At 41.3% G+C, this 119,288-nt stretch overlaps 3 protein-coding genes, 1 non-coding gene and 1 pseudogene across 5 annotated transcripts; 3 read left to right on the top strand and 2 right to left on the bottom strand.

Annotated features, from left to right (window-relative positions):
* Positions 1–5,411: 5,411 nt before the first annotated feature.
* Positions 5,412–67,688, bottom strand: Knl1 (kinetochore scaffold 1). 2 transcript variants are annotated; one of them, XM_008762095.3, is made up of 26 exons: positions 67,585–67,688; positions 60,186–60,236; positions 59,118–59,157; positions 57,866–57,925; positions 55,137–55,198; positions 50,730–50,782; positions 49,407–49,440; positions 47,032–47,069; positions 45,547–45,599; positions 39,166–43,647; positions 34,788–34,926; positions 34,183–34,250; positions 31,741–31,839; positions 28,117–28,232; positions 23,223–23,313; positions 22,274–22,390; positions 21,082–21,169; positions 16,707–16,784; positions 16,490–16,529; positions 15,635–15,736; positions 14,031–14,131; positions 11,602–11,670; positions 10,590–10,699; positions 9,175–9,293; positions 8,656–8,778; positions 5,412–7,260 (listed from the first exon to the last, which is right to left on the bottom strand). In XM_008762095.3, the coding sequence occupies exons 1-26, from the start codon at positions 67,620–67,622 to the stop codon at positions 7,161–7,163; spliced, it is 6,471 nt and encodes a 2,156-aa protein (XP_008760317.1). In that variant the 5' UTR covers positions 67,623–67,688; the 3' UTR covers positions 5,412–7,160. The 2 variants fall into 2 exon arrangements, with proteins under 2 accessions (XP_008760317.1, NP_001164065.1); NM_001170594.1 differs by lacking the exons at positions 47,032–47,069; positions 49,407–49,440; positions 67,585–67,688 and having other exon boundaries at positions 60,186–60,220.
* LOC120102037 (small nucleolar RNA SNORA48) lies at positions 62,900–63,032 on the top strand (annotated as a pseudogene).
* A 299-nt stretch (positions 67,689–67,987) lies between the features above and the next one.
* Trnas-gcu4 (transfer RNA serine (anticodon GCU) 4) lies at positions 67,988–68,069 on the top strand. Its single transcript has one exon. It is a non-coding gene; the product is annotated as a tRNA-Ser (tRNA).
* A 6,247-nt stretch (positions 68,070–74,316) lies between these two features.
* On the bottom strand, positions 74,317–79,566 carry Rpusd2 (RNA pseudouridine synthase domain containing 2). The gene is made up of 3 exons (NM_001135845.1): positions 78,886–79,566; positions 77,370–77,666; positions 74,317–76,507 (listed from the first exon to the last, which is right to left on the bottom strand). Exons 1-3 carry the CDS (start codon positions 79,528–79,530, stop codon positions 75,788–75,790), a joined length of 1,662 nt encoding a protein of 553 aa, NP_001129317.1. The 5' UTR covers positions 79,531–79,566; the 3' UTR covers positions 74,317–75,787.
* A 6,774-nt stretch (positions 79,567–86,340) lies between these two features.
* On the top strand, positions 86,341–98,893 carry Ccdc32 (coiled-coil domain containing 32). The gene is made up of 4 exons (NM_001024245.2): positions 86,341–86,409; positions 88,238–88,487; positions 93,953–94,109; positions 96,998–98,893. Exons 2-4 carry the CDS (start codon positions 88,244–88,246, stop codon positions 97,134–97,136), a joined length of 540 nt encoding a protein of 179 aa, NP_001019416.1. The 5' UTR covers positions 86,341–86,409; positions 88,238–88,243; the 3' UTR covers positions 97,137–98,893.
* The last annotated feature ends 20,395 nt before the right edge of the window (positions 98,894–119,288 follow it).

The raw sequence follows: 119,288 nt of genomic DNA, 5'->3' as shown, positions 1-119,288 counted from the left end.
ACTTTCTCCAAGGTTGCTAAACAGAAATGACTAGAGGTTGTGAATGTAATTCCTACCTAACAGTTCTCATTATTGTTCTTATTGTATGTAGTTAATTGTTATTATAGAAATTGGACTTTTATTGTACTATAAAGGGGAAATTTTGGGATAATCCCTGTGCACAAATGAGATTTTGTTAAAAAAACACCTGGCCTCTTAAGTTTTTTCACTAGCAATTCTGGGTCAACACAAGCCTTGCTACATTTGCTCTGTTAATTTTGTTGACAAGATCCATGTGTTCATATCACAGTTTGGGAGTAGGGAGTAGCTGGTGGTGTCTATGGCCGAAAGAACTTGACCAGTTGTCTGAATGACAATAAAAAGTATAACCACTGTAATTATAGGTTTGGGAATAGCTTTTTAAAGATAGTCTCATACAGCCCAAACTTGCTCTATTGCCAAGAATGACTTTTGTTTGATATTCTTGCCTCTACTTCATGAGGGGTGGGATTACAGGTATGCACCACAGTAAGTTTAGGCAAATGCTAGATGAACACTCTCCTGAATTAAATCCCCAGCCTGTTTTTGAAATAGGATCTTGTGTAGCCCAGGCTGGCCTTCGACTTGCTATGTAGTAGAATAGAGACCCTGGGCAAGCTGTCAAAGCAGTTGCTGGCTCCTTCCTACCTCAACCTACAGCTACCCATAAGACACCTCAACACGAGCTGTCAAAATGCCATCACCTGCCAAACAGCCATGTCTCAACCTGCTGCTATCATGGGGAGCTTTCCACAGTGGCAACACATCCTTTCCCAATTCTGCCTGCCACTATCTAGGGGTACAGCTAAAGGAGCTGTCCACGGTGGTGGCTCCTTTCCTACCTCAGCCTATGATATGAATTAGCACCACAGGAGCTGTCCACAGTGGCAACGTCTCTTCTCAGACTTCTCTTGAGTAGCTCCACAGAAATGGCACCTCGGCCAAAGCCACTGGCAGCTGAGAAGGACTTCCTATCCTAACCCACAAGCCTGATGCAGGAAAAAGAGGGTGAAAAAAAAAAAAGCCACCAATCCCTGAGCCAGAAAACCTACCAATCTCTGAGCTTCCCACAAAAACCCACCAAACCATGAACAGGTAAACCCACCAAACCATGAACAGGTAAACCCACCAGTTCTTGAGTTCCCCAAACCTAGAACTCGGACTCTTGCCAACTGTCAAATCTGGAAATCTCAGCTCTGAAAAGCTCTGCCCCCTAAGAAATCCTATATAAGCTGTCCCCACCTCCCCTTGTTCAATGCCCTTCTATCCTCTCCCAGGAGCAGAAGCAGCCACTCCTGGATTCATCCCTCCCGTTCCTGGACCCTCCAATAAATCTTTTATGGTATTGGCTGCCTGGAGTAACTCTCTCATGGGAAGAAGTCAAGAAGCACTTTAGGAGGTGAGAGGCAAAGCAGTGGAGCAGGGCTGAGGCTCCTGAGCTCCTGTGCTTGGCCGGGGCGGGGAGGGGGGTAGGCTAAGGCTCCTGAACCATCTAGCTGGGGATACCCTCCCATAGGAGCAGCAGTGCCTCTGCTGAGGCTCTCAGAGCTGTGTGCTTCCTGAGCTCCAGTGTCTCGGGATGCCATTCCATTGTGATACCATCTTCCCTCAGAGTTCTTGCAGTCCTTGTACTTCAGAATCCCAAGATACCCTTCCATCCAAGAAGGAATGTTTACAGGGGATATTGATCTTAAACGCCTGGTCACCTGTCGCCACATTTCAAGTGCTGGGATTACAGGTGGGAAGCATTTAGGAGGCATAGGCAGGTGGTTCTCTGAATTTGTAGACAGCATGCATGGTCAACATATGAAGTTTCTGTAGCTTCAATCTTTCTTTTCAGTATATCATCTGGGATCTGTGCCCATTCTCCTCCTGTCTCCTATCAGAATCTTCTCTGTCTCAGCTCAGTTTTTCCTGGCTCAATTACTTTCTCTCTCTCCAATCCAATGCCTGTCTCCTGGACCCTAATCCTCCATCTACTGGACCCCACCATCTTTCTGCAAGCATCTTCTGGCTTTTTATATCCTCTCCTGTTCCCAGAAGTCCAAGAGGCAGTCAAAGCTAAAGGTCATTTGCTCAGGCAGTTCTAACTGCTAAGCACTGCTAAAGAGTCAGCTGACTAGTTATTGGGGAATCTTTAAAGGGCCAGGTACATAAAATAAATCACATTGTAAGCTTCATGCCAACCAGGAATACACAGTAAAAACCTATCTCAAAACCAACCACCCAAACAAAATGATGTAAGCTAGGGAACTGACTCAGCAGGTGAAATTTATCCATCAAACCCTCTTAAATCTAGACAGATATTATCAACATGGCTACAGAGGTGGGAAGCACAGGCAAAGCTCCTTGATCCTCTCCGGCCAAGGAGCACTAACTCCAGAGCTAGCACTCCTAACATCTATATGTGTTGTCACAGCATGTGCACCATGGCATTTTGGTGAACACACACACCCTCCCCCTCACTGCACACATGAACAAATGAGTCAGAGAAACTAAGAGTCATGGAAAAAGCTGGGTATTGGGGTGCATACCTTTAATCTCAGCACTCCAAAAGAAACAGGAAGATCTCTGAATTCCAGGCCAGCCAGAGTGACACAGTAAAATCCTGTCTCAAAAAAACAAAAACAAAAAACCCCCAAAGCCCTTCGAAGTAGTGCATGGTGAGGAACACTTAAGAGGCTGAGGGAGTTTGAAGTTTGAAGCCAACCTTGAGCTTCAAAGTGATTTCACAATAAGTCTAAGTTACTTATCAAGAAACTGTCTCAGAAAACCCAAACAATAAAAAGAAAACCCAACAGCAATAAAAAGAAGTTATGATTTGCTGTTGATGATAAGGTAGCCTAGGCTCTATTCCCCAATTATATACCAAACAAACGGGCTAGAATGTAGCTTTAAAAAACTAAAAAACAGAGCCGGGGGAGCTCTGTGTCAGTTCCAAGACAGACACAGCTACAGAAAGTCTTTGTTTCCTCCCTGCCCTCCCCAAATATATACAAATATATAGTGTTTAACATGGAGGCATTAAGATAAGTTTATGATCATCCTTGGCTACATGAGTTACAGGCCAAGTCTGGAATAGATAGATGACTATCACAAAACAAAACTAACAAAACCCCTCAAACACAAAAGTAAGTATGTGTAGGGAGGGTGGTCTAAATAAGCCACTTGGGGGTTTATTATGCGAGGTCTCTACAGGCAGCTCTATTGCTATTCAGTTTGGAGGCAGGGGAGTGGGAAGACTGTCAGGGCCAACTGAAGTTCCTCTGACTTATAGTATTATCATTCTGCCGTGTGACAATACTTGTTTAATTTTTATTATATCTTTATTTTTATTGAATAAATTATTTGCATACATGTATGTTTGTGTGCCATATGTGTGCCTGGTCCCTCCGAAGGTTGGAAGAAGGTATCAGATTTTTTGGCACAGGAGTTACAGAAAGCTGTAAGCTACTGTAAGAGTGCTGATAATTAAACCCAGGTCTTCTACAAGAGAAGCTAGTACTCTGAACAGCTAACTATTTCTCAAACACAGGGCAGTTAACTTTTTTTAAAAAAGAATTACTTATTTATTTTATGTATATGAGTACACTGTAGCTATCTTCAGACACGGCAGAAGAGGGCATCAGATCCCATTACAGATGATTGTGAGCCACCATGTGGTTGCTGGGAATTGAAATCAGGACCTCAGGAAGAGCAGTCAGTGCTCTTATCTGCTGAGTCATCTCTCCAGCCCCCAGTTGTAACTCTTAACTGCAATCATCACTCTTCTGCGTTCTTTTTAAATTAAAAAAAATTATTTGTTTACTTAGTGTTAGTTCCTCCTTTGAACCATGTATATTTCAGAGACCAAACTTATGCCTTTACCTGCTGGGCCATTTCAATGTGTTCTTTTTCTCGACAGATCTCACCATGAGACCCTATTGCTTCTGCTTCCTGAGTGCTGGGAATCTAGAACGGGCAACCATTCTCAGCTGAGTTCTTTCTTTTTTTTTTTTAAATATTTTATTTATTTATTATATATATATGAGTACACTGTAGCTGTCTTCAGACACACCAGAGGGCATCAGATCCCTTTACAGATGGTTGTGAGCCACCATGTGGTTGCTGGGAATTGAACTCAGGACCTCAGGAAGAGCAGTCGGTGCTCTTAACCACTGAGCCATCTCTCCAGCCCCCTCAGCTGAGTTCTTCATTTCTTCCATTTCCTCCTTTTTTCTTGTTATTTGAGACAGGATCTAACATAATTTCATAATTAGTTCATAATTTCCAGGGTCAGTCCAGGCTGACCCTGAAAATTTTATGAACTAAGGCTAATGGCTTTTATTTTGTAGAGTTGGGAATTAAATTTAAGGTCACCTATACTGAGAAGCATTCTAACAAATAAGCTAGATCACTTATTTAATTAATTCTTATTTAGTTATTTAATTTCGAGACAGCACCTTTTGCATCTAGGTTGGCATGGCACTTGCCGTTTCAATAAAGATGACCTTTGAGGTTTCTAGAACAGACATCAGACTTGTGCTACCTCAAAAGGCTAAGTATTTCCCTTCTTCTTTTTGTAATATTGAAGGTTAAACATAGGTGTTGTGTGTGCATGCCTGCTAGGGTAATGCTCTACCACCATGCTATAGCCACAGTCCTTTTTTTACTTTTAAGAATCGTCTCACTAAGTTGCTCAGGCTGTCTGAAAATTACTTTTGTAGTTCAGATTAGCCTTAAACATATAATGTGTCCTCTTTTGTATCCAAACAATTAGAATCACAGATCTGTACCACCAGACACCTTCTACAAAATACATGTTTTTGTTTGCTTTTTTGGAGACAGGATTTCTCTGTATAGCCCTGGTTATCCTGGGACTAGGCTCTGTAGCCCAGGCTGGTCTCTTTAATTCAGAGGGGTCCACCTGCCTTTGCCTCCTGAATGCTAGAATTAAAGACCTGCACCACTATACCAGGCAAGATTACCCTTTTTTAAAAAGAAGACATATTTTTATTTCATGTGTATGAGTGTTTTACCGGTGTATGCACGTGTGCCGGGTGTGTGCTTAGTGCTCATGGAGGCTAGAAGAGGTAGGTATTGGATGTGCTAGAACTGAAGTTACAGACAGTTATGAGCTACCACGTGGGTACTGGGAACTAATGCTACAAGAGTAGCAAGTGTTGTTTTTTCACCCCCTCTCTGAGACAGGGTTGCTCTGTGTAGCCCTAGTTGTCCTGCTGCAACTCCTTCTATAAACCAGGCCAGCCTTGAACTCAGGGATTCACTGGCCTCTGCTTCCCAAGATTAGAATTGGATGAAAGCCGCTAGGCACAACAGGTACTCCTAAGTGCTGAGCCACCTCGCCAGTCCCACTACAGAATACTCTTAATAGAGATATAAATTATGAAGGCTTACACGTAATGAATGTACTTTAATAATGAAAAAAATCTTTAAATGAAAAGAAAAACTTAGAAATTATGAAAGTTGTCAAAACTATAAACATTGAAAAACACAAACACCTATATAAACATAATTACATTATCAAAAGCCAAAAAACCATTATAAGCCATTATAAGAAAAATTCTTGGAGCAGTTTTTTCAAGTTTAAGAGAAAAAATAAAAGAAAACCTCTAATTTTTAGATATATAGGTAAAAAAATTCGTCAGAAGGATGAATTAAATTTTATAGGAAGCAAATCATACTGATGACTTTACAAGTTTTTTTATGGCTACTTTGGCTTACTTTCTAAGTCAAAAGGGTTTTGAGTTGACTTTTGAAAGCCTTCAGAGTGTGTGACCTTTTGATGTATAGATCATAAGTACAACCTAGCAGAAAAATAAGATAAAAACATTTGTGGAACTAAATGGCTTTACCATGATATAAAAAGAAAAAATTTAAGATAAATTAATTTAAAAAATGTAAACACAGTTTAGAATTAAGCGTAAACAAAGTCAGCGTGATTACAATTGACAAGTATGTGGGGGAAGTCCTTCACACTTTCTGCTTCAGAGACAATACTGTTAATTTATTAAACAATCTATATATTGTTTTTGTATATGAGAAAAATGTGGTTTCAGAAAGCAAGTTTTTTATGATTGTGAGAAACTAGTGATGCAATGTGATATTGTTTAAATTCCACTAGAAAAAAAAGATTGAAAATCTTGCTGTAAAGCATTCTTTATAGAAAAGGAAATGACCTGCACTGAAGGCATACTATTTCATTATCACATACATCACAAATACAAAACCAGTCATATATTTACTAATATATCAGGCCAAAATTAGTGAACTTTTCCTGGAAAGAGTACACATTAGAAAGAGAAAACATTAATAAACACTGTAAAGAAAATACCAAGACTCTCAAGAAAATATGGCAACCATTCCAATAGCTGAGTGCTTCTACTTTCTTTAACAGCTTTCTGAAATGGAGAAGTATGAGTAGTTTGTGAATAGACATATTCTTTTGGTTTTGAGACAAATCCACTGACTACGTTGAGTGGTCCTAAAGCATGAGGTCATGTGGTCCCCCCGTTTCAGTCTTCTGAGTAGCTGTGCTATAGGTATCTACTAGGAGAAACTGATAGAAATGTTTCTACTGTAGATAGATCTGCTATGCAAAAACCATAAATACACAGCTCCAGGTAGGAGGAATTACTAATCTTTCCTCATAAATGTTACTCTTAGAGCTTGTATTAAGGCAAGAGCACAACTTTCGACTTTCTTAAAAAAAAATTTTTTTTTGTGGTATTAAATGTAGGGCTTCATACACACAAGATAAGTGTTCTATCAATAAGCTACTTTAGGGGAAAATTTTCACACGTCTGATCATTTAACCTATAGGTATAATAGCAAGTAGATAATATGTTATTTGAGACCTCATCATTTTTGACTAGGTATTTTAAAACTAATGATACAAATTAACTATGACATCATGGGGAGGAATTTTGCTAGTTTTATATGATATTAAGACAAAGGGTAAATATCAATATTGACTCTGATGTACCATTTAAGTACTCTGTTTTTCAACCAGTTCTCATAGGCTGGCCTTGATCATCTCTTACTGGAATCCTGAGATTTCAAGAGTTCACCTCTATGCCTGGGTAAATGGATATTTTTTTCTTGGTTGTTATAGCTGTGATCTGTGGTTTATGGCAAAAGTTTCAGTCCTTAAGTAGATCTTGGTAAATCTGCTTGACTACATTCTTCAGGTAGTTTTCCTCTAAGGGCACTTTAGAGATAACGGCAGCAATTTCATCATGGCTAGAAAAGACAAAAGGGTATTTTAATTACTTTTCCTGAGAAACTTATACTTCTCTCCAATTCAGGGCTACTCATGTCCTTGGACATTCTCTCTTAAGTTCCTAGGAAGCACAAATGTATATTTCTGTAAATAAGCAGAACATTACTTGAAACTGTATTCTAAAATAAGGCAGAATAACCAATTCTATATATAATTGTAAATATCCTGGTCTAGTTGCTTTTTTTGTTGTTGTTTGCCTATAACGCTAGAGATTAAACCTAGGCCTTTGTACAGGCTAGACGAGCATTCTACCACTTGGCTATATCTTCAACCCCACTAATGGCTTAAAAAAAAACAAAAACAAAAGATTCTGATTTAATTATGTGTGTATAGGAATGGGCACATGGGAGGGCAGGTGCTGGCGCCACCCTGAAGAGGGCAGTGAGTGCCCTGGAGTTAGTTACAGATGGTTGTAGGCTGCTGTACTCTTTGTTCTAATATGTCACCACTAGGTGAGTGCTAGGAGCTAAACCCAGGACTCCTGAAAGAACAGCAAGCATTCTCAACTACTGAGCCATCTCTCCAACCCCTTCCACAATCCCTACCCTGTTTTTGTGTTTGCATGCATGCACATGTGTGTTCCTGTGTGTGTGGGTGTAGACCAGAGGTAGACAAACTATGTTTTCCTCAGTTGCTCTCCAACTTATTTTTTGAGACAGGTCTTTTACTGATTGGCTAGATGGGCTGGCTAGTGATTCTCAGGTTGGGCTGTCTCTACCCTTCCCAGAACTGGGGTTAGGGGTGTGTACCAACCTCACCCTGATTTTACCTGTGTGCTAGGCATGGGATCATAGGTCTTCATGTTTTCTGTGCAGGCTCTTTACCAACTGAGCCATCTGGTCTCCAAGTTAATTTTGTCAGCTACAAATCCTAAACTATTGTTTGCTGATGACTTTAAGAAGGACAGCTTCTAATATATCACAGTATTATCAAAAATAATTCTAAAGTAGATCATGGTCTAATGGGGATGAGCTTGAACTTCTGATCCTGCTCCCTCTTCCTCTAAAGTGGCTGGAGTACAGGTGTGCAGCACCACCATGGTTGATTTACATGGTACTGAGAATGCAAGCCAAGACTTTCTGCATGCTACCAACTGAGCACATCTCCAGTTATAAAATCTTGCCTGTTTTACAGAGAAGCATTGAAAACCTGAAGCCATCATAAAAGACAGGACTCTGGCATCCACTCGAAACAGTAATAATACCACTGACTTTAAAAAGAACAAATACTGGAAAAGGAAGACAGAAACAAGTGACACATTTTGCAATGTATTTGCTGACACTCTCAAGGACTTTTGGAATGAATTAAGAAGAGTACAAAAGTAGTTGGACCTCTTGCTGAGAATGTTTACTTACCCAGTCTTCCCAAGGTGATTTTGAATGGTGAATGGTAGTGGGACCAAGGGATAATGGGCCGAGGGAAACAAAGTTATCTCAAACTTTGCAAATGCTGCAGAACTGGAGAATAGAAGCCGTAATCTATAAAAGACAGACACAAGTAAAAACAGATTTTTCTTTTATACTTGTGTAAGAAACTTATGTGGCTATAATTTCGTGTCCTTATCAAATAGGAAAAATAAAAAAGGGAAGCATCTGGAGCAAGACACCGTGATAGTTATTGCACAGGACAGGGAAAGATTGCACAAGTATGCATATTCATGGCGCGGCTGGAGGTGAGCATGTGATCCAGATCTCAGGCACCTTCAACCTTTTCGTTTGAAACATGGTCTTTCAATGGCTAGTGATGTCATCACCCCTACTAATACTGACCACAGACTTCTAGCCTCCAGAATATTAAGTCAATTATGTTTCTGCTATTTAAGCCACTCAACTTATACTTTATTATAACAGAGCCTAGGAACTGAACATACTCACTCAGTATTATTCACATTTATATGCATTAGGCTATAATTTGGTCCCCATCGCTTTAAAAATTCAATCTCTTCTCCAAGAAGCCTACAATGGTTAACTACCAATGAGAGTTCTTGAAGCATCTAGAAAAATAAACAAACAAATAGACTTTGTAAGTATGTGTGTGTATGAAAAGATCATACTGAAACACTTTATTTTGGGACTTAGGGATGAAGCTTAGTCAGGAGTCCAGCTCTAGTGGCTAGAGAGATGGCTCAGTAGTTAAGGGCACTAGCTGAATTTTTAAAGGATCTGGGTTTGAATCCTGTATCCACATGATGGTCAAAAATCATGTGTAACTCCAATTTAAGAGGACTCGGACGCCCTCTGCTGGCATCCTCAGGCACTGCACACATCTGGCTCAGATATATATGTAGGAAAAACACCTAAACACATAAAATAAAAAAATAAAACTTAAAAAAACAAAGTTGGGGCTAGAGAGATGGCTTGGTAGTTAAGAAAGAGCACTGGGTGCTTTTCCAGAAGTCCTGGGTTCAATTCCCAGCAACCACACAGTGGCTCACAACCATCCACAATGGGATCTGATGCCCTAATTGGTATGTCTGAAAGACAGTGACAGTATTATCATATACATAAAATAAATAGATAAATAAATGAATGAATAAAAAGTCTGGGCCTACTATGCATAAAGCCCAGAGTTTGATTCCCAGCACTGCGTAAATCATAGTGCATATCTGGAATCCCAGCACTTGGGCACTGAAGACAAGTAGATCAAAAGTTCATGGTTGAGCTGGAGAGATGGCTCAGTGGTTAAGAGCACTGACTGCTCTTTCAGAGATCTGGAGTTCAATTCCCAGCAACCACATGGTGGCTCACCACCATCTGTAATTAGATCTGATGCCCTCTTGTGTGTTTGTACATAGCAACAGTGTACTTATATACATAAAATGAATGAATAAATAATAAATAAAAAGTTCATGGTTAACCTTGGCTACACAAATCAGACTAGGCTACAGAGACATAGTCTCAAAACAAAACCAAAGGGGTTGGGGATTTAGCTCAGTGGTAGAGCGCTTGCCTAGCATGTGCAAGGCCCTGGGTTCGGTCCCCAGCTCTGGGAAAAAAAAAAACAAAAAACCAAAAAAAAAACCCCAAAGAACAAGAACAAAAACAACACTACATTATTTTGAATATGAACTAAAGAAGTAAAATAAAATGATCAATGGTGACATGTGCCTTTAATCCCATTGCTCAACACACGCAAAAAGAAAACCTTTTGAGGTTCAGAGGCTATTATAATCCCCCACATGTGGACAACTGAATATATTTATAATTTCAGGGTATTATTACATATGTAGAATTTCAGTTCTGCTGTTTGTGACTAAGAGGCAAGATCTGAAAGCTTCAGTAGACTTTACCTGGGGCACCTGATGCTGTGTTGTGCACTTCTTCTTCCAGAACTCCTGCTCTTCAATGTACTGGAAAATAAGCTTGTGGACCAAGAGGGAGGAAGGAGGCGCTTTATCTTCTGAATAAGGAAAAAATGAAAATGATATTATTTATTCATCACCTTACTGTATGAATATAATGTTATATAAGCTAGAAACATTTCAAACTAGATGCCTTCTTTATTTTTTTATTTTCAAACATGAGCATAACATATGGAGTTATAGAAGCCACTCTATAAAAGTTTAAGCCTAAGCATATATAACAAATTTTTGGTGAAAGCATAAATTTAAATGGATCATGAAATTTCTGAGTTCAAAGCTAGGCTTTCGGGCTGGAGAGATGGCTCAGCGGTTAAGAGCACCCGACTGCTCTTCCAGAGGTCATGAGTTCAATTCCCAGCAACCACATGGTGGCTCACAACCATCTGTAAAGAGATCTTGTGTATCTGAAGACAGCTACAGTGTACTTATATATAATAAATAAATAAATCTTAAAAAAAAAAAAAAAAAAAAAAAAAAAAGCTAGGCTTTCTTTACTATCTAAGTAATTATAAGCATAGCACTTAATTTTTTTTTTTTTTTTTTTTGGTTCTTTTTTTTCGGAGCTGGGGACCGAACCCAGGGCCTTGCGCTTCCTAGGTAAGCGCTCTACCACTGAGCTAAATCCCCAGCCCCATAGCACTTAATTTTTATGATCTGTAGTTTCCTAACTGGTAAAGCAGAAAATAATATCTACTTATAGCATTGATATAAATAATATAATATATGGTATAGACTGAGTACCCATAGTGCTAATTTCAAAAATAAAAATATTTATTAATCATTATTTAATATCTAGAAGTAATACAATAATTTCTCTTAAAGTCTAATCAGAATTTAGAATACTATACAAGCAGTTTTATGTCTCAAAACACATTTTAAGGACATTATTATACCTGTAGATTACCAATACAATTTAGAGGCTTAAATATTTAGAACTTACCGTCTAACAGAGACTGAAAACTGAGTTCATTAATCGTCCTGTAAGCCTTGTCCAAGAAAGGGAGACCAACTAAGGAGAAACAAAATAGGAGATTATTCTTTCTTATTTCCTCCACATCCTTACATAACCTATGCTGGCATCAAAATCGTGTGTAGCTGAGGACAGCTCTGGAGTTCAGATGCTCTTGTCCTAACTTCACCTCCTGAATCATAGGCATATACTATCATAGCTGGTTTATGCAGTGCAGAGGATGGAACCTAGACTTTCATGAATGCCAGGCATGCGCTCTATTAACTGAGCTGTCTCCTAAACGTTTTTCCAATACTTTAGAATTCCACTGAAGGTTATTTCTGAATCACATTTTTCTCTGTATATGGCAAAGATCCCCTGATATCATTCAATAATATTGGCTTAGTAGGCCCTTGAAAGAAATTAAAGTGTAAAACATAGATTTATTTGTTTGTTTGTTTATTTATTCATAACATTTTCCTTCTTCTTTTGATTTTTGTTTTTCTTTTTCAAGACATGCTTTCTCTGTGTAACAGAGCCGTTCTGTCCTGGAACTATCTCTGTAGACCAGGCTGGCCTAAAACTCACAGAGATCTGTCTGTCACTGCCTCCTATGTGACAGGATTAAAGAAGACCTCTACGTCCATGACCAGCTCAGTTTTTGTTTTTTGTTTTTTGTTTTTATTTTAAAAGAAACTTTAGGACTGTGGTGGGGTATCTTAGTTTTGCTGCTGCTGCTGCTTCTTTTCCTTTTTCCTTTTTTTGAGGTAGATTTTTTTTCTATGTACTTATGACTGTCTTGGAACTTGTATAGCAGCCTGGCCTTGAACTCAGAGATCATCTGCTACAGCTTCTGAGTGCTAGAATTAAAGGACTATGCTATTGTGCCTGTCTTCAGGCTTGGGTACATCAAACCAATTTATGATCCAGGCTTAGTAGTAAATGTCATTAATCCTAGCACTTGGGCAAATCTGAGTCTGAAGCTAGCCTGGTCTACAGAATGAGTTTTAGCACAGCCATGGCTAAATAGAGAGCTTATCTTGATAAACTAAAAGCACAACACCACACCCCACAAACAAAATAAAACAAACAAACAAAAAAAAAAAACCCAAACAAATTATGGGAAATAAAGTCAACACTAACAACAGGAAGGAAAAAAAAGCCAAGCCAACAAGTCTGGGTCCTGGGTTACCATCAGTACCCAGAGACTATATTTTACAACTGAAAATATTAAGAGCTCCTCCCTCGACTATGATTTCTGTGCAAACATTTTCCCCTCAAGAATCAAATAGGCACAAGGTGCACAGCAGCAGCATTCAGGAGGCAGAGGCAGGTAGATCTCTGAATTTGGGGCCAGTTAAGTATATATACATTCTGAGACCTTGTCTCAAACAAACAAAACATCAAGTAAAACCTTATGAGAACGGTGGGGCCAACATCTCCTAATCTACTAGCTGCTAATTCGTCAAAATTTTAAGTTACTTCTTGCTTCTCCTTGCTTCTCAGATTCCAACTCTTTATGTTGAATGGTTTATTATTACTTGCTATGTCCTAGGTACTACAGGTGCATGAGGAAAACAGATATGAGGTGTAGAGGTTTGGTTCCCAGCACACACATCAGGCTCACAATCTCTTGTGATTCCCAGCTTCAGGGCATCCAACAGGTTCTTCTCATCCCTATGGGTACCCACACACACATACATATACACACATGCTGAAAACATAGACATATTAAAATTAAAACGTAAAAAAAAAGACATGATCATGACATATTCTGTACAGTAACTATGTAGTGTCTACAGATTTCTAGCTACTCCGATGGCTTATTATATAGAGAACTTTTTAGGGGATTACAATTTTACCCTCCCCGCCAATGCTCCAGATGGAACCCAAGGAATCAGGTATAGCAGTCTAAGTGCTTTACCACTGAGCTGTATTCTCAGGCTAAAATCAATCAAGAATAACAGCCATTCAAGTAAATTTTCTAACACACACACACACACACACACACACACACACACACACGGGAAAAATATTATTTGGTTAGAGATAATTTTATTATCTAAAAGAACTCAAAACCAGTGTATTTTCATTGTTACTGTTCGTTGTCTTCTGAGACAGGGTCTCACCAGGGAGCAGGTGACCCTGTCCAGCCATGCCACCACACTCTGCTCTACTATAGTCTTAGTTCTATAACACAAAATGTGTTTGTACTGGGATAGCTTAAACTTAGCATGTAGGAGTTCCTGGGTTCAAACTCTAGCAAACTTCCCCAAACTATTATCATTAAAGTAACGTATTCTTCTGAGATTCTCAGCGGTATCGTCATATGTCAATAGTTACTATTACAATAGAATGTAGGCTTTTATCTTTAGGGCATTCATTTGTCTGTAGAGGATCATTTTAGCTTTACTGCTTACCCTGAGGCTCTCCAAAAGTGATGATAAGTTCTATTGAATCATAAACAAAGGTAAATACCGCTTGTTCATCACTCCACTCGATGATATCCCACTCAGAAAAACTAGAGAATAAACAAGAAAAACAAGTAAGTCTATTCTTCCTTCCTTCCTTCCTTCTTTCCTCCCTCCCTCCCTCCCTCCCTCCTTCCTTCCTTCCTTCCTTCCTTCCTTCCTTCCTTCGTCCCTTCCCAATGCTGGGGGTTCAATCCAAGAAATTACTAGCCCAAATAAAGAATTTATGATATCATTCAAATAGAACCAATAGTAGCTACTGTTCTTGTTCTCCACTGGATTGGAAAATAATATTTTTATTTAAATAATTTGAATGGTCAGGTTGGGAGAAGGACATACATTTTCAGTCCTAGCCCTTGGGACGCTGAAGTAGGCAGATCATCTTGAGATTTAGGTTGGCCTGTGTTACACAGTGAGATGGTATCTCAAAACACCAGACAAGCACGTTGGCAACACATATACTAAAATAAGAACAAATTAACCCTTGTGCAAGGATAATGCAAAACTTTATGATTCCATTCACACATACACATGGAAACCTATCACCAATGGAATCTTTGTGAGCAATAAGGACCTTTTGAGGAAAAACAACATAAAACAAAACCCTGGGAAAAATATATGATTACACAGTCTTGCTTTTTCTTGTTCCTTTGGTTTTTTTGTTTGTTTGTTTTTGTTTTCTGTTTTGAGTCAAGGTCTTACTGTATACTCTGGCTAGCTGAGAACTTGCTGTGTAGATGAGGCTGATAAAGAACTTACAACAACTCTCTTTCCTCTGCTCCTAAGTGCTGGGATTACTGCTATGTTCAACAACACTTGATTCAATCTTATGTATATGACTCGATCTCGAATCATATATTGGAGGGGAAGGGGATCTATTTGATAAAATGTTAAACATCAGATCCCCTAGAACTGGATTATAGGCAGTTGTGAGCTACCATGTGGGTACTGAGAAATGAACTAGATCTTCTGCAAGAACAGTATATTTAACCATTGAACCAGCTTTCCAGAAATACAAAAATATTTTAAAATATTTTAACCTAACTCATGGCCCTATATGTTTTTTTACCTTAGGTTTGAAGTATAATGACTTTTTTGAAAGGTTGGTTAACGGTTCTCAGTCTTTGAGGGTCAAACAACTCTTTCACAGTGGTTAAGTAAGACCATTGTAAAACACAGATATTTACATTATAATTCATTACAGTAACAAAATTACAGTTATGAAGTAGCAATAACATAATTTATGGCTGGGGGAGTCACACAATGTGAGGAACTTTACTGAAGGGCAGCTGCTGCATAAGGAAGGTAAGAACTGCAGCTCTAGGTGTTTAAAGGCCATAACAATTGCTGGGTATTGTGGTGTTAGAATGTGGATATTCTTCAGAAGCTGAGGCTGACAACTGCTTGGACCCAGAAATTCTAGGCCAGCCTGGGCAACACAGGTAAAATCTAACTTAAAACATTAATAATAAACCCCCAAATCCTCCAAAAATCTATAGCAACATATAAGGTACAGGATAGACCAGAAACTGGTGACATCTGCTTTTTCTTACCTCAATTGATCCAATAATTCTTCTGTTTCAGTTGTTTGTTCTTTTATAAATTCTATCTGAGCAAGGGTCTGCGTTTTCTGTGTCTCTACTTCTAAGAACTTTCTGCAAATAAAATCAGGTATTCACAGAAAAACAAGTATTTGTTAGTGAGTTCACAATAGTAACAAAATGTTTCAGGGATGAGGAGATGACTCAGTTGATAAAAAGTTCCCCTGTGAAAGCTTAGGGAGTTGAGTTTGGATCCCTGGCACCCAGGAAAGACAAGCAAGGTGTTGTAATAGTGCTGGGACAGGTGCTTCAGAGACAGATGAACCCTGGTCTTGCTGGTCAGTCAGTCTAACCAATTGGTAGGCTCCGGGTTCAATCAGAACTTCTGTCTTAAAGGCTAAGGCAGAGGTTGGCTACAGTGGTGCTACAGTGGTGCACACCTTTGACCCCAGCACTGATGGCAGAGGTAAGCAGATCTCTATGAATTCAAAGTCTACATACTAACCTTGAATTACAGCAATCTTTATGTCTCAGCCTTCTGACTGCTAAGATTATAAGCATGTACCAACATACCCAGAGTTCTGTCAACTTAATTTCAGTCGAACATTACTATCTGTCAAGTTAATGTTTGTCAATTCAAATTTTATGTGCATTGCTGTTTGTGTGTGTGTGTGTGTGTGTGTGTGTGTGTGTGTGTGTGAGAGAGAGAGAGAGAGAGAGAGAGAGAGAGAGAGAGAGAGAGAGAGAGAGAGAGAGAGAATGAATATGTAGCTTTGGCTAGGCCTAAAACGCACTGGGATCAAATCGTATGAGCCACCATATCTGGCAACATCATATTTTTTTTTTAACATTCAACGGTTAGCTGACCTTTGAAGCTCCTCTTCCTCAGTTTTCAGCCTTTCCAGTTCTATGAAAACAAAAACAAAACAAGCATAAAGAGGACACCAGGAGAAACCTGAAACACATCACTTACTTTACTGAAAATTCTGACCTAACCTAATCTCATCTAACACGTAAATGAGCTCAACAGTGCATTTCTCTCTGGCTTTAACACCTTAGTTAACCTTAGTTAACCTTTAGTTACCTTTCTCTGCATCTCGTATTTCAGAATCCCAATCTTCCATGGCATCATCTTTCTCTTCAGCCTCCAAATTCTTAGTTTCTAAGGTAAACATCAAGCATTAGAGGTCAAATGAAGCATTGGGAATATTTCACAAATACACATCTGCCATTAAAGACCTGGGCTATTATTTCAAAGACTTTTGGTATCAGATAAGTGAACTCAGAGCAAATGACAGTGATCTCATCTTATACTTAAAACATTTATTATTATTATCCTCTCTCTCTCTCTCTCTCTCTCTCTCTCTCTCTCTCTGTGGGGGGGAGTGGTGAGCACTAGAGGTCAGCAGACCCTTTCGAGTCAGGTCTCCTCTAATGGGTCATCGTCAGCTCATGCAGCAAGCACTGCCGATGCTTCCCTAGTACCCGAGAGTCTGGCTGAGGCCAGCCATAGCCCTGCAATCTTCCTGCCAAAGTCTCCCAAGTAGCTAAAATTACAGGGGCACCAGCTGCCCAGTTTGTCTCAAGTTAGCATTGACAATTTTTTCCTTTTTGCAACAGGGTCTCATGTAGCCCAAGCTGGCCCCACCGAGTAAGCTGATGATAACTCTTGATCCTCCTGTCTTTGCCTTCTAAGGACTGGGATTAAAGTACCTACTCCAAGCTTGAATTTTACCTCAAAAATACTTCCCACCTTCTTTTGAGGTTAGGTTTCACTATGTAGCTCAGGTTGGTTTGGAATTCATTATGCAGACTCTAATTCAACCTTCATAGTGCTTGAGATTACAGATGTGCACCAGGACAAACAGCTTGCATTTACTTATCTATCCAAACCCAAGCTCTTTACCACCATTAGTGCTTAATAAACACATGGCTAATTCACTTCTTATAAAACTATTTAGAGCTCCTTGGGAGGCTGTTCTATGCCTAGTCTTTAACAAATCTACCTTTTAGAAGACATTCCCTTTTGTTCTCTGTTACTTTATCTCTATCTTCAAACACATGTAATTGCTATGAGTTTTCTATGTGTATTAATTTTTAATAGTCTGTTGTTCTTTGTGTATGCGCTTGAACACACATTTATCTGTGTACGTGTTTTAAAGAAACTGTTTTACTCTGTAGTTCAGGCTGGCCTCAGACACACTGCAATCCTCCTGCCTCAGCTTTTCAAGTTATGAGATTAGTGATGTGAACCATGCCTGGCTTCTCTTTTTGTCTTTTTACTCCTATTAATCTTTCATATTTTAGCTGAAAAGTCTCTTCTGTATAGGTAAGGCTGCTTTGACCTCTTAACTAGATCAGATTTCTATTGAAGTATCTCAGTAACTTATAAGATCTTCTACAAAACTTACTATAAAATTACTTTTGAGGGAAGGGTGTTTCGGTGTTTTTGTTTTTTTGAACAAAGGTCTTATGTAACATAGGCTAGCCTCAGACTCCTGATCCTCCTGTCTCCATCTCCTACAGGTTGAGATGCCAAGCGTATAATACCACACCCAGCTTATTTGTTTAGTGTCAATAGTTACTTCATATTAAAAGTTCCATATATACGTAATCTTAATATTGTGGAGGTACAGGAAGAAGCATCAGGTGTTTAAGGATACTCTGGAGCACTTTAGAGGTCAGTATATTCTACATGTTACCCTGTCTGAGGAAAAAAAGTTCCACAAGGGCACAAATCATGTTTGGTTTTGGTTACTAGTATGTTCTTATTTCTGAGTACTATCATACAAAAGGAACAAACTCAGCAAATTTGTAAAGTAAGTAATGAGAAAAGAAGCATAGCTGTTGGGTTTTTCTTCTGTTGTGGATTTTTTTTTTTTTTCTTCAGTCCTGAGAAGATCAAATCCATGGACCTGAGAATACTCTGCCACTGAACTCCACCCCCAGCCTTGTTATTTCTATTTGCTCTTTATATGGGGTGTAGAGAGACTTCTAAACAAATTTATTACTATTTGTAAATGGGTGATTTGTCTGCATGTATGTCTGTGTACCACATGCATATCTGATGCCCTCTGAGGTCAGAAGAGGGCATTAGGTCCCCTGGGAATTTAGTTATAGCCACTATGTGGGTATTGGAAATAGAATTTGAGGTCCTGTGGAAGAGTAACCAGTGTTCACAAACTGTTTAGTCATCTCTCTAGCCCTTCTCTCTCCCTTTCTGAAGGACCTCATACTATTCAGGTTAGCCTAGAACACAACAATGCAACACATGCCAGTCCTGAAATCAAGGCAGTCTTCTCGCCTTGACCTCCCAAATGCTGGGACTGCAATTGTTGAGCCACCAATACACAACTATTTTTTGTTTTTCTCCTTTTGAAAACCTCAAGTACTTCAGGATGATCTTGAACTTCTGTTCTGCCTGCCTTAACCTTCAGACTGCTGGGGTCACAGGCATGTGCATTCATATCTGACTTCAGGAGATGCTGTTGGAGATGGAACTCAGGGTTCTGTGCATGCTAAGCAAACCACAAACTAAGCCATACCCCTAGGCACACGCTAAAGATGACAGTGAGGTAAATAAATTCAATGGGAATGAAAATGATAAAGGGAAGGAATCAGTAATTTAAGATTACTGTGAAGACATAATAGAAATCATTAATTTATGTGTTTTTGAAAAGAGACAGTAAGTTAATTTAAAACTATGATATTCATATATTTGTTTTCAATTAAATGCAGAATGCATGTATTAGACAATTTTTCTATGCAATTCACAATGCTAGAGATGTTAAAAAAAATGGAAGAAAACATGCTAATTTTACCTCCATGAAGCTTATAGTTTTTTTTTTTTAGTATATGTGCTGCCGAAGCGAGCACAGCTTACAATTTTTTAACAATTTATTTTTATTTTATGTCTATCTGTGTGTGTGTGTGTGTACAGTAACAGGTGTGCACAAATGTGCATGTGCCTGTGTGTATATGTGTATGCCTGAGGATGCCAGAAAAGGATGTTGAACCCCCTGGAACTAGAGTTATGGGCAGTCATACCTGGCCTAGGTGTTGATGGGTTAGTTTGGGTAAGAGAGGCCCATACGGGAGCTAAAAGGACAGCCCAGAAGTAAAGAATAGAATTAGAGTCAGGTGTTGTAATGCCTCAGAGGGTAAGTTAAATAAATGTTTTAGGAAGAAAAGAACAATCAGCAGTGTCAAAAAAAGGAAACAGACTAAAGACTAGGAACATGAGTATGTGAGTATGAGTATGTGGAATTTTGTGATCTTTGAGAGGACAAAGGAAAGCAAAACTAAAAGTTGGGAGTTGAAGTGGCCAAAGAAGATGGTTAAGTAATTTCCACATAGAGATAATTTATCTATTAAAAACATGGGCCAATGAGACAGTTCAGCAGTAACGTAAGCCCAAGTTAGAGCTCAGAAACCCAGAATGGAGACATATGAGAACTGACACCCAAAAGCTATCATCTGACCTCCATATGTCCCCCGTGGCACACACACCCTGGGAACACACACAAGAGAAAAGTGTGGGTGGGGCCGGAGAACTGCCCCAGTAGTTGAGAGCACTGACTGCTCTTCCAGAGTACCAGGTTCAATTCCCAGCACACTCACTTCAGCTCACAATCATCTGTCACTCCAGTTCTGGGGATCTGACACCCTCTTCTAGCCTCCATGGTGCAAACTCATGTAGGCAAACACTCATACACTTAAAGTAAAATTTAAAAAATCTCATAAATACATAACCTTAAAAGTACGTATACTAAGAAACGAACACAAACAAGTGTGATTGAAAAACAAAAAAAATCAAAACCCCAGAATACTGAGCATTGAGGCACACATTGTAACGCCAGCACTTAGGAGGCAAGGCAGGAGGACCACAAGTTCAAGAGTAGCTCAGGCAAATTCCAGGCCACCCTGGGCTACACAGACTCTGTCCCCCAAATAAACAAAACCATACAAGATTATGGCATAGGTTATGAAGAGCTTTGCAAAAGAACTTATTTCTTTGGACATCTCTTCTTTACTATCATGGATGATGATAGGAAACCAGCTTCTAGTATTTTTTATTGCGCTGATTTATTCTGGGGTGTGGGGTGTGCACCACAGCATGCCTATGGAGAACAGAGGGAACACATGAGAACCAGTTCTCTTCTTCCATCATGTGGGCCCAGGAATCAAACCCAGCTCATCAGGCTTGATGGCAAGTACCTTTATGCACTGAACTAACTCATTAGCCCAAAAAAAGGGTATTACTTTGTTCCAATTTAAGAACTCAGGCTGCTAAAATAGCATAGTTAAGACCAAATTTTCTAACTTATAGTACCATTTATAGAAAATTATCCTTTAAGTTTGTGTACTTTCAGAAGTTGAGCCTAAGGCCTTTTGCATACCAGGTAAGTAGTCTGTCACTGAGCTCTGTCCTCAGCCCCTGAAGGAAAGCATTACTTTACCTATTTCCACTGCAGTGAGACAGTTATTGATCTTCTTAAGTATGGTGTCCATCTCGTTGATTTTTATCTGAAGTTTCCTCTTCTCAGTCTAAACACAAAAACGTTATAGATTGTAAAGCTGAAGCTCCGAAGAATCCTTTAATAGTTCAATTACTGTCACGACTGTGAATGGGCAAATCTTGTTTCCCTTTTTAATTTGGCAATAACAGTGACTGAACATGCTGGTCACATGATCTACTGCTGCCCTTTATCCCTATCCATTTATTTCCAACTAAAGCCAGGCTTACAATTAAAATTGCCTAGGCTGACGCTGAACTTGTGATATTCCTGCCTTGGACTTCCTGCGCCACCACACTGGCATGAAGGCAAATCTTGAGGTTACGACTTTTAGTCTGGACTTAAAATTTTTAATTTTAAAAGACAAATGAATTTTGTCTTTCTCTTTATTATAGCATTTCTTTTCTATGCGTGTTTCATGAACTGCCTTGAGTTCACTGTGTGAGAAGGGCTGGTTTTCTCTAACGGATGGCTCTGTCTGTGCTGCTGCTATTGAGACAGGTTCTTGCTATGTGATCCAGAACTTATGGCAATCCTCCTGCTCAGCTTCCTGTAGGTCTATGCACCAGGCACAGCTATTTTTGCATTTTTATTTCTATACAGATGACACTGTATACCATACTTCCTGTACGTATTTGCTGGTACTTACTAAGCAGAGCTAGGCTATTGTGCTTGGTCTTATGTACACGTGTACATGCTCCCGCTCACCGGCATGAGCGCCCTACTTCTGTCTCTCAAATGGGAGACTGAACAAATGCTAAGCAAATGATCTACACTGAGCTATACTCTCAGCTCCATGTGTAAAGCCTTTGTAAAAGAAAAAGGATAAACACATGCACAAACATATGCAACTGAATATGGATATAAAGAAGATGATACTGCCTTCTGTATGCATAGGGACACAGAATCACAAGTATTTTATTTCAATATGTAAAATGGACAATATATGAGACATAGCCCATAATAGTAACTATATTTCATTTTACTTCTAATGTCCAAGGTTGAAGTTTTTGGTTACTAGAACCTCACTTTTTAGAAACAAACTTTTATCCAAGCCTCACTTATATATCTCCTAAGAAGCATTTCATATTTTATATCTACTATACATTACTATATGTCAACCATCCCAAATTACCTCAGCTGAGTGCACCAATTTGCTATACAGATCCACTTTTCCTTGGTGAGTGAAGACTTTCGTCATCTTGGTATAACGTGATTTTATTTTGTTAAGGTAAATTCCATAGGTCTTCAGCTGTATGAGAAAGTTAAAGAATACATTTTACTAAAAAAAAAAAAAAGTCAGATAAGGTAAGTAAGCTCTGTTCAATTGCCTGTGCTATGCTTTGCCTAATCTAGATTCTGATCCTAAGGCAAGAACTTTTCATTTGCAAATTGGTAGATCTGAAGTCATATGGACCAGGTTGGTCTTATACGCATGTTCTTCCAGCTCCTGCCGTTAAAGAGCTGCGATCACAGGTGCTTGCCACCACACTTAGGATCTGCGTATCGATTTAAAAATATAAAAACTTCAGTTTTGATTCTTTCACTTATTCATTTTATAAACTAGAAAATGACTGGCTCTTAATTAACAAAACATGATTATATATGAGGACATAAGTAAAATGAACTAATAAGTAGCTAACCAATTAAAGAAAATCTTCATTTAAATCTAAGGAAAATGCAAATAAAAGGCTGGGAACATCCTATATATTTCTTACATGTTAAATTAAACATCAAGCATTAGAAAGGTTATATTTAACAATTACTTGGTAATAATTAGATAAGACCACAGCAACACATTAGATCTAAGACTAAAGAACTCCATACTATCAAGTAACAGTTCTTTTTTGTTTATATGTTTGTTTGTTTGTTTGTTTGTTTTGGAGACAGGGTTTCCTTGTGTAGTCCTGGCTATACTGGAACTAGCTCTATAGTTCAGGCTGGCCTTGAACTCAGAGATCCACTTTCCTCTGCCTTCCAAATGCTAGAATTAAAGGTTGAGTGTGCCACCACAGTAGGCTAGGCAACAGTTCCAAATGTATCAAAACGTGTCAATTCTTATTCAGAAAATAGAACAAAAATACCTCTTCGTCAGAGTAGTCTTTCATTTTTTCCCACAAGTTCCTATTTACATCCACCAATAGTTTATCTTGGTTCAACGCAGATACCTTCAATCTAAAATAAACAATGTTAGTACAAGATTTAGAATTCTGCTTGAATAAGCCAGCTTAAACATACAGCCAAACAATTATTTCTAGGGTTTTTTTTTTCTACACAGGAGGACTAATTCACTCAGAAAACATAGCTAGACGATTATTCAACATTTGAAGAACAAAAGTTAAGAATGTCATAATGAGCCTAATGTAGTTAGGCACACCTTTAGTACCAGCACTTGGAAAGCAGAGACAGTCTGATCTCTGTAAATTCGAGGACAACCTTGCCTACAGAATGAGTTCCAGGATAGCCAGGGCTACAAAAACAAACCCTATCTTGAAAAACAGACAGACAGACAGACAGACAGACAGACAGACAGACAGACAATGTCCCGATGATGCTGGGAAGAGGGATAGATCTCAGGGTCAGAGAGGCCAGAGTCCACTGGAGAACCCAGGGGGCCTTGGTACCTTTGGGGGATGGCAGGACTTGGAGGGGTTGGAGAAGGCAGTAGGAGAGGGTAGCACCCAATTACTAAGGTTCTAGTTTCCAGGGTCTTCAGCAAGAAAAAAAAGGGGGCAAAGACTTGATTTTGAGTCTTAGGACAGCTCTAGGCTGAGCCCCCGAAACTTTCAGCCTTTTGGGCCTGGTAAATCAGGCCAGGGGTCCCAAACTCTCGTCCTCCCACCCTTGAATTCCCAAAATTCCCTCAATGGCTTACTCCCACAGCCCATGAAGGTTTCCTTCTGCTTGCTCTGTCTCCCCAATACATTTTGGGATCCACCACTTCCTTGCAGCTTAGGTTCTAAACTCAAGAGGTCAGCATCCCAGCAAGTGCAGCAGCCTCTGGAGGCAGTTCAGGCTCACTTCACCAGACCACCAATCTTCACTCAGCCAGCAGCTAACCAAGATCCTCTAGAGACCTTGACAGATAATATCAGCCCTCACTCACTAGGGTCTCCTCTCCATAACTCTGGCCAATCACTCTGAAAATTCAAGCTTCCCACCCTTGCAGGCTCCCCACCCACACCTGGACACCCACTGTACTACTCTGCACATCCATCTGCTCTTAGAGTTTTTTGGTTTTCTTTTGTTTTTCCTTCCCCCTCAGTACAGGGATTTGGCTTTTCCAGAAATGACTGCCCCTGGTTCTCCATACTACATATGTCAAGGCTAATACTTACAAAATCCCAACCCCCTCCAGGAAGGCACCTTCCTACTACTACCTGTCCATTGCCTGTATTATTTATTGTTTTATGCAAAGCAGATACTGCACATATTGAATTATATAAGACGGCTGCATTTGCAATTGAGGAATGGTATACACTTGTACTCTTAATACTTCAGAGACCAGGGCAGGAAGATTGCCCAGAATAGTCAGCCTAGACTTTAGTCTCTTGAGGCACTGTCTCAAAAGAACAAGATAGAAAAGTACTTATAAATAAGTACTAATTTTAGTGGTTAAGAGCTTGCTATTCAGAGGACCTGAGTTCAGTTCCCAGCACCCATGCTGGACGGCTCACAATGTTATTAACTCCAGTTCTAGAGACACCAACATCTGGCTTCTTTGGGCATCTGTACTCGCTCCCCCTCCCCCTTCTCTCATACACACACACAATTTAAAACAATAAAAATTTTAAAGTAAAAAAAAAAAAAAGAAGTGTTACAAATCAAAAGCTTTCTAACAAGGAGTCCTACATCACACTATTTGCTTTCTGTAAGTGGAAACACATTGCTTTCAAGTTTAAGATGTCATTGTATAACTGCTGTGAAGTTGTAGTTGGTGTTTTAAGTAAAAGTTCTCAATTTACCCCAAAGTTTATCAAACTTTAACAAAATAGAATTTATAAAACACAGCAAAGTTAAGCTGTGATTCTTAGATAGTATGAGCTATGAAACATGAGTTCCTGACTAGCCTGGCACAATGAGACACTGTTCAATAAGAAAGCTGCTATAATTTCAATATTCACTAATAAATAGAGGAAGTAAATCTCTAATAAAGATATTTGTGATACCGAGAATTAGGTATACCCTTATGCATATTTATGAAAATGTTCCACTGAACTATAACCTCGACACATAGGTACAAAAAAATCAAACAGAGCAAATCTAAACCAACTCTTTTTTTTTTTTAAATTGGATCTTTTTTTTAAATTTACATTTCAAATGTTATTCCCTTTCCTGGTTTCCCTGACATAAGCCCCCTATCTCATCCTCCTCCCCTTCTTCTATAAGGGTGTTGCCTTCCCCATCCACCCCCCTCCTGTCCCCTCCTCCACATTCCACTACACTGGGGGTCCAAGCTTGGCAGGACCAAAGCTTCTCTTTCCATTGGTGCCCAGCAAGGCCATCCTCTGCTACATATGCAGCTGGAGCCATGGGTCAGTCCATGTATAGCCTTTGGGGTAGTGGTTTAGTCCATGGGAGCTCTGGTTGGTGAGCTGCTTCTTTTTAAGGTTAGATTAATTTTCTTTTTTTTTTAAAGCTTTATGTATTATCTATATTTGTGTGTACTTGAAGGAGCTTATGTACACTAGGTGCATGAAAGAAACTAAACAATTATTAGGGCATCGATGCCCTGAACTGGAGTTGCAGGCGGCCGTGAGCCGCTTATGCTCTTCCTCACTGAGCCACCTGTTGAGGTTCCGCCAGTTCACACTTTACAACATTAAGAATCTTATCTGTCTTATTCAGTGATGAACCCTAGAACTAATATAGATTGTGGCAGTGCTGAATAGATAGATATGCTGAATGACCAAGTAGAATCAGACAAAATTGGTGTACCATAATTTTTGTTTGTTCCTTCTTTTCCCCTTGATTGTGTGAGTATACAGTGTGTATATGTGCACATTAGTGTGTCTATGGGCATGTGTGGAGGTCAGAGGACACCCTCAGATACCAGCTGTTTAAGGCCCAAGTCCCTTCTTTGCTTTCTGATGCTGTATATAGCGGGTTACATGACCCTTGAACAGCTAGAGTCTCTTGTCTCTGCCTCCCATCTTCCGGTAGGAGGTTCTGAATTAAAGATGCTTGTGCTATTATTCTCACGGCTTTCACACTGGTGTTAGAGGTCTGACCTCAGGTCCTTTAACCACACCAGAGGACCTCGCTGCATTTGTTTGTTCTTCAGGAGATAGGGTCTGATTACATGGCCCCGGCTGACCTGGAATATAGTTATCACTGGACGGCTATGAACTCACCATCTTTTTTCGTTAGTATGAAGATTATAGGTATATGCCTTATATCCAGATGAAATACTGACTTAACAGTTTTATTTTAAATTTCTTTTAAAACTACATAAGTAAGGCTGGAGAGACGGTCCAATGGTTAAGAGCACTGACTGTTCTTCCAGAGGACCAGTTCCAAATCCACCCGCATGGCAGCTCACCATGCAATTTCAATTTCAGGGAATTTGAAGCCCTTTCTGGCCTCCATGGGTACTAGGCACACATGCATACATGCAGACAAAATACCCACGCACATAAAATAATAACTTCAAAACTACATGATTTTTACATGATTTTTACAGCTCAGCAGTAGGGAAATTAAATGCCTAGCACTCTCTAAGTCCTTAAGTCAAGCAATGCCCAGTATCACACACAAATTGAACAAAACAAAAAACCATGACACTTAAAAGTTATTTTTTAGATTGTGTCAAAAGTAATTGGAAAGTACTAAAATAGCATGAAATAAACATTATTTTGAATTTTAGTTTATCTTAAGAAAAGTAGATTTATAATTATAAATCTTACTACTTACAAAGATCCAAGATTGAGCTATCTTCTAAGTAAAATTATATTCTTTTATGTATGTAAATTGAGGGAACATGTAGCAAAAATTAGAAACACCAAAATAACTTTGATTTTGAATACTATACAGTTGTTATTACTATATTTTTGAGACAAGATCTCGCTTTGCAACCCTGGGTGGCCTTGAATTCAGAGATCTGCCCTGCCTCTGCTTCCTAAGTATTAAAACGAAAAGGCCTATGCCAGCATATCAAGTTATATATACAATTATTTTTTGCAGAAAAGATATGTAGACCAAAATGGCCTGGCTTTTCTGTTTCTTAAGATTTATTTATCTATTTGCATGAATAGATGTGTGTATCTTTGGGCTTGAAGGCCAAATGGGCGTGATGTCTGACTTACTATGTGGATATTGGAATCAGAGCTCTTACCCTCATGACCGCACAGCAAGTGCTCTTAACCATTAAAGTCATCTCTACAACCTCATGGCCTTAAACTCAGGATCCTCCTCTCTCCACCTCCCTTCCTAAATGCTGGTATTATAGTCATGAACCATAACACCCAGTTTACAAACCCAAAATTAAAGTGTGGCAGTTTACAACTTGAATCTGGCACTCACAAAGCAAGGGTAAGGGGATATCCTGTTTTGAGTCCAGCCTGGTCTACATAGAGAGTTCCAGGACAGCCAGGGATTCACAGAGAAACCCTGTCTTTCATGGGAGGTGAACAGCAGCATATTATATTCTTTTGAAGATGTTCTGTTTTAACTAATTTTTATCATAACATAATAATTTCAGTTTATCTTTTTATTCATCATGATATAAAACATTTTGTGTAAATAATGGCTATTGCTCATGGTATCCATTAAATAGATATCACTACTACTTTATGAAGAGGAAAAGAAAAGTAAATAACTATTCAAGGCTATACAATATTGTAGGTTGAACTGGGTTTCTATTCCTGTCATACTGGTTGTTAATTCCATTCATTTTTTTCACAGTGCTGTTATTCTAATTAAAATACCACACAGACCCTCAAAACACAATTACAGGGAAATAAATGTAAACTTCCTTACTCTTCAATCTTCTGTCGAAGAAGCTCACAATCTTCTCTGTAAATTTGTATCTTGGGTCCGTAAACATATTGTCTCAACATCAGATCTTCTGTGGTAGGTAATGTGTTTATAGTAAACTTTAAAAAAAGTAATCAATGAATCAATGAATCAGAATTGATACCTTTTTATTTTAAAATCTAAGATAGAACCTTACTATGTAGTTTAGGCTGGCCTGGAACGTGTGATCTTGGCCTCTTGCTTATAACACCATGTCTGGCAAAACCAGATGTTGATTTTTGTTCTTGTACAATTTTGTTTTTTTTTGTTTTTTGTTTTTAAATAGAGGGTCTATACGGAACTCTCACTGATCTCCTGATCCTCCCAAGTACTGGAATTATAGAAGTACCTGACTTATACCTAGCTCAAAATTGGCATTTTAAGGACAAAAACAGATACAAGAACAAATTCAAGTTTTAGAGTGTCTATTTCTTTTTTTTTTTTTTTTTTTTTTTTTTTTTTTTTTTTTTTTTGGTTCTTTTTTTTCGGAGCTGGGGACCGAACCCAGGGCCTTGCGCTTCCTAGGTAAGCGCTCTACCACTGAGCTAAATCCCCAGCCCGAGTGTCTATTTCTTAAAGTCAAACAAACAGTTCAGTATAGGGAACATGAGGTTCTTGGTTCAAAATCCACTCTTCCACAGATGTTCAGTTAAGCTAAGAATATTGACTTATAGGACTGAAAGTGGTTTAAAAATAATCATGAATTATTTTAAGAAAAATCAAGGGTTAGCAAGGTGGCTCCCATAAATTGTCCTCTGACCTCAAAGCATGTACATGCATGTACACATATACATATACATGCAATAGATAAATGTAATTTAAAAATCAATACCTCAAAATTAAGCTAACCAGGAACTACTTTACTTAGAAAGGAGGAAAAAACAAAAAACAAAACAAAACAAAAAGGCAGTAGTAGTGGCTCATGCCTGCCATCCAGTATTTAGGAGACTGACGCAAAAGGACCTTGTCTTTGTGAGTTCAAAGCCATCTTCTGCTACATAGTAAATTCCAGGGTACCTTAAACTAGAGACCTTATCTCAACCAACCAATCCATCCACCCATTAAAGAACAGTTTGTTATGTTTTACAACTCTAGTTTAAAGACAAATAAACATAATCTTGTTTTGGAAAAAATTAACCTAAATAAGCCTTTTAATTTCATTACTATAAAAAAATCAAATACCACTTCATTCATTACTTACAAGCAGTACAGCACATAATATGTTATTTCAACACTCTAAACCTTGGACTTATCTATTAAAAAGCTGGGAGATAAGTAAGCATGAGGACTGTGTTCAGTCCCCATGACCTAGGTGTGTATATTTCGTTTGCATGTATGTATGTATGTCCATCATTAATGCCTGGTGCCCTAAATAGCCAGAAGAGGCTGTCAAATCCCCTGGGAATGGAGCTATACAGTTGTGAACAGCCATATTGGAGCTGGGACTCAAACCTAGATCATCGGCAACAGGAGAGACTGCTTTTAACCACTATTCCATCTCCTTGGGCCCCTCCAGCTATTTCTTTTCAGACAAGGTCTCACAGAGAGTTGGTGGCCCTTGAAATATACATGTAGTCAAGGATGACCTTGAACTTGTAATCCTCCTGGTTGTATCTATCAGGAACAGGGATTATAGATGTGGGCCACCACATCCAGCATAGTGTCAAAATTATTTTTTATTTTAAATTATATTTATTTATTATATGTGTGGCTTGCAAGCCACAGCACGGATGTATAAGTCACTTTTCTTCTACCATGTAGGTTCTGCAGAATCAAACTTAGGCAGTCAGCTTAGTGTCAGACACCTTTACCCAATATGTCATCTCACTGGCTCAATTATCAGGTTCTTATTTGTTTGTTTGTTTGTTTGTTTGAGAAATGGTTTCACTGTGAAGCCCTGGCTGGCCTTAAACTCACAGAGATGGGCAATGTCTTTGCCTGTAAGTGTTGAAGTTAAAAATTGGCTACAATCTTCTTCTTTTTTTTTTTTTTTTTTTTTTTTTTGGTTCTTTTTTTCGGAGCTGGGGACCGAACCCAGGGCCTTGCGCTTCCTAGGTAAGCGCTCTACCACTGAGCTAAATCCCCAGCCCCGGCTACAATCTTCTTTAAGAACTTCTTAGAGTTCTTAAAAACTTGGGGATTTAGCTCAGTGGTAGAGCGCTTGCCTAGCAAGCGTAAGGCCCTGGGTTTGGTCCCCAGCTCAAAAAAAAAAAAAAAAAAAAAAATTTTTAATGCATAAAAATCAAAACTATGTGTACTGACTCAAAACAAAATGGCGATAGTAAAATGTTGATTGTGTTTTCTAAACACTGGTACTAAATGAAATCAAGGTTCTCTGTAAAAGAACAAGAAAAGAAAGTTATAAAAATATTACATGACATCTCCATTCAATATAAGGCCAATCTCTTTTTCTTTCTTTTTTTGCTTGCTAGTTAAGAGCCCTTGTTGCTCTTATAGGGGACACAGATTTGGTTCCGAGTACCATATGGCAGCTTACAACTATCTGTTAACTGCTGCCCCAGGGTACCTAATGACCTCTTCTCTCCTCCTCAGGCATTGCATAAATGTGATCCACAGAACATGCATGAAAAAAAAATCAATAAACATAAAAGAAAAATAAGTTTTAAAAAGGTAAAGCCTACAATCATGCTAGTAAATGGCAGAGGTGCCAGTGAATAAAAGGTTCATGCACTGTGGAACAGATTGGATAGTTTTTATTGTTGTACTTAGTGGGCGGAGTAATTTGTTGCATCTTGAATTAGAGATTCTGGGTACAAGCCATTTTTACTCATTTTGAATAAGTGTACAACTTCTATATAAACAACACTTGGTATTTCTGGCCAAGGAGTTCTTCAGCCTAATTATACTTTGTGGGTTACAGAACTTTAGCTTGAACCTCTCCATAAACAGCAAGTATTGGGGATGACTATAAAAGCACCCTCTGCCAGTGCAGGCAGCTGAGTTCCTACAACACACAGAAATATGAGGTAGCTACAAACATTGTCTACGAAGGTTAGAAACATCTCCACTCCCACCAAACACGTTTCCCACTTCTACTCTTCAGAGACTCACAGTCATCCAAATTTTGGGACAGATGCCCACAGCTATGAACCTCATTCCCCAGGATCTACATATAACCCATTTCTTGTGATATCTAAGATTTTTCAAGTCTCTTTTCTTCTTGAGCATGACTTGGCTCTACTGACATTCGTCAAGACTTGAAGATGTTAGTTAAACCACTGATGGAGGAAAAAAACTCATGGATGTCAAACTGGGAGAGCTGCAAGCTGGATACTGATCTGAGATCTTGCCTCCAAAAGCATCACTGGAATGCTGGAGACTACAGCTGGTATTACAAGTGCATCAGTGTGAGGGGATACAAACTCAGGTTGTTAGACTTGGCAGCTTTAAGGCTTCAAGCGTGGTAGACAAGCCTCTACCAACTGAGCTACATCCCCAGTTCATGATTTTATCTTTTAATAAATGCTTGCTGTGGTGCAACCTAACTTAATCAACACCAACAATGACAACAACAAAGTATGATATATTTTAGCTAGGATGAATATTTTGCCAAGAAATTGCACTTACTTTGGCTGGGAGAGTGCTCTGCCTAGGTTTCTGTATTAAGATATGAACTTGAAGAAGTATGAAGAACTCTTTGATTGTAATTTGTCCATCCTTCAGTTTCTAAAAAAAAAAGAAAGAAAAGGACTTTATATGAACGCTCACTCAAAGTACATTCACTCCGACTTTAACACCATTCATTTCTTTTTTTTTTTTTTTTTTTTTCTTTTTTGGTTCTTTTTTTTTTTTTCGGAGCTGGGGACCGAACCCAGGGCCTTGCGCTTCCTAGGTAAGCGCTCTACCACTGAGCTAAATCCCCAGCCCCTCATTTCTTTTTTTTTTTTTTTTGGAGCTGAGGACCGGACCCAGGGCCTTGTGCAGGCTAGGCAAGCGCTCTACCGCTGAGCTAAATCCCCAACCCCAACACCATTCATTTCTAAACAGCTTTATCTACCAAGTTATGGTAATAACCAAACTTCTTTCAGAAGTCCTGAGTTCAATTCCCAGCAATCAAATGGTGGTTCTTAACCATCTCTAATAGGATCTGAAGCCCGCTTCTGGCATGCAGGTGTATATGCAGATAAGGCACTCATATATATGAAATAAATAAATCCTTAAAATAAACCCGAAAGATATCCCTCTGTAGTTCAAATTTGCTATGCAGCTCAGTATGGCCTGGAATTCACAATCTTGGTCTCTCTATAGAGTGATGGAATGAAAGGTGCCAACCACCAAACCCAGTCTAACAAATTTTTAAGGTTATTCAATATAGTTTTCAAAGTACAAAACATTTGTTCTTAATTTCTACTTATTAAAGTCAAGGTGCTTGATCTCTCCAAAACTCACACTAATTCCCAAGGTCATATGTCAATAGTATGTGGCAGAAGATAACTGGATGAAGTCATAATATTATGGCGCCCAGGACTGCATTAATGGCTTTGTAAGAAGAAAATGAGCTATAAGCTATAGCCAGTGAGATACTTGGTAAGCTATAGCCATGAGATGCTATGGGTCACCCAGAGATTCTGCACAGTACCTCCAGTCTGGCAGCCTCATCACATGCTGAACTTGTGGCAGTACTATATATACCTGACAAGGCTTAATGAACCACAAGCTGGCTGTCTAAACTCCCCAGTTTGTGGTATTCAGTTATTACAAGAGAGAACAGACTAAGATAATATTTGATATAACTACTATGTTGAATCCTTAACAAAGAAAATGAGCCTTCTATACATTTGAAATACTTTATAATTTTAAAAATTCTAAGGCTGGAGATACAACCCGGTTGGTAAAGTTCTTGCCTAGCATTCATGAAGCTCTAGGCTGGATTCCTAGTACTACATAAAATTTGGCATGTGGCCCTTGTATGTAATCCTAACACTCAGGAGGTAGAGGCAGGAAGATCAAAAGTTTGAGGTCACTTTCAGATATACATATTAAGTTTGAGGTCAGCTGTCACATATGGAGGCAACCTTAAGAACAAAACAAAACAAAAACTAAGCCAGGTATGGTAGCACACTTCTGTAATTCTAATACTTGGCCTTAACTAATGCCTGAGATCTTGTCTCAAAAAAAAAAAAAAACAAAAAACAAAACAAAACAACAACAACAACAACAACAACAACAAAAAAACAATAGGGCTAGAGAGATGCCTCAGCAGTTAAGAAAGAGCACTGGCTGCTCTTCCAGAGGTCCTAAGTTCAATTCCCAGCAATTACATGGTAGCTCAGCTCACAGCCATCTATAATGGGATCTGATGCCCTCTTCGGGTGTGTCTTAAGAGAGTGACAATATACTTACATACATAAAAAATAAATAAATAGGAAAAAGAACTAACAAAAGACACTTAAAAATAGTGTATTAAAGGTGAGAAATAAAGGTGAGGGGTGGTGGTATATGACTTTGATATCAGTGCTCTGAGAGGCAGAGGTAGGTAAATCTCTGAGTTCCAGGCTAGCCTGGTATAGAGAGAGAGTTCCAGGTCAGTAAGGGATACACAGAGAAATCCTGTCTCAGAAAAAACAAAAAACACGGCAAAACATAAGCCAATGTGGCGGTGTACATGCCTTTAATTCCAGGACTTCAGAGGCAGATGCAGACAGATCTCAGGGAGTTTGAGGTCAGTCTAATCTACATAGTGAGTTCAAAGCTAGCCAGGGCCACAAAGAAAGATGATGTTTCCATACAAAGAAAGAAACAAAATAAAAATCTTAGTGAGAAATAGTAGCCCATGGGATGGCTCAGCTAACAAGGGCATTCAACACCAAGCCTGACAGACTGAGTTCAACCCCTGAGACCCACATGATGGAAACAGAGATCAATTTCTGCAAGTTGTCCTCAGACTGTCACATCTGTAGTTTGGCATACATGCACTCAAATACTACATGCACTCAAATACCCACACACACACACACACACAAATAAATAAATGTAAAAATAACTAAAATAAGAAATATATAGCCATACCTCCCTCAAACTCTCTTCACAGATAGTGTCACCAAGAAACTGTGATTCCATTTGGCTATTACGCTGTGCTAGAAACAAAGCAAAACGTATGTAAATGGTAAGCAAGTCAAAGCTAAACTGTAGGGCTTGAAATAGTGGTGCACACCTTTAGTCCCAACACTGGATAGGCAGAGGCAGGCAGACCTCTGACTTTAAGGCTAGCCTGGTCCACATCACAATTCTAGGCTGCCAAAACTACAGGTATGAGATCCTGTACCAAAAACAAATGAACGAACACTAAAATGTAGAGTAAATTTTAATTATCTTTCAGATTTATGTGTTCATAAACCTGATGCATCCCATGTACTAGGATGTTTCTGGGAAGTTTTTCATAAGGTTCCATTCAGTGTTTCCCCACTGATAAGCTTTTGGAGGAAATCAACTATTCCTCTATAATATAACACTTGTCATTTCTTTAAATTTTTTTTAAAAAATCAAAAGTGAAATATTATCAACTTGACAACACTGAAAGGACTTATACAACATCCATATACTTCCTAAATTGAAATACACTTATTAATCAAGGATCAAATAATGTTATTATTTAGCCTTTATAAAAGTCTTACTGCTGGCATCCAGAGAGATTCCATCAGCCTTGATTGAATCCAGAGAGCTGCTAGAACTAGACGGTGTCCTGCTCAGGCTTTTTAGAAATACATTGTTAATACTTTTATTGATGTCCTCTTCAGTATAATGATCAAAAATCTGGAATTATCAAACAAACATCACCATAAGAACCAGTTAAAAGTAAAGACACTTACTATGCAAGTTTAGGGCCTGAGTTCCATCCCCAGAACCCATTTAAAGGGAAAAGAAGGGGCTGGGGATTTAGCTCAGTGGTAGAGCGCTTACCTAGGAAGCGCAAGGCCCTGGGTTCGGTCCCCAGCTCCGAAAAAAAGAACCAAAAAAAAAAAAAAAAAAGGGAAAAGAAGATAACTGGCCACACAAAGTTGAAACATCAATTTTGTTCTCATGACATCCACATGCGTGCTGTGGCATGTTCCTCCTTCCACACCATACGTATGCACAAATGTGTCCTCATGTACATAATTAAAAAACATCAGCATAAAGTTATGAGCTTGGTACTTACTGTGACTAAATTTTGAACACTAGCAAAACCTTTTTGTTTTCTGAGATAGGGTTTCTCTATTCGGCCTTCTCTGTCCTAGAACCTGCTGTGTAGAACAGGCTAGCCTTGAAGTCAGAAATCCACCTGCCTCTGGCTCCTGAGTGCTGGGATTAAAGGCCCACTACATCACCATCCAGCCAAAAATACTATTTCTAACAAAATTTATCTACATAACTACTGTACAATAACTTATTAAAGAAGTAGAATATCTCTGGGCAGTGGTGGCACATGCCCTTGGGAGCACTTGGGAGGAAAAGGCAGGTGGATCTCTGTGAATTTGAGGCTAGCCTGGTCTATAGACCGAACAAGTTCCATGACAGTCAGGGTTACACAGAAAAATTGGGTCTCAAAATAAAAAAAGTAAAAAAAAAGAAAAATTTAAAAAAAGAAGTAGAATATCAGGCAGTTTAAGTCTTAATGGTAGTTAATGTGTTGTACACAGTATAAACAAATTGTTTCTTAGTTGTATCTCAGTTATAGAAAGATACCATAAATCAACTTATCCAATTATTTAGCTGCTAGTCACCAATAGTGGAGCTACTTTAGAAGAGGAAGAAACTACAGTCTAAGGAGAGAGTTCAATGAAGATGTGAGTTTAGATCCCTAGTGTCCACAGGGGCATGCACCTATCATCCCAGGAGTGAAGGGCAGAAAAGGGAGGGAGAGAGGTGGAGATTAGCTCAATGGCCAGCCAGCATAGTTGAACTGGTGATGAGCTCTAGAGTTAGTGAGAGACCTGGTTTCAGAATAAGGTGGAGAATGATAAAGGGAGACAACTGACATTGACTTATTGCCTATACACACATGCATACACACTAACATGCAAATATACCCATACAAAAATGTATTTCTCACCGTATACTAAAGAAATGCAGAGTAGAATTTTATTTATTTTGGTTTTTCAAGACAGGGTTTCTATGTGTAGCCTTGGTTGTTTTAGAACTAGCTGTAGACGGTCAGCCTCAAACTCAAGAAAGATCCACCTGCCTCTGCCTTCCAAAAGTGCTGGGATTAAACCTGTTAGCCATCACAGCAAGTATCAGTGTTTCAATCCCAGCACTCAGAAGACAGGCAGTTATGACTCTGAGTTCAAGGCTAGCTTGGTCTATATAGCAAATTCCAGGCTAGCCAGGGCTACTTAATGAGAACCCCACCTCAAAACAAAAGCGTTTAATTTTGTTAGGATATGGTATATGAATTTATATCTCTGTATATTCAATTCTTAATTTTGCACCTATACAGAGCCAAATATTAGCCAGATCTTAGTATTGTTATTTCTATGGCCTATCACCAGTCTCATACTTTGTAAATATTTGTTCCTTCCTCACCTGCCTAAGGTAATCAAGAATTAGATCTAATTAGCTTTAATAAAGATATGATAGCCAATAGCTGGGCAGGACGTGAAAGGTGGATCCTCTGGGCAGAGAGGGGAACTCTGGGAGAAGAATCAGAGCTGGGAGATTCAGCCAGGGGACACAGAGGTGAAGGCATGGACCAGAGCTGAGCAGAGAGGTACACGTGGCCACATGGCAGGACATGAAACCAGGATTAGTAGGTTTAGAGTAGCTGGGAGACTGCTCTGCTAAGGCCTAAGATTTAAAAGATTAATAACCTTTAAAAAGGTGTTTTTAAAAAAGTCTTAAGGGGTTGGGGATTTAGCTCAGTGGTAGAGCGCTTGCCTAGGAAGCGCAAGGCCCTGGGTTCGGTCCCCAGCTCTGAAAAAAAGAACCAAAAAAAAAAAAAAAAAAAAAAAAGTCTTAAAAACTGAGCTACATCCCTTTGGGAGTTTAGAATGGACACTTTCACAGAGGTTGCCTGACACCATCAGAAAATACAGGGATTCATAGCAGTAGCATAATTACAGTTTTGAAGTAGCAATGCAGATAATTCTATGGTTGGGGACACAACATGAAGAACTACTCTATTAAAGGGTCAAAGCTGGGAGCTGGAGACATGGTTCAGTGGTTAAGAGGACTGGTTGTTCATTCAGAGGTCCTGAGCTCAATTCCCAACCATCTATAACTGTTGTCTCATAGAATCTGATGTCCTCTTTTGGTGTATAAATGTACATACAGACGAAACACTCATATACACAAAATAAATATAGTCACAACATTAAGGATGGTTAAGAACCACTGATCTAGTGTATAGTAGATATACCATATTTTAACAGAATACTAATTTTTATAAAATCTAGTCAGATTTAAGTGGTATATTACTATTATTGGCTTCTCAAAGCTTAGGCTATTTTCTCATCACCACACCTCAGAGCAAATTCCAGCAACAAAGGGCCACTGAGTCATCTTCTGTACTTATTTATATCAATTTTGTGTATACACACACACACACATGCATGTGTGCACACAAGCCTTACTTCAACTTACAACTCAGGCTGACATGGAGGTATACATGCAACAGAGCACTCATATAATTAAACAAATAAGTAAATAAATAAAAAGCCTTTCAATAGATAAAACAAATTACCATCAGTGGTAGTGCATGCCTTTAATCACAGCACTTGGAAGGCAGAAGCAGACAGATGGCTATGCTTTCAAGGCCAGCCTGGTCTACAGAGAGAGTTCTAGGACACCCAGGGCTACATTGAGAAAGCCAAAAACAAAGAAAGAGATAAATAGATAAATAAATCTTGGTTCATTTTCAACCTAGGCTTAACCTAGGTAGTCTTCCAGTCACTAGAGAAATCAGCTCTTTGACATGTCTTGATATACCAAACAAACCTTGTCAAGCTTTGCTTTTCACATTTTGAATAGTAGAAAATTTTTATACCTCAAATATTTATAACATAGAAGACTCTTTTCAAGGTAGACATGATAGCACATGCCTATAATCCTAGCATGTAAGAGGATGAAATCAGTGTTGATTACATAGTTAGACATTACCTTAAGAAACAAATGTGTTAGGGGTTGGGGATTTAGCTCAGTGGTAAAGCGCTTGCCTAGGAAGCGCAAGGCCCTGGGTTCGATCCCCAGCTCCGGAAAAAAAAAAAAAGAAACAAATGTGTTAGGGAGATGACTCAGTAAGTAAAACACATACTGTGCAAGTCTAATGACTTCAACTTGATCCCTAGAATCCATATCAAAGTAGGAGAGAACCAACTTCACATAGTTGTCCTCTGACCTGCATACAAGTGCTGTGCCCTTTCCCTCATACACCACCCCCCACATCTCAAACTACATATAACCCTCCCAAGAGATTTTTTTTTCTTTTTTTTCCAGAGCTGAGGACCAAACCCAGGGCCTTGCACTTGCTAGGCAAGCGCTCTACCACTGAGCTAAATCCCCAACCCCAAGAGATTCTTATACACAAAGCGATAGTGACAAATCACCAGCAAGAGTGACTAGATATGTAGAATCATACAAGTTTGATCTGGCATTATAGAGTACATCTGTAGTTTCAGCAGTTGGGAGGTAGAGGCAAGAGGTCTGTCTACAAGCTTGAGCCTATTCAGGACAATAAAGTAAGATACTGTCGCAAAAGTCAAGACACAATTATAATATTTGGCATTTATACAATTTTAATTCTATTTTTGTGGGTATTTGCCACATTGTTGTTTTTAGATAAGGTCTTGTCATGTAACCTCAGCTAGCCTCAAAGTCACAGTAGTCCTCTTGCCTTGACCTTCAGAGTGCTGGGATTACAGGTATAGGCCACCACGCCATAATGTTAAATTCTTTACCAGGTGCCCTCTAATAATTCTACACAGGAATGTTTCACTTATCTACAGTAAGTAAAAATAGTTTCTATTGCTTAGAAACTTAAAATTCAAGAACATTTTTTGGTTCAAGATAGCTTACCTCTTGATCTTGTGCACCATCATGTGTTCTGATTTTTTTCTCATTTTTAACCTCATTTTCTTGAACCCAGGCTCTTTTTTGGGCCCTGCAGGTTTCTGTTTTGTTTTCAGATGGTAAAATCTCTTTATGATATGTGTCGATCGGAGCACTTTCCTCAATGTCCAGGATGACAGAATCTGATGAAAGTATCTCACCGGGATATACAGGGAGATTCTCCTCATTTATATACTGAGATGGACTCAAGTTCAGTTTGGCTGCAACAGAGCCAATGCCCGGATCTTGACTACAGACTGGCTGAGTTTCTAGGTGAGTTAAGTCAGTTGCATCTGCTAGAATCTGTTCCACATCATCAACACCAGTGATACTACAACTTTTCTTGTTTGGTAATTTGGGTAAAAATATTCCCAATGAACATCTTCTTGCTTTGTCTTTAACAACTGCTTTTAGTGGTACAGATGTAGCTTCGGCCTCATTATGCAGAGTTTTACTTTCTTTATCTCTGTCATTGCTGGAACCTAGGCTATGTATTTCTGTACCTTGTACTATACTCATACTATGTGCCTGATTTCCTGCTTCAAGTAACTGTTCTGCAGGAGGTAATATATGAACAGTATTAAAGTCTAAAACCTTCCCAGTTTTTCTATTCAAATTACTCAGACTTGGTTTGGCACTACTAAAACAGGAACCATTAGATGGAACTATAGAGTCTGATGCTGCTTCGGCACTGGCATGTGTTTGAATGACTTGTGTTGTCAGGACTGAGTTACTATGGTTGTGTACATTTGTATTACATTTATCTGTTTGAATACTTTTTTCCAGTTCTTTGTTATAGGTTACAGCAAAGTGTTCCTCATTAGTAGGCATTTTGGACGCATTTTCACATGTGGGTGCAGAGACATTTCCTATAAGAAAAGGTAAAGTCTTCTTCCCAGCTTTAGATAGCATTCCTTCATCTCTATTGGCGGCATCCTGCCCTTTTTGAGTTGATGGAGGTTGTTGGGCTGAGAGATGAGGCTGAGAAGCAACACTAACATCAACAAAGGCCTCCATTTGATCCTTTGCACACTTAAGAGATGCACACTTTGAGAGTCCCAGAGGCTCTTGATCTTGATCTTGAAGTAGTGCTATGGCACTTTCAGTTTGAGTAACTTCTTTTGAAGGACATGATACAAAGACAGATGGTATTTCAGAATCCAGGTGATATCTACTTGGTAAATTATCTGCAAAAGTAAACTCATTTGGCACTTGGCAATTATAAGCTTTCTCCCTACTTTTATCACACAAGGACTTAGTATTACTATCTAAATTATCAGAAGAAGAAATAACATTTGGTAAAGAGGAATACTTGTCTCTGGATGTACAAACATCAGCTATATGACTACTTGTAAAATCCACATTTTTTCCATCAGTTCTATTTAACAGACACCTTTCAAGTTTAGTTTGTTTCAATGTATCGGCCTCCACTTCCTTTCCTATGCCCTCTTCATCTATATCAGCTTTATGCATCTTGATTTTCATTGTACTTTGATCACTAAATAATGTATTAGAAGGAATAACAGTTGTCATATGGTGTTTGTATTCAGCTACTGGTTTTTTGGTGATTTCTTGAATACAGGAATTATCTTCAGAACCACTCAAGTTTTGTGGTTTTGGTATTCCCAAGTTGGTATATTCATGAAGTACTTTCTCTTTGGCTTGACAATCGATGAAAAACGTATGGGATCTGGTGACACCCAGATCACTGAGATTATCTACAAACATTACAGTTTTATCCATAGGTATAGTAGTCATTTCATCTGGTGGGATAGTTTTATACTCCGAAGCAGAGGTTTGACTTATAGAGATCTCCATGTCCTCTGGCCGATATGCAGATAAAACTGGCTTGGAAGTTCCTGCCAATGGCACAAAACTGAAGCCCTTTCTATCTTCCAGGTTAGTTTCATTATTTATTTCTACCACAGAACTCTGAGTGATATCTCTATTACTTTTATCATTTCCTGAAAATGTAATAGTCTTATTTTTGAGCTTAAGGCTTTCTCTTCTTTGAGTTTTGCCTGACAGAGGTTCATTCAGAAATCCAGGCTTTTGTGCATCATTAGTTTCTTCCCCAGGCCCACTATTAGATCCTTCCTCTAATATTGTTACCTGGCTGCCTTTGGCTGGTAGATAGTTGCTTTCACTATTTTTTGAAATGGAAACAATCTCTTCAGCATGAGTAGATGTCATTTTTGGCTTCTGTAGGCTTTTCTTTTTGGATAATTGAAAGTCAAGTCTGTCTGGAAGTACACCTTTTGCCTCTGCTTGGTAGTCAATGAAAACAGTATGGGACTTAGTCATTTCTAGTTCCTCATGATCATCTATAGACATCACAGTCTTACTCAGATCACCAGAAGTTATATCACTGGGTGAGATAATTTTACACTCTAAAGGAGTCGTGTGATTTCTATTAATTTCCATTTCATCCTGTCCACGTGCATGCAAAATGGTTTTAGAAGTTCCTGCCAAAGATACTAAATGAGAATCATGTTTATCTAATAAAGACCGATGGTTTATTTTGACTGTGCAACTCTTAGTGATATCCATATCATCCTCATTACCCTCTGAAAATAATATAGTTTTATCAATCTTCAGTCCACCCATACTTTTTCTTCCATAAATTTTGACGTTTTGCTTTTCCTCCAGCAATTCTGGCTTATGTATACTTCTGTCCTTTAACATGTCCATATCATTAGTTGTTACTACTCTAAAGTTTATTCCAGGAATGTTCACAGCTGTTTGTCTGTTTTCTGCTGTAAGTTGGCTGCTTTTGTGTTCTAAATTAATCTTACTGTGTTCTTGTACCTCAGAAGAACCAAACCCAATCACAATAGTGTGGCTCTTGGTTAGATCCATAGTTTGTACCTCCTCTGAATACATTATCTTATGATGAGAACAGTCAGGATCATCTAAATCTTTCCTCTGTGGTGAAGGAAGTTTAGAATGCTGGCCTAGCACAATTTGTTTTTCCAGGCCTTCCCACTCATCTGAAGGGCTTTTGCTGTGAGAGGAAGATTTGGTGACATTCTTTGATGCTAAGTCAAAAGTTGTAGGAATAACTTGACTTAACTTAGTTGTGTGACTTTTAGTCAAATCCATATCTTCACCTGCTAAGAATTCCATTGTTTTATCAGCCAATGAAATAGATAAGGCATTTGTCAGACTCTGTTGTAAACTTTCTTTAGATACTTGAGGAACTGTAATAGAATTCACATTCATTTTCTCATCTTTGGACATAGTTTTAAGATTTTGGAGCATCATTTCTTTTTCAAATATTGGTAGAGCTGTTATTTCTTTTTTAATGTTTTCTTGATCATGTTTAAATATCTTATTATCTATTGCAACTGTGTGACTTTTGGTAATGTCCATGCTATCCTCTTCTGAATAAATAGTTTTCTCTCTGAGTGGGCTAGCATCTGAATTGGTACATATTTTAGAATACTTATCATCAGTCTTCAGCAATTTTTTTTCCTCTTGCATAATTGATAGACACTTAGTCAGTTCCATTGCATCATTGCTACTAGAGTAAAAAATTGTTTTATACCCTTGAATAGCTGGGCTAGAACATACAGATTCTGAGGTCATAGCCAATGTGTTGGCATTTTGATTAGAAATCTGTGTGACTGTATGAGTTTCTGACTCTATAGGATGACATTTGGTAATATGAAGTTTATTTTCAGGGTTTGGGAAAGAGCTGTGAAAAGCAGCATTTAGTTTATCCTTAAGGGCTGTTTTTTTCTCTGGAGCTGTAGCTCCATCGACTGTTGTAACATCAATCACATCATTTTGAGCTTGATTTTCTCTTTCAGGTAAGTTATTTTCTGATGACAACACCTGTATCGTGTAGTTAGTTGTCAACTCCATACACTCATTGCCATAAATTGTATTATCACCTTTAACCTCTCCCAAGGTGGCCTCCCTGGATGGAGGAATCCAAGTCTGAATACAGGCTGTATGACACTGGGTCAAATTCATCCCATCATCTTGTTCTGTAAAGAGTCTAGTCTTATTACTACTATGTTCATCGACACTAAGCGATGCATGTATTTGACACGTGGAAGAGGCACTGTTTGAGTCTTTGGAATGAACAGGTATTTCAGCATTTTCCTTATCAAGTTCTGTAGAAGAAGTATTATATTTCCCCATTTTCAATCTTTTTATGAAGTTGTCAGAATTTTTCTTTTCTGAAAAAATGTTTTGATTTATAGAAATTATTGGACATGCTAAATCGTTTTTAACTCTTGAATTCGCAGCACGATGCTTTAAATTCTCCAGAAAGGATGTGGTATCTATTTTTGTGGAATTTTCATGTTTGGTACAGTCTACAAGACCTTTGGCAATCATCACCGTGTGACTTGCTGTCAGATCCATCTGATTTTCATCTGAAAAGATGACTGTTTGATCATTTGCATGTTTCCTTTCAGGGTTGCAGTCTGTAATTGAAAACTATAATAAAAAATATAAAAATTAGACCAAATGTAATTTTTTTTGTATCTTATTATTTTATTATTTTATGTATAAGGGTCTTCTACCTGCATGTGTACCTATGAACCACTTGCTTGCTTGATGCCTGTGGAAACCACAAGGTTCCCTAGAACTGCAGTTATACCTGGTTGCGAGCTGCCATGTAAGTGCCTAGGAATTAAACCCAGGTCCTCTGGAAGAGCAGCCAAAACACTTACCAACTAAACCAATTCTCTAGCCCCAAAATATAAATTTTGAAAAAAGTATGTTATAACATGTACTATATGCATTTTTTAAAGATTTGTTCATTTTATGAATGAGTGTTTTATCTGCATGTACACCTGCATGCCAGAAGAAGGCATCAGATCTCATTATAGATGACTGAGCCACCAAGTGGTTGGTTGCTGGAGATTGAACTCTGGAAGAGTGGACAGTGCTTGTAATTGCTGGGCCACCTCTCCAGCCCCTAACATGTACTATATAAGCACAATTAGTAATGGTTTCAAGCTATATTGCTTTACTTGGTGTAGTCTATTATATGTAATTTGTTATTATATTTTTTTCCCTAGGGATAGGGATATAGTTCATTTGGTAGAGTACTTGCTTACCATGCTATTATAAAACCCTATGATCAATCCCCAGCACAATATAGACCAGATATGTTAATTCACACCTATAATGGAGGCAGGAGGATCAGCAAGCAGTTCAAGGGCGCTGGGCATAGTGGTGCATGCCTTTCATCTCAGCACTCTGGGAGGCTGAGGTAGGGGATCTCAGTGACTTTTGAGGTCAACCAAGTTTAAATAGTATCTCCAAGATAGCCAAGGCTACATAACACAGTGAGGTCTTGTCTCAAACAACAAAAAAATTTCAAATTCATCCTTAGTTACATAATAAGTTTCAGGCCAGACTGAGCTGGAGACCTGTCTCAAACATTTTTTTAAAAGCTGAAGTCTGTAAATAAATTATATGTCTTCTACACTAAAAAAATAAAAAGCACTGAATGTATGAAATGCAACCATAATGAAAATTCTGTATTGAATAGTCACTCCAACCCTAAATAAAAAAATCTTAAAAGGCATCTGTGTTGAATAGTCACTCCAACCCAAAGTAAAATGTTAGAGAAGCATAGGCCGATGGCTAATTCATATTACACTCTATACTTCAGAGGTCTTGTTTTCGAAGATAGTCTCTAATTCCTTGTTATTTAAAGTACAGTCTGTATACCTGCATGTCAGTGCTTTTCAAGAGATGGTTATAAGTACAGATTCTTGGGGCTAGAAAAATGCCTCAGCAGTTAAGAGCATTCTCTACTCTTCCAGAGGACCTGGGTTCAGTACCAGCAACTGTTTCTAACTCCAGTTCCGGGGAATCTGGTATCTTCTTCTGGAGTCTTTGGGCACCCAGCATGTACACCGTGCATACATACATGAAGTGAAACACTCATACATCTTGTAACAAAATAAATATTTAAAAAATATATATCATCTCTGAAGAGTTTACCCTTTTCAACTGGACACAGATTTGTCTGTCTACCTACACAATACATATACATATTTTCCATGTGTGTGTGATGCTGGGTATTGAATATAGATCCTTGCATATGCTAGATAAACTACCACTGAGCTATATCTTCAGTCAAAAAAAAACCCTCTATAATTAATAAAATTCTGTGATATTTCATGAGCTCATTAAAGTTTGAAAGGTCTTGGTATTATTTAAATTGGCAATGACTTAACTGTCCTCAACTGAAAATATAGGAAGTTTTAATAGGTTATGATGATTCACTTTGGTAAGTTATTTCAAAATTATACCATTACGATAAAATTTTATTTTAACTGTGAGAGATTAAATTATGAAGATACTTGCACAATCTCATACCTCCTTTTGTTGCATCTGAGTCTGAATTGGAGCACAAAGCAAAGTGTTCATTCCTATAGAACAATAAGAAAAAGATTATTGTAAGAAAAACAGCATGCCAGGACAGCACGCCAGGAGTCTTTTCCCTTTTTAAGACCGTAATCAGTTAGAAGTATTTACCAGTATCCTGATTGTTTGGTTGTCAACTTGACATAAGCTTGAGTTCTCGGGAAAGGGGAACCTCAGTTGAGAATATGCAAGTTTGCAGGGCCTTTCCTAGATTAATGAGTAATGTGAAAAGGCCCAGCTTACTGCGGGTCGTGGCATTCCTGACCAGGTGGACCTGCACTGCATAAGAAAGCAAGTTGCGCAAGCCATGTTGAGCAAACCAGTAAGCAGTGTTCCTCCTTGGTCTCTGCTTCAGTTCCTGCCTCCATGTTGTTCCTGTCTTGAGTTCCTATCCTGACTTCCCATCATAATGAACTACAACTACAAACAAAAATAAACCCTTTCCTTGCCAAGTTGTTTTTGGTCATGGTGTTTAACTGAACAATAAAAACCTAAGATAAGGGGTTGGGGATTTAGCTCAGTGGTAGAGCACTTGCCTAGCAAGCACAAGGCCCTGGGTTCAGTCCTCAGCTCTGAAAACAAAACAAAACAAAACAAAAACCTAAGATAATAGTTATTAAGTTCTTCATACAGACTAATAATTAAATATCTTTAAGATTGGCAGTAGTGGCACATGCCTTTAATCCCAGCACTCAGGTGGCATATAGGTGGATTTCTGAGTTCAAGGGCAGCCTAGTCTACAGATTGAGTTCCAGGACAGCTAGGGATACAAAGGGAAACCCTGTCTCAGAAAACTAAAAAATTAAATAAAAAAGATTTTGAACTGATATTTTCCTCCTCCAATGCTGGAGATCAAACCCAAAACATGGCAAGCAAGCATTCTATTACTGAGTTATACTGTAGTCCCTAAGAACCTTTTCTAACAATAGAAAACAGTGATTATTATATCTGTTTTGGAAAAAAATATTTTGTCTGTATTAGCAATTTTATTTTATCTGCTTGTTTTTTGAGACAATGTTTATGTATCCTTGGTTGGCCTGGATGGAACTCACTATATAGCTCAGACTGACCTCGAACTCATAGAGATCCAACTACCTCTGCCTTTCAAGTGCTAGAATTAAAGGTGTGTGCCACCACACCTGGCACTATTGTTTATATTTTAACTCGTGTATCCCAGGTTGGACTTACACTTGCTATGTAACCAAGGATGACCTTAGAGTTCTGACCCTCTCACATTCACCTCCAGAATGACAGGATTACAGGGGTATACCACGTTTGTGTATGTGCTAATTTTTTAAATTTATTATTTATTTAATAATATATGTTATTTAATAAATAAATGTTATTTATTTTTATGTATGAGTGTTTTGCCTGCATCAAACAGTCTAGATGAAGCAAAAGGTATATGAAGAAGAGACATATCTTGGTCATACTCACCAGTAATTGCACAATAGTTATCATCTAAATTCTTGTTCCTAAAAGAAAATGTCATATATTATATTCCAAATAATTATGAAGAACCACAACAGTTGAAAGACTTAGGAAGACAGACAGGCATTGTAAATGCAGCCTTTAATCCTAGCATTTGGGAGGAAGAGGCAGGTGGATCTCTACAAATTCTAGACCAGCCTGGTCTACATAGTGAGCTCCAGGACAGACCTATACATGGTAAAATTCTTTCTCAAGCAAGCAAGCAAACAAACAAAAAACAAAAAACTGAGGAAGTTGAAATTTTTTCATAGGGTAACTAGTAGAAAATTTCAGTCCCTTACTTAAATGGTCTTAATAGTGTGCTAAACTAAAAACATAAAAATATGCTCTCCCCCCCCCTTCTCTCTCTCCCTCTTCCTCTCTTCCTCCCTCCCTCCCTCCCTTCCTGAGACAGGGTCTTTGTAGCCTTGGCTGTCCTGGAACTTGCTATGTAGACCATGCTGGCCTGGAACTCAGGTATATGCCTGCTCTACCTTCTGGGTGATGGGATTAAAGGCATGCTTTCTCACTTAAAAAACAAAACAGAAACAAAAGACTGTAAGTCAATTCATTTTCCAAAACCTTAACATTAAAAAAGCAAGCAGGACAAGAGATGGCTCAGTGGTTAAGAACACTGACTGCTCTTCCAGAGGACCAATGATCAGTTCCTAGGACCCACATGGCAGCTCAGAACTGTTTGAAATTCCAGTTCTAGGGAATCTGATGCCTTCTGGCTTCTGCAAACACTGCATACACATAGTACACATTCACACATCCTGGCAAAACTCTCATATACATAAAATAAAACAAACAAGAACACAAACACAAAAGAAAATCAAAATTCTGCTCCAACATACAACAAAGACATATACTTCACTATGTTCATAGCAGCCTTATTTATAATAGCCAGAAGCTGGAAAGAACCCAGATGCCCTCCAACAGAGGAATAGATACAGAAAATGTGGTGCATCTACACAATGGAGTACTTCTCAGCTATCAAAAACAATGACTTTATGAAATTCACAGGCAAATGGATGGAACTGGAAAATATCATCCTGAGTGAAGTAACCCAATCACAGAAAAATACAGATGGTATACACTCACGGATAAGTGGATATTAGCCCAAAACTCGAATTAACCAAGATATAATCCACAGACCACAGGAAGAAGGATGGCCAAAATGTGGATGCTTCACTCCTTCTTAAAAGGGGGAACAAAAATATTCATGGCAGGGGATATGGAGGCAAAGTTTGGAGCAGAGACTGAAGGAACGGCCATTCAGAGCCTGCCCTACATGTGGCCCATATATATACAGCCACCAAACTAGATAAGATTGATGAAGCTAAGAAGTGCATGCTGACAGGAACTGGATATAGATGTCTCCTGAGAGACACAGCCAGAGCATGTCAAATACAGAGGTGAATGCTAGCAGCAAACCACTGAGCTGAGAACAGAACCCCCGTTGGAAGAGTTAGAGGAAGGATTGAGAGCTCAAGAGGCTTGCAACCCATAGGAACAACAATGCCAAAAAATCAGAGCTTCCAGGGACTAAACTACTACCCAAAGACTATAAATGGACTGACCCATGCCTCCAGCTGCATATGTAGCAGAGGATGGCCTTGTTGGGGACCAAGGGAAGGAGAAGTCCTTGGTCCTGCCAAGGTTGGACCCCAAGTGTAAGGAAATGTCATAGGGGGCAGGAATGGGGAGTGGACGGGGAGGGGAATGCCTTTATAGAAAAAGGGGAGGGGGAGAGTATAGGGGGCTTATGGACAGGAAACCAGGAAAGGGGATAACATTTGAAATGTAAATAAAAAAATCCAATAAAATTAAATGCAAAAAAAAAAAATCAAAATTCTCTTCAGAGATGTTTCATGCATGTATTAAAGTTAAAGACATGTACTTATAAACATGTTACACATTTGTAGTGAATATATGCACACAGAAGTAAATATGAACGCATGCATATGTCCATGTTGTTCTAGAAAAATGTGTGATTTATTTAATGAGCTCCTTTATGCCCTCATAAAGGATCTTTATGCCATCTTTAGGATCCTTTGCATTGCCTACTATTACAATAAACTTCAGTGAATCTTACATAGTCATCATTTAAAACATTCACAAGTTGATGGGTAAAATAAACTTCCAGAAGTTAAATTTACACTACATGATAAATTTAAGAAAATCTACAGGAAAATGGAGTTTGTCATCACTACTAAGACTACTCTATAGACTTATTTCTCAGATATAGGGAAAATGTTAAATACCTGACAGAAGGAATGCTAAAATAACAAAAATCTAAACAACTATTTAAATATAGTTAGTACATGTCTTTTACTTACTGTAGGGTCAACACATTTTTTCTGGCTTCTGTCTCTAAAAATAAAGTAAAAATACAAAGTTGTTCAAAGGTACCTGATCAAGTATTAGAAAAGATAAATAAGATTGTTAACAGCAAAAGTTGAAAAAGAAATTATCATTTAGCCTTTCTGTCCTCATAATTAAAGGAATAATTCATTTATTTTTCTCCCTACTTTTTGTTGTTGTTTAGTGAGGATCTTGTGACCTTAATTTTTTCTCCTGAGATAGTTTTAAGTACAAAGGGGTCTAGAATTTGCTATGAAGTCCAAGCTGGTGTTGAACTTGTTATCCTTCTTCCTCAGCCCTGAGATGCAGGCATTACAGATTTGAGTTCCCACACAACCAGCTAAAGATATACTTTGTGTCTGTTACATGTATATATTTACGTGGGTGTGTATACATATACATGCACAGGTGTGGACACCTATATGTAAGCCAGAGGCCAATGTTCTATGTTGTCCTCTATCACTCTCCACTTTACCTCTGAGGTGGTATCTTTAACTTAACCTGAAGCTCACTGATTTGGTGAGCATAGTTAGTCAATGAGTTCCAGGGATCCTCCTGCCTTAGTCTCCTCAGTGATAAAATTATAGGCATAGTATTTGAATGAGAGATGTTCCTCATAGTCTTCGGCATTTCAATACTTGGTCCCCAGTTGGTAGCAGTGTTTGATAGGTTTAGGAAGTGTGGCCTGCTAGAGGAAGCATGTCTCTAGAGGCAGGCTTTCAGAGTAAAACAGGCTCACCTAATGCCATTTGGATCTACTTCATGTTCAAAGTTCAAGATGTAAGCTCTAAGCCACAACCCTAGCCTCTGTGCCTGTCACTATCCTGCCACAACAGACTCTATTATAAACTATTTCTTCCATAAACTGGCTTGGTCATGGTGCTTCATTGCAGCAACAGAAAAGTAACCAGTACAAGGTGTGCACTACTACTCCTGGCATCCTCCCCAACTAGGCTGCACTGGGCCTCATGTAGGTATAGACTCACCCTACCAACAGAGCTACTTCTCTATCCCTTAAGAGCAAATATTTAAACAGTAAGCTAGAGCTGCATCTATGGCTTAGTAGGCAAAGGCATTTGCTGCCAAGTAGGCCCCAAACTCAGTCTCAGGAGACCACATGGTGGAAAGAAAATAGAATCTCAACTGTTTCTTGACCTCGACATATCTTCAGATGTATGCTTTCTTCACACACACAGAGAGAGAGAGAGAGAGAGAGAGAGAGAGCGAAGTTATGATTACATAACCACAGAAAAGTTATAAAGAAAACAGATTAGCAGGGACTGAAACTACATATTTACCTGAAATTTCTGAATTTTTTTCCGTTTTCATATGGGACTCTGTCTGGAATACTCTAGAACAGAAAAAGAATACTGAAAAACCTTTATTTTTTTAAAAAAAATTTCCTATAGTTTTATTATTGATGGCATAAAGTGCTTTTTGTTAGTGCAAATTTGCTTCTCTCTTTAATAAATTTTAAAGTTGTATAATTTGATGTATTCCACAGACTCGTCTTACTTTACTGGTTTATTTAGTGAGCTGGGTTTGGCTGTGGAGCTTTACCTAGCCTAACCTATAGCCATATAGAACAGGCTGAGCTGGGAAGAAGGAGCACAAACCTGTGATCCCACCACTCTGGAGGCAGAGGCGAGAGATTTCTGAGTTCGGGGTCAAACTGGTCTACAGAATAAGCTTTAAGAGCCAGGGCTACACAGAGAAACTTTGTCTTGAAAAAACAAAAAACAAACAAAAAAATCCCAAGAAACAAACAAACAAACAAAAAAACCCAACAAAACAAAAAGAGGCTGTCCCTAAACATGAAGATGTCTACCTGACTCTGCCTCCTAACTCCTGGCCAGATGCCGTAGAGCACACCTTTAGTCCCAGTGTTTGGGGTGGGGGAGTGTGGTTCAGCGGGTGGATCTCCATTAGTTTAAAGCAAGCCTGGTCTACTAGTGAGTTCCAGGCTAGTCAGAATTACATGGTGAGCCCCTGTCTCAAAAAACCAAAATTTTTAAAAGGGCGTATAGGTAGCAAATTTGGAAATCAAAGAATAAAAACAATACCAACCAGAAAGACCTAGAAATATATACAATCTAATTCTACAAGTAATAATGCACTCTGGATATAGAGTACCTAGCGCCCTCTTCTGGCCTCTAGAAGAGCAGCCACCTCAGGTTCCAGCTGTAAGGACAGCCTTTAGTCCCTCAAAGCATAAACTAAAACAAACTCTAAAATACAGCTATTTAAATGGGATTCCCAATAGCCTTTAGCCAGCAATGTAGTACACCTCCAACAATGAGATGGTACCAACTCCAGCCTCTTGTCTCTAACAATGAACTTGCCCAGCTGTGCTAGTGCACGCCGTTAATCCCAGCACTCAGGAGGTCGAAGCATTTGGGAGGCAGAGGCTGACAGATCTTTGTGAGTTGCAGAATATCAATAACTACACAGAGAAACCCTATCTCAAACAAAAACAAAAACATCAAAAAACCCAATGAGCTTTGCACCTAAGCAGCCTTTTGAATATACATTTGCTTCACTTTGGCTTGTATATTCTCATTGTAACACTGCTATTCTCCAATAAATGTTTTGCTTCATTTTTCCTGGAAACAGAGTCTTAGGATAGCTTCTAACTCCAAACCCCTGATACTCCTGTCTCCACCTCTCAAATAATGGAATTACAGACCTGCACCAACACATTCAATATAACCTTTTTAAAAAAGATTAATTATTTCATTTATGAGTACACTGTAGCTGTCTTCAGACACACCAAAAGAGGGCATTGGATCCCATTCCATATGGTTGGGAGCCATCACTGGGTTACTGGGAATTGAACTCAGGACCTCTGGAAGAGCAGTCAGTGCTGAGCTGCTGCTGACCCATCTCTGCAGCCCAACATAAATAATCTTAATCATTTGACAATCTCTATCTGTTACTTAGGTTTTTTTGTTTTGCATATCCAATAAGACAATGCATGTATTTAACATAGTATCTGTCATACTAGAAATATTTACTAGTGGTTTTATTTATTTATTTATTGAGATAGGTGTAGAATAAAAGATGTGAACCTACTTCTGGGTTTGAAAACCTACCAAAACCCACCATTCCCTGGAAATTTCCACCCTGGAAAACTCTCCCCCAGGAAACCCTATATATTTCCTGTTCAGTTCAATGCTGCTTCTTGCTCCAGCAGAGACAGTTTCCTTCCTGTGTCTTTCCCAACAAATCTCTTGTATGAGGTTTGTTGTACAGTGACTTTGTGGTATACCTTGGCCCCCAAATGCCAGGATACCTCTCCCTTCAAAGCTCTAACACTCACATAGAGGAAACCTTTCCCCTCAGAACCGTATCATGTACAATGGGGATTTCCGCTCAAAGCTGAAACACTTATATTGGGAAAAAATGTTCCCTTAGAGCTAAAACACATACAACAGGGTCTCACTTTGTAGCTCAGGTAACCCTTGAACTCACTATGTAGTCAAACTGGCCTTAAACTTGGAGTGACCCTTGGCTTCAGACCCCTAAATGTTGGAATTACAGATGTGTGCCATCACACTTGGCTTAGTAGTGGCGGTTGATAATAAATCAAATAATATATTTGAGCCTCTTCTTTCAGTAATGTTTTCTTACATTCACTTTATAATGTGTAAGTATGTAATATGTGTGTGCATGCACACATGTTACTAAGCACATGCCAGTGTCCATAGGGTAGTCATGTAGATCCCAGGTACTCAAAGCCTCTGAAAGCTATCAAGTGAGTTCCAGACTAGCAAGGCAAATGGTGAGACTCCATCTTAAAACAAGCAAGCAAGTAAGCAAGCAAACAAACCCAATAACAGAAAGATATGGACTTTAAAAGGTTGGAGAAATATAAATGAGGAATGAGAAAGAATGCAGATCGAACCCTAGGGCTTTGCTAACATTTCTGAACATAAAACAAATATGATCTCTTCCTAAATGTCTGTGAGTCAGAGGCTTGTTCTACATAACAACCAAACAAAACAGAAGCCTATAAAAGGAATCATAAGATTAAAAAAAATAACAAAAAGAAAACATTCGCCAGAACTATGTGCCAAAGCAGTCTAAAATCATATATCTAGCTTGTTATGGATTTCAAAACATAAAGCAATTACTTCTGTGAAAGAATACAAAAGAGAAATACACAAAAAAGTCAAGAAAGTTAAGACAGCAAAAATTAAGCTCATGAAAGAAACAATAAAAAATTATAACCACATACTTAAGACACAACTGGAAACACACTATAACTATTTTGCAAAGGTAATACATTTATCCCATGTTTCTGATTTTTAAGCTTATGTTTATGTTTACTTATGCCTTCAGGAATGTTCATGTACCACATGTGTGCCTGGTACTCATGGAGACTAAAAGAGGACCATCAGATCTGCTAGAGTTGGAACTATAGGCAATTAGGAACAGCCATGTGGGTGATGGACACAGGACCTGTGTCCTCTGGAAGGACAATCAGCGCTCTTAACCATGAAGCTATAGCATCAACCTCCATATTTCTAATTTTTAAAATTTCTTCTTTTGTTGGCTGGAACCTCTAATACTATGTTAAATAGTAGCAATATTAGTAGTTATTCGTTTGTTACTGCCTTTAAGGACTCTTTCTGCTTCTCATATATAGAAAATGCTGAATAACATTTAAAAAACAATTTTGCGGGGTTGGGGATTTAGCTCAGTGGTAGAGCGCTTGCCTAGGAAGCGCAAGGCCCTGGGTTCGATCCCCAGCTCCGAAAAAAAGAACCAAAAAAAAAAAAAAAACAATTTTGCACCCACACAGATACATCAGACATTCGTAGCACTCCCACTAATAATAAGAAATACATTTAATTTTTTTTATGTTATGTGTATGGGTGTTTGTGGACTCCACGTATATCATGCCCATAAAGGCAAGAAGAGAGAGCTTAGTATTCTGGAGCTCAAGTTATAGATGGTTTTGAGCTGCCATCTAAGTGCTAGGAATCAAACCCAGGTCCTCTCAAGAGCAGCCAGTGCTCTTAATTGTTGAGCCATGTCTCCAGTCCCATAAATATATTTTTTAAAAGGAATAAAAAAATGTGCCAGCAAGATGTCTCAGCATATTAAAGTACTTAATGTGAAAGCTAACACCCTGAGTTCAATCCCCAGAACCCAAAGTGGAAGAAGAGAAGTAATTGCCAAAAAGTTATCCCCTGATCTCTACACACATGCTAGGGAATGATAAGTGCACACATTAATAAATTTTAAGTAAAAAGTATTTTTTCAAAATAAAGCAATACTCTCATTCTGAGAAGCTAGCTCAGTCGGTAAAGTGCTTCCAGTCTAAACATGAAGTCCTGAGTTTAGACTCCCAGGGTGCACATAATAAATCTTCCAGTGCTGGGAAGTAGAGACTAGAGGCTCCCTGAGTCCTGTAAACCAGTCTAGCTGAGTCAGTAAGTTCTATGTTCAAAGAGAGACCCTGTCTCAAAAAGTAAGGAGAAGAGAGTGAAGGAGATACTTGAAATTAACCTCTGGCTTCTACATGTGCATACCTACACACACACACACATACACAAGAGAGAGAGAGAGAGAAAAAGAGAGAGAGAGAGAGAGAAAATAAATTTAAGCAAAACAAAAACAGATTATCCAAATAAGTTACCACCAATGTATTTGACAGGAGAAAACCTATAACATTTTACTTAATTTTCTTTTCAACTTACTTTATAGTATCTGCAAAGCTGACCCGACGAGAGCTTTTCCTGGTTCTCGGAGCATTAGATTCCTAAGAGAAAACAGTATAGGATACAATTCTTAACATAAATCACTGTGAATTAGCTCTCCGGACTGTTAGAAGCAGGGATCAAGTCTTATTTTGAATTAATAATGTAAGATTTCCAAACATCCCGATATAGAAGCACTTAATGAACATGAATATGGTTTTCCAAATTCTTTTTGTGTGGCTGCAGTACTACGGATGGAAACAGTGGTTCATGTAAATATGTATTTTCTTTTATTATTGTTTTGCTTGTCTTGAGACAAGACCTCAATATATAACCCATAATGATCTCAAATTCATAATCCTTGTGTTTCAACTTTCTGATTGCTGGGATTTTAGTTATGTATCACCACTCCTAGAGCATGATTTTCAGTAAGAGTTATTATTGGTTTTCTCATTACAATGCATTCTTCTAAAAGTACAAATAAACAGCTTTTTGTTTTTTTTTTTTTTTTGTTTTTTTGTTTTTTTTTTTTTTTTTTGGTTCTTTTTTTTCGGAGCTGGGGACCGAACCCAGGGCCTTGTGCTTCCTAGGTAAGCGCTCTACCACTGAGCTAAATCCCCAGCCCCTAACAGCTTTTTGTTTGTTTGTAGCACAAGGTCTTACTATGTAGCTATGACTAGCCTGGAACTCTCTATGTAGACCAGACTAGATAGAACTCACAGATATCAGCCTGCCTCTGCCTCCCTTGTGCTGGGATTAAAAGCATGCAGCACCATGTCCATCTAAAAAGTTTTCATTATAGTGAAATGCACGTAAGTTACTATCTCTTGTGACTGTTATAGTTATTATAGTCCATCGTCCAGGCTACATTGAATTTGCTATAAAGCCCAAGGATGAATTTGAAATTTCATTTTCCTAGTGCTGAAATTACAGGCCTATGCCATCATACCCAGCTATAACATAATTTATCATCTTAACCACTCTGCCTTGACAAGTACTTACATTTCTTTGTTAGTGGTAAAAACCACATAAAGTTAAATTTACCATCTTTACCATTAAAAACAAAAGGTGTTTATGTGTGCTTGTGTGAGTTTATGTGTATCAAATACATGCAGGTGCCATGGAAGTCAGGAAAGGGTATCAGATCATCTGGAACTAAAGTTACAGGTACTTGTGGGCTTCCCAGCTGGAACTGAATTTGTGTTTCTGCAAGGCCAGAAAGTGTTCTTAACCACTGAAGTCATCTCACCGCCCTCATCTTAACACCTTTAAAGTATACTGTTTAACAGTGATGAAAACATCTTGCTGTATAACTACTCTCAAGACTTCCACATTACAGAAAGAGAACTATACATATTGAGACTGGAGAGACGGCTCAGTAGTTAAGAGCACACACAGCTCTTACGTATCAGAGTTCATTGCCCATGCTAGGAGGTTCACAACCACCTATAACTCCAGGAGGTTATTTGATGCCTCTGTGGCCTCCATGGACACTTTCACACATTAGTGCCTATGACACACAAAATTAAAACAAACAAACAAACAAAATACACATTAGATCCTTCCTCCAAATGTTTGGCAACTAACATTCTATTTTGGCCTCTATCAATTTGACAATACCTCATATCAGTGGTAACAAATAGAATTTGTCTTTTTGAGACTTTTTCTTTTCATTTAGTTCTTTAAAATGATTGCATGCTGTTGTGTGTCAGATTTTTAATACCGAATCTCATTATTTATAAATAGCACATTTTGTTTATTAAACAAACTAGATGGACACTTGATTTTTCCTACTCTTGACTACTGTGATTAGTGCTGCTCTGACTGTGTCTCTGAGGGGCTGGAGAGACGGCCCAGTGGTTAGCAATATGTACAGCTCATGCAGAGAACTCAGGTGTGGTTTCTAGCACTCCAATCGGGACGCTCATAACTGGCTGCATGTACATCTCCAGAGGATCTGGTCATCTCTTCTGACTTCTGTGGGCTCCAGGAATATAAAATACCTACTGTGTGCAGGCATTCACATATACACATAAATTAAAAATATATCTTAAAAAGAACCAGGAATAGTATGCCATCTATATTAAACAGCCTATATGGACAAAAGTCTAACCAGTCACAGCAGGCATGACAGATAGTAGATAAAGAGCTTGCCACATAAGTGAGAGAACTAAATTCTCAATCCCTAACATCCATGTAAAAAGTTATACATGGAGACCACATAGCTCAACAGGTAAAGGCATGTAGTAGATCCTGTTCTAGGTTAAAGAGTCAAAGTACTATTCTCTATTCTAATCCTAGCAGAGGTTAAATTATTAGCAACAAATGGAATTGTAAAATTATAAATGCCAACTTATTCAATAATTTGGACTTTTTAAAAAGCACTGTGCCCCAGGGCCTCATGTACAGTAGGTAAGCATTTCATCACTGAGTCCATATCTAGCCCAGAAGTATTTGGACAAGGACATGGAGCGATACTTACTTGTACACATTCAAATGGGAATCATTTATAGTATTATCTCCTCACATAACTAATAAAATTCATCATGCTCTCTGAAGCCAGGCATGATGACAGAAATCTATAATCCTAGCACTTGGAAAGCTCAAGCAGGAGAACTGTCACAGGTTCAAGGTCTCTCCGTTTTATGTAAGTGAAACCTAATCTCAGCCAACCAAATCCTCCAAAATAAAATCACTGAAATTACAAAGCATTTGCACAAGAGACTTACCTGAACTATTTCATTTCCACATTTGAGGTCCTGAAGAGGACTCCTTGGGGGTTTCAAAATCTAGAGTCAATAATTAGAATTAGTCAAAAAAATCTGATGTAGCTACTAGTCAATTTAAGTTATATGAGTCAAGAGCTAAAATTTCAATTAAAATCCCTGAGACTCTTCAGAGTCATATTATGCACTGATATGTAACTGATTTAAATATCTGACATTTATGCCTTCTCCTGACCCACTCACCCAAATTCTTTTGAACAAAATTATCTAAGTGTTTTAGGTAATGCTCCACACCAACTCAAGGGTATAGAGACCATCTAACAGTCTGCAGTTTGTTTTCTCATAATGTGCAATTCAGGAATGAGGGCATGCTCTAATAGGATAATTACATTAACACAATTCAGTTCTAAGTCCTATTTTCGTATCTTAAGAAAATATATCAAACTCTTCACATAGAACTTAAACATAGAAATAAGCGCTAGATATATCAGGGCTCAGAGATAATTACATCAATTATGTCTGTTAGCAAAAACTACCCAAAAGCAGTTGAAATAGAAAAAAGGAAAGAAAATCCCAGCAGAGTTGTGTTAGAATCCCTTATGAGTAATTTTTTGTATATAGGCACCCTATACCCTTGTATTTTTCAGTTTTATAATCTAACATGAATTTGCTATGTAAACCAACTTGGGTGAACTTTTGTCTTGCAATAGTTTGAATGTGTGTGTGTATAGGTGTGTGTGTGTGTGTGTGTTAAAAAGAAAGTTATACATTTAAGCACATAAAATATTGAAATAAAATTCATTACATAAACACTTAAAAATATCACATTGCTATAGAAATATGCTAACAAATTTATCAAATTATAAAAAAAGTATAAAAATATGGATTTTAGTACATTTACTGAAGTGTATAACCAGATTATTTTTGAGTCTTTATCCAGAAAGCAGTAAGAAGATAGCTGGGATGCCAAGGTAAAGACACAATCAAAATTCCTATAATTGTATTCAGTAAAAAGTAACATCTAGGGGCTGGAGAGATGGCTCAGTGGTTAAGAGCCCCGACTGTGCTTCCAGAGGTCCTGAGTTCAATTCCCAGCAACCACATGGTGGCTCACAACCATCTGTAAAGAGATCCGATGCCCTCTTCTGGTGTGCCAGAAGATAGCTACAGTGTACTTGTATATAATAAATGAACAAATCTTTAAAAAAAAAAAAAAAAAGTAACATCTATTAATTTAAATAAAAACATTTCTTACTGAGGAATGCTGTCTTCTAACAGGCCTCTGTGTATTGTCACTAAAAGAAAAAAGGGAAAGTTATATATCTGTAGATAAACAACTGAATTTCTAAAAGCTATCATCACTTCATCCCTTATGTGTTATAAGACATAAAATTCTGCATTTAAAAAGCATGCTGTGGTCAAGCCTGGTGGTTTTCAGAGGCTGAAGCAGAAGGATCACAAATGTGGTGCCTTACTCAGACACCAAGTAAGTGCAAGGACAGTTTTAGCAATTTAATAAGACCCTGTCTCACACTACAACATAAAAGACTGAGGGCCAAGGCTCAGTGGTAGAACACTCACCTAGCAGGTATGGAATCCTAAATTCAATCTCTAGTACACTAAAAGAGGTGGGCCTAGAAGAAGCTGGGAGTATAGTTTAGTGGTGGTTCTTTCTTGCCTAGTCTAAAGATCACTGCCATTACATTCTACTAGTTAACTCTTCCAAGGAAGAATATGAGATTTGTTGCCAACATGGTTTTTCAAACAAAACAAAACAAAACAAAACAAAACCAAAAACAAAACCCTAAAAACCTAATTATTATATGAAATCTTGAGATATTTGTAATTTTAGTAATCATCTGCAAAATGAAGTATATATGTATGGTGGCACATGCCTTTCATCTCAGTACTCTGAAGGTGGAGGCAGGTGAATCTCTGAGTTTGAGGCCAGCCTGGTCTACATAGGAGTTTCAGCCCAGCCCAGCCCAGGGCTTTATAGTAAGACTCCATCTCAAACAAAAATGTTTGGTAGGCTGCAAACAGGTCACTAGTTTATGGTACCAATTTTAGAGAAATCAATTCATCTCATAAGGCCTCAATAAGATGGGAGGTGGTGTCTATGAAAGTCCTTCAGGTCCTAAGTTCTTACTCTAAATGAACTTATACAGACATATGGCAGAAAGGCTATCACTTTGTAACACTGACTTCTTTTACTTGGAACAAAATAGAAAACAATTTCAGACATTACTGATAGTTCTTAACTAATTTAAAATGGCCTTTCTGTACTAGAAAATAACATTTTAATAGCACTGAATCAACTTACTTCTCTTCATTAGCCTCTGAATATATCCCATCCATTTTTGAAAACGTTTTTCTGAAAAAAAAAAAAAGACACATAGTATTAACAAGTAAAAAAGATGAAAAAATACAGTCTATGAGAGAGTAGGACCTTGGGTATGACTTTAGAGTTATTTTGTAAAGAAGATCAAAAATAAGAAGCAAACACTACATTGTGAACTCTAAAACATGAGAAATTTAGGACAGTACCACGTTATACTTAATACTGGAATTTTTATACTCAAAGTAAAAATCTAGGCCAGGTATTATGGCCATCCTTATAATCTTAGTACTTGGGAGTGTAGGCAGGAAGAGTAAGAGTTCAAAGCTAGTCTCAGTTACATATCAAGTTTCAAGTCAGTCTGGGCTCTATCAAGAAGCCATCCCTCTTGCCCTCCATCCCTACCCCTACCCCCGCCCAAATCAAAATAAAATTTATAGACTAATTCTGAGCACGATGATATGAACTTTCCAATAAAAACCTGGCCTAGTTTGCATGACAATCAAATAATACAATACTTGGATTATATAATAATTCAACCTCTAAATGGAAGTCAAAAAGATACCTAAAATAGTAGATATATCTTAGGAAAATATGCTGGGTATCATAGCACATACCTATAATCCCAGAACTCAGGAGATAAGAGGCAGGACAGTTGCTACAAGTACTGGGATTAGAAGCATGTGCCACCATACCTGTCCCTAAATTTTAACATATACATGATATGTCAGGAGTCAGCAAGCTAATAACTAGCAAGTGATCTTCCTAAGATGAGGGGCTAAACAATTTCTGGCCTCAGGAACTCAGAAGGCAGGTCAGCTACTGTAGCTAAGTGATTTAGACTTAAGATAGGAAAATGTTTTATTATTATACAGCAAACTTAAATATCTCATAAAACCAAATCTTTTTTTTTTCTTTTCTATTTTTCTGAGCTGGGGACCGAACCCAGGGCCTTGCGCTTGCTAGGCAAGAGTTCTACCACTGAGCTAAATCCCCAACCCATAAAACCAAATCTTAATCCCGCCGATGCTCTTCGCCCTCCGCTGCCTCAAGAAGAACCAAGCACAAGCACAAACCCAAGCAATGATGCTTAATTTTTTTAGTTAATTGCCCAAATTGCAAAAATCTCAGGATTTTTTTCATTTCATAGAATAATTAGGTTTTCAGTTTTTCTTGAAAACCCAAGGGTGACAGCACAATTCACATTCTCTAAGTTGCCTGGGTACCCTTGAACTCATTCTGTACAAGGCTGACCTTGAACTTTTAATTCTCCTATCTCAGTCTCCTAAGCAAACTTTATTACTGGAAAGTACAACTAAATCCAACAATATTAATGTTTTAATACTGCAGTCAATTATTCAAATTGGAATGCTACTCAATATGTATTGGATAGCATTGGAAATGGAAATCTACTCAGTTAAGTAAGCTAGCTCAGCAAGAAAAGGCACTTGTCATTAGGCTACCCAAGCCCAATCGCTGGAACCCACATGGTAGGAGAGAACCTAAACAGACTCCCATTAAGTTTGCCTCTGACCTCCACATGTACAGTATAACACATACACAAAATAAATACATATAAGTTTTTTTTTCACTGCATGCATTAACTAGAACCTAGCTTTCAGCTAAGAAAAGACATCTCAGGTTTGATAACTACTCCTAGCCATTTCTATCATAACGTTAAATCAATACCATATACATGAACTACTAATAGTCAATATTCTTACTTTTAACAATAAGGAAAAATATATACCTAAAAAATAATATTTTTTTAATATTTCTTTATTTTATGTATGTGAGTACACTGTAGCTGTCTTCAGACACACCAGAAGACATGGAGTCCATGACAGATGGTTGTGAGCCACCATGTGGTTGCTGGGAATTGAACTCAGGACTTCTGGAAGAGCAGTCAGTGCTCTTAACCCCTGACCCATCTCTCCAGCCCAAAGATAATATTTTATTTCACTTTTTTTTTTTCCACATACGGTAAAAGCCAAATTTAGGGGACAGATCTTCATAGTAAGTCTGAATTTAAGTCTGAAATAAGTACTTGGGTTTGGAGTTTTTGTTGTTGTTTGTTTGTTTGTTTGTTTGTTTTAAAAATTCATTTAATTTTATGTGCATTAGTGTGAGGGTGTCAGATCTCCTGGAACTATAATTACAGAAGTTATGAGCTGCCCTGTAGGTGCTGGGAATTGAACCCAAGTCCTCTGAAAGAGCAGCCAGTACTCTTAACCACTGAGCCATCTATCTCTCCATCCGTTTTTTGGGTCTTAAGATAGTCTCACTATGGGGTTGGGGATTTAGCTCAGCGGTAGAGCGCTTGCCTAGAAAGCACAAGGTCCTGGGTTCGGTCCCTAGCTCCAAAAAAAAAAAAAAAAAAAAAAAAAGATAGTCTCACTATGTAGCTCTACCTGGCCTGGAATTCATTATATATAGACCATACTGGCCTCAAACTCACAGATGACCTTTCTGCTTTTGCCTCCTGAGTGTTGAAGTTTAAAGCAAGGATCACCACAACAGGCTTGGATCTTGGATGCTTTAAACAAAATGTACATGAGTGCTTTGATTGCAGCACATTTTCACCTAGTTATCTGTGGAGACCAGAAAAGGAAACGGAATGTCCTAGAACTACTGGAATTAGGGACAGTTGTGTTAGGGACAGTTGTGAGATGCCATGGTAAGCACTAGAAGTTGAATCAACCCCCTGCCAAGGGGCGAAGAGACACCTGGTTGGTGTTATTGTTCTTATATTAGGCAGGGGCCAAGTAGATGGCAACCCTTTGCTCATCCTAGCTTGATAATCAAAAGCTGTTTTATGCCTAGGACTCATAAAAATCAAATCAAATCAAATCAAATCAAATCCAGAGAGCACAGGGAGGAAGAAGAAAGACAGAGACCTGTGGACCATCATGACATCCATAGACCTGCCCTCCAGTGCACAGGCACAGAGGGGACAGACACCAGCTTGCAGACAGGCCATACAGTATAGATGGAGGATGTCACCCAGGAACCTGCCAGTCACGTGGCCAGCCTGCAGCTGGAACCACCACAATGTATATGTATTTGGTGGTCAGATGGGAGAGAGAGAGAGAAGTGGGACAGTTTGAACACCATGAAGAAGGATGGAACTGCATACCTGAGGGAAGATAAAAGTAGCCTGTTGTGAGTGACCAGCCCTGCCACTGGGGCCATTTCTGACTTTGTGCCTAAGCAGTGGCAAGGGATTTGTAGCAGGGGTCGGTGTCCATGTCTGTGGCTCATATTTTCACTAGAAAACATGAGGAAGTCCTTGGTCGGTGACAACGGGGACCACTTGGATGTGCCAAACTGGTCCTGCCCCTCATTGGCTGCAGTGCTCTAGATAGGTGGTCTCATCTCTCACAGCTGGCCTCACTCAGTAGAGTGGGCCCTGAGCCTTGCCCAGGCAGCAGATTAAAGCTGGCCCTGATGGTGGGGATATGGAGAAGCAGGACCCAAGGGTATGAAAGCAGAAAGACTAACCTTGCCTCCTGCTGATGGTGGCATTGGCTGGCCTAGCCAGAGCAGGGCTAGAAAGCTCGCACTGATGGTGTGGATAAGGGAGAACTGGTGAGCTGACCAGCTGTTACCACTTAGGTCCAGATCCAAGGTTCTGAGATGCCCCACCCCAGAATCTATAAGGGTCAGTCCTACCGTTCCAAAGCTGCAGGATCTCCATGACACAGGACAACAGAATAAATGGAAGAAGTCCCAATTAGGATTCAATATTGATGGTGTCACAGAAGCCAGAGACCTTGAACCAGACCAGTGACTCATTGCAATGAACATTTGCAAAGGAAAAGTGTGGACAGAGGGAAATTCTGTAGGGTACACTATGACATACCACTACAGTTTCCACAATGAGATGTTTTCTATGCTTTGCTTTGTTTTTTGGCTGTTGTTATTTGTGTGTGTATTTTTTATTTTGGGGGGAGGATTCAAGGGCAAAAGCACTGGGGTATATAATGTGAGACACAAAAAATCATTAAAAAACAAAACAAAACAAAACAAAACAAAAACAAATTGAATCAAGGTTCTTCCTCTCAAGATCAGCCAGTGCTCTTAACTATTGAACCATCTCTTTGGCTCATAAATCTATGTATTTAAAGAAATTTCTACTTAAAATATTTCAGTGGCTTGCTTTGACATTCTTCACTGGGACCTATAAGGCTTAGGGGATATGGTCTCTGGTTGCCTCTTAGACTTTGTTATTCCTTACTACTTCCTGATTTTAGTAGCCACACTAGCTTTCTACTTCTATGCAGAGTTCTTCCCCAAATTAGTGTATTAATAAAGAGCTATTATCTCTTGGAAAAAAAGGCAAAGTTTTCTTGGTAGCACTATGCATATCTTCTCTGAGCGTTACAACTGCATTTCAAAAATCTGTTCTAGAACTTGTTATATATTAACAGGTGTCTCTAGCACCTCTCCAACTACCTTTGCCACAGCATAAAATTATGAAAATAAAGTGTGTCTTAAGTTTCCTGTTACAGACTAGAAGTGCTTTTAAATGGTAAGAACTCAATGACGATTTCCTGAAGAAGTATCCTTCACAAGTAAGCATGTTACACTTACAACTATTTACTAGTACATTTGTCTATAGAAGTGGTTCTCAGCCTCTGGGTTGCGACCCCTTTGGGGATCAAAACCCCTTTGACAAAGGTCCCATATCAGATATCCAGCATATCATAGATTATACAACTCATAACAGTAGCAAAATTACAGTTATAAAGTAGCAACAAATTTTTGTTTGTTTTTGTTTTTCAGCACAGGGTTTCCTGTGTAGACTTGCCTGTCTTAGAACTAGCTCTATAATCCAGACTGACCTGGAATTTGCCTCTTCCTACCAAGTCCTGGGATTAAAGGTGTGTGCCAACCACATCACCCAGCTGCAACAAAATAGTTTTATGGTTGAGAGTCACCACAACCTGAGGAACTGTATTAATGGGTTGCAGTATTAGCAAGGTTGAGAACCACTGCTCTATAGGAATAATTTCAAGTTCAGCTTATCCTTTTATAGGAATAGTTTCAAGTTCTGTACTCAAAACAGTACTAGGAAATATTAATTCAGGGTAAACTAAACATTGTTGTTTGAAAGTCTTTGAGAATCATTCCTCTCCAACTTGTGGACTAGACCACTTAACCAATGAGATTCAAAACTTTCTGGAAGTCTCTAATTTCATTAAATGTGTATTTTATTATATAACACATATGTTACACTTTTAACAAAACAGGCCAACCCCCCAGACCATTGTAATGAACCTTACTTATAAAATACTTTTGATCACATTCACACTAGTTATTGATTGTCTAGAAAACTATACATTTGGCATTTAGGGTTATACTTATAGCATATTTATAGAGGTTTTTTAATAGTACTAGTTTTTTAAACATTCATTCTTGAAATCTAGCAGGCATTGTGTGAAATAATTCAAAATAGTATCTATCGATATTACCATCAATTATAATAATGTATCATTGTGAAGTAAAAGTTTTGGCAATTGGTATGAATAAAAGCTAATGGGCTTAATTAGTAACTTGATTACTTAAGAAAAAAGTTTATTATATTTTCCTTCAACTTACATTTATCAAATGGCTACCAAGTTGTTGGGACATACTCATTATATTAACGAACATAGCTATATAAAAATAAAGCTATTAAGTATTTCTTTTGGACTGTTTGAACCAAAAATTTGAGATTCACTTGTTTAAATAATCCAGGGGTCTGCAGATCATCAACAGAGGACCAAAGCAGTGTTCAAGAACTTTCTTTTAACTTAAGAAAATAAACAACAGCAGCAAAATATCATGTAGCAGAGACCACTACTGATCTGCAGCAGCAAGCAAATTCTAAAATAATACCTGGTTCTTTGTCCATTCCTGAATTTACACAACCAAAATCTACAGCAAATATTTTCCACATTCACCACTGATATAGACTCTAGACCTATGCTCTCAAATTCAATGATTATATACAATTAAATTAAAAGGGAACAAATTAAAATTCAAGTTTTTGGTAACCATACTACATTTCTTTGATAACCACATTTTAAGTGTTCCAAAAATAATTGCTAATGGATACCATGTAGGACAATGCAGATATAAAATATCATTATCACAGAAAATTCTATTGGAAAGGCTTATCCCATGCGGTATCTGGAGTCAGTATCTTCTTTTATTCGCAGCATCAAACACATCATTTATATCGCCACTCCAAACACTTTACTCCATTTACATCTGTCATCATGTATATATCATTCATATAGTCAAGAATTACATTGCTTGAACCTAACCTTTAATGACCAAAGATCTGACAATATTATTTCCTTCCATATCGATAAATCATCCCTCCAACAATCTAAACAATGAAATGCCATCTCCACGAAGTCTACTTTAGCACAAGACAATGAACCTATAAGACATACAAGAAACTCAACTGAACCAATTTAACTGAAATGAAAACTAACGTCAACCTTAGTGTCTAGAATAAGCTGCTACTTTAGTTTTAGCCACATGCTATATCCCTGTTAACTTCTGCCTTAGTCACCGTTTTATTGCTATGAAGAGACACCAAGACCAAAACTTTTCTAACAGGAAGCAGCTAATTGGGGGGTTTGCTTACAGTTTCAGAGACTTACACAGCAGTCATCATAGAGAACCTGGCATCAAACACAATGCTGAAGGAGTAGCCGAAAATGTCCACAAACAGCAGGCTGAGCTTTTGAAACCTCAAAGCTCATCTCCTCAAACAGTGCCACTCTCGAGGCATTCAAATATATGAGCTTAGGGTAGCTATCCTTAGTCAAACCACAACGTCTAATACAGTCGACAATATTTTTTCTTTCCATCCAGAGGGCTTAAATCCAAAGCCTGACGATGGAAAAGGAATTTTATGTAATCTAACACACCGATGATGTCTTTATTAATGTTAGACCTGCAGAAACCCTTAACTCTTACTACTGTGCTCAGACGGAACCTAGAACCACCGAAGCGGGGAGCTTGGGTCAGAAACACTTACCACAGGGAGATGGAGAGAGACAGTGGAGCGAAACCCTAAGACCTGACGAAAGATGGTGGGTGGGGCGATCCCGGACGCCCACAGTGCACCGCGCAGAGAACAGAAACCAGCCCCAGTCGGGAATGGAGCGGCGTTGGGAAAGGAGACGCAAAACGCGGCGTTCCAGGCGAAGAGGAGAGCCGGCCGTTGGTGCTCGTGCGTTCCGGAAGGCTGCAGGGCCTTTCTGAGATCGCCCGGCCGACTGAGCGACCCTCAGCAACCCGCGCCCGCCCTTCAGCGCTCAGACAAAACCCAAGCCCTCTCAGGACCCCAGAACAAAAAAGAGCGTTCTAACCCGCCACAGAGCACCTGCTTGACTTGTCTGGGGTCCGCGCGCTCCTCCGCATTGGACGTCACCTCACAACATCCCGCCACTGTCCGTGAAGTATTCAAATCTAACCGCCAGAGTGATGCGCATGCTCAATGCCGCACGCCGCGCAGGCCCCACCCCTTCGGCCCCAGGCCGGCCCCACCCCTAAGACTTACTTAGACTTTTCTGTCCTCCTCTGCGCTCACTTAAGTTCCTTCTGGTTTTTCTCCTTTTCTACAGAATTTTTTCGCCTCTATTATTCTGAGAACGGCCATCTTCTTTCGATTGTTTGCATAGTAAACAATCGCACTGTTGGCTTCCGTACGAAATGGCGACTCCCATATTGCGTCACATCAGTCTGTTACTACTCCCTATAGCTGCCAGGAAGGAGTGAGCTTCTGGGACGAGGTGGCCGAGTGGTTAAGGCGATGGACTGCTAATCCATTGTGCTCTGCACGCGTGGGTTCGAATCCCATCCTCGTCGAAGGTGTCTTTTGCTTAATGTGATTTTATAATTTACAGGATGGAAATAGTTGAATATTCGGGTTTTAATTCCAATCAGATTTTATCTAACACAATTAGTCCCGCACGGAAGTGTTTTTGTATATGATATTGGAATTTGAAGAAATTTGATATTTAAAATCAGTTGAAGGAATTGAGATTTTTTAAGGCATTTTTTGGAACGTTATGACTCACAGATGAAGAAAAAAGCAGATAAAGAGACTTTTTCTATGACTTTAATTTCTTACAAAGTAAAATAATAGGACAAAGAATATAACTATAGCTCTCGTGTTCCGTGGTGGTCTGTAACATGAATTGACCTAGCTCTGACATGAACGGTTTCAGTTGTTTAAAATGAGCTCTTACTCGGAAGGCTTTGTTTTGTTTTTTGTTATTTTGAGACCCGGTCTCATCGTGGAGTCTAGGCAGGTTTCAAGTTCAAAATCATCCCGTCTCACCTTCCCAAATGCTAGGATTACAAAACTAACCCACCACACTGGCTGTTTTAGGGTTTTTAAGACCTGTTCTGGTCCGGAAGTACCATATTGCATTACAAACGCTACTTCTTCCAGCCCTCAAGCAGGCTGTGGGGTTTGTTTTCAATGTATACATTAAGATGATACCTGTGACATTTGAAATCTTGATACGATCCGGAAACTACTGAAGAACAAGAACATGACTACCTTTCCAGAAGACGAGGAGCTGAGTCTTCTGGATTTAACCAGAGAAGAGGATTAGGAAAAAAAAAAAAAAAGAACAGAGATTTTCCTCTTGTAAAATCATCAGGCAAATTCATCCAACTCACACTTAAAAACCTTTAATTTTTTATACATAACTAAAAGCACCGTACATTTTATATGACTTATGTCTCTCCAACTCTGCGACCCTGTGATCATGACAGATATTTTTATATTCTGTTGTTGTTTGTTGCTGTTTTACACTGAAAGGTTAACTTGTGACACTGATAGGTTAACTTGTGCAAGGCTATACAGCTTCTAAGGCGCAGACAGGACAGTGTAACCCAGATCTCTGGACTCTGACTTTTAACCTGTAAGGTACCAGATCGTTAAGATTCTTAATGATCCCCTGGGGTGGCGGTTTTACATTCCCCTCGCTGGGAATGCTCAATGTTCAAGAACCCAGCACCTGGCAGGTGCTTCAGCAAGATTTGTGGCGCTGATGGTTGGAAAGCAGTTGCCTTTCTCCTGGTTCCTCCATTTTGGGTCCAAATCCCTTGGGAATGTTGATACCCCCACACTCTGAGCACTTTTGGTCACTTCTCTTCGGCCATGTCTTACTGTTCATTTTCTGTCCTGGTGGGACATACATCCCTTCAGGGTCCTTGTAGGCAATTTAGTAGGCTATTTTTTGAGAGGGTGGGGTGGGGAGGTGTGGGGAGAAGGATGGAGGCAATCATTCTCATAATCTCTCATTAAAAATACTTTTAAATAAGGCAGCGAGCTTTGGTGATATTAATCTTGCCTGTGAATTTGCCTCCAATAGAAATCATGTATTTTATATTATTTGACAGCTTTAGAATTCCTATGGTTTGAAAGTGTCTGTCAAATTTCGTGTGTCAAAAATTTGGCCCAAGCTGGGTAGTGGTACATGCCTTTAATCTTGGCACTCAGGAGGCAGAGGCAGGCATCTCTGAGCTCCAGGCCAGTCTGGTCGACAGAGCCAGTAAAACCTGTCTAGAGAATCAAAACAAAACAGAATAAATTTGACCTAGTGCAGCAGACAGAGCATCGTTCTCTTAGATTTTTCAGCCTCCAGAACTGAGACAAAGTGCCTCCCACAGACTCCTCTGTTTGTGAAGCCAAGAGTAGCCTGAGACTCACTCTTTACATCCTGCTTCAGCCTCCCTAGGCCTGGGTTACAGAGATGTGCCACCATAACCACACCCAGAGAAGTTTATGTTCTTTATAAATCATTCAGTTTTGTGTATTTTATTGTAGTAACAGAAAGCAGCCTAAGACAGTATTTACTACTTCAAAACTATGGTCATCATTAGACCTGCCATTAGACTTTTATAAAAATGGGTCTGGATGTGGTGACACATGTCTGTCGTCTCATCACTTGGAGATCAGGAGTTCAAGGATATCCTCAACTATTTAGTCAGTTTTTCGCCAGCCTGGGCTATGAGACTCTGCCTTTAAAAAAAAAAATTAGAGAGAGGGTCTGGGGCTGGAGAGATGGCTCAGTGGTTAAAAGCACTGACTGTTCTTCTAGAGGTCTTGATTTCAAATCCCAGTCAACCAGCTAGGGGGTCACAACCATCTGTAATGAGATCTGATGCCCTCTTCTGGTGCATCTGAGGACAGTGACAGTGTACCTATATATACATTAATAAGTCTTTTTAAAAAGTCTAAAAATAAATACATTAACTACTGTCCCACAGTTTTAAAATACTTTTGTGCATAAGTATGTATAAGTATATATGTGGATTTTGGGCTGGTTGGTTGGTTGGTTGGTTGGTTTTGTTTGTTGAGTCTGTATAACCCTGACTGCCACAGAACTTGCTCTGTAGACAAGACTGGCCTTGAACTCACAGAGATCCAACTGCCTCCACAATGCTAGATTCAGCGACCACCTGGATAGACTTTAACTTTTGATCCTCTTGCTTCAACTTCCAGAGTAGCTTGGCTTACCGTCCAGCCTGCACCATCAGGCCTGGCACTACCTTCTTCCTAAAACAGGCTTCTACTCTCCCATTCCTTAATCTGTAACTTTTATTGTCTCTCCTTCTGATCTCAGTTAGCATTAACTGTCAACTCAACACAGCCTAGAATCACCTGAGAAAGGAGACTTAGCTGAGGAATTGCCCAGAGTAGATTTTTCTGTGGGTTTTCTTAATTATTAGTTGGTGCAGAGGGGTTCAGCCCACCTTGTGTGACACCATTCCCTAGGCAGTAGGGCTATATAAGACTCTGCCTTTAAAAGAAAAGTCTAAAAAATAAATGCATGAGGGCCGGAAAGATGGCTCAGTGGTTAAGAACACTGACTGCTCTTCCAGAGGTCCTGAGCTCAATTCTCAGCAACCACATGGTAGCTCACAACCATCAGGGATCTGATGTCCTCTTCTGGTGTGTCTGAAGACAGCAACAGTGTACTCATATAAATAAAAAAGATGAATAAAAAATTTTGATTGAAAAAAATTAATACATGAATTACTGTTCCACAATTTTAAAATATTTTTGTTGAGCATAAATATGCATATGTATGTATATGGATTATAGGTTGACTGGTTGGTTTGCAAGTAGCATTTCTCTAGTTTCTCCAAGTTCCTACCCTTCCTTCTCTTGAAGTTAGACTGTAACCTATGAGCTGAAGTACATACACCCTCTGCTTCCAAAAGTTGCTTTTGGTGAGTGCTTTATCACAACTGAAAAGAAACTAGGACAGAAGTCATTTTCATCAACAAGCATCCCTAGCCCTGTGTGCTGTACATCCCCATCTCCTTCTGTCGGTCTGCTCTCGCTTGCTTCTGAGCCTTTGCACATCTTCTAAACAGAGTCCTCTGCCCTTACCCAGCATCATGAGGAGGCAGTGCTTAAGTCAGCGGCTACTGCTGCACGCCCTCTGCAGACCAGTAGAGTAGGCTGAATCATCTCCTGAGTTTTACCAGCTTCTAGAATTGATGGCTTGTTTTGGGTCCAGTTTCTACAAATAAAAGTTAGTTGAAGCTGGAGGAGGGGCAGTTGCAGGCCTGTAATCTCAGCATTTAAGGATGTAGAAATAGGAGGAACATGAGCCTGGGCTCTATGCTTGTTATTCCTAATTCATTATTTACTTTTACTCTATGTGCAGAAATGCCTCGCCTGGCTGCACATCTGTGCTACATGTCCATGCCTGCTTCCCTTAGAGGCTGGAGCGTGTTGGATCCTCAGCAATGGAGCTATAGATAATTGACGCTTCCATGTAGATGCTGGGAAACAAACTCAAGTCTTCTGAAGAGCAGTATGTGCTCTTAACCACTGCTCCTAATTACTGAGTCATCATCACTCCAGACCCTTTTTACACATTTTATCTGTATTTTATGTGTCTGGGTGTTTTGCCTGCACACCATATGTGTACAGTGCCTACTGAGGCCAGAAGCTGGCTTTAAATGCCTTTGAACTGGAGTTACAGATGGTTGTGACCTAGCAGGTAAGTACTAGAATCAAACCTGGGTTCTCTCTATATTCTTAGTTGCTGAGTCATCGCTCCAGCCCCAGGTGAGTTATTTTCACAAAGGAAAAATCTTCAGGTGTTTTGAAAACTTATAATACACTCGAAAAATCTAGAGAGATGGCACAGCAGTTCAAAGCACTTACTTTTTCGGCAGAGGACTGGGTTCAGTGTCCAGTGCCCAGATGGCAGCTAACATCAGGTGCTGTCACTCCAGTTCCAGGGGCTCTGAACTCCCTGGGTACCAGGTATTCATGTGTGCACATACATAAATGTAGACCAAACACTCACATACAAAATAAAAATAATTAATTAAAAACAAAAATCAGGGCTAGAGAGATGACTTAGCAGTTCTAAGAGAAGACGGCTGCTCTTCCAGAAGTCCTGAGTTCAATTCCCAGCAACCACATGATGGCTCACAACTATCTATAATGTGATCTGATGCCCTTTTCTGGGCTGCAGGCGTACATTCAGCTAGAATAATCATATACATAATATAAATAAATCTTTAAAATAAAACATAAGAGTGAAAAAATGAATTGGAAGTTCATTTAAAAAATATTTATCCTGGGATTTCTTCATGTATAGAATACATTTTAGACATTTACTCTCTCTCTCATTCCCACTTCCTCTTTCACCAAAACCCTTCTTGCCAAGAGGTTCCTCCTACTTTCGCGCTTGTCTTTGGATATGTGATGCACTGAGGTAAATAAGGCTGCTTGCTTGGGCATGGTTGGGAAGTGATTTTCTGGTGCCTGGGTAACTTTTCAGTGGTTAGATCACTGAAGAAAATGACATTCGATCTCCCAGCAACCATTAACTGCCAGTAGCCCCTTCCTCAAGCATGTTTAAATGACGGTGGACATAGTTTTGCACTTGGCTTGCAGCAGTAACTATGGTTGTACTTGTGCAACTGCAAAGTCACTCCCAGACTTTTTAAGGCACCCCTCCTTATCCTCTGGCTCTTCTGTTCTTTCCCGGTCTTCTCCCTGATGTTCTGAGCCTGGCAGGTGTGATACAGGTATCCAGTTTCAAGAGGCTCACTCCTGAACCTCTCACCGCCACGCCTTTGTAAACTCGGGTGTTACCTTGTGAAATTACTGAGGCTTGCTATGAAACTACTAAGATTTTCTCTCCTGATGATTTCCCGACTCATAACTACCAGTACCTGGCTCCCATATTCTAAGAGAGTGAAAATAATCAACAATGCCACTTTATTTTAAAGAACGGGAGGGGGAAATTACTTGAATTAGTAATAGAAAGAGAAGAGACTGATAAAAGAGTGAGAGGCGCCATCTACTGGATCAGTGGCGACTTCCAGGTTCGTGAGAGAAGAGTTTCATCTTTTTACCTTTTAGACCCCATCAACAGGCCTCTGCTCAAAACACTCCTATCAATAAATAGCAAGGTTACTTCACACTAACCTAACTATTTCAGGATACTCCAACCCCCAGTCCCTGGGTGACCATGAGAAAGGACTGATACAAAAATACCTAGTTAAGACTAACAGCGTTTACTGCTTGAGTGCAAAAAAATGGGTCTTCATCCTCCAGATCCAGCTTCAGGAAGACTCATTCCCTGTTGATTATGAATTTATCAGGGAAGAATTGTCAGTGGTTAGCTGATGACACTCCACGCAGCTCTTCTAAGACTTAGTGCTGAAGGCAGACTCGCAATGGATGGTTGTATGTGCATGTTTGCTTATAGTCTATATCTTATTATACACAAGAAATCATCAAAAGCATGAGTGGTGGTGCACGTGTTTAATTCTGCCATTTGGGATTTAAAAAAACAAAAAAGTTCAGGCCAAGCTTGTACATGGTTGTCTATAACTCAAGCAATTGGAAAGCTAAGAAAGTAAAGTGTGAGGCCAACTAGGATACACAGTAATGTTGAGGCTACCCTGGCTATGTAACAAGATGCTCTCAAGAAAAACAAAGAGAAAAAAGAGAAGGAGATGGAGGAAAGGAAGAGTTACCCCAGATTCCAGATTTGGAAAAATTGGCTTTGTGTGTGTTTGTGTTTCTTGTTTGTTTGACATAGATCCTCATACACACGCAAATAGAAAGACATTATCCAATTATTTTGATGTGGCTAATGGCTGATAAATTGTGGTTTTGAAAATAACAATACTCGTCACATGAGAGAAGAGTTAATTTGGAGTGAAAAGACAGCCATGATATACACAATGCTTACCTGTGGAAGGCAGGGCTTTGAACTGAGTAAGTGCCATAGTGGTTAACAGTCCTGACTCCAGGGAATATGCCATTCTAAAACATGTCAGTTTTGTTAAGTTGCACTGCTTCTGTCTTTGTTGCTATTTTGAAACATACCTTACTATATAGCCCTGGCAGAGGCCAGAAGAGGGGAAGGATCCCCTGATGCTGGGATATCAGGTAGTTGTGAGCCACTCAAAGAGCAAAGAGTGCTCTTAACCAGACTGTAGAATTGCCCTCCAGCTTCGACGTGTGTGTGTGTGTGTGTGTGTGTGTGTGTGTGTGTGTGTGTGTGTGTGTGTTAACCAGAATCCTTTTGGACATTTTAAAATTGGGCTGCTAATTCTTTTGTTGTTGAGGGAGGCCTCATGTCCAGAATATATAATAAACAACACAACAGAAAGAGTAAACTCCACTATGAGAGATTACTCCACACACACCAGGAGAGACACAATCAGTAGAACAAACAGAAAAGGATGTGTTGGGTAGCCGGGAGGTGGTGGCATTGCCCCTTGAATCCCAGCACTTAGGAGGCAGAGGCAGGTGGATCTCTGTGCATTCAAGACCAGCCAGTGTTACACTGAGAAACCCTGTCTCAGAAAACAAACATACAACAACAACAACAAACAAAAAACAAACAAAAAAAAAAAGAAAAAAGAAAAAGACACAGATTGTCTGAGTCCATTTCTGTGGAATAAAGAATAAACTGTTCACCAGGAGCTGAGAGAGATAAAGGGAAGAATGTACCTAACAGGTACAGATTCCCTTTAGGGATGAGAGATGAGTTTTGAAATCTTGAGATAAGGTTGCTCAAGTTTGTGAACACAGTAAATGCCAATCCAGTGTTTATCTTAAAGCAGTTAATTTTATGCTATGTGAATTTTATCTCAATTTAAAAAAAAAAAAGGCAAGGCATGGGGCTTCACACCTGTATTCCCACTCTGGAGGCAGAGTAGGAGTCAGGGTTCAAGGTCGGCCTGAGCTCCAGAAACTCAAAAATACTTAGGGGCTGTAGAGCACTTGCCTTCCTTGACAATGGACCTACACCCTATCCTAAGCACTGGGGGAGAGTGGAGGGATTGTAAGAAACCAGTAAAAATGGACATGAAAGGTGTTAGATAAAAAATGGTATATGTACAGATCTGAAAGCCCCAAACAAGCCAGAAGGAAGGAGGTAGCAAGTACAAGCAGGTTCCTTACTGTGGAAGAACCTCGCTCTTTCCCAAACCCTGAGTTCCAACCAATGGGAGCAGTCCCTGCCTCAAGGCCCATCCTTGTTCCAACCCAAAAGCCATTCTTCCAATGGCCACATCCCTCAGTCTTCTTGCCAGTCAGCCTGTGCCCAGGCTGGGATGGGTGAGACGTACTCAAAGTCTGGCCCTTTATAGCGGAGGGCATGCAGGAACATTACAAGGTCCTGGGGCAAGGGATCCTGTCTTAACACCCGGCACTCGGCACAGAGCGGATCTGTTTGTTGACTCACGTCTGCCTTAGCTGCCTTCCCTGGTGTGTCCGGATGCTGAGAGGCTTCGTCCACCATCCCATCTATCTTCTGGGCTGCCGTAGCCAACCCTTCCAGGCTGTCTTTGCCCAACTCTGAAGAGGGAGCTGTAGAGTCTATGAGCCCTGGAGCCAGGTCACCCTCACAGAGATCTAGCATACTCAGGCTTTCTTTGGCCTGATGTTCTGCAACCAGGTCTCGGAGCAGTTCCTCGTCCGTCTTTGGAATGTGGCCACCCTGGCCTCGAGAAGGACCCCAGGCAGTTGAATTGTAGATGGGGTCATTGAGAATGGGGTGGCCCAGGAACTGGAGGTGGACTCGGATCTGGTGAGTGCGACCTGTAAGTGGTCGGCACTGTACCACACTGGAGCGGCCATTGTAGCTCAGCCTCTGGAACACAGTCTCACAGGGTTTGCCCTGGGGATCCACACGGCACACTCCTACCTTGTAAGATACCACTAAGATGGGTTCCTTACAAATTACCTCCTTGTCAGGGAACTCCCCTGCAACCCGGCATACATATTCCTTCTCCAGCTACACAAGAGGAAACAGGAAAAAAGTCAGTCCAAAATGAAAACAAACTGTAAGTCCTCTCTGCAGGTACACCACTGTATCTTAGAGATGATGATTCAAATTCTAACACCACATTGTCAGTTTCACTACTCTGGGTAAGTTGCTTAAGCTCTGTATATCCCATACCTCATCTAGAAAGTATGAAGTCAGGGGCAATGGCTCAGCAGTTAAGATTGCTTGCTGTTCTCACAGAGGACCTGGGTTCAGTTCCCAACATCTACATGGTGGTTCACAACCATCCCTAATTCCAGTTCCAGAAGAGCTATTCTCATTCTAACCTCTGCGTGTGCGCGCGCACATACACACACACACACACACACACACACACACACACACACACACACACACACACAGGCAAAACACTCGTATAAAATAAAATGAATACACCTAATAGAAAATTTTGTAAAAGAAAATATGAAATCAGAAAACATTTACCTCACAAGACTACCATCAGTGTTTCGTAAATTAGGTTCTAAGGTTTTTGGGATTAAGTCTGGCATGTGTTCAACAAATGAGTTAGGATCCCGATGCAGAACCACCAGTAAGACTCTTACTCACACCTCTTTCAACTTTATCCAGTCTTCCTACAAAGTGAGCTCTCTTCCAAATCAACAATGTCTAAAGTTTTCAGAACAGCAAACTACTAAGGAGCAGTAAAAGCCATCTCCAAAGACCTTTTGAAGCATGTAGGATAATTGTCTTTGGAACTTTAGGAGCTGAGCCTCCTCAGAGGAGGAAGGTTATAGATGCCCCTCAGTCTAGAACACCATGCGCCCTCTGTGTACCCAGGAAGCAGTCTACAGCAGGCAAAAGCCTGGCTCACCTGCCGATCCCGAACTTGTTCATGGATCTTCTCAGACACCGCAGCTGTCTTGGCAAACATGAGCACTCCTGAGGTGAGGCGATCGAGCCGATGCAACGGGTGTAGTTCCTTTAGTTGGTGCTCCTTGCCTAGGATGAAGATGACCGTGTTGTGTCGGAAGCGGCCACAGGGGTGGACAGGAATGGAGGACGGCTTGTCTATAACAACCACATCATCGTTCTCAGCTAGCAGGCGAATAGGCTCTGCTGTGACTGGTGGCTCATGTCTGTGCACTGTGTTCCGCAAGAAATCATTGTCCTGTCAAAAACATACGTAACATTCAGCCCAGGACCAGCAACCTACAGATAGTCAATTAGACACCCGAGTTCTCAGCTCCTTATTGACATGGAGGAATGGTCACAGTAAAGCCTTTGATAGAAAAAGAAGTGAGTGTGGTAAGACAACAAGAGGTTGTGAGTTTTACTGGCAAGGACCTTTACCTACTGAACCATCTCACCATCCTGATACAAATATATTTGAAAGTAAATGCCCTAGAAAGGAAACTTCTATTAGTTATCAACTAGAACTTTCAACAAATGACACTAACTTGTATGTCCAGAGCTCTAAGCTCTACACACAGATTTGACACAAGCTCACTACATACTTTTGGATAAGTCATTTTAACCTCTCTAGGACTCAGTTTAAAAACATATGGTTTTCAAAATCTGTAGGGGAGAGGTTATTCCCAAATCCTGAAATTCTTCTTTTCTCTTTTCTTTTCTTTTTTTTTTTCGGAGCTGGGGACTGAACCCAGGGCCTTGAGCTTGCTAGGCAAGCGCTCTACCACTGTACTAAATCCCCAACCCCTCCTCTTTTCTCCTTAAAATCTCTGTGAGCCAATGTTAATGACACGGGTTTCATGGGGGGGGGGGGGGGGAGCACATGCTTAGTATCTATCCCTGACTTGACTTCTAATTCTATACACATCAGGACTTATGACAAATACTTTCAGTGTTAATATGAGCACACACTTTGAAAATCGGACTATTGCTTTACTTTGAGGTTCAGTTTGGTCACAAAAGGGAGAAGCAATGCATGCTCCCCAACGTAGCCACTTGTGTTTAATGTTAGAGCGCACAAAATGCTTGACTTTGTTCCTGATGCAGTTAAGAACACATGAATGAGGTATCTGCTGTTATTATTTGTACAGAGATTTATCATGAAGGGTAGAGAGCAGGCAGTGCCCTTGCCACAAGGCAGATATAAAAGGAACAAGAAAATTTCCAGTTTTGATTCTTTGAAACAAACAGCCTTGCTGGGGAGGATGAAAAAGTTGAGTTCTAGAGCATGGAAAGGCTATCTACCTATTTGGGGACGTGGGAAGCGGGGACTAAAAGAGTCCCGAGGGATAATGAGATTGTTTCTGAGTTACCATCACTTTATTCCCTTATTTATAAGGTGTGTCTGAGAAAACAAACAAAAATCCCATAACCTTCCCTCCTTTTCTCTGATTCTGGCTAGTCCCATCGAATACCACCTTGAGGACGATGTTGAGGTCCTGGACTGGTTCCTCGTTGAGATGCAGGCGTCCTGCCCGGACAGCGGCCTCGTAGTAAGCCAGTGGCTGGGATCGGAACTCGGTGCTGAAGACGTGCAACAAGCTGCGACCCACCCAGCGACCTTTACAGTAGGTCTGGAAGTCAAAGTAATAGGGCCGCACCTTGCGCAAGCCGCCCTCGAAGTAGTAGGTGGTCTCTGCAAAGTGCTCGTCGCTAAAGCTCACCCCAGTCCGCCGTTTCTTCGGGGGCGGCACGACCCGTTCCCCAGTGGCGCCCCGCCGCTTTTTCCTCTTGCCTGAGTCGGCGACTGGAGTTGGGGCCTGCTCTCCGTTCCCCGGGAGCTGCTCTTCGCCTCCCTGGGCCTGCTCCCCGCTCTCCGGGACCTGCTTCCCTACCGTCGCTGGCTCTAGGAGCTCTAGGTGCGGCTCTCCCCTGGTGTCGCTACCAGTATCTCCATTTTGCTCAATCAAAGCCTTCAGTCCGTCCGCTGCCTCGGCTTGCGCAGAGAGTGCCTCAGTCATCGCCTTCCCACAGCTACCCCAAGTCCGGACAAAGCTGTGGGACCAGAGCGCCACCTGCCACTGCACAATATACCGTAGGCAGCCCGGGACACTTCGCCACATAACAGCATGGCAAGCCGCTTCGGGGTCGCGATATGATGGCGTCATAAGGCAGCAACCAATCAGGAAGGCCCAGTGCAGAGGCGGGGTTTGCAAGAAGGGAATTAGTGAGTTGTTTCGAGTTAGGTGTCTGGGGAACTTCTTCCCCAGAGTGCCCTTCTACCCGAGGTCACAGATAGACTCCCCTTATCCACGAGTTCAGACGGTATTTCTAAAGGAAATCTTCGGAAGTGCTCCACGTAAAAGACTTGAATGGAGATAATGGTGCACATTTCATATAGATATGGTATTTCCTGGGTCTGTAAAAGTGTACTTAAGGAAGCTAGAAAGATGACTCAGTGGTTAAGAGCACTTGCTCTTGCAGAGGACCTGGGTTCAATTTCCAAAACCCACAAAATGGCTTAGATTCTTCTGCAACCCAGTTACAGAGGATCAGAAAGGCATACATGTGTTGCACATACATGCATACAAGTAATGTATTCACACACACACAAAGTAAATAAATAAATCTTTAAAAAGAAAAAAAGGTGTACTTACAACAGGCAGCGCCAGCAAGGCAGCTCACCTGTAGTCTGGCGCTCAGAAGGCAGAGGCAGGAACATCAGGAGTTTCAGTTCTATGGTTATTCAAGTGCCTGTCTCAAAATAAAAGCGGGCAAGCAAAATAATAGTAATTATTATTGTTGTTATTATTTTAAATAGAAGGTAAACAAGCAGAAAAAACAGTATCAATCAGAATGAAAGTTGTGGGTTGGAGAGATGGCTCAGTGGTTAAGAGCACTGACTGCTTTTCCAGAGGTCCTGAGTTCAAATTTCAAGAACCACATGGTGGCTCACAGTCATTTGTAATGAGATCTGATGCCCTCTTCTGATGTGTCAGACAGCTACACTGTACTTATATATAATAAATAAATCTCCTTAAAAAGGAATGAAAGTTGCTACAACTATGACTGTACTAGCAACAGTCTTGTCTACTTTGCTTTTACTTTTGAGGGGAAGTGTAGGGAAATCCTAGATCTCAAGCACTCATTCATTTAGTTATACCCACTACTACTGTTGTATAATTTAAAAGTCTGCATATTATAGTATGTTACATACCTCGATAAAGCTATTATTATACATATATATACACACACTCCAAAGAAGCAATATTTTTCATACCTGCCCTTCCTACTAACAGCATGAAAAGAATTAGAGATTTCCTACTTGACTTCCATGAACTCTTACCCAGAACTGAGTGCACATTAGAACTGCAAATGGGTCAAAAAAAATTTTTTTGCCAAAGTCTTCTGTGTATGTGTGCCAGTTGCATGCAGGTGTATGTGTGAGTGTGCATAAAGGTCAGAAGTCAACCACAGAGGACCTTTCTCTGGTGCCAACCATTTTGTTTATTGAGACAGGGTCTCTCACAAACATGTACTACAATGCCCACCTTTTAAATGTCAGTTCTGGGGATCAAACTGAGGTCTGTGTTGCATGACAAGCACTTTAACAACTGAGCTATCTCCCCTGCTTGCTAGGGTTCTTACATGCAAAATGCCGAGACCTGAATTTGCTAACTTCATCAGAGAGGGGATTACTAGAAGGGCATTAGTGCTTCATAGGAGTCATAAAAGAGCTGAAGTATAGACTCAGCAAAGAGACCAAAGTGAGGCAAGCAAAGCATCTGAAAACCAGCGGTTGCCTGAGAAGAAACCCGCTTGGATGCTGCCACTGTGAGATGCACAGTTGTGCCAAATTACTCTGCCCCCACAACCCTTTTCCCCTTGAAAATCACCAAATATCACAGCTTCTTTGTGATCCTATCTCAAGATCCAGAATCCTACAAGGGAGCCTTCCTTCTGCCAAGAGGGTTTAAGTCTGTCTTATTTTACAGAGTGCCTGAAAATAGTCAATAAGCCCCTTATCCTTCACAGTGGGATGCCTCCAAAAAGGTAGATATTCGGATATCTAAAAACAAGTCAAGTGTCTAGCCCAGTTCAAGAATGTGAACATGAACTTTCTCATGGGTATTTATTATACAAAATGTTAATTTTGGCTTAGACTATTCTTTTTTTTTAAAAAAAAAAAGATTTATTTACCTTATGTATGTGAGTATACTGTCGCTGTCTTCAGACACACCAGAAGAGTGCATCAGATCCCATTACAGACGGTTGTGAGCCACCATGTGGTTGCTGAGACCTCTGGTAGAGCAGTCAGTGCTCTTAATGGCTGAGCCATCTCTCCAGCCCAGCTTAGACTAGTCTTATCTTATATATTAGCCTTCTGGAGAAGATCAAGAGAAGATTTTTAGATAAATTATTCTGTGTATCAAAAGTCCCACAAAGGAGGTAGACATAGCAGGATCAGAATTTTTAGGTCATCTTTGACCTAGTGAGTTCAAAGTCATAAACAAAAGTCTCACCAAATGAAGTGAAGGACAGAAGATGTCCTTGTGGTTTTACTTCAGAGCAGACTGAGATATCCGAAGCTGTCAAAATCCTTATGCTGAATGTCGGATTCCTAATTACATAATTTTAAAAATAGAGGTTGAATTTTACACTGGTTGTAGATAGAACATAATTGCTTCAAAAAGAAAACACTATGAGTGAGTTGCCTCATTAAGAAATTTACAGGGCTGGAGAGATGGCTCAGTGGTTAAGAGACCCGACTGCTCTTCCAGAGGTCCTGAGTTCAATCCCCAGCAACCACATGGTGGCTCACGACCATCTGTAAAGAGATCTGATGCCCTCTTCTGGTGTATCTGAAGACAGCTACAGTGTACTTATATATAATAAATGAATAAATCTTAAAAAAAAAAAAAAATTTACAGGGGTTGGGGATTTAGCTCAGTGGTAGAGGGCTTGCCCAGCAAGTTCAAGGCCCTGGGTTCGGTCCTCAGCTCTGGAAAAAAAGAAAAAGAAATTTACATTGAGAATTGGTCGTGGTGGTTCCTGCCTTTTAACCAGAGATATGACAGAGACAGAGACAGGCAGAGACAGAGACAGAAAGACATACAGAAACAGACAAATAGAGACAAAGTCAGGGAGAAGAAAGGAAGAAACTTACAAGGAGGGAAGCATTTTATCCAAAGAAAATTTTACATCAGCAGGGTTTCTGCTTCACGGAGTTTGTACAGACTCAGCTTGACCTGGTCATAGACACAGTGAGGATAACCATGATTGCCCCCGAGTAACTTTAGTTGATTCTCATCACATAGTTTCCTAGTAACTATAAGTAAACTAAATTATATGGGGAGCTTTGTAACTAGATCCCAGCACAATCAATGCCAGATGATGTTGATATTGAGTTAGGTAAACCAGGTATGTTCTATCTTGAACTCACTTTTTTTTTTTTTACCAGAATATACATTTCCTTTCTTCTGGCAGGTATCCCCTGGTCTTATTGCCAAAAAGGACCATACTTCCATCCACAAGTTTCTAATAAATTGAACTGAGGTCTTTCTGCCTCTTTCTTTCTTCAGTCTCATGTGACCTAGAGCCTGTCTTTCATACTGGACTGTTCTAGAACAGAGTTGATATAATTAATAATTTAATTCAATTAAAGCACATATTATGGTGCTTAGCAAAGTTGCTGGGTGTAAAAACAAGTCAAAAACCTCATTTCCCGACTCTTCTTGACTTTTAAACAGAAATATGCTCTCCAGCCTGATTGTCAAGTGATTTGTCTGCAGGATTGAGAAGCACTAATTTACAACATGCCAGCATTCCTTGTACTTTGTGGACATCTAGCATCATCTGAAAACATTTAAAATTTTAAAATATCATTGAGTTTTTGTGGTATTGAAGATCAAGCCCAGGGTCTTACACGAACTAGGCAAATGCTCTCCCACTAAGCTAAACCCCCAGATCCTGTCTCCCTCTTTTGAGTAGAGAACTTCTGACATTACATTATTGCCTTCAAGAGGTGAAAACCAGAAACTGTCTGTGATGGTTCATTTTGACCTTACAAGATCAAGAGACAGCCAGGAGATCAGTCTGTATTTATCTAGCACACTCCTGGGCATTTCTGGGAGGAGGGTTGATATGTGATACAGAACTGGGAGGGAAAGATGTACCTGCTAAAGATGGAATAAAAAATAGAAATAGAAGAAAGCCTGAACTACTGTCGATGGACAACCGACTCCAGCATGTGGATTGGATTTGGAGGACTTGAATGAATTGGTAGTGTTCTAAGTTGTTAATTTATGATTGTAAATTTAAGAAGGTGTACTTCTCCAGCAACTGGGTCATTCACAGCTACTGTTTAAAGGCATCTCATTGTGGTATCCAGATATCTGAAAGACCAAATTAGAAATCAAGAATGTGAGTGAGGGGGTTGGGGATTTAGCTCAGTGGTAGAGCGCTTGCCTAGGAAGCTCAAGGCCCTGGGTTCAATCCCCAGCTCCGAAAAAAAGAACCAAAAAAAAAAAAAAAAAAAAGAATGTGAGTGAGGGGGTGGTGGCACACACACCTTTGATCCTGGTGACTGGGAGGCAGACGCAGGTGGTTTTCTGAGTTCAGCCTAGTCTACAAAGTGAGTTGCAGGATAGCCAGGAATTCACAGAGAAATCTTGTCTAGGAAAAAACGAGTATAAAGAATGTATGTGACACAAGAAGGCTTGGCACACCTTAATGAAGCATTGGGAACCTCATTCTCATGCTCCTTTCTGTAAGCCAGGTAACACCCAACTTCTTTCTTTTATTCTATGAGTAGCATTGCTGCAGTCTTGTCTGTTATTTATTTTGTTGTTTTCTAGTCCCTCTGCTTTCCACTTCTCTTAATTCATAGTCTAAGAATGCTTACAGCTGTGAGGAACAGAGCACTCTGTGGTGATACTTGCTCATGACAGTAGTTTGCTGCAACCTTTGCCAACCGATGGAATTGGAACACAGCTCCTCAGCCAAGTAACTGGTAACTGGTGATTGGCTGAAGTCTTTCGGCATCTTTCTTTGTGGTAGGGTAACAGCTTTAGAAACTGGGAATAATGGGCCTCAACTGTTAAGAGTGCTTGCTGCTCTTCCAGAGAACCAGGTTCAGTTCCCAGCATCCCCATCAGGAGTCTCACACCACTTCTGACTCCAGTTCTAGGGGATCCAACACCCCTTTCTAGCTTCTACAGACAACAAATGGAAGACATACACATAAAAAAGTTACCCCAACATCTTTTAATCATTGGGAATAGGAATAACTAAAGAAACAAGTTAACAGTCATTGGAAGCTTTGTACAATAGTTTAATTTTAGATAAGATCTTCGCTTGCAGTTCAGATTGACCAGGAACTAAATACATAGTTCAAGCTAGTCATGAACTCCACAGCCTCATGCTCTCAGCTTTAGAATACTAGGGTGACAGGCATGCACTATTACAGCTGGCTATTGAAGGTGTTATAACTCTCTCTATATCTCTCTGTCTCTCTGTCTCTGTCGCTCTCTCTCTCTCTCTCTCTCTCTCTCTCTCTCTCTCTCTCTGTGTGTGTGTGTGTGTGTGTGTGTGTGTGTGTGTGTGTGTCCCACTTCCTTCTTCTCATCATCTTCCATAAGTCTTGGGTGCCACTTGTAGATTTGTCTGTCTGTCTGGTGGTTCTCCTCCTCCACTAAGCTGGGGCCCATAACTAGTCCTTTTTTTTTTTTTTTTTTTTTTTTTATTAACTTGAGTGTTTCTTATTTACATTTCAAGTGTTATTCCCTTTCCCGGTTTCCGGGCAAACATCCCCCAAATCCCTCCCCCTCACCTTCTTTATGGGTGTTCCCCTCCCCACCTTCCCCCCATTGCCGCCCCCCCCAACAATCACGTTCACTGGGGGTTCAGTCTTAGCAGGACCCAGGGCTTCCCCTTCCACTGGTGCTCTTACTAGAATATTCATTGCTACCTATGAGGTCAGAGTCCAGGGTCAGTCCATGTATAGTCCTTGGGTAGTGGCTTAGTCCCTGGAGGCTCTGGTTGCTTGGCATTGTTGTTCATAAGGGGTCTCGAGCTCCTTCAAGCTCTTCGAGTTCTTTCTCTGATTCCTTCAACGGGGGTCCCGTTCTCAGTTCAGTGGTTTGCTGCTGGCATTCGCCTCTGTATTTGCTGTATTCTGGCTGTGTCTCTCAGGAGCGATCTACATCCGGCTCCTCCATAACTAGTCTTATGTGTTCTGAATTCACACTTACAATACACACAGCAGAGTAGGAGCTTAGTTTTGTTTTGTTTTGTTTTGTTTTGTTTTGTTTTGTTTTGTTTTGTTTTCTTCAACTAAATGAAGTCTCAGGAGTCAGTGAATTGAGTCCCGGATGTCCTATGTCACTGTGGCATGCTCTAACTTGAGATAGTTAAGAGGTAAAAGTAACACAAATATTCAGAGAATTGTCTGGGTGGTAACTGATACACGATTTACTGCCCCCCAGATCTGTATTTTCACCCAATATTGGGATGTACTCTGAAAACAATCCAAGCAAGGGCAGTTGAAAAGGGGTGCGCTTAGAGCCTTGGGGCTTTGAGGACCATCGAGTTTTACAAGCTAGGCAGGGACCTTCTTTCAGTAGGGCTTTAGAAATCATAATCTCTGGGGAACAAGAAAAGTCTAGAAAACTGACTTCCCTATACGACTGGGGGATGGGTGGTGGAAAACTGGAACTCTGCAGCCTGCAAAGAATCACTCCGGTCCTGGAGAGTGAAGGTACTAAACTCTGGATAAGCGATTCCATCGTTTCCTGGCAACCACTAGTTCCGCCCACCGATTGCCCGCCTCTGGGCGTCATTAATTATTTTACCAATCAACTCACAGAACGACAGAAAATCAGACATCAATTGGAGGGCTCCTCAGCTCCGTCACTCAGAGACTCCGCCCCTCCCTGCTTCTTCCTGACTGCCAGCGACAAACCTGAGCCGGGTGTTTGGAAACTGCTGGGCAGGTGATTGCGGTAGGTGAGGGGCAGCGGTGTCAGTGTTTAGCATCTCTTAATATGGCCTGACAGCGGAACACAACTGAGGGCATTAGGGACTGGATCATCAAGGCGAGTGATTTGTTTGGGCCGGGCGACTGAGGCCTGGTATCTGGACACACCGTCTCCTCTACGGTTCTGAAGGTTCCGGAGTCAGGGACACGCGGGGGGGTTGGGGGGGGGGGCGAGTGAGAACAGACTTGGGGTTTGGGTGTGTAGAGGACTTCAGTGGAGATTCTAAGGACTTAGTGACATATCTGACCTTTTTTACTTTGGACCCTCGCGCTGGCTGGACTTAGCTGGAATTCAGACTTTGCTCTTGTCATCTTTCCTGATCTTTAAAAGCCCTCTTAAAAGAAGGCATTGACAGAGTCTATAAACCTAGATGGTTATGGAAGCCCCTAGGCTCTGCGCAGAGCCCTTCTCCCATCTCGGTGTGGGCGACTTTCAGTGTGTTTTTCAAGCAGGCCGTTGGTGCTGGGTGAAAATAAGGATTTGAAAGCAAACCATCATATACCAGCAATGCAGCTTTGAGCAAACTGCTCATTTGATCTTGTTATTTCCTCTTCCTGCTTCTTCCTCATCCTTTTCCGGTTCTACTTCCATCTTCCTCACCAGTTCCGGGAATTCATACTCTCCTGAGTGCAGGAGTCACAGATTTGCTCCACCACACCTAACTGTGTATAAAATGATGAAAATGCCTCTCTCTCAGTATTTGCATTCATGGTTAATTATCTGGGTGAACACATTGCATACATTTATTGAGTTAGCACACTTCACTGCAAAAATATGGGCAATTAAAGTAGTAGTAATAAAGTGGAAAAAAGTATGAATAGGGGTGTGGAGGAACTTGAAGTACACAGCCCACTGCTACTGTAATGAGCACATAACCTTCCTTTATGATAGGACCCAACACTTTCACCAAGCACCATTTCTGCTGTTTTCACAAGTAAGGGACTATTTAAGACTGCCAGTTTGTGTCCCACTGAAGACAGATCCTCACTGACGAATGGTAGAATAGCTGTATGAGGGAGGTCTGCAGAAGGCAGATTAGCTAGCCACTGGTGCACAGTGGGAACACGAGGTCTTGTGTTCATTGAATATATAAAATGCAAGGGCCGGAGCTGGAGTCTCAGACTCATTTATGGAGTCTCATCCTGTAGGTGAAGCCATTGCAAGGCAGCAGACTCCACTGTCCAGCCAACTGTAAAGCCCCGGGCTCCTTTATGGACATCTCAAACTCCTTTATGAATTTGTGGTGTGTGTGTGTGTGTGTGTGTGTGTGAGTGTGAGATAGCGTCTCACTATGTAGCCCTGACCTGAAACTTAGGTAGTCCAGGCTAGCCTCAAATTCACAGATATCCTCCTGCCTTTGCTTTGCCTCTGGGATGCTGGGATTAAAGGTGTGTACTACGACTTGTCTACAATACACATGCACATATAAATATTTTTATTTTATGTGTGTTTCTCCCGCATGCATGTTTATGCACTACATGCATTCCTGGTGTCCACAGAGCCAGAAGAGGACATTGGATGCCCCGGAACTTTTGTTAAGGATGGTTGTGAACTTCTTTGTGGATGCTGAAAACCAAACTCCGAGTCATCTCCCCAACCACTGTACTGCATTCTTCTTTCTTTCATTTATTTTTTTTAAATGTATTTATTTTGAGACTTCCTGGCTGGTCTGGAACTCACAGAGATCTGCCTGCTTTTGCCTCCCAAGTTCCAGGTTTAAAGGCACTCACCACCGTCTCCAGTATGGTACTGTGTTGAACTAGGCTTTACTCACTTGGGTTTTGTTTTCCAGCTCCAAATGAAGATGTTTGAGAGCCTTGACTCTTCAGCTACAAAATCTGGCCGTGATCTCTGGGCCGAAATCTGCTCTTGTCTGCCAAATCCTGCCCAAGAAGATGTTTCCAACAATGCCTTCTCGGACTCCTTTATGGATTCCCATCCTGCAGGTGAAGGCAGTATGGCGGCAGCAGACTCTGCTGTCCAGCCAGCCTTAAAGCCCTGGGCTCCCTTGCATGATTCAGAAGTGTATTTAGCATCTCTAGGTGAGTTGTCTGTCTCTATTTCTCTCTGTCTGTCTGTCTGTGTCTGCCTCTCTCCCTTCCCCTCCCTCCCTCTCTCTCATCTCCTTTCCTCCCTACCCATTCCCAGCCCCTTTGTTTTCTAGGGGTTTTTTTTTTTGCCCTTGCCATGTGGGCCAGATGTAATTTTAGGGGAAGTCTCAGGTTGTTTGCTGGAAAGGAGCTCCCACCTAGCCCATGCCTTTTCTTGTACTATCTTTAAAACTGTTTTTGTTGACTTCTGCTTTAGACCATTTCATGTAAATTCTGTCTTATTTCTGGCATCCTGTAGAAACCCTCTTGTTTATAAATGGTTGCCCATTTCCATTGAAGTAAGTCAAAACTGTTTTGTACTAAGTACATGGGGATTTCCAATGGCTGAAGCTTAAAAAACGATTCCATTAAACAGATTACTGGTGGGAATGGAATCATGTTGCCAGAAGAGTCATTCTGTCTCTGATAGCAATTTTTAAAAGAGTGTTTATGTGTGTCTGTATGTGTGTATATGCACATGCAGGTTGGTGCCCTTGGAGGGCAGAAGAGGGTCTCAAATCCTTCAGATCTTGAGTTACAGGTCGTTTTGAGATCCCCAACATGGATGCTGGGAACCAAATTCTAGTGCTCTGAGAGAGCAGTATGCATTCTTAATAAATGAGCCATCTCTCCAGGCCCCTGTTGGCCATTTAGAAAACATTTCCTGAACACATTTTCAGTATCCTGTACTGTGGCCATAGAATAAATATCTAGAGAACCCATACACAAGAAATCAAAACTGTTTCATGCAAGGGAAAAGGGGACTGTCAGTCTGTCTAGGGTAGTGTCAGCAACACTTTTTCTTTTTTCTTTTTTTTTTTTTTTTGGTTCTTTTTTTTCGGAGCTGGGGACCGAACCCAGGGCCTTGCGCTTCCTAGACAAGCGCTCTACCACTGAGCTAAATCCCCAACCCCAGTGACACTTTTTCTATGGCTGTGACAAAACATCACAATGAAAAAACGTGGAAAAAGAAAGATGTTTAATTTAGGGTTTACCATTTCTGAGGGTCAGAGTTCATGGTGGCAGAATAAAGTCAGGTTAGGGTTGAGGTTAGGGTTTAGGGGCTTTGAGAGCTTACATCTTACAAGGTAGAAAGAGACAGAGACAGAGACAGAGACAGAGGAAGAAAGAGAGAATACTGGGAATGGCATGAATCTTCTGAAATCTCCAAGCTCACCCACCACCACTGACACACCTCCTCCAACAAGGTAACCAGGTATTAAATATATGAGCCTACGGGAACCATTTTCATTCAAACTACCACAGGCTGACTCTGACTGACATATTTATTTATTCATTTATTCTGCTTTCAAACCCAGAGTTTCAGACATACTAGTCAAACCAAAGTTCTTCCTTTGAGCCATATCCATAGTCTATTCCCCACCCAATACTTCTGCTTTTAGACAAGGTCTCCTGTAGCCCAGGCTGGCCTTGAACTTACTGTATAGTTGAGGATGACCTTGAATTTCTGATCCTCCTTCCTTCAACTCCTGCGTGATAGGGTTTACTAGGCAATTAAACACCTCCGGTTTCCCTGCCCTTTTAAATATACTTTTTAAATAGGTGCATAAAAAATGCAAACATTCTATGTATCGACTCTGTAGTAATACAGTTTATTCAGGGAAGGGGAGTCAAAAGGGTAGGCAGAGAGAGAGAGAGAGAGAGAGAGAGAGAGAGAGAGAGAGAGAGAGAGAGAGAGAGAGAGAGGAAGAGAAGGAAGAGGAAGAAGAGAAGAAAGTAGAGGCCACCATGAGCACAGGGAGAGAAAGGGGAAGGGACAAAAGGAGCAGGAGCAGGAAGGCAAGAGCAAGAGAGAACAAGAGCTAACATATTATTTTATTTTATGTATCTGAGTACACTGTGACTGTCTTCAGACACACCAGAAGACAGTATCAGATCACTTTCCAGATGGTTGTGAGCCACCATGTGGTTGCTGGGAATTGAACTCAGGTCCTCTGGAAGAGCATCCAGTGCTCTTAACCACTGAGCCATCTCTCCAGCCCCCTTAACATATTGTTAAGTGAACCTACCTTGTAGAGAATTCACTGACAAAAACAGTAGTAGGTTGACAATTCTACCGCTGCCACACCCACCACTCTTCTTGCAGTGTGTTAAATAATCATCCCCCTTTTTCTAAAAGACAAAAGCTAATTATGTGTTATAGAGACATCACTCTTTTTTGCTTCCTTCAGGAAAAACTGAAAATCCCTTGGCTATTAACATATATCACCTGCAGGGCTTTTGTTTTGTTTTGTGGGTGAGCTCTTACTAGTAATTTAAAGGAACTGGGTGTTTGTTGCTTTGATTGGTGGTATGTAATGTTTCAGTTCATCTGTACGTGGTGTAACTGTTTAAATCAGGATAAATACATCTCCTCACGTGGTTTCCATTGTGGAGAGATCCATGCGTTATGAAACTAAATCTGGGAATTATTATTTGTAGAAGCCTAGTCCTATGGCCTGTTTAAATACTTTTGTTATTTTTACGGTTGGCGGGAGTCAAATATGAGTCCCCTGTGAGGCAGTCACTCTGCTACTGAGGAGGACATCCTCTGTAGAAGGACACAAGGACGAGCCAGAAGAGGGCTTAGATGAGTGCTGAGAAATGGGATGACAGAGGATTTCCAGTAAGGACTATTAGAAGGAAAAGTCCTGAGGAAAATGTGGCGGAAAAGTGGAAGGCCAGATGTGGGGTCCACGTGAAATTGATAAGGAAGCCAGCAGGAATAGCAGTGCTCACAGTTGTGGCTGAGGGGCCTGAGAGTTCCGTTTGTGGCAGACAGAACATCTGCTGCACGATGATAAGGAACAGGGAGGGCATTGGTCTGGGGAAGAACCAGATTCCTTGGCTGGTTGATAACAAGTGACCTGGCCTTTTAAGAAGCCCTCTTGAAATGATGGTGATGATTGATGAATATTGGTCGGAAAGTTAAAACTCTACTACTGGCCTTTCTATAATCAGTTAAGAAACTAACTGGAAATTAAAAGTTCCATTTTGTGGCTGGAGAGATGGCTCAGTGGTTAAGAGCACTGGCTGCTCTTCCAGAGGTCCTGAGTTCAAACCCCAGCAACCACATAGTGGCTTAGAGCCATCTATAATGGGATCTGATGCCCTCTTCTGGCATACAGGTGTATATGCAGATAGAACACTTATAAAATAAATAAATCTTAAGGGGAAAAAAAGATTTCCTTCTCAAGGAAGCCAAGAGCCTTTTTGCAGCCCAGGAGAGGACTGGGTGATAATGGCAGGCAGGTTTGGGTGTGTGACAGTACCTGGCTCTGCCTGCCTGTTAAAACCACATCTGCTTGGGAACTTAGCACACCCAGAAGCCCATTCTAGCCCCAAAGAGTACCCATCTCCATGACAACTAAGACCAGACAATCTGAAGATTGTTTTTTATTGCTAAATAAGCCTGTGCCAAAAAGAATCTACCAATAAGAGCAACAATTATAAATCCAGCCAGATAAATGCATTATCCTTTTTATATCCTTAAGGAAACAAATATTAACGTTTATCAGCTGCAGGTGTTTTACTTGGGTGGGCTCCTGCTGGTGACTTACAGAAATACAAGGTGTTTATTGTTTTGGTCAGCAGCTGTTAGCTGATGTCACGTGTTTAGAAATGGAAACAAGACTATGGATTACAACATTTCTCCTAGTTTTAAGATTAACCGCCATCCCTCAAACAGCTATCATCTGCTTGTTGTTTTGAGCATCCTTTCCTACCCCTTCCTTCTAGGGTCCCAACCACAATACTAAGTACTACAACACCATACTTCACCCCGGGGAACCAATGAGATTCCTTGGGCTCACTTACAGAGCATGGGTGAGGGGTTACTTGTAGGAGAATGGATGACCTCAAAGCAGGTAACCCTGAAAGACCTCACGCAGTCTGAATGATGGCTTCCTAGTAGCTGCATAGTTGGAACTCCCTTCCCTGGCTCATACAGTGTAGCACCCCGTGAGGCTACCCACATGCGGGTAGGGCAGAATGGCTGTAAGTGCAGGCCGGAGAACCAGAATCACAGATGAACGTCCAACAGCCTCCTTCCTCTAAGGTAGTTCTCAACCCGTGGGTCACAACCCCATAGAGGATTAAATGACCCTTTCACATGGGTATCAGATATCTACATTACAATCCATAACGGAGGCAAAATTACAGATATGAAGTAGACTTGAAACAATTTGTGTGGGGGTCACCACAGCATGAGGAACTGTTTTAAAGCGCCACAGCATTAAGCAGGCTCAGAACCACTGCTCTAAGGGAATGTCAGCAGCGAACAGGTTGCTGGTGATGCTCTCCTGGAAGCAGGCATCTGATTTGAAGGGGGCAGCTGTTTTGCTTGGAGAACCTTGTTCTGTGACTCATGCAGACTCACACTTTGCTTAACAATCAGGATTTGGTCTGAGAAAGGCGATTTCATCAGTGAACAGGATAGAGCGCACTTACTCAAAGCAAGGTACACATGGCGTCACCTGTCTTACGGAATCACTGTGGCATTTGTGGCTTGTCCTAGACTACAACATGACTGAATCATATAGTTGAAGTGACCTGTAAATTAAGGCGGGAAGAAATGATAATGTCACTTCTTGAGTACTGCTAAAGGGGTCTCCTCAACAATTAAAACACAAAGAAGAGAAATTAAAGGTCTAGCACCAGGAAGTCCAGTGAATCACTCTCAAAGGGTTACAAGACATTTGCTTTTATCAGGCGCCAACATCCAGGCCACAAATTGAGCAAGTTTTTGAAATGTTGGGCGATATTTCTCTTTAATCAGGAATGCAGTCCCACATAGAGATCCTGAAGGCCTCTTGTTACTGCATTCCTACTGCGTCAGTTCCAGCATCTAGTGACCCGTTGGGGCTCTCCATCCCCTCAGTTCTTTCTCATGAGGGTTGTGTCCTTTTAACAAGAAGAAAACAAACAAACAAAAAAACCCACGTGCGCCTCAGAGATGGTATTTTCAAGGAGTTGGAAACAGGAGCTAGAATACACATGCCATGCCGGAAACGGGCATTCCTTAGAGAGATACCTGCTGGGATCCTGTGATTTCAGGAAAAAACAAACAAACAACCAAACAAAGAAACTGTGCCATTGATTTACTTATGAGAGCCTGTGGTTCTTCCTTTTTCCAGAGTTAAACATTTACTCAATATAGTGCAAGACGTGGGAAAGAAGCATATTCAGACAACTTTCATTTTTTTTTCTCTAAAAATGAGTTACTTTGCAGGGTCTGTATTCATCAGTAAAAGGATTTTGGGGGTGCGGGGGTCTGTTTGGTTGGATATCTGAGACAAGGTAACCTGGAACTTGTGCTGTCACTGGAGAGAATTGCCCACTTAGCGTTTTGTACTTCAGACTTGATTAAAATGTCATCTCATAGTCTCTATGCCACGCTCCATTTCTTTTCCCTTCAGAGAAGAAACTAAGAAGAATCAAAGGTTTAAACGAGGAAGTAACTTCCAAGGACATGCTTCGAACTCTGGCCCAAGCTAAGAAGGAATGCTGGGATCGATTCCTCCAGGAGAAGTTAGCCTCAGAGTTTTTTGTGGATGGACTTGATTCCGATGAGAGGTAATTGGCTGACAGCCGGCTTCACTAAGAACACTTCTCACTCACTAAAGAACTCAGGTAGAGTGATGTCAGAGGTCTGGTACAAGTTACTACTGATATCCCTTGGAAGGTTGTCCAGTATGACCTTGTATGGACCAGTAGTAGATTTTTTTTTTTTTTTTGGGTTCTTTTTTTTTCGGAGCTGGGGACCGAACCTAGGGCCTTGCACTTCCTAGGTAAGCGTCTACCACTGAGCTAAATCCCCAGCCCCCAGTAGTAGATTTTTTAGGTACCCTCAGCTACCTCTTGGCCACAGATGAATAGAGTTGAGGATAAGCTGCTGTCTTCAAGCTGTGCCCTGGAGAAATAGGTACTGAAGTGTCAGCTAACCATGTCTTCTTATCCTCTAATCCTCAGTACCAGAGAACTTCTGTCCTAGTCCAGCCGCCCAGTAATGCGTATGGGACAAACAGATATTTGTCAAGTATCTATTATGTGCTAACACCATGCCTGGTGATTGGGGGAGAGTGTCTGAGTTGCTTTTCTGTTGCTGTGATAAGACATCATGGCCAAGGCGACTCACAGAAGGGAGGATTTATTTGGACCTTATGGTTTCAGAGGGATAAAAGTCCACTGCCGTCACAGCAGGGATGCATGGTAGGGAAAGCATGGTGACTGGAGTCAAAGCTGAAGCTGAAAGCTGTGGGTCTACAACTTCAGCCACAAACAGGAAGCAGAGAGAGTAAACTTGGAATTTCGGGAGGTTTTGAAACCTCAAAGCTGTCCCTCAGGGGTGCATTTTTTGCAAGCAAGACCAGACCTCCTAATCTTCCCAAACAGCTGGAGACCCAAGTGTTCAAATGCCCGAGTATATGAGAGACATTCATTCACACCACCGCACTTCACTCCCTGTCGCTCACAGACTGGTGACTGAACCGTAACGCAAAATGCTTCCAGTCCAACTTCAAAAGTCCCCACGGTCTTTCGGTTTCAACACTGTTTTAATGATGGAGGTCTTTTATGAGATCCAAAGCAGCCCCTTAACTGTAACCCTCCGTAAAATCACCAACCTACTCCAGGTTTGGTGGGACACACTGTCTCAAGGGGATAAGGCGGGGAATGATGGATTAAGACCCTGATGTCTCCTTCTCACCTCTGAGTGTACACGCAAGGGTCTTCAGACCTGCACTCACACATACCACACATGTACATCACACGTTTTTAAAATTAAATTTAAAAAAAAATTAAAACGCAATTTTAAAAATTGATGGAAGGAATAACAACTAACATTTTAAGTAAAGGCCTTAGCGGGATATGACGTAAGCTCCCAACGCATAGTTGATGTTGATTTTGAGAGTCCCATTGTGTCATGTGAAGATGCTATTGCCTGAATCAAGACGAATGTCTAAATAAAACTTGATAGTTACCCTGATTTAACTTACAAAGCCCTTTCACTCGAGTCCTCATGCCTCGAGTCGGCATACCCTCAGGTCCTTCAGAAACCAGTGCAGCCAAAATACCCCTGGAAGGCTCAAAAACTAGTATATTTTTCATAGATTCCTGACCTGTTCATAACTTGGCATAATGTCCTGTCTTCCTGAAAATATCCTTCTATTCCAGTTCCAAGATGATGAGACCTTCTCTTGCATAGTCAAGTAAGAATTTCCTCTTTCTGAAACCAGATCACAGAATTTATGTGATCGTACAGGAAACAGTGTGACCTTCCCTGTGTTTGTTCTGATTTTCCCTTTTCTAAACTATTTGAACAGTTCCATGAAACAGGCAGTTGATAAGGGATAAACGTCTCTTTCACCTGATTCTCTTTGTGTTTATGGACATACACCATCCCACTGCTTCTCCCGACCTCTGACCTGGGTTCTGTTCCTCTTACCTCCATTTGTGGGAACACAGCTGTTGGTATACAGAGCAAGCTCTGGGAAACTGTAGCTGTGCATTTAAACAGGTCATCATGTGTTCCGTGAGAGCCAGGTAGGAGAATCGTCTGGTGAAAGATGCTACTGTTGAACCATAGTCCTACGGCTTTCTGCTTTTGTTTGTTTAGCTGTTTGTTTCATTGGCTGGTTAGGCACATATGGTCTCCTTCTGTAGTCTAGGCTAGCCTTGAACTTGTGACAGTCCTCCTGCCCCAGCCTCCTGAGTGCTGAGGATTCTGGGAGTGAGCCACCAATACCTGGCTTCTGTGAGTTATTGATGAGCACAGAGTGAGGTTTACAGTACTTGTAGCCATTTATAGTCTACTTTGAATGTGTGATCCTGGGTACTTAAAGGAAGTAGGAGGGAGACATGAATCTGACAACCAGTCAGTTCCCCTCTCTACGCAGACAAATGAAAATGCCCCCTGGCCTAGTGCCCATTCCTTGGTGGGAACATTGGGTTTCTATCTCGGGATCTCAATCTCCGTGTCACCCCACCCCAAACCCCCAAATTACAGTTCTTACAAATAAGCTCTGTTTGTGTAATTGAGCCTCACACTGTCTTAGGTAGAAAAGACCTCAGATTTTCTGTCTCACCCATAATTTGATATTTATTTGAGTGTTTCGTCCCCTTGACAATTTTTTTTCCTCTTCAGATTTGAGGAAACAAAAGCTGAGACTGAGGCACGAGCTCTTCAGCTCTTCCCATCAAGCCTTCAGAGGCCCTGCTTTGAAGGGGCCCTGGCGCTGCTTAGAGCCAAAGTGCCCACTCGGGGGTAAATGATGCAGTTGAGCTGCCAGGATGTGCAGCTGTCAGAGTATTAGTAGCATGGCTCTCCCCGTGTCAGCAGGGAAAAGCCGAGGTGGGAAGACATCGGTGGTGGGCAGGAGGCAGGACTGGAGTAACTGAGCCGGTCATCAAGTAGTTAATCTGTGAGATCTGACCCAGCCATTCCTTCTTCTGATCTTTTTTAGCACCTTGGAACATTTCAAAAGGTGGCTTCAGCCAGATAAAGTCGCCATCAACACAGAGGAGGTCCAGTTTCTCATCCCTCCTGAGTCGCAGGCCGAGAAGCCAGAGGCCAGGGACGAGCCAGCGGCAGCAGAACAATAAATTACACACACATACGCCAAGCAGCTGTCTGGGGCCCAGGGGGAACAGTGGAGAGCTTGACAGCACGGCCGCAAGGAGAAATCCAGGGAGGGGGAAAAGCCCAGATTTCCACTGCGCAAAGCAAACAGCTGCTGGCCCCTGGGGACTTGCTTAGAGCTGCCATGTGTGACTGTCCTGGATGAAGTGAGGGACCCAGTGTGCGCTGGATCAAAACACTGCTGTCCTTCATGTCTTACAGCTTGACCGCACGCTGCTGCTGCTGCTGCTGCTGCTGCTGCTGCTGCTGCTGCTGCTGCTGCTGCTGCTGCTGCTGCAGGTTAGAGGTCTGTAAGGACCCAGTGAAGAGCAAAGCATGAAAGTGCATGGAGACGCTGGAGCCCTTGTATATAATGGATCAGTCCAGCGAGCTGTGTTTTCTTTCCCTTCTGGATTTTCATGCCTGTGTCTCAGGCATTCCATAGTTAAGTAGTCAGGAACAAGTGTAGCCAAGGAGAGTGAAGTCAGTCTCCTTGAGTCTAAGCCCTTGCTGGGCGTGCTTTCTTACATACTCGTTGTAAAAGGAGGGACTCTCTGGAACCCGGCTTTTCCTTTTGATTTGTTCCTTTTGTCAAAAAATGGGGAGAAAAAGTGTAAAACCGTGGGTGTTTATATCTGTGTAGATATATCTTTTATTTCATGGCTTCTCCCCCAGCTTCTCCATGTAGGAACTTTACACGTTCCAAATTAGACTTGTAAATATGGTTTAGTGTTTGACACAACTCTTGATTAATTCTAAACTTGCTCCCTGTGGCGAGCTCCCCGACTGAGCTTGCATTTACTCCTTGTTTATTGTGTTGTTCATGTAAAGTTTGAGTTGCCTATGTAAAACTTTCTCATTGAAACAACGGTATAGTGTGGGGGGTGCCATTGACCCCTCACATGAATGAGGGAAGTAAAAACAAAGGTATGCCAAGGCAGGGAGCCAGCAACCTTTCCCAGCCTGATGTGCATAGCAAGTTCCTGGATAGCCAGGGATACATAGATAGACCCCCATCTCACAAAAGGAAAAGATTGGGGGCTAGAGAGATGGCTCAGCCGCACTGGCTGCTCTTGCAGAGGTCCTGAGTTCAATTCCCAGCAACCACATGGTGGCTCACAACCATCTGTAATGGGATCTGATGCCCTCTTCTGGCACACAGGTGTAAATGCAGGTAGAACATTCATATACATAAAATAAATAAAAAAGTATTTTCTTATTTCATTATTTATTTTACTTATGTCTATGTATGTTTACCTGTGTGAGTTTATGTATACTATGTATGAGCAAGAGCCCATGGTCACCAGAAGAGGATGTCAGATCCTTTGCAACTGAAGTTACAAGTGGTTGTAAGATGCCACGTGGATGCTGGGTGGACCCAGGTTTTCTGCAAGGGCAATAAATGCTTTTAACTGCTGACGTGTCTCTCCAGTCCCAGGTCTCTTGTTTTTAACATGTTTCTGACAGTTTACACTGAAATGTTCTGTGGTAAGATTCTGGGGCTGTGGCTCCTGGGTGACAGTGTCCAAATCCATAATGATAAGAAGTATGCTTAAAACTTTTTAGAGAGGGGGCTGGAGAGATGGCTCAGTGGTTAAAAGCACCAACTGCTCTTCCAGAGGTCCTGAGTTCAAATTCCAGCAACCACATGGTGGCTCACAACCATCTATATGCCCTCTTCTGGTGTGTCTGAAGACAGCAACAGTGTGCTCACACAAAATAAATAAATTAAAAAAAAAAACTTTTTAGAGAATGCTTGCTTATTTCCAAATTAAGTATTTGCCTTATTGAGAAGGATGGGAGCCAGAAAGGTCATACCGTATACTTGCTTAATGACAGAAATGCTTTATAATATCCAGATACACTTTTCTCACCTCTTTTTTCGTTAACTACTGGTGTTAGCTCTATTCCTACTGTTCCTGGCGAGTTGGATTTATTTTATATAAAAGGTGAGTGTTGGTGGCACCTTGGGGAGTCACTGATAGAATCTAATGCTGAACCAAGCTGTCTCTGGAGGTCAGATGACAGACCTCACTGTTCCTTCAGGACCATCTAATGGCTTCGGTTAAATAGAGAGGATTAAAAGAAAAATGCTAAGATTTTTCTTCATCCTACATCATAAAAGAAAATCATTCTTCCTTAGGAAGGAGAAGGAAGAAAAGAGTGAGGTTCAGAGAAATTTTACCAAAGAGCAGCTGGTCCTAGGATGGTAAGACAGTATTCTTTTATAGCCAAAAGTAGTGGTTCTATAATTAAGGCAAAGCCTTAGCCTTTTCTTTTCTCTACCTCCTATTTTTCTACCTCAGAAACAGACATTTGGGAGCTAGAGAGATGGCTCAGCAGTTATGGCTGCTATGGGGCTGGCTGCTCTTGCAGAGGCCCTGTGCTCAGTTCTCAGCACCCACACCAGACAGCTCACCACGGTTAGTAACTCCGACTCCAGGGGATCCAACACCCACTTACAACTTCTGGGGGCACCTCCCCCCCACCCAAATAAAAAAAATAAAGGTTGAAAAAAGAACAACAAGCCATGGACATTTTGGTCTGAGAAAGCAGATGACTGATTCTGAGGAAACCCTGGTGGAGGTGTGAAAGGAAGGTCTCAGATCTCCAGCCATCTTGATTAAGAATTCAGCAAGTTTTAGCTATGGTCTCTTAACTGTTTCAGAGGTGACAGCTTAAGTAATTACTATTTTAATAGGTGAAACCCCATTAACCTAAACCGAATGTGACATTAGATCCGAAGCCAGCTCAGTATTCATATAGATTTGTCTTAAGCTCTTGAAGGGGCACTGAATTTGAAACCAGGCATCTGGGGTGCTATCTTAGTCCTGTGGCTTACTGTGTGGTCATAAATAAGTCAAATGACCTCTTTGTGTTCCAGTTCCCTTTCAGTAATTAGACTAACCATAGGAAAAATAAGATTGGCCTAAAGTGCTGACCTGTCTCCATTCACCCTGAAACTCTGGGCAGAACTTCCTTAAATCGGCGAAGCGTGTGTTGGGAGAGCCTCGTCACCCCAGCTTCCTTCCTCGGGTCCTTACTGAAACAGATCAAAAGGTAGAGCAAACGCAGTGATAATGTTCAACCTCACAGCCATTGGAGGTAATTACCAGCCAGGGATAAGGCATTAATGATCTGGTATACCCAGGGAAGGTTGGATGGGAGCCAGGGAAGTAAGCTAAGTGACTGGCACTATTTTTTCTGGCACATGTACTCATCACCCAGGGCTTGGCAAGGTCAGTGCTGGAATGACACAGGCTTCCATCCAGTACCTGCTCCAGAAATAGGCTCCGGACGTTCACACAGCATAAACAGCTATCCCACCAACTGTTGCCAAGGTGTGTCCCCTCTAGGCAGGCCTGCCTGACAGGATGACTGCTGGAAGAGGAAAGATGCCCTGAGCCACACCTTCCATCCTGCCTCCCCAAGCCACAGAAAACTGCTAACATTTTCTTCAGACGATCCCATACACACTGGCTCTATTTCAGTTACAAGAGTCGAGACAGGTCACTACCATCGTAATCATAGTTCGTAGGAGCACTGTTCACTTGAGCCTAGCAGTGGACTATTTAAGGCAGAGATCCATTCATCCAGCCATCACGTGCTGAGCCTCTGCCCTGCTCCAGGCACTGGGTGTGGTGGTAACTAAAGTCGAACCCCAACAGAAGGAAGTGTAGGACACTTCTGAGCACCTGCAGAGGACAGAGCCCCAGGCCAGCGGGTGGCAGGTGTGGGAGAGAGGCCACTTAGGGAAGCTGGTCCAGAAGAACCAGTAGGAGCAGGAAGAAACAGAGAGTTAAGAGTATGGGGGACTTAATTGTGTACAAAGGCCTAAGGCAAAAAAGGTGTTTGAAGGATCTTGAGAAAGTTGTTCAGCGGGGCTGGAGCGTAGAGAACAGAACAAAGAAAACATCAGAACGAGATGTTAATAAAGCAAGGCCATGTGTGGAGGGCTTCAGAACCACAGTAAGGAGCTAGGGATTTAGGGTCAGGGAAGAGGAGCTAATGGCCATTTAAAGAAGGGCAGTGACAACATCAGATTTGCATCTAGAAAGATGGCTATGCTACTCTGGGCATGGCCTGGTTACAGTGATAGGAGATGTACAAATTATTCACATTCAGCAGTGATAAATATATCTCTATAAGTCCCGGGCTTGTGGGGTTTTTTTCTAACTTGATTTAAGTTATTTTCCTCCTGTTACACAACAAGTAGATTTATGTGCGACGAATTCTATTTTCCAGTGATGGCTGGTCCAGTGTCTCATATCTCACATGTTCACGTTTCGGGGTGATGTGTACATTAAGATGTCGGGTCAATACCCCCTCCCTTTGAACTTGGCAGACCTTTATGTCACTGCTTTGCTAACAGAGACAAAACAAGGAATGCTAAGTTCTGAGGCTAAGTCGTGAAGTTTTCTGTGTGCTTCTCCCTCCCTTCCTCCCCTCCTCACTTCCTCCCCTCCTCACTTCCTCCCTTCCTCCCCTCCCCATTTCTTCCCTTCCTCCCATCCTCCCTTTCTTCCCTCCTCCCTCCCTCCCCTTCTTTCCCTTCTCCCTTCCTCCATTCCTCCCATCTTCCCTTTTCCCTCCTCCCTTCCTCCCCTTTCTTCCTTCCCTCCTCACTTCCTCCCTTCCTCCCCTTTTCCCCTCTTCCCCTCCATCCTTCCTCTCTTCCTCCCTTCTTCCCCTTCTCACTTCCTCCCTTCTCTCCTCCCACCCTCCCATCCTCCCTTTCTTCCCTCCTCCCATCCTCCCTTCCTCCCTTCTTCCCTTCCTCCCTTCCTCCCCTCCCTTTCTTCCCTCCTCCCATTCTCCCTTCCTCCCTTCCTCCCCTCCCTTTCTTCCCGCCTTCCCTTCCTCCCTTCCCTTTCTTCCCTCCTCCCTCCCTCCTTTGCTCCCATCCTTCCTCTCTCCCTCCCCCACCCTTCACTCATTTTCATTCCTGGCCTTTAATCAGGCCAACTTAACACTAAGTGGAATTAAGACAAGGAGTCTGCTAAACCTTGAAAAGTCCATGGGCAAGCCAAGTGTCATGGATTACACCGCTGAGTTTGGGCTGGATATGTTACTCAGCCACAGCCAACAGTCGACTATATTTTAGGACTCTGTGTAACTCAGCTACCTAGGAACTCCGATGCCTCCTGAGTGCTGGGATTAAAGGTGCATGCCACCACCTCTCCGGCAAAGATGTTTTGGTTTCTTTGTGTATGGTGCTGAAGACTGAACCCAGAGACTTCCTCCTGTTCAGCAAGTGCTCTACCAAGGAGCTATATGTCCAGCCTCAATCATAGGTTTTCTTAAACTGATAAGAAATTGGAGGTCAAGGCAATAAAGCAAAGCCCCTCCCATAAGCCCTAGGTATACACACAGACTACCACAACTCTGGCAAAGATGTGGCCACCATACAGTAGGTAAGAAGTCTACAAAAATGTTAGTAGCTGTGTGAAGGCTGTCTGTAGATGATCATATCCCTTTAGACTGGCTTGGGATGTACCTCAGAGGTAAAGCTCTCAGGTAGCATGCACAAGACACTGGGTGGGATACTCAGCACTGGAAAGGAAAAAAAAAAAGAGAGAGACACCATTTCAGACACAAGAAATCTATAGTCACAAGCAGCCTTGTTTCAAGAGGCCTGTCTCCTGGGGACCTGAACAGAGTGAGAACAGAGTAGGAGACAGGAGAGAGCTTCCTCCTTGGAGACACAGCCAACAGACTTGTCCACGTGGTGGCTGCAGGGGAAATAAAAATTCCTCAATCATTTTCACAATCATCTCCTGTAAATAAAAGCCTTAAGTCACTGGGAAAAGAGACAATAGCTCCTTGCTTCAGGAAGAGGAGGAAAGCAAGACTCATCTGTTTTTAGCAAGTACAAACTCACTACACATAGTCAAAGATCATTGCTTTTGGGAAGAGATAGAAACCAAATGAAAAGAAACCCCAATGAGCTGGTTTGTCTGTGTAGGGTGAGAATGGTTGGTGCTTACACCTAAAATCTCAACACTGGGGAGGATGGGGTGGAGAGCGGGAACTACAGAGTGAGTTCTTAGACCCTGAGAGGAGGACAGTGAGAAGGAAAAACAGTGGTAAGAGAAGCTCTGTTTGCCCCATGGTCAGGAGCAAGAAACTGTAGGTTGAAGAATCAGCAAAGATCTGCTGTGTTTCGGGGAGGATGACAGTCATTTGTAGCCATCTAAAGTCAGCTGTAAGTAGAGTTTGGCTGCCACGAGGAGAGGAGCACAAACTGAGAAAGCTCTAACTCTGTTGCAGAGTATTTGATCCCATGTGAACCTTGAGTGGTAGGCAAGATGATGAATCAGAGAAAGATTTGATAGAATAGGCTATGCCCAACTCTCATGAGAAAAGAGTAGTGAAGGAGGAGAGAGTCACAGAGAGAGAGAGACAGCGAGAGAGACAGTGACAGAGAGGTAGGAGGCAGTTTTACCAGGACAGTTTTACAGAGACAGGTCGCAGAGAGAGAATAAGCTAGACACAGGTGAAGACAGAATGAGACAGAGATTGAGAAGGCGCCAGAAGGATGGAACAGATCGCCAAAGTTAGTTTGAGGTTAAGAAAGACGGAAAGAAAGAAGCCAGATTAAATCAGTCAGCCTGGACGGGAGTTGAACAGCTGAGTTGAACCAGCCAGCCAGAGTTCAGAAAGAACAAGAAAGGTTGAACTTAGTCATCAGCAAGTCTCAGAGGCTGAGAACATTCTAGGCCTAGATAAGATTCTATGGAGGTTAGAAGCTTCCAGGACTAAGCCTAGGTTAGCAGACTGAGGCAGTAAGCCTCAGAAATGACAATTAGAGAAGGAGAATACAAATTATTTTTGCATAAATCATTGCTTACTTTTTTCATTTTTTTATTGGATATTTTCTTTATCTACATTTCAAATGTTATCCCCCTTCCTGGTTTCCCCTCTGGAAACCCCCTATCCTATCCACCCACCCTGTTTATTATTTTTTTAAGCCAGGCACATACATTTAATCCCAGTACTCAGGAGGCAGAGGCAGGCAGGTCTCTGAGTTCCAGGCCAGACTGGAGAGTCAAGGTTACACAGAGAAGCCCTGTCTCAAAAAGTGTGTGTGTGTGTGTGTGTGTGTGTGTGTGTGTGTGTGTGTGTGTGTGTGTATAGGAGAAAAACAACGCTTGCAAGTCATGCTGTGTTTTGTGCAAGACCTCCACATGTGGAGCACATATATTTGAGATCACACACAAATAAACATAATTTTAAACATTGTTGAGGTTGGGTCTGGAGAGTTAGCTCAGCAGTTAAGAATAACTCACTGAGGGGTTGGGATTTAGCTCAGTGGTAGAGCACTTGCCTAGCAAGCGCAAGGCCCTGGGTTCGGTCCCCAGCTCCAAAAAAAAAAAAAAAAAAAAAAAAGAATAACTCACTGCTCTTGCAGAAAACTCAAGTTCAGCTGCCAGCACCCACATGGTGGTTGACAACTAGTAAGTCCAGTTCCAGGGGATCCAGTGCCCACGTCTGACCTCCACAAACTACACAAGAACCTACACACACTCAGGCACCTACACACACACACACACACACACATACACATACACACACACACAAACAGACACTCAGGCACACACTCACAATTCATTTTTAATTGTTAAGGCAGAAGCCAAGCTGGGATAGCAGGGAGTCAAACCCTATCCGGCATGAGGCTAAACATCAAATAAACAAGTGGCAAGCGGCTCAGGCTGCTGGAGGGGCAGCAAGTGGGACGGTTGAAAAGGCTTGAAGGCTAGCTCAAGAACATGTTTCCTGAAGTTTGCCCACTCTCCACAGCCACGCAGGGGAGTTTGGACCCTGGGTTGCATGGGGAAATAATGAGAACAATGAGACCCAAACAGCCTGACTTTCAACCAGATTCACTTAACCCTCCTACACCAACAGGCTGCAGGCAGGGGCATGCCCACTTTCAGGCGTAACTGCTATTTATCATTGACCTCAACCTCTGCTGTTTTATATACCATGGGCATTCAGTTAAAGAAAAACCACGGGGGCTGGGGATTTAGCTCAGTGGTAGAGTGCTTACCTGGGAAGCGCAAGGCCCTGGGTTCGGTCCCCAGCTCCGAAAAAAAGAACCAAAAAAAAAAAAAAAAAAGAAAAAGAAAAACCATAAAGGAAATGACCCCTCCCCGCCAAGAAAAACCCCCACCCACAACACACGAAAAGGCACAAAAGAAAAAAATCTCCACTCAGATCTGTTGTTTATAAAGAAGTCAATAGACCCAGAGTCACATATGACACAGATGCTGAATTATCAGACGAGGGCTTTAAAATAATTATAATTAATTTGTTAAAAGGTCTAGTGGAAAGAAGTGAGCAACTTGCGTGAACAGATGGGGAATCCTGCAGAGACATACAAAGTATAAGTCAATTGGAAACGCTACAAACAAAAACATGCTGTCTGCGGTGAAAAGCTCCAGCCGGGTTCTCAGTAGCGAGGCAGGGCGGAGGAAAGGACCACTGAACTTGAACACAGGTAAATTAAAAACCGTCTGAACTGAAACACCAAGAGAAAATGGGAAGAGTGGGGGAACGCAAACAACCAAGGCACCTAGAGCTGTTCCGAGGAACGGCAGCATCTAAGCTATGCTTAGCAGGAGCCCCAGAGGATGAAGAGTGAGACAGAGGAGATATCTGAAGAGAAAGTGAGTGCGGATGTGGCACTGAGGCTGACAAGAGACAATGAGGGCAGACGGGCAGGAGGGGAGCATGGCAGCCTCTGTCTGTCCTGCTGTCCGATGGAGTCATAGGACGGAGGAAAATGGAAGAAAAGGGTTGGAAAGAAGCATGGTAGACTGACAAGATTTTACAGGAGCGTCCCAAAAGTGTTCATGTGCACAGATAAAGTGACGTGCAATTATTTCTTCTTTTACAAGATTATTTGTCATCCGTGTCACGTCTCCCACCACCACAACGGGCAGAGACACCTTGGTGGTGGTGGTGTTCAGTCTGGGGCAGAGCAGATGGCAGGCCTTTGCTCATCCTAGCTTGGTGGCCAAAAACGATTTTATGTCTAGGACACATAAAAATCTCAAATCAGATCCATCAAATCCAAGCAGTGCACTGAGGAAGGAGGAAGACAAACAGAGACCTGTGTCTGCCATGTCAGGTGCTGCAGGCAGGGAAAGGTGCCCCAGACCTGCCCTCTGCCCCATGGCACAGACGGGCCATAGATACACAGAGCTCTGTAGCCCCAGACCTGCCCTCTGCCCCATGGCACAGACGGGCCATAGATACACAGAGCTCTGCAGCAAGGGAGGAGGAAGACAGACAAGGACCTCTGGACCACCGTGCCATCCACAGGCCTGCCCTCCTGTGCTCCTTACAGGTGGGCAGTAGACACCTGCTCGCCTCCATGACAACTGACACAGGGCAATAACAGGAGAACCAGGAGGGGTCCTGGTGAGGATCCAATACTGATGGAGTCACAGAAGGCAGAGACCTCAAACCAGACCAACTGCAATGCCCATCTGCAAGAAAAGACGTGCGGACGCAGGGATACGCTCTGGGACACTGGGACATACTACAGCTTTCACGGTGAGATGTTTTTCTATGCTTTGGGGTTTTTTGTTGTTGTTTTGTTGTTGTTGGTGGTGGTGGTGGTGGTGTGTATGTGTGTGTGTGTGTTATTTTGGGAGAGTAAAGGGTAGCTATGAGGGGGTGGGGAGACTGGAGTGCATGATATGAAACACAAAGAATCAATAAACAGTTTTTTTAATTAAAAAAGATTTATTTCAGGGCTGGGGATTTAGCTCAGTGGTAGAGCGCTTACCTAGGAAGCGCAAGGCCCTGGGTTCGGTCCCCAGCTCCGAAAAAAAGAACAACAACAACAAAAAAAAAGATTTATTTCTGTGTATGTGTGTGTGCGCATGTGCCTGCAGGTGCTCTCAGAGGCCAAGAGAGGATGTCAGATCCCCTGGAGTTAGAGTTACCAGTGACTTCGAGCCATCTGACAGGGGTGCTGATCTAAAACAAGAGCAACACGTACTTTTAATACCTAAGCCGGCTCCCCAGTTCCTTCTTTTTCTTTTTAGATTTATCTTATTTTATGTGTATGTTTTGCCTGCATGTATGTCTGTGTACCCCATACGTGCCTGGTACCCACACAGGTCAGAAGACGGCATCAGATCAGCTTGGACTGGAGTTACAGATGGTTGCAAGCCGCCCTGTGGGTCTGGGAATCAAACCCAGATCCTCTGCAAAAACAAGAAGTGCTCTTAACAGCTGAGCCAACTAGCCAGCAATTTTCTTTTCTTCTTTTAAAGACTTATTTATTTATAAGTACACTGTAGCTGTCTTCAGACACACCAGAAGAGGTCACCAAGATCTCATTACAGATGGCTGTGAGCCACCATGTGGTTGCCGGGATTTGAACTCAGGACCTCTGGAAGAACAGTCAGTGTTTTTAACCACTGAGCCATCTCTCCAGCCCAGCCATTTTCTTTTCTTTATAGATCTCCCTCTAGTTCAGGCTGACCTGAAACAACTCACTGTAAATAAGCCACACTGGTCTTAAAAAACCTTACCAGTCCTCCTACATCAGCCTCTCAAATGCTGGAATTACAAGTGAGATGTCTGCCTGCCTGCCTGCCTGCCTGCCTGCCTGCCTGCCTGCCTGTCTGTCTGTCTGTCTGGTTTTACTCTGTGCAGTTCAACACTGAGATAAATGATTTGGAGAAATAAATTGTAAACACTCTACCAAAAAGTCATGGATTATATAATAAATTAAGATGAGAATTCCACCATTTTTTTCTGGTCAGGGTGATAGGGGAAGGGTGATCCAAACTCTATGTGGATGGCCAAGAAGAGCTGTGTACTTTGTGTAGTTTGATACAGTCATCCTCCTGCTTCAGCTTCCTGAATACTAAGATTATAGGTTTGAGCCACCATACCCAGTCAAAACTATGTTTATCAGTTTTTTATAGTAACAAAAGTTAGGCTCAGCTTGGCCAAATCACAAAGACTAGAAAAGACAAAAGTAGAGGGAGCCTTAGGACCATCAGAATCTGAGGGTCCTAACTGTACCTTCATTCTTGTCTCCTTTTCATTCTTGATTTTTTTTTCTCTGCTCAGTGTAGCACAGGCAGCTCTGGGTTTGTAATCATCATCATCGTCGTCATCATCATCGTCATCTTCATCAACACCAACAACAACATCCTCACAATCGTCATCCTGGAAGAGCACTCAGGAGGATGAGTCAAGAGGATTTTGATTTCAGGACTAGCTTTAGCGACATGAAAGCTGTCAGCCTGTGTAGCAAGCCCCTAACCCCCTCACCAACCATTTTCAAAGAACAGATGAAAGGACAGAAAGATCTTGCTTTCCAATTGCTCTCTCGGGGAAGGGCTTTGATGAGTCTGGATCACATGGCCATCAGCTGAATATTGATTACAGCCCAGGGAAGACGTGTGGCTACGGTAGAGGGTAGTGTGGCCACCATGCCACCAGAAGCACACAGAGTGAGACGTGAAGAACTGTTGCTGTCGAAAGGGAGGCTCAGAAGCCAAAACAACAGAACTTTGTTGTAACAATCCAACCCAGTCAGCAGTGTTAGGTTAAAAAAAAAATACCGTTCTGGAGCTCGAGCCGGTGAAGCACTTAAGCGCACTCAGGCTTGCAGAGAACCTGGGTTTGGCTCCTAGCACTCAAACAGTTGTTTTATAACCAACTCCAAACTCCAGTTCCAGAAGATCCAGCACCCTCTTCTGGCTTCTGAGGGCATCAGGCTTGCACACAGTACCTATATATACATGCAGGCGAAACCCACATACACATAAAACAAATCTAAAAGAAAAAAAATGTAATTACAGTTCTAAGGCAAAATGGTGGCACATCTGTTTGGTCCCAGCACTCAGGCTGAGGGGCAGGTGGGTTTCTGAGAGTTCACACAGCCTCGTCTACAAAACAAGTTCCAGGTCAGACAGGGCTATAGAATGAAAACTTATCTCAGAAAACAAAACAAGCCCACAATAAAACAAGTAGATAAATTACAGTTAGTGGACTGTATTTAAGGCCTGGTACAGTTCTGATGTAAAATGTGTACTTAAGGTAGGACTCATTATTAAATGTGACTGGGGCTGTTGAGATGGTACAGTGTATAAAGGTGCTTGCTGCCAAGCCTGACAACCTGAGTTTAGCCCCTGACAACCTGAGCTTGAGCCCTGGGACCTACAAGGTAGAAGGAGAGAATTAACTCCTGACCACTGTCCTCAGACTTCCACACATGATCGGTTACACACACACACACACACACACACACACACACACACACACACACACACACATACACTCTAAATGTATTTAAAGGTTTCTCGGTGTCAAACCTGATGGCCTGAGTTTGAACCTCTAATGTACACAGTGGAGAGAACCAACTTCTACAACTTGTCCTTAGACCTCCACACATATGCCATGACACAAAACCCCTCCAAGAAACAAACAACCAATGAATAATAAATAGAAAATAAAATTTCTAAAATTTTTAATAAAGTATTATTGGATCAAGAGGATGTAACCCCATCAGTGGATGGAATTACTGATGAGTTCTTATGGGATGGGCTACTAGGAGGTGGGACCTGTTGGAGGGAAGTAGGCTACTTCATGCCTGCCTTTGTTTGTTTTTTTTTTGTTTGTTTGTTTTTCTTTGTTTTTTGTTTTTTCTTTTTTTTCCGGAGCTGGGGACCAAACCCAGGGTCTTGCGTGTGCTAGGCAAACGCTCTACTGCTGAGCTAAATCCCCAACCCCTCATGCCTGCCTTTGAAGGGTGTATCTTGTCCCCAGCCCCTTCTCTCTCCCTTTCCAGACATTGATGAGTGACCAGCCACCTCTCCTGCCTGTCCTCTTCCCTCCCTCCTGCTGCAACCTGCCACAATAGTAACTCATGTCCAGAGCTGTGAAGTCAGCCCACCTGGAAGGAAAACCTTTGATGCTAAGATCTAAAATCTTCGTTTCTCCTTTAAGTTACTTAGCTTAAGTATTTTTGGATTGGTTTTCTTTTGTTTGTTTGTTTGTTTGTTTGTTTACCCTTTATTGATTCTATGTGAATTTCACATCACCTACCTTAATCCCATCCATCTCCCCATCCCTTTGCAACGCTCTCACCCTTGAAATCTCTTCCCAAAAGGAAAAAAAAGAATAAAATAAACAAAAGCAAACCAAACCAAAAATATCTCATCGAGCAAGCTGTAGTGTGTCACAGTGTGTGTGTTCCACATTATACCCTTTTGTCCACACATCTTTACTTGCAAATGTTCATTGCAATGAGTCATTGGTCTGGTTCAAGGTCTCTGGCTTCTGCTACACTATCAATACTAGATTCTCAGTGAGACTCTTCTCAGGGTCTGTTGTTACCCTGTGTCATGGAGACTCTGCAGCTTTGCATCTGCAAGACCAGCCCCTTCATGAGCAGTTCATTGATAGGGTAGATGTTGGGGTAGGCCAACTCACAGCCCAGGATCTGGGCCTTCGTTGGTCAGCCTGCCAGCTCTCTTGCACCTCTACCACTGGGACCAGTCTCCCACACTGCCTGGCTAGGTCACCCAATGCTAAAGCTGGCAAGGGCCTGGACCAGCTCTCTAACTCACCTGTGCCTTCTTCACCAGGGCCAGTGCTATTGTGCTGTCCAGGGAGGTAAATTCCTCCCTCTCCCAGGGTTCTCCCAGCCGCTGCAGCTGGCAAGAGATAGGGCCAGCTCTCATGACCTTGGAGCTAGCTCTCCTGCCCACCACGAATGGTAAGGAGCAAGTGGGGTGGGGGTGTTGTTTTGAGTCAAGGTCTTACTATGTAGTCTTGGATGACCTGAAACTATGTAGACCAGGCTGTTCCAATTCACTGAGAACTGCCTACCTTTGTTTATTTTTTTAGGTTTAGATTTTCTGTTTGTTTCCTTCCAGACAGGATTTCTCTATGTAGTCCTGGTGGTCCTGGAACTCACTCTGTAGACCAAGCTTGCCTTGAACTCAGAGATATACCTGCCTCTGCATCCCAAGAGCTGGGATTAAAAGCAAGCGGCACCACTGCCCAGATACCTTTGCTCCTTGAGTTCTGGGAATAAAGACATATGCCTGGACCCTAGGCTACTTCAGGTAATTTAATCACAACCAGTTCAGGTACTTGAATCACAGTGATGCACTAACTGACTAACACTGATTATATCACTCTGTGGGACCCCATTGTAATCACATCACACCATGTGGGACCTACACCCTAAAAGGATCCTTAGTAAGTGAAATATCTTCTCCAGGAGAGGTTCAGAGGATCAGGTCATTCAAAGAAAAGACAAAAAAGTAAAGATTATTTTGTCTAAGGCGGGGGATGTAGCACAGTTGGTAGAGTGCTTGCCTAGGATGCATATGGCCTTGGGTTCAAGCCACGGCACCATATGAACTGGGCATGGTGGTAAATGCCTGAATCTACCATGAGGATGGAGGGATGGGGGCGGTGGAGACAGGAAGAGCAAGAAGTTCAAGGTCACTGTTGACTATATAACAAGTTCAAAGCAGCCTAGGATACGTGAAAGAAACCCTTTCTCTCCTTTGTTAGATTTTTATTTATGTGTATGTGTGTGTGTATGTGTGTGTGCCTGTGTATGTGCCAGGTGTGCTCAGGTGCCCATGGTGGTCAGAAAAGGGACTTGTGTTTCCTGAACTGGAGTTATAGGTGGTTATGAGGAAGTACTCTAAACTACTGTGCCATCTCTCCAGTCTGTGAGACCATTTCTTAAAAAGAAAAGAAAAGAAAAGAAAAAAGATTGTGAGACAAGAGAGATGGTTCAGCATTTAAGAACGCTTGCTGCTCTTCCAATGGACCAAAGTTCCGTTCCCAGCACATACAGGGTGTCTCATAACAGACACCTTCTGACTTTCAAGGGCAGACATGCATTTGAGAAATACATAACATAATACATATGTGTGTGTGTATATATATATGCACATATATACACACATACATATATACATAACTAATACACATGAAAATATGTTTTTAAAAAATTAAAGACTATTTTGCCTAGAACAGAGGAACTATCATTGTAACTGAGAAACTGCTGACTTCAGAGTATTTAGAGGCATTTGGGTACAAAGCTGAGACACTGAAACAGAAGAGACAAAACTAGAACCAATTGATGAGAGTTTTAGGGAGACTAATCACTACTTGGTGCTCAGGAGAGCTTTCTAGTGGCTTCCAACAATAGGTTGTTTGTCCTTGGAGGAGTCTGTACATCCATACAGAATGGCTAAAAGGGGGATTCCTACAATAGATGACCAGCTAGACCAGGTAGCCCCTGAGGTCTTTAGTACTGTGGATTGACTCTAAGTGTTCACTCATGATAGGCAAGTGCTGGACCACTGAGCTACATCCTCAGCCCGGAAAAAGCTTTTTAGAAAAGCTTTTTCATCCATCTTATTTTAACTTTGAGGTTTTTTCTTTCTTTTTTTCGGAGCTGGGGACTGATAACTTTGAGTTTTATTTGATTGTTTTTGTTAATGTGTGGGTGTGTGCTTCTGTGTGTGCGGGAGTGGGGTATGGATGTGTGTGTGTGTGTGTGTGTGTGTGTGTGTGTGTGTGTACAGTGTGTGTATAGTGTGTGTGTTTGATCATGCCCTGGTGGTAAGTGCTCTTACCCATTGAACCATCATGATGGCCATCTTTTCTTCTTTATTCTTCCTATTCCTGCCCAACACTCTCAAACTTCATCTCCTGGGAGGAGAGGACAAGGGTAGGTGCTTATGGTGAGTTGGGAGTGAAAGAGACTCCAGGAGATATATGTAATGGGATGAGCTCCTACTTTACTATTGTTGCCTTAGGAGAAGTTCCCTCTTAAGGTGGTAATTACCCAACTGGAGGCATAGATGGGCCAGCCAGCCATCACAGGTCCAGAGACATCAGAGAGGACAAGACAAAGAGACACCTGGCAGACAAGATAAACTACTGGGTCAGGAATAAAAACCTTATTTATTTATATTTAACCATTCTTTTTTTTTAAAGATTTATTTATTTATTATTTTATGTATGTGAGTACACTGTCCTCAGACACACCAGAAGAGGGCACTGAATCCCATTACAGATGGTTGTGAGCCACCATGTGGTTGCTGGGATTTGAACTCAGGACCTCTGGAAGAGCAGTCAGTGCTCTGAGCCACTGAGCCATCTCTCCAGCCCCCGTATTTAACCATTCTTGCTCAGTGCTCTCCTATTTTACCTTCTGGGAAAGGAGAATAGTTAGGATGAACTTGAGCAGAAATAGAATAAAGGGACTTCGTGTGTGTGTGTGTGTGTGTGTGTGTGTGTGTGTGTGTGTGTGTGTGTGGTGTTTTCTCTCTCTCTCCCTCTCTCTCTCTCTCCCCTCATGTCCTCCCTCGAAGTCCTCTTCCTTATTCTTTCAGTCTGTGATTATCTCCCCTAGTTGTCCGTGTTCTCTCTGCCTTTCATTGTTTCTTTGTATTTTCTTTTTAGAAATTTATTTATTAAATGTGCATTGGTGATTGTCTACACTCATGTCTGTGTGAGGGTATTGGATCCCCTGAAACTGTAGTTACAGACAAGTTGTGAGCTGCTAACTGGGTGCTTAGAATTGAGCCTGGGTCCTCTGGAAGAACAGACAGTGCTCTAATCCACTGAGCCATCTCTCCAGCCCAGGCTTCTTTTTTTTTGCACCACTTCAGATCATTTGTTTATTCTGCCCAAAGTCCTGAGTGGCTGGCTCTTGCTTTCTTGCTTCTTCATATTCTTTGTGCCTCTAACTACACTCATCTGTTTTTTCTGCTGAGTAGATCTCTGACTAGATCTGTATTTTTTGTCTTTCTATCGGTCTTCCCAATGGTCTGAAACCCCAGTTTTCAATGAGAGGGCTTTTCTGAGAATAGTCCTTGGGGTAGCCACCCAGTGTGTCAGTAGAAATGGCTACGGACATTTCTAATCCAGCAGTCGTCATGGTAACAGCTAGGGGGGGCCAGGCAGGGGATGTACGACCACATGGGCTTGACCTTTCTGTGGGTGTCAGGTTTGAGTGGGAGCTAACTGAAGCAAAAATACCAACAAGGGTTCCCTGTAGCCCAGCCCTTGGGGCTTCTCGGGAGGAGGGTGAAGGGAGCAAGTGATGCCTAGGACAGCTGGCAAGAGAGTGAAGAGGTATTGCCCTAGCTGCTGCCGAGGGAAACATGGGAGGGAGGGGCCTGCACACATGCTGGAATGCCCATGCTCCCCAGGTCTCACCAACAACTCCTGTTTGGGAATTGACCCTTGGAGGGCAAGCATTCCTGGAGGCTCAGCTCTCATGCTACCACCCCGAGTAGCTCTGTGGGTGGGTATTTAAGGTCAATGCTCCACACACAGAGACTCCTAGACTTTTCCAGATCAACTGTCACTTTTTCCATATTGCAAAAGCCTTTATGGCTCTGAGGAAAATATGCTAAAATTAAAAGACCCAAATGATTTTTTAAAAATAGATTTATAAATGCAAAAGTCCAAAGATTTTTCAAAGTGAAGGGTATGGCTGTAACCATTTAAATTATCTAATATTTACACCAATAAAGACACGGGAGGTGTAAACTGAGGTAAAAAAAACAAACCCTGCTGGCTGAGCAAGGTAGCTTTATTTTAATTATATCTCAATGCCTATGTACAGGCCTGGTGTTACAACTAAAGTGCTAGCTCTTTAGAAGTCTCTTTCTATCTGTGTCATCCTACTGAGCTAGTCTACATTTCTCTTAAGCCCCTCCAAACTCAAGAGGGCCCCTTAGCTCTCTTTCCTAGAGGACTCTTTTACCTGTGTCCTGCCTGCTGCTTCTCTGTTGTTCCTGTAAGCCCAAAGAGACAGATGATCCCTTCCACCAAGGCTCTTCCAAAGCCAAAAGAGAAAAAGGAGAGGAGAGTGCCTCTATCAAAGGTCCGATTGTTTATAAAAGAAGTCTCTAGGTCCTCCCCACACTGGCATGGTGGCAGGGGGCTCCAAGCCAAGTCACTAGGGGCAAAACTGTTTCTCCTTTACAGTGGAGTAGCTCGAGGCCACCCAGCTGACTTTGCCTCAGGTCAAAAGCAAAGACCACAAGACCTCTCCCAAGCAGCTTGTCTTAAAATAGGTAGGAACTTTCCGTTCTTAACATTCTTATCTACGGAGGCATTTAGAAGCACACCTAAACTACACCTCTCCAGGACACACCTAACTGCACCTGACAAATGCAATATCGATGCGAGATTTTATTTTTGCTAACAATTAGGTTTTCTATGTCCAATAATCAAATATCCCAGAATACATGCATGCCTTTCCTCTCCCAGCTGCACACACACACACACACACACACACACACACACACACACACACCCGTCTCTCAGGGTGGTTTTTCATGTCCACCAGGTTAAGATAGAGGGATAAATGCCAAGTTCTCTGACAAGAGACAGGAAGTCTAACTGGTTGCATGGTGAGTGTGAAGGGGACTTGGACTCCCAGGTTCTCCTCCATCTCTACCAGTGGAGGATTTTCCTTTCTCTTATTGGTGCATTTAGGCTACATAAGGGGATGCCTAAGATGCCCTGCAGCCCCTGAAGAAGGCGCCAAAAAGGACACAAGGCATCTTTCGGTATGTTCCATGGAGAACAGCCCTGAGGATCTGGGCTGTTAAGTCACGAGCTTTCAGGAACACAGGACCAGCTCTCACTGGGTATTTTACCCAGCAGAATAACAGACTTCCATTGGGGCACTTACTGTCTTCTTGCCATCCTGGGTCAGATAATCATTGGGAGGGAAGAAGAAGGGACAGCACAGCCTACAACCTGAAGTCAGCACACTTCAAAAAGCCATCAGAAGCAGGGGCAGTGGTGGCACAGGCCAGCACTTAGGAAGCGGAGGCAGGGAGATCTCTAGTTCAAGGCCAGTCTGGTCTCTAGAGCTATAGAGTGAGTTCCAGGACAGCCATGGCTACCTAGAGAAACCCTGCCTGAGGGGTGGGGGTGGGAGTCATCTGAAAGGAGAGCAGATGATGCAGAGCTGAGGTGGCCCTGGAATTACCCAAGGCCCAGCCTTACTGAGACTCCAGCCTCTCTTTCTCTGACTCTCAGGTTGTGAGCCATGAATTTCTGAGAGTTCATTCCTAGTTTTGCCCTTTGAGAACTGGCCCTAAATCCTCCTTCCTCTTCCCATTGTGCTCTCCAGAGCTGTTTGCAGAAGATGGGAGGGTGTGGGGACTCAAACGCCCCTCAGTAAGGCCTCAGCTTTGGGACACACGTACAGTCTTCTTCATCTCCTAATGTGCCTGCTTCCCCACAGGTGACAGAATGTGACCCTGAGCCATACCTGATCTCTTCTGTTCAGATCTACCTCATGTCCTTCCTCCAGCCCTGCCTTTTCTGCCTAGCCCTCGACTCATCTCTGATCTCTCCTTCCAGCTCAGCATCCTAGGCTGGAATTGCTTCTCAGAGGTTACAGCAATAAGATCGAGGGGCATCTGCTGTACCTGACAGGAGTAAGCAGAGAATGTGGGTCATCCTAGCATTGTTCCCGCCAGCCTGTGGCCTCTGATGACTTCATTAGAAACTCCCTGACTCTTTCCCGTGCCTGCTTCAGCCCAAGTCTGTCACACGTGCTGGCTGCTCACTGGCCTAAGACAAGCCGCCTTCTGCTTCTTGTTCAATGTCTCTGCTTATTCTATTCCCTTTGCCCCAGACATCTCTCTTTAAGCCTCAACTTGATGCTACCACTGAGTTGCCTTGGCAACTCAGTGACCCTGTGGAACTATGCCCTTGTGGCTGTCTTGGCAGCCATAGCTTCTTTCACACCTGCCGCTCTATTGGAGGGAGCACTCGGTAGGAGACACTGAGTCAAGTGGACCTGTAGTTCTCCAGGGCCCTGCTGAGGGTCACTCACTGACATGTTAATGACATTGGCCCTGATAAGAGAGACCCCAGGGTCTAAGGTGTGATCCAGAATGGCCTAAACTTCTCAGAAACACCAGGCATGCCTGCATGACTGTGAGGATCGGGTGTCTGCATGGTGAATCCTGGCTCTTCCCAGATCACAGCTTTTTCCTACACTCTAATCCAGTGCCAGGCAGGTTGCAGGGCAGGAGAGTCCTCACCACTGATAAAACTGTTGACATCCTGCCTGAGATGAGGGCAGCAAGTGCCAGGCTGGCACACAACTAGGCAGCTGTCTTCTGAGTTGTCTTTTCACCCCATGCCTTTACCATGCTGTACCAGGAAGCCCTAGAGAGCAGGCTCTGAGTAGAGAGAGAAGGCAGAGGGCATCCTTACTGTCCTTCCTCCCTCCCCTCCTCTCCCCTGGCTGCAGCTGTGCTGCGTGATGTGGAACTGAGCGCAGTCTTAATTACCGATCAGCCCTACTCATTAGTGCCTCTGGAAGCCAAGAAGCCCCGAGTCAGGAAGCTCCCAGCTTTGCAAAGACCATGGCCCCCAGCCCCTGAGCCCCACTAGCACCATATCTAGAGACTCAGTTCTACATGACTTGGGGCCTGGATGGGGGCTGGAGGGAGGGGAGAGGAGGCTTGGCCCACCTCTTGAGCTCTCACTCAAGCATGCTGAGAATTTCAGGGACAGCATATGGTGAAACTCCACTGCGATCAGAAAGAGATGAACAAATGATTAAATAAACCAAAAGCACTGGAAGCCAGAACTGATGGCTTTACCTGCCTCCGAGGGACATAAGCATGGAGACTGGTTCATTCAGTATGCCTTTACTTATTTTTTTCTATTGTGTAATGAAATGACTGAGCAAAAGGAAACTAAATGGAGGAAGGGAGAAGGATAGACCCCGGAAATTATAAACCCATAGGTCCAACTTCAATATCTAGCACACATCATTCACAGAGAGAGAGAGCAACTTGTAAACACCCTCGAAGACCAAACGAGATAATGTGATTGAAAGCACTCTGAACTGCAAAGGGCTCTAGAAACGGAAGATGTTATTCTGTAATATTTCTGCTCGGTGCTGACTGTGAGACAGATGCTGCGGGGAGCCTGAAGATTTATGATAATGGTTCATCACCCACAAGGTACTCACACAATTGGAGCAGTTTCGTTTAATTAGTCATTGCCTCACATGTAGACTACTGCAGGAGCAGTCTAAGTGGTCTCCCCACCTCTGCCTTCTCTCCTGCTCCATTCATCTTCCATGGCACCGCCTGGTAAGTCTTCCTGATGCACGGCTGTGATCATGGCCTGTAAGGTTTCTCTTGCTGACTGCACAGAGCCGGGAGTACTTGGCTTAGCAGCCCAGAGCCTTCTTGATCTGGCCCTCAGGACTTCCTCCACCTCATTTCTTTCATCACGGCAGATGGAAGATCAAGTCACTTACCCAATGCCACACAGACACCCAGTGGCAGATGATGAAACCAAGCCCTCACACCCAGGTGCCTGATTCTGAGCCCATCCTTCTTTCTGCCATGTCACCTTCTAACTTTGATATTGTAAAAGTCCGCATTTACGTCTCACTGAAAGTCATATGTTGAATGCTAACGGAGTTCCAAAGTAATTTACTTCAGGGAAGTAATTAGTGGTGAGTCTGGAGCCGGTGTTATGAATGGGATTAGTGAGTGCCCTATAAGAGCAGGCCTGAGGCCCAGCTATCTCTCTCTTTACCGTGAGAGGATAGAATGAGAAAATAACAATCCGAAGCCCAGAAGGCTGCCTTCCCAGAGTCTGCCTCTGCCCTACACTAATCTCAGACTTTTAGCCTCCACGACCAGAAGGAATAAATGTAATTGCTTAAGCCTCCAGTTTATGGCATTTTGTAATAACAGCCGGGACCGACTAAAACAAATGGATAGAGCTGCCGCAAAGATCTTCCCACAAAGACTTTTTCTTTTTCCTCGGGAAATTTCCTGAGGACCAGTTGCCGGGCATGGGATTACTTGATCTAAAGTAGCATTTTTTTTTTTTCTTACCATACTGGGAACCTCAGACTCGCTAGACAATGCACTCAGCTGCACACACAGCCTCAGCATTAATATTTTTAATGGCTGGATAAAATGCCACAATGCTTCACAAAAAGACTGATTTCCATTTTAGCCAGGAATATAAATACGTGTAAACTTCATGAGACTCTGCCCTGCTGGCAGTCAGCTTCGAGTGAATTGCTAATTGAATAAGGGTTTTCTTTTCATTTC

The sequence above is a fragment of the Rattus norvegicus genome, chromosome 3 (genome assembly GCF_036323735.1).
Source record: "Rattus norvegicus strain BN/NHsdMcwi chromosome 3, GRCr8, whole genome shotgun sequence".
NCBI lineage: Eukaryota > Metazoa > Chordata > Mammalia > Rodentia > Muridae > Rattus > Rattus norvegicus.
Note: the sequence above shows the minus strand (reverse complement) of the source record. Positions and strands in the feature narration are given on the sequence as shown.

Coding starts and splice junctions, on each gene's coding strand:
- Ccdc32 (NM_001024245.2), top strand. CDS start 88,244: ATGAAGATGTTTGAGAGCCTTGACTCTTCAGCTACAAAATCTGGCCGT. Junction 88,488..93,952: donor AGTGTATTTAGCATCTCTAG/GTGAGTTGTCTG, acceptor TTTTCCCTTCAG/AGAAGAAACTAAGAAGAATC. Junction 94,110..96,997: donor GGACTTGATTCCGATGAGAG/GTAATTGGCTGA, acceptor GATCTTTTTTAG/CACCTTGGAACATTTCAAAA.
- Rpusd2 (NM_001135845.1), bottom strand. CDS start 79,530: ATGTGGCGAAGTGTCCCGGGCTGCCTACGGTATATTGTGCAGTGGCAG. Junction 77,667..78,885: donor ACCTCAACATCGTCCTCAAG/GTGGTATTCGAT, acceptor TGTTTTTGACAG/GACAATGATTTCTTGCGGAA. Junction 76,508..77,369: donor AACAAGTTCGGGATCGGCAG/GTGAGCCAGGCT, acceptor CCTCTTGTGTAG/CTGGAGAAGGAATATGTATG.
- Knl1 (XM_008762095.3), bottom strand. CDS start 67,622: ATGCGGAGGAGCGCGCGGACCCCAGACAAGTCAAGCAG. Junction 34,251..34,787: donor AATCTCTCTGGATGCCAGCA/GTAAGACTTTTA, acceptor CTTTGTTTCTAG/CACAGCGTAATAGCCAAATG. Junction 9,294..10,589: donor CACAGCATCAGGTGCCCCAG/GTAAAGTCTACT, acceptor TTATTTTTCTAG/ATGCTTCAAGAACTCTCATT.